Source organism: Manis pentadactyla, chromosome 5 (genome assembly GCF_030020395.1).
Source record: "Manis pentadactyla isolate mManPen7 chromosome 5, mManPen7.hap1, whole genome shotgun sequence".
NCBI lineage: Eukaryota > Metazoa > Chordata > Mammalia > Pholidota > Manidae > Manis > Manis pentadactyla.
In genome coordinates, this window is record NC_080023.1 from 87,174,697 (window position 1) to 87,318,875 (window position 144,179).

General features: G+C 36.0%; 1 protein-coding gene and 1 non-coding gene across 2 annotated transcripts; both read right to left on the bottom strand.

Moving 5' to 3' along the window:
• Nucleotides 1-9,007: 9,007 nt before the first annotated feature.
• On the bottom strand, nt 9,008-70,231 carry TACR3 (tachykinin receptor 3). Its single transcript, XM_036879219.2, is given in 6 exon segments — nt 9,008-11,915; nt 11,917-12,139; nt 13,566-13,762; nt 49,250-49,400; nt 51,034-51,222; nt 69,590-70,231. Coding segments are annotated over 6 exon segments (1,398 nt in total). The 5' UTR covers nt 70,138-70,231; the 3' UTR covers nt 9,008-11,825.
• Nucleotides 41,119-41,220, bottom strand: LOC118909087 (U6 spliceosomal RNA). The gene has a single exon (XR_008998096.1). It is a non-coding gene; the product is annotated as a U6 spliceosomal RNA (small nuclear RNA).
• Nucleotides 70,232-144,179: the final 73,948 nt, after the last annotated feature.

Consider the following 144,179-nt stretch of genomic DNA (forward strand, 5'->3'; position numbering starts at 1 on the left):
TTGAGGATTTGACAAGATAGATTCAATGAAGATAGATGCTAAATTAATGAACAGTGTCTTAGTCATAGATAAGAATTGTCCAAGGAAAAACAGAGAAAACCGATAGAGGAAAATGACTATAATAACCCTTGTTCTGATTCTATGTTCATCAGTTCCCTGAATAATTGTTTTTTCTATTTGGAAGCTAATATGCTATATTCTAATATTTTCTCCAGCTTCCTGTGAGCTTTGCTAACATTACTTAACTGTCCTGATTTGGAATCAACCCTGGGACACTGTTGGGCTTAGAATAAGAACTAGGACTTGCATTATTTATCAGGATAATGAGACCTCATAAAATGCATCTCACTTGTTAGGACCTTCTCTGAAAATACTCTATGTTTGGAAATGTTTGGACGTAACAGTTTCTCTATCTCAGAACTACCACATAAAATGCATAATATTCACACCTACAAGATTAAAATATCAGAATGTGTCAGGATTGTTTCCTAAGATTATTATCAGAGTCAGAGATGGACATATACAGCCTTTACTTCACCAGGTTCATGTGGCTGGATCTCACAAATTACTAGTCAAAGGCCTAGGTAATTTCTGGAGTGAAACTACATGGACTCAAGCCTTAGTTTAATCAGTTGCAAGCAGTGTGATATGGACAAGATGCTTAAAATTTCTGTGTTTTAATTTCTTTATTAAATTAGTGAATAAATATGGGGATAATACTCTACTTAATAAAGTTATATAAAAAATTAACAAATCATGCAGTTTTAAAAATATAGACTACATCTTTTTCCATTCATCTACTGGTGGACACTTAGGTTGCTTCCATTTCTTGGCTATTGTAAATAGTACTGTGAAAAACATAGGGGTGAATATGTCCTTTTCAAACTGGACTGCTGCATTCTTAGGGTAAATTCCTAAGAGTGGAATTCCTCAGTCAAATGGTATTTCTATTTTGAGTTTTTTGAGGAACCTCCATACTACTTTCCACAATGGTTGAACTAATTTACATTCCCTCAAGCAGTGTAGGAGGGTTCCCCTTTCTCCACAACCTCGCCAACATTTGTTGTTGTTCAGCCATAAGAAGAAAACAAATCCTACCATTTGCAACAACATGGATGGAGCTAGAGGGTATTATGCTCAGTGAAATAAGCCAGGCGGAAAAAGACAAGTATCAAATGATTTCACTCATCTGTGGAGTATAAGAACAGAGAAAAAAACTGAAGGAACAAAACAGCAGCAGACTCACAGAACCCAAGAATGGACTAACAGTTACCAAAGGGAAAGGTTCTGGGGAGGATGGGTGGGAAGGGAGGGATAAGGGGGGAAAAAAGGGGGGCATTGCTATTAGCAGACATAATGTAGGGGTGGGGCACCCAGAGGGCTGTACAACACAGAGAAGACAAGTAGTGATTCTATAGCATCTTACTACACTGATGGACAGTGACTGTAATGGGGTATCTGGGGGGGACTTGGTGATGGGGGGAGTCTAGTAAACATAATGTTCCTCATGTAATTGTAGATTAATTATATATATATATATATATATATATATATATATATATATATATATATATATATATATATATATATATATATATACTAAGTGATTAAATTGGTGAGAAGGAGGGTGAGGCTGATTGAAGATGGTGATACATTTTATTTGGTGAAGTTATTAAGTTAAAAATTTCTTACTATAATGGGCATGATTTTCTCTTGCCTTCACACAAATGTTTTCTGTTGAAAACAAACAGGAATAAGTTGAGCAACCTCTGAACCTACATGGAAAGGAAATTCTTATGTCTTCAGTATATTAAGGACTGTTGTGAAAGTTCTATGCCATAACAGTTTATACACACTCACATTCTCTGAGGATGATCATAAAGATAAATGGAAACATTACAATTGTCTCAATTCCATTCAGAACAGTAACATTTCATGTGATCACTGAAGAGTATTAGGAAAGCAATTATATAACGTTATGGTATTTTTAGTTGCTCTCACCTTTATCTGAAAGGGGCTGGCCTTAATAGTCTGCTCTTTTATCACATGAGGTAGGTAGACTACATTTCATACTTGACCATTATCTCCATGGACTCTGACAGGCATAAAAGGGAAATGGCTGGTTCATATTTGCAGAAATTCCCTTGATTCCTAAAAGAAATCGGGAGGTGAAGTCTAAGAGAGGGTAAGGCATCTCTTTGAATTTAAGACAGGGTGATAGGTTTTTCAGCTTGAGGAGAATGGCTAATATGTATAATTCAATCGTCATACTCAGGGTTAAGAGAACTTCCAAAGAGAGTGCTTGATTTTGGTTTACTATGAATTTGAAAATCCAAGTCTGAAAGAAGGTTTCTCCTAATCCAAGGAAAAAGGATATTTTGTATAAATCTTTCTTATATGATACATACTTACAAAACCTGAAAATATATTTTCCTAAAATATTTAAATCTGCTGTACAAAAAGTTCCATTCTTCAATGTTTATAAAAGACACATTAAAATATTTGTTAATCACCTGAGAAAACACAGCACCTTTCAGTATGTAAGAGTAAGTGGTTAAATTACAGACCAGAATATTAAGAAAAATTTCTGTATAAATGGTGAAAAGTAAGTGTAATGATTATTTTATATGGTTATACTCACATAAGGGGTATTTCTACTTATTTCATGTTTTAACATCCATAACTAATAGTTAAGGAAGCTAACAATATCTCATTTTTTTCCATTTGAGTCTATGCACATGTTTGTGATAAATGGTTTTTCAGATATGACAACTGTTAAAATCATATATTGCAATACTCCACTGCCAGGACAGGAAGTACACAATATTTACCCTCTAGAATTTGATCACTACTAAGGACCAGTGCCTGCTGTGTGCTTCTCATTCTTTCCTTTACTGAATTTGAATTTGTAATTATGTTTATTCTGTCCCTTCTCCATTATTTGTATTGAATGTGAATTAGGACAGATGGCTTGTCCTTTTAGATTGTAGATTGCAGAACTATGAACAACCTCATCCAGGTGAGATGGAGATTCTGCATACCATACCTGGATATCCTGATCTTTGTGCTGGATGCAGTAATTGGATGCTGTTTAGTGATGCCTACAATGGGGTTTGTGCAGGTATATTGTGTGTTGAACACAAATGGTGCTCATAGAGATTTGGTGGTCTGATGGGCAGTCTGTGGCAAAAGGCTAGATTTCCATTTTAGGTGGTACCATGTGTCTAATTCTTGACAGTGGAACACAATTAGAATCAAGTATACCCCATTTTTTTCCCTTCATGCCTCAATTCAAGAAAGCATCCTTAAATTGGAAATTGAGTTCTGAAGACACTCAAAGCCACAGTGTAAAAGAGCTCAGTTCATTGACTCAGAGCTTGCAGGAGAACAACATAGAGTAGGAGTTCTATATTTGGATTTTGTGTGAAAATTAAATTCCTTAAGGTATTGTACATTTTTGGCATCATGCATTGGCTGTTAATTTCACTAATGCAATATATGTTTGGTATTTAAAGATCAAATTCTCAGAAGAAATGCATTATTTAACTTTTATTTTTGGTGACTTCGAACTGACTATGAGGACTATTTTCAATTTTTGTCTTTAAATAAATGGCACATCTGATTTTTAAAACTATTCTTCATGTATTTTTTTATTGAAATAGTTTATCTGTTAACTTGAGTAAATTCATGATAGACCTAAGTTTTCCATGCTATCACCTTGTTCTTTAAATTGTAGCGGATTAAGAAAACAATTGTTCTTAAAGCTTTTGTGTTTGCATCTAGCAATCTCTGCCATTCCCACTGTTAATATTGCAGATCCTGCCTTAGGATAAAGAGAAGCTAAGATAAAAGCAGGGCACTGATTGGCCAGGGATGGTGCAGGATGGATGAGATAGGTGAGATGCAACATGAAAAGGTGAGGTCGGATGAGATGAAATCCCTGTGTGTTACCAAGGTCTGCTTAGGGAGGTAAATTTCACAAGTTTTTGGACCACATTAGCCTCGAGACTATTCTTAAGTAAAGAAACAATGTTATTCTGACCTGAACACCCAAAGCCTTGAAGTGAAAGAGGAAAGAGTGGGGGCAGGGTATTTATGCTCTTTTTGATCTCGCTCATCTGTTTGTATAAGCAGAGAAAGTTTAATTTTGGCCAAATCCCTTTTTCATCAGTAATTAGCCATATTTTTCAAGATTTGCATATATAATTGATTCTTTGAATATATAAACATTTTTAACTATGCAAAATTGTCTTTGAGATGCCTGGGTTCTTTTCCTAGTACCTGACGTTTTTGAGTCATTTTCTCTTGCTTAGAGCCCTCAAACTACTCTTTGCTGCTCCAGGATCGCTACTGGTCTGTTCCCTTTGGTTTTTCTGTCTAGTTCAGGTTCATGGCTTCTTGGGTGCTCAGAAATTTTTGCTATCATGATTGCATATTTTGAAATCAATTCATCCAACCTTGAGTCCTGCAAACTGTCTTTACCCTCTACACCTGCATAGCTAAGACTTACTGGTGCTCTGTTAAATAAAGGGTCATGCACTTTTGGGATCTGCCTTTTAGAAAAACAAAATAGAAGCTTTACATGTTTTAGTGTTTTTCTTAGCCTGATGCCTCAACATGCTAGGGGTTAAATTCATTAAAACGCATTTGTCCTCAGGCCATCTAGGACTACCCACACAGATCCACTTCTAGGCTATTTGAAGGGTGGGAGCAGAGCGAACCTAACAGTTGAGAATTTAGACTTCTGATACTGATGAGAGTTGTAATTTAGAATCTAGAACTATTCTGACTGATCCTTTTCATTCATACACTAAGATCCTTTTCTATAGCATTTTCAATACATTTTAGAGCAAATTGCAGGCATCTTGTTAGAATCTGTAAAGACCATGTCATTGGTAATAAAATATAAAATTAATTGAAAGACATCTTCACTTTGTCCTGAAATCTCAGACCAGGCAGACACTCTAGTTCTTTAGGAGGAGACTGGGCATTCATCATTGCTTGTTCTGCTTGCCAGAGTCACAGGAGTTCCTTTTTAATTTTTACAGTGCCCTTATGAATGTGACATTATATATAGACAGTAATTATGTTAATTTCCCATAATTGTGGTATCATCTGCCAAATATTCTAACTTTTAAAAATCTGTAGCAACTGTTGTTCATGTTTTCAAGGCATGGGAACAATGACCTTGAAAAAAATGGAGATATTGCTTGTGAATTAATTTAAAACAGAATGTTTCATTCTTTTCCTCAGAATAATGCTCTTTAACATTTTTATTATACAGTATATACTTATCGAGGAAATATGTTTAACCAGAAAAATAAAAGGAAATTGTAAACTGGGCTTCTACTAACCAAAGATACCTACATGCATTTAGAGATATTTTCTTTCCCAAATACCTGTAACAGAATCTGCCATTCTTATTGAACACCCCGCATCTATGTTTGGGGAATTTCTATCTCACAAGGCAGATTCATGAGTACTGAAAATACAGTACTCATTTTCAGCTGGAGTTGGAGCTGAGGGTAGGCACATAACATTGGCCACACCAACTTGATACAGCCACTTAGGGCTTTAGATTGAAAGCTAGTAAGCAAAGTGGCAGAGATGCAGGAGAACGCATTCCCACAAGGGTAGTGAGCAGCGGTAACAGCCAATTTCCAGAAGTTGACGCAGCAGTCCTAGCAGTGGCACCGGGTGCCTGGTTTAGTGGTCAAAGTTTTGTCAGTAACGGGTTGAGCCTAACAGTTCTCATGGCAGTGTGGCAACTTTAATGGCTCTGGATGTTATTTTGAATATTGTCAGTGACTGTATGGTCACAAACCTGTTTGTTCTTTCAAGAGTCTGTGAGTTGCCTAATATGTGAGTTGCCTAACACTGAATCCATGGATTGCATTTTATTGTATGATTGAAATCATGTTTCAACATGCTTCTGAGCCTGAGGTAGAGTCTATCTATGGACTAGGATTTTTCTGAAGAAAATTCTTATGGTCAATTTCAAGGTCTTTTGGGTTCCTAGATCCAATTCCAAATTGTATGTGTCAGGGGTGGGGTGGGGGGTAGAGGGGGTTCTTCTCACACAACACCAAGAAGCTCTCAGACACCAGCAGGGTGTCTGAAAATTCAACTCACTAGCTAAATGGAGGTAGCAACAGATTCCACAGGTGACAGGCTCAGCCCAAGACTACCCTCCCCTCACACTGTAGACACCAGCTTCAGCCCAGGTTGTTACCTATGTTTCTGACCAACTGTATAGCCAGTAAATCATAGGTTCCCACTGTAAATCATAGGTTCCCACGCCACATCTCTTGGGTTGGTTTAATTTGCTAGAGCCACTTACAGAACACAGAGAAACATTTTATTTACTAGATTACCAATTTATTATAAAAGAATATAACTCAGGAGGGGCCAAATGGTATAGATGCATGGGGAAGGTATGAGGGAAGGGTTGGAGCATCCATGCCGTCTCCACATGTGCCACACTTCTATACCTCCATGTGCTCACCAGCCTGGAAGCTCTCTGAACCCTGTAGCTTTTGGGGTTTTATGGAGACTTCATTATGTTGGCACAATTGATTAAATCAATGACCACTGGTAGTTGATTCAACCTCCAACTAGTCTCTCCTCTTTGGAGGTCAGCCAGTCAGACTGGAAGTTCCAACCCTCTAGTCACATGGTTGGTTCTCCCCACAACCAGCCCCCATTTTTAGGAGGTGTCCAGAAGTCACCTCCTTCATGTAACAAAGGATGCCTTGATCACTATCAACACTTAAGAAATCCTAAGGGTTTTAGGAGCTCTGTACCAGAAGTGGGACCAAAAACCAAATATATATTTCTTAGTATAAATCACAATATCATACAGGGTTATGTCCATAATGTTATAAAGAAATTCAGTTGTATTTGTAGAAGAGATACCAATCCTTCCATTATTTTGTTAAATTCCTTATTAAGGTCTGTTCAACCAACTGTTTACAGAATAAGCTAAGAAATATTTCTTAACTTTCTATTTTTTGGAAGAGTTTAAGAATGACTGCTGTTATTCTTTGTTTAAATGTTTGGTAGAATTTAGCAATGCATCTATCTGGTTTTAGTCTTTTCTTTCTTCTTTTTTTTTTTAACTGATTCCGTTCATCTTTTTACTTGTTATGTGTATGTTGAGATTTTCTATTTCTTCTTGAATATGTGTAATTCATTTGTGTATTTCTAGGTATTTGCATTTTAACTTTGTTTTCAAATTTGTTCATGTGCAATTGTTCATAATATTTTCTTATAATACATTTTTTATCTGTAAGATCAGTAGTGTTGTCTCCACTTTCACTTCTGATTTTAGTTATTTGCATCTTCTTTCTTTTTTCTCTGACAGTCTAGCTAAGTTTTGTCAAATTTACTGATCATTTCAAAGAACCAACTTTTGGTTTTGTTGATTCTCTCTTATTTTCTATTCTCTATTTTATTTACTTCTGCTCTTATCTTTATTATTTCCTTCCTCTTGGTAGTCTTGGTTTAATTTGCTCTTTTTGTAGTTTCTCAGTGTATAAAGTTGAGTGATTAATTTGAAATATTTCTTTTTTAATGTAGGCATTTACAGTTATAAAGTTCCCTCTGAAAACTGCCTTCACTGCATCCCATACATTTTAGAAAGTTTTTGTTTTTATTCCTCTCAAATATTTTCTAATTTCACTTGTGAATTCTTCTTTGATCTTTTGGTTGTTTGAAAACATGTTATTTAATCTCCACATATTTGTGAATTTTCCAGTTTTTCTTCTGTTACTGATTTCTAGCTTCATTCCATTGTGGTTGAAGATATTTATTTTGGGTGAAATGGGAAGCTATGAGAAGGTTTTGAGCAGATGGGTGATGATATGGTGCTGTTAAAAAAGAATCACTCTGATTGTTTTATTGAGAGTCAACTTCAGGAAGGGCACAGGGTGGAGGCTATTGGAATAATCCAGTGAGAAAATAATAGTAGCTCCAATCAGGTGTTAGCACTAGATACAGTGTTATTAATAGAACACTGAATATATTTTAAGAGTTTAGAGGGTTTCCTGATGCTTTGGATGTGTGGTGCACTGGTGAAGCTATCATGTTTCTTTTCTTTACCCCTTTATAATAAGTTGGTGGGAGAGAGTGGGGGGCATTTGGTTTGTGTCTGAGTGGGGTTGAGGAAGTGATCAAGGAAGATGTATTTGCAGTTGCTGGAAATGGATAGGCAGTGTGGGTCATTGCTGCCAACTGGAATGGAATGGTCACTGGCCCTCATTCTCAGAGCACATGGGATGAGGCACTGAGAGAGCAGTCAGTGGAGCTGTGAGGAAACCTCAAAAGAACATGTTCTGCTTTCTGTTCCCTGTCTAATATTTTCTGAAGTTTAACATTCTTATTTTTCATCCTAAAATGGCTGCATCTTTCCTAAGAAGTGAGTTTAGTTTCACATGTCCAAGGCCACTTCTCTTAATTGGCTATTTTTAACCCTTCACCTGTAAAGCCTTCCCTTACTCAGCAAATTCCCAGAACAATTCCAGAAACCTTGTGCAGACGCTAACAGGGCTAAGTGATAGGAGGCTGTAAGGCACTTAGGCTCCTCAAAAAGTTTTGGATGGGGGAAGAATGATACAGGCAAAAAAAGGTTTCTCTACTTATTCTCCCCAAGCACACAATGATATTAATGATGTGTTTGAACATTTATTTGTTTAGCTCTGCCCTATTTATGCATTAGCTTATTCAATCCTCACATCAGCACTTTGAAGACCTTACTATTTTCCCTTTTTTACTGATAGGTTAAGTGAGGCTCAGAGCAAAGAATCTCTTGCCCCAGGTCCCCCAGTGAGCAATTGGAGGGGCTTGGATTTAAATGTAAGTCTGTAGGTTGTTAACATCCCTGATGTCATAGCTTGAAAATGTGATGCTTCTATACTCAACTCTGCACTTTCCGGTTTACCTGATCCTGCTTTCTACACAGAATATTTTTCTACATTTTGATGCCTTTGCACTCCATAGATGCCTTTTCTGACTCAAGATAGCTTAGGAAATCTAGACTTTTTAATGAGGGAAAATGAGGAAGAAAGCACAATATAGTTTTGAGGGTTGGGTGAGTATGTTAAGTAAGAACTAATATCTTTTGCTTGCCAGTGGGAAAATATTAGGGTTGCTTTTATTTTTAATATTATTTTTAATGTTTTTAAAGAAAAGAGAAATCAAATCTGTCAGTTATTACCACATATACAAAGGGTATGAATGTATTAAACCTATTCAGAATGACCACGACTTGAAAATACTTTATTCACTAGCTGCAAACTTTATATACATTTACTTCTTATATACACAGATTTTCACCAAACCATTTTTACATCACACAATTATTGACATTGTACAGAACTATACAACTTTATTCTCCAATTCTGCTTGGCCCTAAGGGAAATTATTACAACGTTTCTATTCTCCATGATGAGTGTCATGCTTAATTTCCTTAACTTTAGCACACCATCAACAAGTGGGAACTCAGATTATTACTGTTAGAAGTGTAAGAAGTTATTATAACTCCCTTGCCTCTGTAGTTGATGAAATTATTAACCAGACACTAATCAGAAGTTTTCTAATGAAATTCTGCCTTAACGAAAATCAAGGTCAGTTCTGAGTTGGCCAGCATTGACTTTTCACATTTACTTTGTGTTTCTGAGGTTTGACACTAAGATTTTTGGCATTTTTCTATGTGATTTGTAAGGATAGAGCTCACTTTGAAGTTGGTCAGATCTTTGTTTGTAAGAAATTGTAATAATCTGGAAAAGAATATGAATTTGGATGCTGGGTCAGAAATGTCACCATCTTTTTACATTGGGAGATGGAATAATGCAGCAGCATACTGAGCTTGTTAAAATAAAAACAATGTTAAAATGGATTCTACAATAATAATGTTTGCTTTAATTTTTCCCATACAGGTAATTCCAAAATCACGCTGTTCAGATGCAGACTCCATAATGACCACTTATATTTCAGCATTCAGTTTTGAATTTAATTCTTTGAAGTTGTTACACACATTAAAATGATTTTAAGTGTTTATTTATTGGTGTATTCAGAAGAAATTTTGCTTAAACATATATGGTAGAGTTGTTTAGACATTTAACACTTTATAACTATTAGATATTTCTGATTTTGCATTCAAACTAGGGAGGATTGGAAACTTTAATGCAGTTGTAGCAATAGGCCATGATTTGCTCTTGATAATTACTTTTACTGTGTTCTTCAAAACAACACTGGATTCTATATTGATGGAGCATAACAATCCAGTAAAGTGCTACAGGTAATTATTTTAGCTAGATAGCTTTAAAGCAATCTAACTGAATATTTTAAAGGAAATGTTTGTAGTGTAAATCTACATTCTCTGAATGTTTTCTGCCTTTTGGAGCAGTATTGACAGTATTTCTCATTCAAGAAAAGACCATTTATAAGAACTGAAGTCTGGAAGATGAATTCTACACTTAAGAGTGTACCTTGTTTTTTTATGGCACTCAGAAATGTGTCAGTATTTTTTTCTTCAGTAAAACAGGACCACTAGCTCATTTCTTTTGAGGGGGGTGTTTCTGAATTATCTAAGCAGACAAAGGAAAGCCCTGTGGAAAGTCTGTATTACACTCATTGGCCTAATACTAGTTCACATGTATCCAAACTGTTGTCTAGCTTTCTGTTCTAAAAGTGATTAACCTTTCAACATCTTGCCTGATTCACCTATTTATTAGTACATATGGCTAGTACATAGACTTTCTTTTCTAAGGGTATGCTTTTGAATATATATTCTGATACTTTCCCATAGTTCTTACTCTTTTGTCAGTGGTGGGAGAGGAGAGGAGAAAGATACTGTACAATTGGTAAAGTTGGTGTCCATCTTAAACATTTTCCTTGGGTTATGAGGGAAAAATCTATCTTCCCTTGGAGCTGTTAGATGCTCCTGCCTGCTATCATAACTATGAATTAATATCTTTAATTCATGTCTATGAATTGGTAGTCAGTTTCAAACACCAATGGGATTCTTTCCTTCTATCAGTGTTTTATAATTTGCCTATTTAAAATTTAAAAAATATATTTATGAAAAATAAAGATGATCATAGGAATTTCTTCATCTTTTTAAGGTCCAAAAACTGATTGTTTCCTAGCTTGGAACTTTAAAATATGGAATGGTCAAAAAGTAAACGATTTTTTCTTTTGGAGCTACTTTTTCAGAAAGAATGATAAACAGAATGACATGTACAGCTGCCTAATAGTTCTACTAGATTTCCTTTTCAGTTACATCTCATGGAGAAAATCTTTAAGTCTTTAAAAGTGTGTATTCCACAAAATGAGTTCACTTGAGCAAAGATTTTCACTGATTCCTACTCTTTGACATTAATTTCATCATTCTAGTGGAAAAATTCATCTTGTAATTTTTTAATAGCTGTAAAATATTTCATTTGATACAGTTTTTTTATTCACTCACAACATTACATTTTTAAAGCTGCTTTAATCTTTTGGAAAAATCACTTTACTTTAGTGTCACAAATGTAGATTACAATTTTTAAATGAGAAAATGGAACAGATACATCTTTCAATTTGTTGCATACAGTAATTTAGTTTTAAATAATAAATTTTAAAGCCATTTTATTTTTGAGGGGTCAAATATCTTAATAGTGTCTTTGTTACATTTATATGCTACCTTTCTAAATTGTAGCACAGCTGCCTATAAATTGCCCTCTGTTTCCAGAGAATATATACGACAGGGTGGGCAAACAGGAGGATGGGAGCCAGAGCCGGCCCCATGATGGCCTCACAGTGCTCTTTGACGTCAGGAAATGGATTTAGGAATATTCATCCGCAGAGGTATGAGGTGAGCTTATGAAACTTGAGGTGGTGGAGGCAGACTTGGAATTCCTCTGGGAGCAGCCATTAGAAGCCAGGGTCTCGTGGAGCTGCTCTCTTCTTCCAGCTGGGTTTGGTGTTGTCTGGGTCAGTGGGGTCAAACGCCACTGTCATGGACTCCATCCTGGTGACTGTGTACAGGCTGCTTTGCCGCGTGGGGTGAAACCTGGTGGCCTTGAGCTCCAGCTCATCATAACTAGAAACTTCAATGAAAGGACACCAGCGAAATGCTCTCTTGAAGCCAGCTCGAAATCTGAGGAGAAGCAGGCCACAGGGAGTCATGTTTTCAAGTGGAAATTTCCTTCAATTGGCACAAAAAGCTCTGCTTAATGCAGTTAAGGCAACTCAGTTTTTGAATGTGATTTTCCAAACTCTGAGAATTTATGCCACAGTTTTGGTACTAGTCTTTGAAGTTTTCCTTGTTTGAATTGAATCTTAATTTCCCATCAATGAGAAGCAAGTAATCAAATAGTAAAAGCACAGAGGCAGTTAACCAATGTGCCAAAGAAAAAGTGTACATTTCTTCAATAATTTTATACATTTGCATTAGTATAATTGAATTAGGCTTCTTGGTTGAGGCACTTAAAAATGACACATTTCAAAATAGCTTCTTTCAGAAATAATTACACATTTATAAATTAAGGTCTCAATGTTAGAATTAATTGCTAATTTTGGTGGCTTTTATCTAATCATATACAAAATCCTTGGCTTTGTAAACCATTTAATAAAGTTTATTAAAAATAGATGCACTACTTGTGGGGTGGCTTGAATCAATATGTGGCTTATACAATTAATAGAAAAGGGGAGAAGTAAGTATTTAACAAACTTAAAGCACAGCGCTGTGGAGGCCAACCAGAGAGGGTTTAAGATTTAGCTCACTCAGTTCCTTACATGAAGTTCTCTTTCTGCTTGTGCTCCAAATACATTGGTTTATTAAGGGAATCATGAGCCCTATGAAATTTTACCCTACCCCTCCATGGGCTGGCCATGTGACTAAGGCGTTTTATCTGGAAACTATTTTTTTCCAGTCCTAAATTTGACTGTAGAAACTGCTTTTTTAAAACATTATTTTAAAAGTAGCTTTCCCCTGACCACCTTAATTTCCTCACAACCCTTTGCCACAGAGGCTCCACCCTCTCTTACTCACCAACTTCATTTTGCAGGAAGGAGTACTGGCATTCTCTTTGCCCTTACTGTTGCTTCTGTCATTCTCACAGGAACATTTTTAAGTCTTTTTATTGAAATATCATTTTTAAAGGAGTCCATTTACATATACCGTTATTTCTCCATCTCAGAAATTATTTGTGCATTTCTGCAAAGTGTCTTCATTTCTCTGAGGACATGAGCATGTTTCAAACCTACCTCTTTCAATCATGAAGGCATTAATTTTTTCTGTGGCCAGTAAAATTCTGAAGGGTTTGGAGGAAGAATTTAGCTCATATAAATATTGTCCAGTTAGAACTTCTAAGAACAAAGTTTTGAGGCTGTAATTGTTAAAGTGGGATATTTCATAAAGTAGGGGGAGGCTAAAAAAGTCAAGCTGTCTGCTGTTCTCGGTGAAACATTCAATTTACCCTGCCTTTTGCATTTTAAATTTGACGAGAAGCTGGAACAATATTATATGCTTCCAGCAAAGCCAAGAGTGAAAAGAAGCTTGCATTTGGTAATTTTGTTTTTACCTTTTATTCAGACAGCAGTAGATGATGGGGTTGTACATGGTGGAGCTCATTGCCAGCCAAAAGCTGGCTAGGTAGATCTGCTGGATGTATTTCCACCTATTTAGTTGTTGATAGATCGCAGTGAGGATGAAGTAAATATGATAGGGCAGCCAGCAGACGGCAAAAGTCACCACGACAATTATCATCATTTTTACAACCTGGAGTAAAGAAGGAAAGAGGCCATTTTTGGAAACTTTAAAAGTCACTAAACATATTAGTTGCAATAACTTACTGCAAATCATATTTTTCTGCCATTATAGTTAAATACATAGCATGCTTAAGGAATAGCAAATATATTTTTAACAGGTGAGGTAGTATAGGGAGGATTGCATAAGGTAAGTCTCAAGAAAGCATGTTTATGTCACTACTCCAATTTACCTAACCCAAGTGAATGGGTGGTGCTAACTCAAATAGAAACAAATATATTTTAACTGGCCTGAAGAAAATAAGTGTTTACAAAACCTCAAAAGCCTAGGGAGAGAGAAATAAGAGGTAAGATTTGGCTGTGCTAGCCTACATCATAAAATAGCAAGAACAATATATCTAGAGGTACTGATCATTGAGTCCCTATATGAGTATATATTAGGCAGTAAGGGCTCAGTATTTATCATAGCCTATTATATATATAGTATTTACTATAGTTTAAAAAATGGATTACTTTAATACCATGCCTTCTAGGCAATCTTCTGTATATTAACTTTGTTTCTCTTACAATCTGATATTGGGAAAGGTCTCTTTGGATAGTGATTCACATTAGTATGAGGAAATATCACTAACTTTAATTTATAAATACACAATAAATTTGTACAGATGGTTTATACATTAGCTTTTATGAGTTTGGTAAGTGTGAATCATTTTCTCTGTTCACACGCTTTTGAATCAAAATATCCTGGAAAGCCCTAACCAAAGTAGAATGTCAAATTTTATTTCTCTTCCACTAGGCCTTACATTCCTAAAAGGCAGAGAGAATATCTTAATTATCATATTAGGCCTGACATCTAGCACAGTCCCAAGTATGTAGCTGGAGATAAATAATCAGATATAAAATGAATGAATAATGAATGAAGGACAATGCACAATTTGTAATCATAGGTTGAATGGGAGAATGTTTTGTGTGTCTCTCTATGAAATAAAATCTGTTCTAATAAAATCTGTGACCATAAGAAAGGATACACTCAAAGTTACTAACACTGAGCAGCTTGGCTTTGTGTGTAAAGGAAATAATATTCTATGATTACCTCATTTATTATTTCTCATTACCAATCCGTCTACTTCTTTTAGGAATTTAGAAATGCAAGACATTTAGAATAATATATATTAAACAAAGTAATTTTGAGGCTAGTCAGATTAGAACACAAATAGGAGAAAGTCCTGACATAAATGACCTATGAGGCAGCTTAGAGCTATGAGAACACATTATTTATATACTGGATTCATCATTTAATTCCAAGTTGATACCAAGTTCAGATGAAACTTGGTAAGGTTAAGAGTCATGAGAGACATGATTCTAGAAACAGGCAAAGCATGAAATGGATTGGTGTGGAAGCAAAGTTTTCCAAGGGCCTAACCACAGTACTGTACAGGTAACTAGTATTGAGCTGATGGAAACTGGTCATAAGAGTTGAAAATTCAGGTCAATAGCCACATGATGTAAAGTCTTTTGATTTTTACAGTGCTCTTTAAATTGCATTTTTTTCCGAAGAACTCTGTTCAGATATCTGCATTTTTATCTCTCCTATTTCTTGTTCATATGTTTGTGGAATACAAGTAAGAGACATATTTTATTATAATTTACATTGATACAATGCTTCACATATTTAACAACTTATTAATTGTACTTTAGGAAACTGAGGCAAAGACCAAAAGATTTTGTGAGTCATAGAACTAAGAGTTTTAAAACCATGATTCTTAAGTTTTTTTTTCCCCCCTGCTTACAGTTAATAATGTTTATTGAATGTCTATTTTAATTGAATTTAGGAAACTTCACTGTTCAATTGTGCTTTAGGAAACTGATGCAAAGACCAAAAGAATTTTCCAATTTGTAGAACTTAGAGTTTTAAAATTATGATTCTTAAGCCTTTTTTTTCCTTCCTTACAGTTAGTAATGTTTTTTGAATGTTTGTTTGGTCTAGAAAATATAGAGAAAAATAATGAATAGAGAAGCCATTCCTTATCCTGAGGAAGCTTATAATATAATGAAAAAAAATTTTTTTAATGCATAGAATGTGGAGAACACAAACATATAAATAAAATTGAAAATAATATTTGTGAGAACTTACTAGTTTATTATAAGCAAGAACAACTCAATACATGCTAACTTGGCTCAGAGAATGTAAGACTGAATGCAGTTCTTTCTATTGCCCTTTTCATTCTTGAGTACATGAACATCACACTATTCCTTGAACATGGTAGCCATGTTCTTGCCCAATGTTGTTCTCCTTGGCTGTTCCCTGCAGAACACTCTTCTCCCAGTTATTCCCACGTGATAACACCCTCTTCTTCTTCATGTATTTTGCACATTTGTCACTTTCTCTGTGAATCTTATTCTGACCACCCTATTTAAATTGCGATCTACCCTTCCAGCACTCCACAAACCACTTAGCTTGCTTTTTATTTTCAATTTACTTATTATATTTATTCTTTACTTTGTGCCTCATGCTAGAATATAAAAAAGCAAGAGTTTTATGCTTGTTACGTATTTCATAATGTAGATTGGACTTCACACATAATTGGTGCTCACATAATTGGTCCAGAACATAAGAGAATTAAAGTTCATGTGGAGAATTAAGTAAAATGCGTCTGGAACACAGATTTCATATGACTCCTAATTCACATATATATGGCCTTAAGGACCTTGCTATAAAACACCTAGGAACTTATTGGAGATTTTTAGGAAAAATCTGAAACACTCTAAAAGAAAAGATCTCTTCCAGAGAAATACTGCTCTACTATGTTTCATTTATTTTTTTCTATAAAATATATTTTTACTGTTACCTTAGGCCTCTCCTCACATAATCTTGTGGAGATATTTCAGATACACTTTCAGGGCCCTGGGGTCCATGTAAATGCAAAGCAGGGTCTGGAGTGGAGGAAACCGCATTGCTGTATGAAATGCCAAAATCATGAAATTATAATCCTTTTCCTCATAAAATGGTAAGGAAAGGAACACTTTTAAGCACAAACCTTGAGCAATGATAGATGTGCAAATGCTCTGAGCAGTTCCTCTGTGTCTCATGACTGGACAACACTTACACAGATAAGGCTATTAATGCTAATAAGCAGGAGAGAATCAGGTGGTAAATTTCCCGAAACTCCTGAGGTTTATAGGCAAGATAAGAGACTGGGATAGCGATAATTCAAATATTTCACCAGGACTTAACAATTTTATCATATCTTGATATAAAGATGGATTGATGTTGGATATTTCATGAGTCTAAAAGATGTATTGTGTTTCTGATACAATGGGGTTTATTTTCCATGGCAACATGGACAATTGTGGCCACCCATTGTCCTGGGCACCAGAACTTAATAGCAGGAGGAGGGAGGGTGGGACAAATGGTGTAGCTTTCACAGTGCTATTGTCTGTTTGTAGTAATGGAGAATCTACTTTACTCACAGAGGCAGGATTGAAATGCATGGTATATGTTAGTGAGAATAAGCATTGGGCACCTTTTCTTCACATGTATCATAGAGAAAGAAATCTTTGATTTTGTATCCTGCACAGGTTAGACTGGAATGCCTGCAGCTGTTCTATTCTAGCATATTATATTAGTCAGGGTGGATGATTTTGAGGTTTAGGTCATAAAAGAAGAAAAGTCAGTTTAGGAAATAAAATAATACCAGCCATAAAAAAAGTCTAGGAGTCATATTCTTCAGTGCAGGATTAATTTTTTTTCTAAATGTCTGAACTGGAAATGATCAACTAACTCCATGTGACAGGAAACTTCTTATTTTGATCAGAACCTCCTTAGAACATATTTTGCAGAACCAACCCATGGACCACACACTACCTACCTTTTGTGTGCACAAATGTTCTCAAACAGACCATTATCTTTCTTTAAGTCATAATTATAGGTCTGCTAATTCTAACCACATATAAGCAAATTAAAATAATATTCTCAAGAGTAACATAGGGAAAACTTTTAATAAAAGCATCAAAATTTAAAACACTAGTTCATGTGCTTTTTAGGTTGGTTCAGTTTTAAAGACTATGCCTAAAAATTTCAACCCCAAGTGAGAAAATAAGACCTAAATTACACTTGTGAAAAAAGTGCATTGTGGTCCAGAAGATGAGTTGAATTTTTTCAGTAATTTTAGAATTAGATGAGAATATGGGCATATTGTCTTAGTGTCATCCAAGAAATCTGACATTATTTCCAAATCCAACTAATAATGTGCATCTAATTAACAGAAACTAGAGCAATGCTAATAAGAAATTATGCCAAGCCCAAGCAAAGAATAAAACCTGTGTGCATATGCATGCAAATACGGAAAATATTTCTGTGTATGTGCGTGCATGTGTGCATGTGGTATTGTATTTGGACTTTACTTCTTTACATTTCAGTGGTCTTGTTTCATTTTCAACATAATCTCGTTTTTCCATTGGAAACTCACACTTCGAGAGCATTGTTAGATTTTAGGCTTACAACAATCAAAAGCCAAACAAAAGGATGTGGTCAGAAAAGTGAAGATGAGATGAAATTAGAAAAGGATGTTAAGGCAAGAAGAAGAAAGGCTGATGTTATGAGATCATGGTTAGAGATAAAGACTTAAAAAGGACACCTAAATTGTGTCCTTCCACACCCAATTTTTTTTTAGCTTACAAGACCATTTATTTATTTATTTCCAGTTCTATTGAGATGTAGTTGGCATATATTGTGTAAGTTGAAGGTGTGGAATGTAATGACTTGGTACACGTACATATTGTGAGGTAATTACCTGATTATGACAACAGGGTTAGTTATCACCTCCATCATCTAGCATGCAATTACCATTTTTTTTTTGTTCTGTGGTGAGTACACTTAAGATTTACTCTCTTTGCAACTTCAAAGTATATACCCAGTACTGCTAACTGTAGTCACCATGCTGTGAATGGAAACATCTGAAGTGGAGTCAGGAATGTCAACAGGCCTTAAAGTGGAGTGGGGAGGACATGGGGGAAGTTGGGTTTACGCACGCCCATACCTAGGCAGAACATGAACTCTAGGCAGTGCCAACCACAAGCTGCTGATCCTGCTGCAGTTCTCAGCATGTGACTTACTTTGCCCAACTCTAGCCCAGCCGTTGGCATAGTGATCTATCTTATATGAACCAACATCAGTAATTTTTGTCTCTGCCAGTTGTAATTCTTTGAAGGCAATTTATGTAAGCCTGTGGGTTTTGCCTTTATAAACTCTGTTTTTCTCTACCCATCTCTCAGAGCACATTTCTGGTTCCTCCTGAATCTGTGTCTCTTGAATTCAAATTCCCAAAGACCCCAAATGAGCTTTTGTTTTACTCTGCAGCCTCAGTTCCTTCTTGTTGCACAATGCTGTACCTTAGATTCCCAGAATGTATGCACCTCATAACTGGGCCCATGGGTTTCCACAGGTGAGGCGATACCAGTGGCTTGTGGGCAGACCTCCCTGACAGGTTAGTAGAATCCAAGTCCCTTTGCCGTCTTCCATTTGGAGCCTTGCCTGCTGTTCTCCCAGCCACTCACTGCCCCCTAGTCCTGCAGCTCATGACTCAGTCCTCTTGATGGAGGGAGAGGGAAATGGGCCTCTTAGGCAGCACCACACAGCTGGGGAAGAAGGCGCCCAATCACTTACAAGCCCTCAGTTCTCCCTGCTGGAGAAATCTCCAGCTGAGAAGGGCTTTCTTGGCATTGAGCTGTGTCATCTTGGGGAAGGAGTGACACGGGTGAAGTCAAACTGTTCTTCTATCCTCTCCAGCATGTCCATCTTGGAGTTTTTTACTCTAGTGAGGTGCTGGAACTTCTCTGCTGGACTCCTGGGCTTTGACATAGGCTTCCTGGTCTGTGGGGATTTCCCTAAATCATTGTTTTCCAGGGGCTCCTGATGGAGGCCGAGAAGGGCTGGAGCTGATTCACAGCCCACAGCAGGGTCCACAGATGGACCAAATTGTGTCTGTCTATTCCCTGACTCCTGGTGGATAAGACTCTTCCTGGATGTCTTTGCATATGGTGCTGTTGACAGAACAAAAGCCAAAGGGGGCTGCACCCAAGTTCTCAGGGGTATGGAAATGTTTCTGGGTCCATAGCCAGGACCTTGGACCTGCCTCCTAGGTGCAAGCCTGCCTTCTCAAAATGGCTCTCCTCTTTCTTGGACTGCACTGGAACTCCACAGTTCCTACTTGGGTCCCTCAGCCCCACGAAGGCACTTCTGTGTTTGGAGGGATGCTAAATTGCTGAGCAGAAATATGAGAAGGGATGTCTTATGTGGTCATCTTGCTGACCTTACTTTCCAGAATTCTTAAAGACCTAATGTGCACTGCCCAAGCATGTGGCTGTGTTTGGAGACAGGGTCTTTAAAGACTGAGCTAGATGAGGTCACCATGGTGGGGTCTACGCCCGGGTGACTAGTGTTCTTGAAAGAAGAGGCAGTTAGGACCGCGGCACACAGAGGGGAACCAGGTGAACACAGAGAGGCTGGAGAAGAAACCAGCCTTGATGCAACCTTGAACTCAAGATTTGTGGCCTACAGAATTGTGAGAAAATAAATTTCTTTTGTTGAAACCACTGGCCTATGGTATTTTGTTATGGCAGCTCAAGCAGACTAACACAGTGTCTGAGATGCTGAGGACAGTATCTTATAAGGCTTCATGCCAGCAGAGCAGGAGTCAAAACATTATACAGGATTCCAGCAAATGAGATCTTCAGAGAGGTTTGGATCGCCTATAGAAGTACTTTTTGTGACTTGAGGGATTGATCAAATTCTCCATTGCCATCAGTTGAACCTCTCTTAGGTTATATAAGGTCTTCCTCACAAGCACTGTTTTCTATGTTGATTCCCTTGCAGCAGGAATAATGACAAGAACACAGAAAGCTTGCTTGCTGAATGAGTTGATAGATTTTTATTCATTGTTATACAACTCAAAATCCAATTGAATCTGTCACTTGAGCTTAGACCTGAAGAGTGGTCCCTTTGAATAAGGCAAAAAGTTTCTTTGTTATCACATGTAGATATTCACCTCTGAAGGAGCAAAGCTAATATGGCTTGCTATTAGGTTAGAGAGAGCATTAAAACAGGAGATAGTCAGAAATCAGGTTGTATGGTTTATAACACAATAGAAGTAGATTTATTTACCAGTATTTCAGGTATCCAAATATCAAGAGCAATTTCAACAGGAATTTTAAAAAAGAAATTGTTACATATAAATATTGGGACTAAGTCATGTCTCTGAGTCCCTTGTTTTATTAGAATGGGAGGAATGTCAAAATATGGTTAAAAATCACAGACCACTTTAAAGTTATACATCTGGCAAATTAACACAAAGATGTAATAAAGGATACTATTCACAATATATGGACAACATATATAAAAATATTAATCCATAATAGACTATTAGAAGGTAGTCTGGTGATGGGAATGGAGTTTGGAATTTTTTGATGTCTTCTGTTTTTACTTTGGAGATAGTCTGGATCGTTACATTGTAACTAGACAGCAAATAGCCTATTTCTGATTCTACTTTGCAAAGTTCTCTCTTGTAAATTCTGGAAGGTACAGCAGTATTTTCAAATTTATCCTGTGCTCTGCTTAAGGACTTTTTGGTCCTATCTTTTAAAACTTCTATTTCCTTGTCTTTCCCCTTACTACCCTTCCTGTGCCAGTTTCTGTAATACAGGCCATGCTACAGAATGCTGTGCTGCCCTGTACGCCTTCGCCAGGTAGTTCTAAACATTCAGTTCTGAGACTCACCAGGGCAAATCATGCCATGGTTACATTGTCCTTGATTGGATATGGTAACATTGTCCTTCCAGACTATGATTTTGAATGGTTACATTGTCCTTTGAGAGAGGCAAGGTAAGCAGACTCCTTTGAGGGCTGTACTGATGGACAAATCAGTGAAGTTCTGTCCATCTTTGATTTTAGTTAAAGTCTTAGTGCTTTTTATATTGATTTAAAAAACTTGCATATGTATAAACATACTTAACCTTCACGACAAACCTCTGACCATATAGTTTCTCCATTTTATGGATGAAAGACTTAAAACTAAGGAAGTGGAATGATTTCTCAAGATCCAAAGTCAAGTTCAGATTTAGGATTACTGGGTCTCTTATTTCTTCATTAGGTATCTTCTTATATACATTCTTCCTCTCAGGACCTTTAGAAAGAGCCCTTGCATCTTTCCTCCTTTAGCATGCTCTGGGGATGCTTAAGCCAAGGGTAGTCAAACAATCTTATTGTGCCAAGGAGCAGCCCATTTGAGCTTTATGTGCAATGAGACATCTTCCTAAAACTGGAAGGTGAAAGAGTGAGAAAAGAAGTAGGCTTCAGAACTTGAGATTGGATTAACACTATGTGAATATGGACAGATTTATCTGCACTAAAGCTGTGAAACTGGGACTCAGTACTTCAAATATTTTATATGCTCATATGGCAGCTCTTTCTTCCACATTCTTCATTTAGGTAAAGCATGTTTAAAGAAAAATGGAAAAGAAGTATAAAATACTTGACAGTCTCATATATTCATTATACCTAGCAGCCATAAAGCAGATCTGCTGAAAGAACTGTGTTTGTCCTAAATCAATAGTTACTGTTAGGGCTTAGTATCTTTTAACATTCACAGAAGGGGAGAAAGTCAAGAGGATTTCTGCCTCAGTTACCTTTCTGGGGAGGAGAATGTAAAACAGAAAAAGCCTGCAATCAACTGCCAGCCTGCTGGCAACATGTCATAGGATTATCTCTTCCTTCCAGGAGCTGCAAAGAAAAATCTGCCTGTCGTGTAAAAAGAGCTAGGCTGATGTCATTTGCCAGACCAACAGATGTTATGTCTGCTATATGTTGACATAACTTGTCCTTTTAAAAATGCAGTGATACTAAATACTGTGGTCTAAAATGTTGAGCCAGCCAGTGTCTTAAGGTAATTTTGTAATTGGCTTTTTATCTTGAAGGTGTGCATACTTTAATTGCTTTTCGAGCAGCATAAATCTAGAATGTTTAAGATTACTCATTTCTATATTAAATTTAGTAGAAAATAAGATCAGCCACTGAAAACTAAAATATTTTGTACAATATATGGCAGACTAAGAAACCGTGGTTTATAAATAATGTCCTTATTTGTAGCTATATCAAATTAAATCTATGTGATTTGCATATGCTTATCACTCTACCTGGAATGCACTCATTCATTTTCTTTCCCTGTCAGATTTTGGAGATTGCCTCCAGTTCACCTCTGTGAGTAGCTTCCCATGTTTCTTCATGCAGGTAGTGTTAGATACTTCCTAATTAGACTTGCCATATCATACTTATATCTTATGACACAGATGCATGTCACAGTTAAGCATGTTCTATTTCCTTCAGTTCAGATATGGGCATATACATTATTCATCTTCATGTCTCCAGAACTTAGCATAGTTCTTGACATTTGCTGAATACTGTTGCCTGAGGATATCTGATTTCTCCACCCATTTTATGAACAACTGCAAGAAACATCATGTATCTTTGTTTTACCAGTGTTTTGCCCTATCATGCTCATAATTAAAAAATATTATTTCAGTAAATAAAACAAAAATACTTTAAAATATTTTATACCTAAATTAAAATCATTATTATTTCCCTTAGCTTTTGTGTTTATCAGGATATTTAGAAAGAAAAGCTATTTGAACCATGTGGTGACACAACCTTAAGAAAGACTGTGCCAGAAGAAATATTGATAGGGAAGAGAATCATTAGGATTTAGTGATGGATGAGATGAGGGTGAGAGGGAAGGGAGGTGTCAAGAATAACTGTAGAGAATTTAAGATTTGGATGAATGGAAGTCCATGTACTGATATTTAGATGACTGTAGGAAAAGTCTACTTTTATGCCAGCCATGGAGACTTAAGCTGAGAGATCAGTTTTATATATTATAATTTAAAAGTGCCTGAGAAATACCCAAAGCAAGGATATCAAGTATGCAGTTGATTATATAAACTTAAAGCTCATAGAGGAAGTATTGATTTGGAATATACATTTAAGAGTCAGTGATCTATACATGATATTTAATGTCTTTGGAATGAATGAATATAGGAGTGAATATAAGAATAAGGAATGGACTAAATGCATATATATTTATATGTAATATGTATTATAATACAGTATACATATGTATTATATTAGATATATATATCCGCTATTGATTCTGTTTCTCTGGAGAACCCTAATATAGCTGTGATATCCACTGTGCTGCACAACTCTCTATTATATGCTCCATATTTCCATATTTTTTGCCTTCTGTGTTTGGAGGGATGCTAAATTGCTGAGCAGAAATACGAGAAGGGATGTCTTATATGGTTATCATCATATTGATTACAGCACCCTCTGGGCTCTACACACCCTCTGAGCTCTGCCCACTGTCCCATTACAATTGCTGCTTTAATCAGGGAAACAAGTGGCGGAAGAGAAGGTGGAACTTCAGTCCATCGCCTTCCCCCAGATGATCTATCTGGATGTTTCAAAGATATTACAAAGTTTTATGTATACAAAAAAGGTCCTTCTATTCTCCACCTCATTCACCCCCCACAGAAGAAGCTGTTCTTTCTGTGAATGTTCTTAAGTAGGTGGCACTGTGACCCATTCAATACTTGAAGTGAGACACTTAGAAGTCATGCTCATTTTTTTGCACCCCCTCACTTTCACTGCCCCATTCAATACCTAGGCAAACTCTATTGGCCCGGTCACAAAGTATGTCAAGTCTTTTCATGTCTTGCCATTTCTATTGTTATAACCTCTAAGAAGGCATTGTTATGTTTCTCTTGGACTAATGCAGTAGCCACCTACCAAACAGCAGTTAGAGTGACCTTTTAATAAAATATGCAAAATAGATTAACTCTGTACTTAAAATGGTTTCCTCATCTTAATCTAGAATAAAACCAAATCTTAACTGTTTCTCAAAATGTCTGCTGTATTTTGCTTCTCTGGCCCTATTCTCCAGTTAAAATGTATTTAACATTAGTAACATTTTTAGTCATAGATAATGCTGGTGATAACAAGTCTTTGTACAGGCAGTGCTTACTATTTACTCTCCTAGCATAGGTGCTGTGCCCGAAGAATGGGTGAAGAGCCAGGAGATGGGCATTCTAGTAGCACAGATTTACTAGCAAATTGTCTGTGTCATCTTGTACAAGTAATTTAATTTCTCTATGTAATCCGTAATTTCTTGACATAAACTATATAATCTATAATCTCTACAGAGAGAATAATTATAGAGAAATTCTCTATGTAACTTTCTCATATGTAAAATGAGATTAAGTTTATAGGGTTTGAGGGAGATTAATGCTTTTAGACCTCACATGGGGAAAACTGTCAAAAGTATTATTTTATTTTAATAGCTAATAATCAAATAGTAATTGTCTTAGCTCCAGCAACTATTACAAAATACCATAGACAAGGTGGTTTAAATAACAGACATTAATTTTGTCACAGTTCTGGAAGCTGAAGTCAGAGATCAGGGTGCCACATGGTCAGTTTCTGGTGAGACTGCCTCCTGGTTTGTAGGTGGCCACATCTTGCTGTGTGCTGAAACAACCTTAGTGTGCTCACAAAGAGAGAGTGGGTGAGCACTCTGGTGTCTCTTCTTACAAGGACACTAATCCTGTTAGATCAGGGCCTAATCCTTATGACCTCATTTAACATGATTTACCTCTTGATATTCCCTATTTTACAATACAGTTTTATTAGGGGTTAGACCTTCAACATAGGAATTTTTGGAGAAGACAATTCAGTCCTTAGCACTAATAAATGTAAGTTATCACATTTTCACATACTCATTTATGAATGTGCTTAATTTTGTTCTTTTCTAGATGTTTCCTTACAGTTAATTACCTATTGTTTTCCAAAAAGTAATGTTTTTCCTTTGATATTAGTTTTAATATTTATATTAACACACCATAACTCTATAATACAATATGCTTAATAATGCAAAAACTCTGTTGCCTAGGAAGAATGATTACCAAATTAGGAGAGATACAACTTCTTTAGGGAGTTGCTGAGAGGAATTCTTTGATATTTTAAAGTAGAGGATTTATTAACTTGGTTCTGTTTAGTGTTGAGGCAAGGGATTTAAATGATGCATCAAATGCCTGGTCAGTGGTGTATGTTTAATCAAGTACATATTCTTCATGGAGCGAACTACAAGTCTTCATCACACAACAGTGCACTGCCATGTCAAGAGCACTAGGCTCAGAGACTTTGAGTTAAATCTAGGCCCTGTTCATAAATAGCTATGTCTTATTAGTAAAGAAGAGACAAGAACATTTATCTTTCAGGGGATTGTGAGGATTCAATAGGAACATGGATGCCAGGTGCATAAGATACTCAGGGCATGCTGAAATAAATCAAACCTGACTAATTTATAGGTATATTTGAAATTGGTGCAATGGCATAAATTGATTTTGAACATGTTTTTGTAAAGGTAAAGGAAAGTTATGGTAGGGCTGGGGGACAATGGATAAAATGAAGATCAGGTACTGGAGATCCAAGAACTTCTGTCAAGTTTTGTGACAAGTGAATAGACAATAGAGGTTTTAAAAACAGTTCTTTTTTTGATCATAGGCCCTGCTCTGTGTGTGTGCGTGTGAGATTGCATAGCTGTGAATGATGGAGACAGAGGAAGGAGGGGAGGAGAGACAAAATGCAAGGTGCCATCAAATCCATGCTTTCTATTACAACTTAAAAAAGAGAAAGCCTAATTATTTTACTGTTTTAATAATAGTAGTTATTTTAACTATTTCAGTATCACAATGGCTTTGTAAGTTCTCCAATGTAACATATTTCTATAAAATAACAGGAAAACAGGTATTCCTTAAAAAACTTTCCTATAGAAAAACATATTAGGAAGAAAGAGTAATAAATATCTGTTCTTTATATTCGTTTAGGTTTACCACTGAAAAAGGAACATATAACCACTGGAATTAGGAATGTGAAGCTTCAACAAATGTTAATTGAACAATAAAAACACCATAAGCGTTTTTAAAAAGTTAAAAAATGCTTAGACTCTAATGGCTACTTAATTGTTAAGTATAATATGTAGAGCACAAAATTTATCCAAGGCATATAATCTCAGTATCTCTTTCTAGTTTAAGATTTCAATTAGTTTGTGAAGTTCAGCTGAGAAAAAAAGAAGCTAATCTGTCTATACAGCTACTCCTTTAGATGCATGAATAATTTCTGGGAAAGAGTAATATCCTCTGTTCTAGTATCCCAGAAATATATTTAAAAATAGCAAATTTAAGTCCTCCCCATAATGTGTCAGGAAAATTGGAGGTGTTCCAGAAAATTAAATTTTATGGATTCAGTTAGATCAGTAATGTGAGAAATTAGTGACTTTTGCTAGAGGAAACTCCTAGACAGAATATTGGAGAACACTGAATTTTTTTTTTATTTTAAGTATCATTGATATACAGTCTCATATTGGTTTCAAATATACAATAACAGTGGCTCAACAGTTACCCATATTATTGAATCCTCTCCCCCACTAGTGTGGTACTATTGAGAACACTAAATTTTAAGTGAAACAGTACAAGCTTGTGGGTCACTACATAAGATAGAACCAAAGAAAAAGGACAGGATATATTTATTGTAAAGATGTTTCTAATATAAGAAACATTGATTTATAGCTTGTATATAATATATACAGATACATATAGAGTATATTTATTGAATACAGTGTATGTAAAGTAGCTGGTATGTGTATACACACATACATATATGTATGAATATATGTGTTGTGTGTGTGTGTGTTTGTGTGTGAAGCATTTTTGCCAAGAACCAACTATAAACCCTTGAAAGAATACAAACAAACAATGATAACAAAACTGTTCCATGGCACTGGAGAATGATCCAAAGTGAGCTGAAATTGGAGGCTGAGTGAGACTCATATGTATATAAGAACTTCTCCTAAGTCCTTGGCTGTTCCCGCACTGCACAGGACAAGGCTATGAGCAGCTCAGGAGCTGAACAATAACCGAAAGACTGCAAGAGTGGAGAGATTTTAGCAGCTACTCCTCAGAGGAGACAGAATTTAGAGTTTGTGTCTCCCCACACCAGAGGGTCTCTGTAAGGTCTAGGCCTTAGGAGTATATGCTATGCCTGGAATTAAGAGATGAATCCTCAAACTAAGGGAAAAACTACAACTGATTTACTCTAACAAAGTATAAAACCAAACCTCCACAGATTTGGATGATCCACCAATAATTTAACTACTGGAAGAAAGCATAGCATTTTTTAGACGAAGATAATAGCATCCAGTGTCTTAACAGTGTATCTCACAGTATCTAATATGCAATAAAAATTATTGGCAGGCAAAGAAAGATAAAAATGTGATCTATAATCAAGAAAAAAATGACTCAATAGCTTTAGAAATTAGCAGATAAAGTCTTTAAATAACTACAATAAATATATTAAAGTATTTATAGGAAAAAATGCTTATAATGAGTAAAAAGGTGGAGAATCTCAGGAGATTTATGAAAACTGTTAAAAAATGGAAATCTTTGAACAATATCTGAAATCACTACAAAGCATTAGGTCTTTCATTTCAATTCTATATATGTAAATACTTGATAATAACTATTTGAGAACACTTGATTTATTTTATCAGTACCTGATATCACTTTTCAAGATTATATTCCTAGAGTAAGACATGTCCTTTGTTTATACATCTTTTGTTTTCTCACTACTAGAAGAGAAAAATTATTTTTTTGAGCCTTGAAATTAGCAACATCATTGAAGAGTTGAGTTCCTATTAATTGCTTCTGTTTCTCCCAGAGTCTATTCTTGCTAGCCACTTAACAAAACATAAGAACTAGTATACAAATGCCTTATCAAAAATGAAAATCAGATTTGGAGAGCCAAAATGAATCAATCCTCTAATATTTATTATAGTCATAAATATTAGAAGATCATGATTCATTTGAGTCATGGTTTAAGACAAATAGCAAGCAAAGAAACATGTAGCCACCCTATAGATAATATTTATATTCTTGAAATGGGAAGAAGAAACTGATTCATTTTGAAATGTTTTACCTTCCATATCAAGTGCAAACTTTCACACACAATAATAGTTGTTTTACAAGTAATGGAGGAATGAAGAATTTAGCTAGTATCTATCTGCACCTCTTTTTCTCATTTATCCAGGAGAAATGGCAGTTAAGAGAGAAAATATACCTTGAGACCCCATGAGGCTTATAGGTAGAGAAAAAAAATGAGGGATGAAAAAGAATGCAATATACTGAAAATTCAGTGTCTATGAATTTAGAGTAGAATTCACTAGTTTTCAGTCTTCCTTCAAGACATTTAATCATCAGGAAAAAAGAAAATACAAGGAAACGGGTCATTTGTTTGTTTTATAAACACTTAAAGAGTTCCTGAATTATGCTAGACAGTTCATAAATTGTTGAATATCTAAAGGTGAATAAGACATAAACCCTGCCTTTTGGCTTTGTAAAGTTTGTTGAAAGAGACAGTTAAACAAACGGATGTTTCCTATATAATGTTGTAAGTTGCATGCTAGAGTTTTCCATGTGCTCTTATGGGAGAGCACATGGACAAAAATGCAGGCCCGGGGTGGGGGTGTCAACGAGGTTTTCCAGAGGAAGTGCCTGTGATAACAACTTGAAAGATAAGTAGGAAATATCCAGGTGAGAGGAGCAGAAAAGAGGTGGAAAAGTAGAGAAATGAGTGTTCTAGTCACACAGAGTAAAATATGCAAAGCTCATACTTCACTCTAAGACTACAAATAGTTTGACTGATTGGGATGTAGTGTATAACAGAGGATTACATTGGTGAAGAAACTGGGAGAGATAGATGGACATGAGATCAGGGAGTGCCAATGAGGGTTTGCAGACCACAGAAGTCATTAAAGGCTTTTAAGGGGATATTAGTTCAGATGTTAGAGAGATCACTTTGAAGGTGGTGTAGAATGTATTTCATTAGAGTGGGATTTAATAAAGGCAGGATTGTTAGTGGACAAGTACATTAATCTAGGCAAGAAATGATGTAGGTCAAACAAGAGCAAAGTCAGAGCTGAAGAAAGGAAGGAATCTATTTGAGTGCTTTTAGGGTTAATTTGAAGAATGTTGTCATTGATTGGATTTCAGTTGAAGAAAGGAAGATGTTACAGATTATTTCCAGTAATTTTTTTTTTTTTTGGTCTGGGCCACTCTATGGATAATACTTATATTTTTGAAATGGGAAGAAGAATTTCAGAGACAAAGATGATTTTTCCATTTTGACCAATTTATTTTGAAGTATCCATTATACATCAAGCTGTGGTGAGAGATGGTTAATAGAATTTTAATCTGAAGCTCAAAGCCTGGACCTCAGAAGAATTTAGATATGGGCATAATGTAAATGTATATTTGGAAGTAATTTTCAAGGGTGTCAATGTCTTGGGAGTAGATGAAATGATCCAAATAAGACTTTATGTGAAAGCTTTAAAAAGATGAAGAATGGGTTTCTGGGGTAAAGAGTAACATTTAAGTGGGAGCACTTATTGAGGAGAAGAAAAGCCAGAAAAGGATGCTGAAGAGGAATGACTTGAGGAGAGAAAAACGGCAAATATGGAAGGAGAGACTTGTCAAGTGGGGAGTGATCAAAAGGTATCTGCTGCTTCAGTCTGTTCAAGGGCTGAATAAATCAAATGAATTTAGCGACAAAAGGGCAAAGGTAGCTTTGGCAAGGGTTGTTTCAGGGTAACGGTCTGTTGGAAGACATAAGGCATTAACGGAGGAGTAAGAGATTGGTAAACAGGAGGATAAAGCGAATGTAAACAAGCCAAGATGGAAGAGAGTAAGCATGCTTAGGTTTTGTGGGGAATCCTAGTAAAGTGAGAGAGGTCACAGTTCAAAGACAGATGGTTTAACCAATGGAGGACTACTTGAGAAGGAAGTGACAAGGATCCAGAATACAGGTAGTGGGTGGATGAAGAACAGGAGTAAACAGTGACCATGGGAAGATGACAGAAGCCTGATGACATGTGCATACAGTGAGCCGAGTCAGCAGCTGTGGCCACTCAAACTGCCAAGCCTCACATTGAAGTGAATCCAGATATCATCCTAGGAATTGATCAGGTACTGCCGCGTTCCTGTGGAGTCATGGAGCTCAGTTGCAAGCAGCAATCAGGCAGAGAAAAGACCAGTGTCAATGTCATTGGGGAAGTCCATTCTCTAGTGAAAGGAGTCACAGTTGCCTCAAAATAAAATGAAACGCATATTAAAGGTCCAGTCAGAATAAATTAGAGAGCAGAATTATTAGATAGGAATGCCTCAGGGCATTTGCTGGATCTACATGTCCTCAAATTGGAGTATAATACCTACAGCTGGTAGAAAAATGGTTCAAAATGAATAGATTCATCCTTTCTCCTTATTGTTAAAGTTAATTTAAATAAAACTGTAAGCTTTTCTCCATTCAGTTGGTATAATCTGGCACTTCAGTTAGAAAAAAAAAATGTGTGCAAAGCAACACATTTTAGAGAGATGAGAATCTGATCTGTGTTGTTAAATCACCCAAAAGCAGGGGCTTTGACTTTCCTCCAAAAAGTGAAAAAAAAGTTAACAATTTCATGTGCTGGAAAATAGTTCCTTTTGCTTACAGCAAAATATTTTTGGTTTGTCATCACAGAATATAATATAATGGCCATTTATGTACCACATATGTTCTAAAAAATGAAATCACTGTAGCAAAATGTTCCTCAACTATGCTTCCCATTTCAGGCTATGGGACTTGAGGAAGGGGGATGAGTAAAAACTTTCACATTTGAATCATTTGCTCAAAGCTCCCTAAATTCTATATGTCTTTTAGGAAGATAGGCGAGCAATAGAAACTCACTTGTATGGTATAGGGTTACCCATTCAGTGTATCACGATGGTCTCTAAATTAATGCAAGTTGACTTATTTGTTGTCTTATAGCACTGGAGTTAAAGCTCACTGTTCAGAGTCCTTCCTAATAAAAATCCCTGGTGGTCTGGTATTGAAATGTACCATGAGATGCCCCATGAAAACTTACGACTAGAAGGTAGACTGGTGCGATGCTGGAGACCTAGTTTATATTCTCTGTCAAGTGAATGAAGCAGTGTCTTTTAGTTCTCCATGAAACCTTGTTTTTAAAAACACAGTCTGTCTTGCTCAAGTTGGATTAACTGTGGCATATAAACTCTGGCCACCAATCATCAGTTCTCAGTGTCTGGTGAGGCACTGTATATGAAGGGAATTACAATCTCATACTTGATCTTCTGCCTTTTAATCAGAATAGATAGCGCTGAAGGACCTATTGTTTATTCTAATTAATATTGGATTTCCTATTCCCTTTTGGTGTGCAACTGCTATTCTGCCCATTGTTTTCAGTTCTTTTAGGAAGCTCTTTTCCTTTGCAGATTTAAATATGAAGCATGTATGTGTTCCTTTAAGGTGTCAGTGAAAATCATTCTTCTCATCTGGGCTTACAGGACTGAGCCAGAAGGCTTTAGAAATTCCTATTTCAGAGATTTGTATAATGCTGCCAGATCACGTTGGAGAATGATGAAGTAATGAGGCAGAAATAATCTGGGGATAATACCTGAGAATCAGGAAGTAAGATATATTCACAATGTAGTATTTCACCAGTTCTAAATATTTCCAAATAAAAACAGATTAAAGATAGGTTTGGGAGGAATAACTCCTCTCAAATCATTTCCAATAAATTGAAAAATCCATACATTTGGAATTACACTGAGTAAAGTATACAGAAGTACAGAGAATTGTAGTTCTTTTGGGACTAACTACCTCAGCAAAGTAGTAGAGGAAAGTTTCTCTGAAATCTTTTCAGAAAGGAAATAAAATGAAAATACTAACAAAAATATTTGAAAAAGGCAGAGTAAGTAATTAGAACCACATACATAAAGGGTTTACGCAACATAGTTTGACAGATAACAACATTATTTTTCTATTTATAATCCCCTCCTGACTTGAAGGAGACTGAAATTTGGTATGCGGAAGATATTTTATTTGCTGAGAAGGGTAATGGATATAGATGGGGATTTGCAAGTTTGGAATTGTTTGAATTATAGGAACAGTGCTACAGATTGAATTGTAGGAACTGCTGGATTTGTCTTTAAAAATTGTGGGTGGATGGTCTTTCTGGAGCAGAGAAACGAATCAAGAGCAGTTGCCAGAAGGCACTGGAGAGGGACCAGGAAAGGGAAAAGGGGGTGAAGAGGAACACACAAACATTGCCGGGCAGCTGACTTGAAGAAATGTCAAAGGAGTTTTATGTTCTGAGAGGCAATTTCTCCCTTTTAGCTGATCTATAAAATCCTCAGTAAAATTTACATTTTTCACTCAGGACACATGAGATTTTTAAGATGTGATATACATGAATTAAGTTAAAATGGTAAATGAAATCAGTTGATTACTGGGAACTGGTTATCATAAACGCTGAAGGAGGAAGGCTCACTTAGCACAATGTTGGGGGAGGACAGGTGTCACGTCAGGCACTTTAAAAGACAGCATTGTTCTCTGTTGCAAAGATTATGTAAAGATGGGAACATGAAATAATTTCAAAAGGAACTGTCTCCTCTAAGGCCGGAATGAAGATAGGGGGCAAAAGAGAATGCGGAAGTGACAAATGCTCTCAAAAGCAAAGTGTCAACTAGGCATAAGAAAAAGGAGGAAAATGTTCAAATCAAACAGGAAAAAAGTTTCCTCAATTTCTCTTCAGCTAAGGGTAAGCCTATTAGAATGACGTGGGGAGGAGCACTACCTTAGTCCCTCATTTACTAGCACTCTCATTTCCAAGGAGCTTGGATCTTTATAACAGAGCCCAAATCCTCGTTGAGGCCAGGAAGCTACCAGATTCCATGAATGACTTAATCAGAGGGAGCCATTTCTGAAAATCTTAAATAATGCCTTTGTTATGGGCTGAATTGTGTCCCCCACCCCATTCATATGTTAAAGTCCTAACTCCCAGTACCTCAGAGAGTGACCGTATTTGGAAATAGGTCCTTGAGAGAGCTAAGTAAGGTGCAATGAGGGCATATAGGTGGGCCCTAATTTAATATGACAGGTGTCCTGGGAAGCGGAGATGAGGACGCAGGAAGAACACAGAGGGCAGTCCCCATGAAGAGCCCTGGAGGAAGACAGCCACCTACAGCCAGCGAGAGAGACCTTGAAGAAGCCACTCCTGCTGATACCTTGCCCTCTGAGCCTCCCGAACTGTGGGAAAAGTAATTTCTGTTTTTAAACCACTTAGACTGTGGCAGTTTGTTATGGCATCTCTAATAAACAAACAGACTCTTCTTTCTACCTTTACCTCTCTCATCACCTCACCCCTCCTAAATCAGATGTGGCAGATATTGTGAAATACAAGTGACATTTGTATTCTGTTATCTAACCTAGTTCAGTCGATGGTGAGCCATGTGCTCATAATGTAGAATTCACATAGTTGCCCCTGTGGCTGAAATGGCTCATTTAATCTTTATCTTTTACTGGTTACCACCAGTAGAGAGAGTCCTTCACTGGGTTAACTTGTGTGTGCTAGCTGTCAGCTAAAGGGATACTAAGAAAGAAAAGCCTATTCTTCATGTAGTCTTTGGGTTTTTGGAAAGAATTTTTGTTTTTAGGAAGAAGTTAGCAGATGTTACCAGCTGAGGGCTAGCGGCAGAGTGGGAGGTTTGTGGAAATATTTGCTAGGCTAGTAAATCTGCTATGGAGATATACAATATTTAGGCTTAAGAGTATAACCCTGCTCTCCAGAATTCTGTTAATTGAACCACTTTATTTATTACTTTACTTGGTCAGGCAATTTATATATGATAAAGTTAGTTCTGCAAAACAATGAAGTGATTTTCTCCTCTATGGAAGAAAAGAGGCACTTTTTTTTTCAGCATTGCTTGATTTTAAGGGAATTGGAAATTTTATAATGAGTATTAATTCAAATTATAAGCTCATCCAACTGACTAGACTTTTTGGCTTACTGGAACACTGTATCAAGAATCTGTACCATATGGAGAGTCCTAAATGTTACTTTTACTGGTGGTAGGGCTAAGAAATATTTGATCAAATATGGAAAACTTTTAAGAATAGTTTAATTCATTCAGCAATAGATAAGTAGACCTTATTTTTAGCACTGAGGGTATTAATATTGTCATGATGACATTCACCTTGCCCTGGAGATTCAGACTAAAATCTTTTCGATGTGTGCTGGGACTGGAGGCAGAGTACCAGGTTGCCAATCTACATCCCAGACCTGGCTCTCCGTTTGAATGATTTGACTCTTAGCATGTCACATCAAGTGACTTCACATTTTCTCATCTATAAAATGAGAAGGTGGCTACAAAATGAGAAGGTGATTTATACATCCATCCATCCATCTATCCATCCATGGATCAATCCAGAAGGCATTATGCTGAGCACTGAGGGTACAATAGTGAGTAAAACGTGTCCGTTGTTCATGCTTGTTGAGCAGGTATTCTGCATTGAACCTGAGACTATTTGTGATAAAATGCCCCACTTTTCGTAGAGGCACTACCAAGCAGAATTTTAATTTGACTTAACTTTAATCTACCTTACTCTTTCCTTCTCTACTTTTTGGAATACTTTAACAGTAGTTAAACTTATTTTTAAATGAGATTTAATTATAAACTGAAGTATTCTAAATGGCTATTAATATTATGTTGATAAAAGTGAACAATTCAAGTAGTCACATATAGCCTAGTTAAAACTATTTAAGTTACAATAGAGTCTGTGCAGGCAATGTAAAATAAGAGAACATGGATAACATTTAGAAATGGATGTTAGTCTTAGGAGAGGGAAGAGACAATAGTATTTGTAGTGATTTGCCTTATCAGATAAGAAGTGGAAAATATTGGAGTAAATTTACACTAGCACTCTTGTTAGCGTAAAAACTGCATTGAAAGCTGAATGAAAGCCTATGAACAAAAAAGAAAATAGCACATTGAAAAACAAAGACCAGACTGTTTCCAGATAAGTGATTCCATGTAGAATGGTGGAAGCTCATGTCAGAATTAAATAAAAAATCTAGCAATGGTTTACTCCAATATGAATGGATTATTCATAGGTTATTGAATGAGGTGAGATGTACTATGAGCTACATGGACAATATAATAAGAGGGATTTGGTTTGTAAAAGGATTTTTTAAAAAATTTATGTATTGAGTATATACTGTAGAAAAAGCCAAAAGCTGTTAGAATGGTGATATTATGAATTATTTCTCCTTTTGTTAAACCTCTTTTACTGACATTATCTATAATGTACTTTATATTATTGGATTATTTCCTTGACTTTAGTATTAGCATGGGATCCAAACCAGATTGTTCTACGTACTTGACACAGTTTTAAGCAGGTTAAGCTCTGTAAGCTTTGGTTACATCAACAGTGAGATAGTACAATAGAACCTGAATTAGTGACGGTACTAAATGAGGTAATATATGGGACTAACAGTGCCTAGGCATATGGTCTTAGTATAGTGAAAAATAATTCAAGAAACATCGAGCATCTGAAGGAAATCATATACAGATTTTATAATCCCAATGACCACTTGTTCCAAAATGTCTATAGTAACAGACTTAGGTGGCTTATTTACTGTGAATTTAAATGTGATGGTTTTTATCTTCAGTTAACTCATAAAAAATAGCCAGGTGGTTTCCTGAGCTCATTTTCTTAGGGCTTAGGTTAGTTGTATCTGCTCTAGTTTTGACCACATATTTCCCTAAGTTAGTTCTGCTTTCAATAAATAAGGTCTTTTGAAATAGAATCTAGCCAGTGCCAATCAGTTGATCACCATGCTGTGTTAATAGCAGCAATGGCGTTTCCTGCTGACAATACATCAGAAGCTCAAAACCTATACATTATTATTAACACAGGCTGCGTGATTATGGGATAGAATTAAATAGGAATAGAAGACAGATGGTATTCACTCTCTTCCTTTTGAGAGCACAGTAGCTGCATGAACTGCATGAGGTAGCAACTCATCTTTTTCAAAGGGTATTTTATTAACCTGTTATTAACTGGTAATCTCTAGTGAAGAGGAACAATGCTATCAATGGATTTTTCTGCACTGGTTGAAAATCTTATTTTATCTAAACTAGAAATAATAAAAGGAGAAATAATCAAGTAAATATAAACAGATGGCAGTATTGGTGAAAGGATTTTTCTCTGCTCCTCTGACTTGGGCTTCAGGAAGTCCAGGAGGAAGGAACTGAAGAGGGAGCAGAAGATGTGTGCTCCTGATACCCAGCAGGTGGTGCACCTACATTTACAATTTTTGTGTCATTTGGAGGGTTTGATCGAATGTTCTTATGAAAATTTCTAATTAGAATACAGAGTAGGTTGACATAAACTTGCTGTCATAGATTACACCAAGTGTAAAACATTTCCTGCAGGAATAACATCAGCTGTCATCTTCACCAGCATAAGTGATTGTTCTCTCTGCTGGAACATACATCCAGTGGAGTACAGACCAATTCCACCTACAGTGAATTCATCTTCTTCACCCCAAACTGCTGGATTTTCCCACAGCCTCCATTTTATCAATAGTGTCCTAATTTTCTCAGCAGTTGAATCTTTAAATAGAATTTTTTCATTTCCTTTTCCTCAGTCTTCAGATCTAATCAGTCACCAAACTTCTGATGATTATTTTTAAAGTTTTTCACATTGATTCCTTTTTTTTTCACTTCTAACTTTTCTAGCTTCAACTGTCCTGCTTATGTATCACCAAAATAAGATAAAGCCTTTCGTATCTATCCCAGAGCATTATTGTGAATGTAAATAATGTATACATTGTGTGTCATAAAGGTTATAGAACTGGGAAATCTTTTCATCATAGATTCTGAGCTAGTTTTGGACTCCCATTACTGATTCTCTGCCTCAGCGTCTAGTGCACTGTTGCTGTGCATATAAAGATGTGTATATTTTATATGCATACATATACACACACATACGTAACAGACGCACAACTACTACATATAAACAACATAACATCGCCTGATAAGTATACATTGATTGAGTATATTAATTGAGTATTAATATTTCCAGTGATTTTCCATCCTATTTTCTGTCCCTCTACTATTCCTATGAAATACTTGCTTAAGCATATATCAAAGCACGTATTTTTCTTTCCCCCAACTAAACAGAGCTGGGGGCAGGAGAACAAGGGGTGAAGGAATGGCTGAGACTGGAGAGAGAGAGATGTAGGGATTGAAGTCTACATATTAGAAGAAGAATACATTTTATTTTTGAGTAGAGGGAGCTCTATGCTGAGTCAATCTTCATGTGGGTCTTTCCATCCCTACCACACACGGTGCATCACTTGCAGGCACAATATAACATGGGTGACATTGGTCACTGGTGTGGAGGTCTGAAGTATGGGGGAAAACTTTGGCTCTAACAACAATCATCTGCACAGAACCCATCAGAAAATTTCCTGTAAGCTTAGCCCACTAGTATTTCTGACCTGAAATATATCACTTTAATAAGATTTTATAAGGTTTAAATAAAATCACTTGGGCACAGTGCCTAGAACAACACATTCGATGCTGGATCAATATTTGCTGAATCTCAATCATGGATATTTGTAGTTGGAAGATAATTCAGAGTTAATCTAGTTCAATCTTCTCATTTTACACATAGGAGAGAGCCCAGAGAAAAGTGGTGATTCAAATAAGATAATGCTGAAATATAAGACCAGCTCTAGCACCCAGCTGTCCTGAATCCCAGCTCTCTTTCCACTGTATTATAAAACCTTTCATCTCTTTTTTTTGTGTGTCATTTTATCCATCACTCTCCTTCCTAGTTTCCCCAACCCCCTTCTCGTCCCCACCCTCCTCAGGCATGCACAAAACGTTGTGCTCATTTGGCTATACAGATCTAGATTTTCTTCAAATATAAGAAACAATTACATTTATATCTGTCTACTGATACCTGGCAATGCTAATGTAATTATTGTGGAATTGTTTTAGCTGCAGTAAAACCATTAGTTAATATCAGTATGCTTTATGGTGTTAGAGCAACCAAAAGGAATGTGTTAGGGAGATTGTGTATTGCTTTATTCAGTATGTATTAAAAGGAACTTTAGCATGTTAAAAAAAACTCAAACTAAAAACAAAAGAAATACTATACATTGAGCTGAGTTACAGTTTTTAGTCAGTTTTCAGTGCACATTTTTGCATCTGAAATAGATGCCTCCTCACTTTGGTAATTGTGTATATTCTTGGTTTACTAAGAGTTATTTTCTGAGAATCAACTTTCAAGTTGATAGCTAGTGCTGGAAATGAATTTTAAGTTGATTGCTGGTGCTGTGAAATAAGTTTTTCTTAAAAATAATATTATATATTTTGGTTAGTTTAGCCTATAAAAGCCAACAAATAATACAATACTTCAGTTGTACAACTGATAACTAAACAACTGATAAGTAAACTGATAGAAAAGATAAGAATTACTCTATCTTATTTACTTCTCCACCACCCTGCTCTACCCCTTGAGCAAAGTACAGAAATAACCAGTACAATACAAAGTTAAGAGGACATTCTCTAGGATGAGATTTTCTAGGTTCAAATCCTTACTCTATCATTCAATAGACAAGGCAGTTACTTAGCCCTTCGAATGACTGTTTCTTCATCTGTCAACTGAAAGTAACAATAGCACCTTCCTTATGGGGCTGTCAGAATTCATATGGCTAGTCTATATAAAGCACCCAAATTAGGTGTCAGGCACACAGCAAGCACAATAAATGCTAGTTGCTTTTATAGAGCTATCTCAAGCATTATTCTCTTTATTAGTGATCATGATTAGGTTTATTTTTGTGTCACGAATAGATGAAAGTAAGTGCAGACTGGAATTGCATATTAATGAGCATTAGGTACCAGACACTTTAATACACACATTATCTTGATTAGTCCTCATCAAAAAAATTCAAGAAAAGAAATATTTCAGTATTTTATAAGTCATAAAATTGAGGGTGAGAGATTAAGAGTCAGGGAACTAGCAATTGACAGCCTAGCAGTCAAACCATCTCGTCTGACTTCCACAGCTCATGTTTTTCCCATTAACGTTGCACGGATATGTATGTGTGTTTGTGTTGGGTGTGATACTAGAAATGCAAAGAAGTCATGATAGCTCGTTTCTTGCAAGGAAAATCTTTACTTATGACTCAAGAAACTTAGCAAAAATAAGTGTAGTACATATACAAAAGTATATATGTAGTTCAATACAGTTGAAATACACATGGCACATAAAAATCAAGAACAGAGGAAAAATATTTCAAATACCAGAATTCTATGAACAAAATGTTAAAGTAAATGAATCTTAACTTTGGTAAGAACTTAATGGTAGAATACTAATTTTCTTCAATTCTTACTACATTATGACAGTGAAAGTAAACACTAGTTGTGTAATAACTACTTGGTCGATTGTTTTTATGCCTTTTTAAATCAGCACTGACTAAACAAATATGTTAGTCACTACCCATAGGTGGCTATTTAAAATTAAAGTTACATATTTAAAATAAATTAAAAATTTATTTATATTTTAATAAATTAAAAACACTACTTCAAACATTCATCCAGTAGGTACATGTGGCTATTGGCTACCACATTGGCAGTCTAGATATTTAATGTTTCCATCATTGCAGAAATTTCTATTGGACAGCGCTGTTCTAGAATAAGTTGGGATGTATATTGGAATGACCAGGCAAGGAATTTTAATTGGCAAGAGATTGGCTAAAGTTAGTTAGTAATTTTTTGCAATTTGATGTAATGGAAAGGATAGCTGTGCATTCCCCAGGACTCAATGAACTCCACTTGCACCATTAGCAGCTGTATGAGTTTGGGCACCTTTCACTTTCCTGGAGCTTCAGTTTCCTGATTTTTAAAAATACATTAATATATTTTATTAATGCAAAATTATTAATTGGTGCTTGAAAAATGAAGCTAACAAACCTCTCACATTTGCCATCAAATTCTTAAGCTGATTGATTTGTTGCTAATTGGGTTAATATTCCTGAATACATGTTTGCTTTTTTAAAAATGAGAACCTTGGAGCTCTGCTTGCTTAGAAAATTTCAGTTATGTAATACAGTGTTACTGCAGTCACCATGTTATACATTAGATCTTCAGTCTTTATTCATCTTATAACTGAAAGTTTGTGCCCAAATGTGAGGTGGTGGACATGTTAATTAACTCGTTGGGGAGAATCCTTTCATTTTGTGTGTGTGTGTTTGTTTATGTATCTAATTATCATGTTGTACTCTTAAAATATCTTACAGGAATAAAGATTCCTAAGTACAAGAAGATTATTTTCTTTCAGTTGTCCTGGATGGAGCACAGAAATATATGGAACGCTTCACAAATTTGCGTGTCATCCTTGTGCAGGGGCCATGCTAATCTTCTCTGTATTGTTCCAATTTTAGTATGTGCCGAAGTGAGCACAGTTTCCTGATTTGTTAAAATGGAAGAAAACAATTTCTACTAGGGCTGCCTCCTCGAGATATTGTGAAGATCAGTACAAACATATATGTGAATGCACCTGGTAGAATACAAATAGTTCTGAGACATAAAGTATCCATCCCTCTGAAACTGGGTCTTTTGAACTAGTTCTCTAAAAGAATACGACCCTGGAAACTTTTGTCCAGGATTCAAGCCCAAGTTGTGCTACTTATTAATTTTCTAAGTTTGAGATTCAGTTTCATTTTTCTGTAAAAAAAATTCACACAGATATTGTGAGAATTAAATATTACAAACTATGACTCACTATAAAATGTAGGTCAATATTATGTTTAAAGAAAAAAGAGTTTTATACCTCTTTACTTTTCTACCACATGATGCTTTCTGATCATCACAATATTGGCATAGATATTCACAAAGTTTCTAAAATAATAGCTGAAAACAGTTTTATGTGCTAGGCACTTTTTGAGGTACTTAACATATATTGCCTCATTTAATCCCTTAACAACCACATGAGTATGCATTATTACTATTTTCATTTCATTTTATAGGGACTGTAACCTCTCTGAGGCTCAGATAAATTATACTGTCCAAGGTATGTGCCAGAGTCAGCACAGGACCTTGGCACACTAAGAGTCTGTTACCAGTCACTACTTTCAGTTGTCTAAGAGTAACATAAAAGAATGTCATTCATTTATTCATCAAACCATTCCATATCTCCCTTTCTAAATATTTTTTGTCCGGTTCTCTCAGGGTTATTAAATGTAATATAATTCCATACACAAAAATCATTTTTAGTTAAAATGATTTTATAAATTTTATATATAAAAATAAGTAAGTAAAAATAACTAAGAAAATTCTGGAAAAAAATAGGGGTGGAGGGTTACCCTGTTAGATACTAAAATACATTATAAATTTTCATGAATTTAACTAGTGTAGTGATAATGTATTAACAGCCAGATAGAACAGAATAGAAAGTCAACTGAATCTGAAACACATTTGAAAATTTGCAATATGATAATTGTGACATTTTAAGTTAGTGTTGAAAAAGATAGCATCCCCAATAAGTGGTGGTAGGTACAACAGGAGAGCATCTAGAAAATAATACTGAAGTCTCATCCCATAACTTACATAAGTAAACTTCAGATAGATCTCAATTTTAGATACAAAGACATTATAAAGCCACTGGAAGAGTTTGAGTCAATCTAATCTATCCATATAGAGAATACTTTTATAATGCCTACAATTATTGTAGAGACTGTTCTTTCCCCATTATATATTATTGGCTCTTTGTCATGAATTATTTGACAATATATGCATGGGCTTATTTCTGGGCTCTCTATTCCATTCCATTAATCAATGTGTGTTTTTATGCCAATACCATATATACTATTTTAATTACTATAGCTTCATAATGTAATTCAAAATCAGGAAGTGTGATGCCTCCAGCTTTATTTTTCTTTCTCAAGATTACTTTGACTATTCAGATTTTTGTTGTTGTTTTTTGTTTTGTTTTGTTTTATGGTTCCAAATTTTAGGATTGTTTTTTCTATTTCTGTGAAAAATTTTATTGGAATTTTGATAGGAACTGGCACTGAATCTATAGATTGCTTTGGGTAGCACTGACATTTTAACAATATTAGTTCTTTCAATCCATGAGCACAGAGTATCTTTCCATTTACATGTTTCTTCTTCAATATTTTCATCAATATGTTATAGTTTTCAGTGTACATAGAGACTTCACCTCCATTAAATTTATTTCTGGGTAGATAATTCCTCCTAAAGTAATATGTTTTCAAAAAGGCATAAACACTTACACTTTTCAAGTCCTACTGGCAAACCAGAAAGAAACAGATAGATGCTTTTCTAGTTTTTCATAATGATTCCTATCTACTGCCACCAATATAGAACAGGGGGAAGATTAAATCAAAGGGTTTCAAGCAAGTGGCATTTGCAATCAATGCTAAACTCAGGTGTAGGAGGCTGTCCTGATTGCATTTGTAGTGGGGTGGGACAGAAGTTAGCAAGAGGGAACAAAGAGCTGTTAGTTTTCTTTAAGCGTCATGGTTTCAGTTAGAAGAATTTTATGGTTATATTATTGATACCTATCATAAATTTCAGGTGTCTTTTGACTTTGTTTTGATTTTAGTTCTTTTTTTTGTTTTTTGATTTCAGTTCTTCTCCTTTAAGACAGTGAGGTTCCTAAAGATGCAGTTAGGTAAATTTTCATCATATACTGATGTGTTAAAATATTTATGTAATTTTAGATAAGTTCTAATGATGTTCATTGAATCACCAGCCAAAATACAAACTTTTCAAAATACATGAATGAAGAATAGTTGTTAAATAATCATGAACTTCCATGTAAAAGTACTTACAATATTTTTCTTTACTGGGGAAATATTTTGTGATATATGATGGAAACTAAAAAGATATTTTATCATGCTTGACTTTCATTCCCTAGGAAAATCTATTACTAAATTGTTGTTTTTATATCTGGATGATCACACACATTTTTAAAAGAAAGTAGAATAATGAGATGTATACTTTTTAATATGGAGCTACTTTAAGAGATGTATGGCTTTATGATTAATAATGTGAATAATATTATTATGACAAATTGTTGGGGAAAGATGCATGGAAGTGAGTGGAAATGTGTTATGGAGGTGCAGAAGTGAGGGAGGAGCATGGAAATAGTATAAATCACACTGGATTATGTATAAGGTAGTAAGTCTATGAAATGTACTAATATTTGAAGTCTAAGTCATATAAATAATATTAACTATTTTTAATTGCAAGAAAGTATGTGAAGTACATAAAGAAATTGGTTATGGGGAAAGAACCAGACAGAAAAATTCTACTTTATTCACAAAGCCAACATTTCAGCAGATTCTCAGTTACTCTCAACATTTGCCACTCCCGATATTGCACAGTGAGCTGCTCTCTTTTAGAAAAATATATACATATTGCGTTAATTTGCTGTAGCTGGGGAGCTAAAGGAAGACAAGTGTTAAGAAAAAATTAAAGCACAGAGAAGAAAATGTGCTATCAAATTCTTGATTCATCTCATTTTAATGGATATTCTCCAAGAGTAAAATGTTTATAGGCTAAATCTGAAAAGCTGAAAATAACTCTTTTATTCTCCCTGCGGTTGATCTATCATTAGTTTGGTTAAATGCATTCACAGGAAATTTACCATTTATATTTCTTGTTAAATTAATGCATAGAAAATCTAGAACTTAAGGTCACCTGGAAACTGAATTTATCCTTAATGTAATTTATCTTGACTATAAATCTAGATGAAATCTACAGCTACCTAAAATACAAATTCTTATTTAATTAAAAGGAGAAAAATGAGATTCAGGCATAAATGTCTAGACATAAGGTCTGTGTTCAATTTTAGGTTGAAAATTGAAGGTAGGAGATGTCCTGAGAAAAAGGAAATAACAGCATGAATTAATGCCAGCTATGTAAATGGATGATGCTAGGCATTAGAACCACGGAATTTTGATTCTAAAGGTCCTTCTTCAGACCTCCATAATTTTCAGTAAACAGGGTCCAAGAAAGTTAGAGATGTGTCTAACATCACACTGAGGTAGGGCAATCAACCATTATTAATAAATTTTCAAATAGTCCATGTTTCTTTACTGATTTAAAGGGTGTTGTAGGACTGCAAATGTTATTCCTTGTATCAGGCAAACTTTGTCTATGGTATTTCCAAACAGTTAATGAAATAACCTTTGATGAATGAATTGAAGTTGATCTGATACAATTCTTCTCATTGTTTTCATTCTCTATAGACATCATTTCTTTATAGATGAATTTAATAATTATAATTTAAGGAATTATGTTTTATGTTCATATATCTATTAATTAGCATAATTTATTTCCTCCCCATCTTGCTAATCACTGGCCTGCTGGCACTTATGCTCTAGAAAGTTACTCCAAGATGCCAGAAGGCTAACACATATATTTTTGGATATATATTTTGCCACGGCCAGGAATATTATCATTTATAGGAGAATGGCACTACTTTTTTTTTTCACCCAAATTGCCAAGAAAGTTGCCTTAACTTATGAGAAACTGTGTGGGAGAGATGGATAGAAAACCCCACCTTCCAAAGTGAATGAGTTCAAATTGTAGCCATATGGATTTAGTTATGGATAAGATCCTAACTCATAAACATTAGAGTTGCTTGTGATATAAGGTCTTTGGCTTTCTTACTTGTAGGTACTTATAGGAACAGGACAATATTGGCAAGACTGAGAAAAAGATTAAAGAGCATATTTGATTTCTTTTACTAAAACATCCTAAATATGAGATCTGTTAGCAACTTACTCATTTCTTCCTTATATTGCATTTGATTTTACTCCAGAATATTAGTAAGGCAAGAGATCATGAAATTTTACATTTTGATTAGATCTATCATCCTAGAAGAGATTTTTAAAACTGCAAATGTATTTAAAATCAGCTCAAGAGTTGAACACTGGGTGTGTAAAATATGACTTTTCATATTCCAAAATGTGGTATATTAAATAAAGAGATGAAGTTTCAAATTTTGTGGTATAGTTGTTATGAGTTTAAGTAGATTGTTTTAGTAATAATTTTCATACATAATACTTTAGGAAAGCTTTTAACAGGTATCCCATATCCATCAATAAGTAGAATAAAGTAGATAAGGATCAGTTTCTTTTTGTAGATACTAAGTTATTCTGACACTGGAATGTAAGTACTAATATAACAAGCTCAGCAAACAGGAGAATGTTAGAAAAACACTCTCTTAAAAATTTATAACATTGTAATTTAAAATTTCAACTTGAATATTGTAACAATGTACTGAATAGAACACATTTCCTGGAGAGCTTTGGCAAGAATATTAACCGATTACCACCAAAAAGTAGAACTGACCTTAGCCAAGGCTTTGGGGATTGTGTGATATTAATTGATATTTTATATTTAATCACTTGAGGATACGCACAGGAGTTCTTAAGTTAATCACTTTGTTGCATTAAAGATATGTTATTTCAATACATATATTTAAATAGTCTAAAGCCAATGGGTACAAACATATAGGATGTTAAAATCCCAAATATTTACTGTTAATTAAGGAAACTTTGTAAAATACACTATGTAAGAGTTTATTAATGTGCTTGCTAACTTTTTTTTTAAAAGACTAGTTCTATATATGTGACTCAAATATTGGTCAATCTTACAGATTGCCTCCTAGAGCTTAGTAAAGTGCTTGCAGCTGCAGAGTTTAATATTGATCTTTTTAGTTTCAACCCTCTAATTTTCATGATGAGGAAATTTTTCTAGAGGTATTCATTTATTTCTCAAGACTAATATTTCGTCTTTTTACCTGATGCTGGCTAGCACCACTGGTATTATTTTCAAACTATATATAGGCATATACTTAGGCAGGACATATGTAAAGATAGAGTGTGGGTGGTTAATCCTAAATTATCTGAAAGTTTCATATTAGTTTAATTTTTAGACATGGTAGATTCTATATAACTTAGACACATAATTTGCTTCTACTGACTGTTCTTCAGAGAATTTAGTCTACAATTCTGAAATTGAGTGTAAGTCCTAAAGATTGTGGGAGAAAGAAAAATGGAAGCAACGCTTCTCAAGAGTTGCAAATATCTTCTCAGTGATTTGACTAAATTTCTTAAGCTTTTATTTATTTTTGTTCATGTGTGTTTGGGGGCTCAATCAACATTGCTACTTTTATTACTGGGAGGCTCGTTCAGAATTATTTATGGAGTTGCTTTTCCCAATAGTCATGATGAATTTGCATTATTACATCAATACTTATTTAATCTCCCAAATCCACTGTGTATTAACAAAATGTATATAATTAAAATTCCCATCCAGGATAGGACTGATTTATATCTTTGACCTAAGTAGTAGTATTAAAATAGGAGAACAGTGTGATTACTAGAAATAACTGTATTCCACACCATACCAGACAACATTTTAGTGTTAGATAAAAAGAAAGTAGTCGAGAGAGGAGCTAGCTATATTTTGAAATTTAAAAATTACTTCCAAGATACTGATGGTCATCCCAGTAAGTGATTGTAAAAGATATCCAAGGACAAGGTGCTTTATTATGAGGAGTCCATGGCATGAATGTCATTTTGTATCATTTCAGCCCAGAACACAGTCTGAGAGACATACAGGCTAGAACTTTTAAATGCCTTACTTTTGAAAAATATTCCAGAAAGGCCACATTGTCAGTTTGAATTAATATTTATACACTGAAATTGTAAACTAGTGAACTCAAAAGGAAATATTCATGCCTTATTTTCATCAGTTATATAGGGACAAAGACAAAAAAATTCTCTCTTGTTTTTTTCCCCTCTGGGACTCAACTCAAAAATAAAATGGGACTCTCAGATTAAATGTTCATTTCTTCTCAGAAAAATATTACATGTAAATTGAAGAAAAAAAACTACAATATAATTACTGTACTTATTTTAATTTGCCCAGGAATGAACAGGGAAAAAAATGCCTAAACCCAAAGAGAAAGGAAATGAAGTGTGTAATAGAAAGACAGAAATTATTTTGAAATACATAGAACATCAGTTACTTAATGTGCTGATACCTAAAACACAGCTATGAGAAAATATTTCCCCGAAAGAGTATCTTGCAATGTGAGCAAGATGTTAGAAAATGAGGGCTGAAATTACAAAGGAGAAAAAGAAACTGTTCGTTTAGATGACCATGTTATTGATATTCTAATTTAGGATTCATTGAAGTGCTAAAGGTATAGTTTGGTTGTTTATGAACTTCATTTTTAAAGTAAGTTTTTTTGAAAGACAAATAAAATGAAATTATATATATTACAGGTTAAAATGACTAAATTGATGAGAAAAAATCATGCTTTTTATTTTCTAATACTAGAATCATGATAAAATATTAACTGAACATATCTTGTCTATCATTATTTGTTAGTAACAGAGGAAAAGCATGCCAGTATTATGATGAAATCAGTTTTCTACATTAGATTTTTAAAACCGGATTGATCATTTTTAAGTGAGTGTTTCTAGGTAAGTGGTTTTAAAATTGTTGAGTGTTTTTAAAGGGAAGCGTCCATATAGTTAGTAGTAGTTCTACAGATAAATGAATCATAAATGGAATAATCAATACTTGGCATGATCAGTGTGACTCTCTTATCCATGGAAAAACCTTGGTGATTTGCATTAGGTACACATCAGCTGGAGAGAGGAAGATGGATTAGACGACTCAAAGATTCCTTTTAGTAAGTCCACAGATTTATTTAAAAACTCACTCATTGAGTCATAATGGTAGTCAGAACAAAATCTTAATGAAAATCAATCCTAATAAAATGTCCATATAATAGTTTTTAGAGGTTTTCTTATTTAATGTGAATCACCTAAAAATAGGCTTTTCATGTCACCCAATAAGTTGTAGAAGGGTATCAATACACCTGTCATCTCTTAATTAGACATGCATGATGACCATGTAGAAGCCAGATGTGGTGGGAGGAGTGGGGTTGGGATAGACAGATGGATATGAGGAAATTATAGCACATACTAAAAGGGATGCCATTTTGGGATAAAGAAGCTCCTGGAAGATTATGTAGTACATCAGAGGCATCTGTCCATGAAGGACAAAATAGCTAGAGGTGCAGAAATACCATCAACTGGGACTCCACTTACAGTGAAATTTCAGATATTTCAGGTGAAGTAATGGAGGATAATTACTCTGCAAAAGGCAATAAAAAGTCCTGCTCTAAGGAAGTCACTATTCTGTTACAGTCTGATACTGTGCATGGGCGGTGCTTACAAAAGACAGAAAGAACATAACAGAAAAAACTGATAGAGAGAAAAGACAAAAAAAAAAGTAAGAGCAAGCATCAAATCATAGTATTTTATATATATGAATCCATAAATTATTTATATATATATATATATAAAATGCCATAACTAGTTTTTTACCCTCTCTCATGTGCCACAATTTACACAAATGCTAGGTAAGTACACAGTACCTTTCTTTTAGCCTTTAGCTGCTCATGATACTTGTCACAGGTATCTCCTGGGATGTCTCCTCCCCAGAGAGTGATTCCAACGATGGTGTATGTGATACCCATGACGAGCAATGGGAAACAGTACACCAGGATAATGACAATGATATGGTAACTGCAAGAAGCAAGACAAACACATGCTGAAGATCATTTTGGGATGAAATATGCAGGGCTTTGAATTCATTCCATTTTAAATTATAAATAAGAATTCCAAAAATTATTTCCATATATTGTCTAAGTCCTCATTAAAAATCCATCAAAATGTCCTGCTCTTGTCACCTATAATCTTCCAGATGCTACCAGTTGATCTTTGTCAATGTTTATTTCATAACAAAATACATAGCAGAGTTGCAGTGCTCATTTAAACTACACATTTCCCTTGCCTTGAGGTTCAGGATGAATGCCTTTCCTCTGGTAATTTCTGCTGGTAACTGTTGAGTTAACCCAGTTAAGTGTATCATCAGAGAAAAAGAGATAGGACAGAATAAATGAACCAACTGATGTATTTTCTTCTATGTAAGACTATTCTATATATACATATATCCCTGCAACATCAGTCATATTTGAAATAAATTGTTTTTTATCCAAAGGAAAAACAGACGTAACTAGAGAACCTGCTGCATTTGATGCATAAGCTTTATGACTATGATTTTAAGCCTTCATCACTTTCAGTCGAAATTATAAGGATGCCATCAGGGAGGAACAGGAGAGCAACCAATAATATAAGAGCCCAGTTGGAATTTGTATAAACTTTTGCATAGCTTCCACAGTCTTTGGAAGGCTTTAAAGTAACGAGCTGGTATGCTAGTCTTCGTAAACCTCCTTGCTTTCCTGTTTCCTGACAGCGCAGGAAGTATGGACTTAATCCCAGTGGGGAAGTGATTTAGTCAACAGATAAATTAATTGCATGATGGTTAATTTTATCATCATATAACTAAGTTTTATTAGTAATGGGTAGAATACAGTACTCAGTTTGTAACTGCTGCCTGTTTTTCCTTCAGGAAATACTTCCTAATATTTTTCTTTAAAAATCTGGACTGGTTAGATTAGATAGATAAAATAGCTGCTTTAAAAGATGACCATTATATTTGATCATTTGTTAATTTTGAAAGGAAACATAGGTTACTACATAAGAAGCTATTAAATAGAACTTAAATGATAAAAATAAGAAACAAAATGCAAACAGCTGCACAATTATGGTTTATTTTTCCCTTTTGCTTTTCTTAAGGTGAGTCCAAAATATGAAATACCAACTTCTACCATATAGCATTCTTATTTCCTTTCCAGCGAGTGCTTAAGTCTCTTTAATGATAAAAAAAGGAATGCAATCAGGAACCTACCGGGACTCCCCTTCAGTTCCCTTCAGCCAGGCTTCTTAAAGACTGAGCAATGCCTTTCGCCTTTAGTTCCTCCCTTCTCTCTCATTTCTCCACCAGTAACAGCCCTGCTTTCCTCTGTGCATTGCTTTCAGAGTCTCCGGGGATCTTACCGCCTCCTCCAGGAGGCTCTCCAGAGCAATCCCTTATAGAAGTTATCACATTTTTCTAATTAGAAATCTTTGTAACTTAAAAAATGTATTGACCAGATCATACTGTATTATAGTAGTTTTATGTGTCTCTTTTCCCAGGTAGTGTGTGAGCTCTTGAGGGAAATGTATGTATCTTATTTGCTTAATTGTTGATCCCAACCTGTAGTTCCTTAAGTGTTCAATAAACTGAATTGAAAATAGTAATAGAGAATGAACTTACGTGAAATGTTGTTTGGGACCTTCTGGCCATTGCACATAGCAAAGAGTACGGCCTGGCATGACTTTGGTTTTGGAGTAAAGAAATTGAGGGAAGGCAAGTAGAAACGCTAGAATCCAGATACTTCCAATGACAATCTTGGTTGCTGTGGCAGACAGTCTGGGTTTCAAAGGATCAATAATGGCCATATACCTACACAAAAACAAACAAAACCATTTTGTTGGTTTTCTTGTTAGTGGACCTTAAGATGGAGTTTCAAAGGAGTTTCAATGGCCAGAATTCTCTCTCTTAAATTGATAAGGATTTTGCCTGTGTAGAGGCAGCCTTGAATGATATGGCATAGTCTTAAGAATCAGGCAGACTGAGGTTCAAATCCTATTCTGTCATTTACTTAACCTTTTTGAGCCTCAGTTTCATTACTTTAAAAATAGAAATAAGAACACCCACCTACTAGGGATGAAGTCCAGATCAATAGAAATAATGTAAGTGAGAGGTATTGATTATTTGGTGCTACGCCTCTCACATTATCAGAATTCATAAATGTCTGCTGAATGAACCTGTAGGTGTGTAATAAGTGATAAAAAATATGAGTGCTGTACCTCAAGACCTCTGTATGTTTAACTTTTTAAAAGAAATTTAGATAATTAAAATGGATAATACCGACAGGTTGACAAAGATGAGGAACCCCTATGAAGGATATCATCATTATATACATTTACAAGTGTCAAGAGACAAGTTCAAGATTCACATAAAGGTTAATAAATCAAGTTTGATGGAGGCTGAATCTTCCTGTTACCTCCAAAATTAGATTCATCCTTCATCAAGAAAATCTTCTAGTGTCTATCTTTGTAACTATGTGTAATATAATTGTTACAGGAAAATTTCAGGCTCTAAAACATACACTTACATATAATATTTGGAGTGCAACATTTTCAGAATTTAGAAACTGAATATGGAAACAAACATCAAGCTTTATTAATTTGGTAAAATAGTAACAATGTGTCTGGGAGAATCAATTTCCCATTTTAAATAGGATAATATGGCTAATTGCCAAATTGTGGCTACTATTCAGGGCAGAAATTAATATATACCACATTAATTATATTTTGCACTTCTATCAATAAAACACATGATTTAAACTGTTTAACTTTTACTGTTAGTCAATTTGTGTTTCTAAATATATTTTGATTTATGTTTCAAAGATAACTTCATCAAAGAATGATAATTACTTAAGCCAAAATATTTTAATATTAAAAATAAGTATTTCAAAATAATTTGGTTTGAATAAATTTTTCAAATATTTCATTAATTTGCTTATTGTTCTTTTCTTTTGTAACTATTAGAATTAGATCTTCAGTAGATATATTGGAACTCATCTATATACTATTCATAATATTAACTTTAGTTTTGTAATTTACTTAAAGGAACTATTCTTAATTTATTATATATGACAGCTAATAGGTAAAAGGGAATATTAGGTATGAAAAAATAACAATAAAAATAGCATCTTGATTTAGGAAAATAAAGTGAACCATACCAGGAAATAAAATGCACATGTGTGAAACTGGAAACTGTAAAACTCATCTCTCATGCTTATGTAAGTGAAGATAATAAGAGCAACATTTATTGATTATTAGCATAACCAGGTAATTTATTGCATACATTATATATATTTACTATCCAGAATAATACCATAAAATAAAATGATTATATATATTTTACAGAAAACTGAGGTATAAAAAATGTAAATTGTTCAAAATGATCCAGGTGGTAAGAGCTAGAATTCTAAGCCAGTTCTTCCAATCTTTCAAATGATAGAGATAGAGATTATGGCTTTGAATATAGCCATTCATGGGAGGAATTGTGGAAGAGAGAGGAAAATATATATGGTAGATGCTTTCCAAAAAACCAGAAGTTGCATTTTGCCTCTGAATACAAAAACATTTATGTACAATATTAAGGAAAAAAATCAAACATAAAAAGGCAATAACTGTAGTTGGACATTTATTTCCCTGTGCTGCTGATAGAATTCTGTTCCCACTCACCAAGGCACTTTTCTCATTATATGAAATTGTTGCTTTATGGATGTTTCCAGAGTCAAGCACAGCACTTACCAATAAGTTTTGTTGTATTGAACTGAATATTCCTGAACTCTATCATAATCTTTTGCTTTTTGTTTGCCCTGAAAATTTATGAGTGCCATTGGGATAGTTGATTTTTTGAGACTGAAAAGGTAAGTTGAGTGACATGAGCAGGGTTAGAGTACTGTACCGCTATTACAGCACAGATCATTCAAAATAAACTACAAATTTCATATTGAGGTTTTGGGTCAATTAGTCTAATACTGTAGAAATTATATCCTGAATCAGAGAATATTATTTTATTTGAAGTACATGGGAGAAATCAATTTATGTTTTCACTAATTAACACTTTAATGAAGGCAGAAATGTTGCAACTTCAAGTTGACATTTTTGTCATTTCTGGTCATTACTCATTCATTCAACCAAAAGCTTACTGAATGTCTACTGTGGTATTCCAGGCATTATATGATACAACAGTGAGTAAAAATGGCCTCAGAGCTCACAGTTCAGTGAAATAATTAGATACTGATCAAATAATGTAAAATAAATGTAAAATTACAAATACAGTAAGTGTTAATGGCAAGGTATATGGCCACATGAATACATTTACTGGGGAAAATATACTGAGATTGTGAATCAGTCTTCTCTCAGAAAAGTCATTCTGGAATGAACCTTGGAGGGTGACTAGGCAAGGTGGCATAAAGGTGAGGCTTACAAAGAAGAGGTTGCGATTTCTGCGAGAAGAAATAACATGTGGAAAGCTGTAACATCTTGAACAGTCTTTCACATCTCAGTTTACAGCTTCAGGTTTTTTTCCAAGGGGCCACTTAAAGATAATGTGCAAGGTCACTTTCCTAATTTTCTTATTGTACATGTTTTCAGCATCTAATATTCTCTTATAAATTGCTTCTGAAAGCTCCTTTGTTTTTTTTGTTATACACTAATTTTTATTTTTTCATGTCTACAGACTTTTATTTATTTTATTAAAATTTTTTTCATATACTTTCTTTTTAAATTTAGCAATTAGGTTTTTCTATTTATTTATATATTGAATATTAGCTATTTTTTCCAACTATTTCTTGAATGCAAACTATTTTTCAGAATTGTATAACATTCACTGGCCATACTGGTGAAGTAAAAGATGTGGGTTCTACTCTTGTGGAGTTCAGAGTTCAGAGTTTAATTCAGAAGAAATACGTTGTACAATTAGTCAGAAAATACACAGGAAATTATTACCTAAATGTCATTTGGGACAACATTGCCTCTTGGATATTTGGGTGAACTTTCCTTAGGGTTTTAGTGTAATGGTCTGTGTGAGATCAGCATCCTGTTCCATGGTTTCTAAACATTTTTAACCTGACCTATTTGGTACCCTTTGTTTTCCACTCTCAAATCTGTATTAAATACATTCATCTCACCCAGTGTAAACCTGGATGTAAAACTGAACTGTCATATGATTTCCACAAGAAAACCAATTATATAAAGCATGTCAGATTTCAAATTTTCATTTTAGGAGTTTAGGGAGGAGAGAATACACTGTCATTCCTCATTCTTAAGGTTTTAAACTGGACTTTCTCCTCTTTGTTATACTCACCTTATATTATACAATTTTCTAAACCCCTACATATACTATGGGTAACCCGGTTGTTTACAACCCCTTGAGAAGTTTAGCCCCATCCTCACTCCCTACTCACCCTTTCCCAATCAGGTTAGTTTGTCTAGCCCAATCCTTTGAGAATTCTACTGGATAAAATTGTACCCACTGTGTACACTGTGATGTTTTGAAGACATGTACTAGTAACTATAAAGCTTTATTAAAAATATGATTTGACTTAGTCTGGGGTGCATATCTACCAAATAATGATAAAGACATCATGTATGGCTTCTCTGAGGAAGCTAGAAGCTTGAATGGGAGTTAATTAGAATAAAGGTGGGTTAGAAGAGAAAGTGAAACAGCACGTTCTAAGGTTAAAGAAAGCATGAGATATTTGAGGAACTAAAGAAGGCCAGCTTCTCTGCAGCACAGAGGCAAGAGAAAAGCAGAGGTGCCAAATGAAGCTGGAGATGTAGGTAGGAAGCATGACTTCACTGATATATTCAGTATAAATTTAGGTTTTCTTTTTTAATAATAAAAGCAATAATTGATAACACCTGTAAAATGTTTACTATGTACCAAACACTATTCCAAGAGCTTTATTATATAAATCATTTAATCTTTAAATTCTATTTATTATAATTACAAAATGATTTCTATCAAAATGTTCTCTGTGAACATTACATGAAAATTTCTCAAAATTTCAGATACAGATTTAGAAGTGCTTTCTATATTGGCAGTATAAAAATTACTGCTAAAGATTATTGTCTGCTACTTATACTCTCTGATAATAACTAATTCAGGTTTTTAAAAAAAAATTTAAAATAAAAATAAAAATCAGAATAGGTTATTTCATCCATGAGTTATTATACAATTCTAAGTCATTTTTTTGAAGTCCAATTTACTAACATTTTGTGTCACCTCTCTGTTGCCTCAGAAAATTAATGGGAAAGTATATAACCACTTAATATGTGTCACTTCAAGAGTGCCTTCAGTAAGTCACTTTTGTGTTATCAATCATGTATTGAAAGCTTTGTTAAGATCCTAATTCCTTATGAAAACACTTTTGAACTCTTGACAGGTTTTCCTGGAAGCAATGCCTTCATCAAAACATGTTTGAAGTTGAAATTCACCTATAAATATTTCTAGTATTCAAAGTTTTATAAAGATAGCTATCCATGATACTCTATTTATACTACAAGGTAATATGTTTCCTAAAATGTATACAAAGCTATTTTTCAGAGTAATAGAAAAAACATTCAGTCCAGTTTAATTTTATAAGGGAAAGAATTTTTAAATGAAGAAAGAATTCAAAAAGTTGCTCAAAAGTGAAGGAGTTGAATAAGAGCTAAAGAATCTCCTGAGTAGGAACAATAAACATTTCACATTTGAAGAGCTATGGTGTAGACATTAGAGCAGTTTTAGATCACTGTAGGAGATAAAGTCAGGACTACAGTTTCTGGAGAAAGATGGGTAACAGTTTTCCATGGGCACAATGGACTGTCTCCAATAGTATCATCTTTGTTTTTTTGGCTCTGTTGGTGAAGGTACTCAGGAGTAGAAGAAGTAACTATTTATTGAGTGAATGAAAGGACTGGAAACTTCAAATGAATGGTTAAAATAGATGAAAGTAGGCTCCCTCAGAACTTTGAGATTCTAATTTTAATTAGAAGGAGGTTGTTTGAAATCTAATTATAATTCCAGTTTCTTACAATCAAAGAGTTATGATAAGAAACAGATTGGTGGGGAACAAGCTAGTGTGTTGAAAATTATATATGTTCAAAGTAGCTGTTATTACTTTGTGTAATTTGTGAAGTACTACGAGTGTGACTTGACTCATATATCAAATAGTATTGAACTAAATTTCATTTCCATCTGTTAGATCCCCTTACAATTATTTGGCTTCCCTTGTTGTATACCTTCTATGCATGTGATTAAATAAAACATTTAAACAAAATATAATTGGCACTACAAGTCAATAGTTCTGCAGATGTTTTTCTTAATCAATAGTAACTTTATTGATTGAGAAGTGGTAAGAGTGGATGGTAATGGTTTTATAGCTATTCTTCCAACAGTATTAATGACTTCAGAAGTAACATTACTATATACATGACTTCAAAAACTGTTACTATATATGTGAAAATAAATGTTTTGTAAATAGGTTTTGTCACCCTTGGAAAAGTAATACTTCTCTGAGTGTGCTCATATTATTTGTATGTGCATATGAATTATTTTGAATACCTTCCTTTTCTCATTTCCTTTGCATAATCATAAATCTTACCAACTTGATATAATTACAGAGGAGCATTTGTCACATCAGACAATGCCAACATTTCTCTTCATTTATTTTGAAAATTATATTTATGTTGCTTGTAGGATTTTTTTTCACTGAAACTTTTGGAGTTTTTTCACCTAAAAATTAAGAAATCAAAAAGCAAATTGCAGATGAATGGAAATTCATCTGTAAATTCCACATGAATAGAAACTACTGTGTAAAGGGTCATTAGATATTCTCTATTATATAACTCAAGAGATTCATAGGAATGTGTGCATATAATAAACCTCAGGGTCAGTTCTAAGGAACAAGTTACAGCAAAGGCCGAACCATTGTCTAGGCTTCTATGAATAAATCAACAATAATAATAATAATAATAATCAGTAAGAATAACAGAGTAATGAGAAAGCATATAAATATTCAGGTCTTTTTATAATGAAATTATGGAAGAATAATCTTGTCCTGTTTTATGAAAAGTTACATTCCACTTCCCTCAGATTATAAATATATATTTTGGAAATACAGTAAGGTATATTAAGTAAATACAAATTCCCCTCAATCCTGCCATTAAGGGATAACATTACTAAATATCCTGATTCATTTTTCATTTCCTTTTACTATTTTATTTAGCACATTTATGCTTGCATTATTATGCCATATTTTCCTTGTTTATGGTTATCTGCATCCTCTTTAATATTTTACTGCATGTTCTTTTGAGCATATATTTTCAAAACATTTTTAGTCACTGATATATTCTCAAACATGCACAAGAAAGTTTATTTCTGAACTATTTGTAATGTGAAAAAATTGCAAAAAATAAATTTATTCTTTGCCACTTATTTCTTATGGACAGATACTTAGATGTAGAATTGCTGTGTCTAAAGGATGAACAATTAGGATTGTACATTAGTAAACTGATTTCTCAAAAGGTCATTCTGATTTCTGTTTCTGTCAGCAGAAAATTAGAATGCCTGCTTCTCATACTTTGGATAGCACTGTATTAACATAATGTGATAGCTTATTTTTAGGTGAATGTACTTTTTAAAATTATTGTGAAGATAAATATGTTTTCATTTGTTTATGTCACAGTCTTATTCTTCTAAAATTGTTGTCTTTTGCCTATTTGTATTAGTATTTTCTTAATAATTTGTGGCAACTCACTAAAGTTAAAGTGGTCAACTTTATCATTTATTAATAAATGATTTATACTATCATTTATGCTGTAAATCATTAAAACATACTGCTTTCCACTTAATTATTCTTTCATGCTTTTGATTTTATGATTAAGCTATATAATGTTTTGGTTATATAGTTTTATAATGTAGTCAGGTTGACTAATTTTGTCTCTGTATTCTTCTTGTGCCCTGATGCTTAGAAAATATTTTCCTAGCTAAGATTATTCAGTGTTAATATATTCTGGGCTTTTTCCATTGTCTGATTGTTATATTTCAGCTATTTAATCTATCCAGTATTTATATTAGTGCTTAGTATGAAATGTGACTTTTTTCCAAATAATTAAATTCCAAACCCATAATGACTAATTATGCTTTTCTTATTGGTTATATTATTTTCTTTGTAATAATCTCATATATGTAGAAACTTTATTACATAAACTACCAACCTCACTGTTAATTCTTGTTCAAGTTCCAAATTTTTTCATTATAATAATAGTATTTTCCCATCTCATTAGGCAATCTCCTTCATTATTATTATTATTATTATTTACAAACATTCTTTGGTTATTTTTAGTAGCTTAATCTCAGAAAACCATTAGGCTATCTTAGATAGGTCTTAACTTTAAAGTTTAAGAAGTTAAACTATAGTTTTACTGGAATAACACTGACCCTTAAAAGAACTGATACGTATTTCATTATTTGAAATACATATTCATTATTGTGTGTCTTGTTTTCAATTGTGTGTGTGTGTGTGTGTGTGTATAAAGTTTATTTCACACAGTTCTAATGTATTGTGTTTAGGGATAGATATTTGTTTACCATGTTAAGAAAGTACCATATATTGTAATTCACCAAGAATTCTGTTGGGAATGGGTATTGGGTTATCCTGGATGCATTTAAAAATCCAAATCATTTGCTTATTTTTGACATCATGTATTAATAGTGTCTTATAGTTAGCCATTCATACTTCCCTGTACTATCTTTCCTCGTTGTTGTTCCTTTCTCCCATTTTTCTTTTCTATCCTATTTGCCAAGCTACATATAATTTGTATCTCTGACAAAGCTATTTTTAATAATAGTTATAATATATGATGAGTAAAATGGTGTATATTATTAGCCAACTAGCTGAATAATGTGCAAACGTCTGAAAAAGAAGCAACTATTTATCACCAAACTTGGGCAATTAGATTGGGATATCTGACACACAGGCCGTCCTCACTTTGCAAAGTAGCATGGGAACAGCAGAATGACCATGTGTGCTGAAACTGTCCAAAGCCATTGTAATAATCAATGAGAAAAATTACAATTTTCTGTGACCTGTGAAATTTTCTGTCAAAAATTAAAAATTCTCTTACTTTCAATTATGTATACATAAGGAAATGAAAAAATAGTAAGACCAATATTTGTTATAGTGTAATTTAAAACATTAGAAATGTTGAGAATTAAAGTGTTCTATTTCTTTGTAAAAACTGTGCTGTGAGGCTTCTGGCTCTGCAGGTAATGAGCCTGGCAGCTGCCATTCCAGCCTAACAAGGGAAAGCCACACAGCTGGAACACGCACAGCTTCTGGATCTGTGAGAGAGGGGAGGGTGCAGGGGAAATCCACTGCTCCCAGCTGAGAGAGACAGACAGGCAAACATCGAGCAGAGATTCATAAGCAAAAACTCCATGGGAACCAGTGTGGAGGGTAAGAAAACATAAACTCAGATTAATTGTTGGAGGCTCAGGGTCTGAGAGTTAGGACTCCAGGGGACCCAGTCACAGGGAGCCCCACAGCACTGTCAGGTTTACTTCCAGGAACTCTACCATGTTCCCACAGTGACTATCAGGGAAACGCCCCCAGGTTTCTGGCAGGGGGAGGGGAGAAGGAGCCATTTTGAAACATAACCAAAATTGTTCTTCCTAACAAGGCCTGCCCTCAGGGGACATTATTTAGCCAAAGCCTAAGCCACTGGGAATCTAACTGTCCTGGGGGAAGGGTATAGCCAAGTCCAGCCCCACCTAGCTTTCCAAGTAGGAGAAGGCAAGTATCCAACTCTAAATGTGGTTTTCCCCTGTGTGTGTTCTCATAGTTACCATGAACTCTATAATTCATTCATTCAAGACACAGATTGAGCCTTGTCCTCATGGACCTTATAACCAAATAGGACAGACTACACAAAACAATAAATATTAAAGATGAGCTAATTATGTAGTATTTTAGAAGGTGATACATGTGATAAAGAAAAAAAAGTTACTTTAAAAAGAGTTGTCAAGGTCCAGAAGTAGTACAGGGTGGCTATCTAGAGGAAGAGTGTTTCGCACAGAGTGTCAGATCCGGAAATGGAAACATGCCCAGTGCCTAGGATATTGATGAAATGGAGCTGCCCAATGATAGTGGCACAGAGTGTTGGAATGGCAAGTAGTGGGAGACAAGATCAGAGAGTAACAAAAGACCAGCTACTATCCATTCTTATAGACCTTTGTAAGGACTTTGATGTCCATCCTGCGAGAACTGGGGAGCCACGGCGACATTTGTGGAGAGGATAGACAATCTGATTTGTCACTAACAGGATCACTCTGGCTGTTGCATTTAGAACAAACTAAAGGGGAACAAGAGTATGAGTAGGGAAACCAGTTAGGAGAGAAGTGAAGTGACTTGGACTAGGGTGGCAGCAGTAGACATTTTGAGAAGTGATTATATTCTAGGTACATTTTGAAAGTAAAGGTGATTATATTTGATGGATTGGATATGGAGCCTGAAAAGAGATGAATGAAGAATACTTCCCAGAGTATTGACCTGAGGGTCAGATTTTGACCTCAGAAGACTGCAGGAAGAGCAAGTTCAGGAGAAATTTGGGATGTGTAAAGTCTGAGATGCCTGTTAGACATCCAAATGGTGAAGTAGAGTAGGTTGTTTAGGACTCTGGAATACCACTGAGAGGTTCAAACTAGAGATATTAATTAGAGTTTCTTTAGGTTATGGGTCATATCAATCTTGTTATTCTAGTGTGCATCATGTCTATACAATGCTTAGTACTTCAAAGGTACTCAAGAAATACCTGCTGGGTGACCACACATACAATGAATGTGTGCTGGTAAATGTTTCACTGTAAGTGCTCTGAAGAAAGAAAGAAAAAAAAAAAAACAGGAAACAAAGCAAAATTCCTGATTTCCAGTGTTTGTAGATTTCTCTTACCATGATTTCATTACCAAAGTAACATCACTGAACACAGAGTTTGGAAGAAATGTGTGTGATTCATTCCTTCTAGCCAGAATAAACCAGCTGCAGAACAAAACTGAGTACACTATTACTTAGTGATACAGTCATATATATATTTCCCCTACTAACACGTGTGCATGAAAGAGAATTTTACATACCGTTGATACTTGGGCAGTTAAAAAATTTAATAGATGATAATACAAACTAAAAATAAAGGACTCAAGTGAATATTTAAAAATCTATGTCACATACCAAACTGAGCTAATTTATACCTATACTTTAAGACAGGCTTCTAAATTACTCCATACTGCTAAGATATCTTTACATAATTCCTGGGAAAAAGATTTCACAGCCTATAAAATAACCTACTATTATGTTTACAGTACTCTTTTGCCAGAGACTTTTTCAAGATTTCTACTTCAGCCTAGAAAATCTGTTTAAAAACGTGGCCAAAACATATCTACCACAAGAATATCTATATGAAGTTCAATCAAGTTTTTCTGTTCTCACATCCAAACTGCTTAGCATGTATCTAAGAGTCATTATTGGTTCTTTCAAAAGTAGTTAATTAATATTTAAAAAAAATTATTGTGGTACATTATATGTAACATAAAATGTATCATTTTAACTTTTTCAATGTACAGTTCAGTGCTATTAAGTACATTCACATTGTTTTGCAACCATCACCACCATCCATCTCCAGAATTTTAATTAATTTACTTTGTTTCCTTTGAAAGAAGTAAATTTTAGTGTAGATAACTGAAAGAAGAAAAGCATAAAAAAAAATGAAATTACCCCAGGACTCACCATTCAGAGCAAAACAAATCTATATCTAGCTTATTGGACATATAGGATGATATCAGACTGTTAAATCCATGGTCTAAAAATTCTTCATGTGTTGGAGATCCTGCTGAGTCTAAAATAGGATTCAGACTCCTCCAACTGTGGCTAATGAGGTGGTAGGGATGCAAACCCCAGTTGTCTATTTTTGCAGCACTTATTTAATGTACTAGTGAACAAGCCTCAATAAAAATGATTTGTGCTCAGAGTGAGGAAGCATAGGGAAGAAGAGGCATGGACAGTTCCTCATCCAGGACATAGAGTTTAGAGCTGCCCCCCAAGGAAAGAGAGTTGCAAGCAGAAGATGAAGGAATGCTGGTCATTAAGATATTAATGGAGCGAATTTTAGGGACAAGGTCATTTTTCCACATTCTATTTGGAACACAAACAGAATCACAAAAATTTCAGGCAGAGGGCAAAGTTTGTCACTTAGGAGCTTGCAGATTTGCATGCAGTGTGCCCCAAACAATGATCTGGAGAAGGCATGAAGGCTTCTTCTTCCAGAGAAACTCTCATACCCTGTACCAATGTGTCAACATTGCTTTTTTCTTTTATATTTTCAGCTGGAGTCGGGTGGAGAGAATGGAAGTGCTAAAAAGGACTACTGATGAACTCTTATCAGACCTCCTTGGGCATTCTTTGAAATTATTGGGAAACTAGTGATAAATGGTTTATAAGTAAAGGTATGGACTAAAAATAGTTGGATATTCATTATTATGTTACCATATTTATATACATGTTCCTGGAGTCTTGGGAGAATTGACATTGTATTCAAACATGTGATTTTAAAACTTCTACATAGAATTTCATTTTCAGATGCTCCATCATTTATTTGATCATTTTATTTTGGGATTTTTAGTTGTTTTCAGTTCTTAGAACTTTGGTTTGAAAAATATCCTTGATCATGTTCGCAAATTGCACTCCTCAAAGATTTCTGACAATATATACCCAACTGTTAAGTTAAACTATATGAAATATTAATCAGCATTTTAAACTATAAAAATGCAATTTTCTATAGTTCAGTCTAAAAGCTTATGTAAAAATACCCTTTCACTATATACTTACCAATCTGTGCCAGTTTTAGTAAATAAAGTTATATCTCATTACTTAAATTTTCATTTATTTGATTACTCTTATGGTTCATTTATTCAGCAGTCTGGATTGTGTGTTTACCATGTGCAAACTAGGATGGTAGGCATAGGGATACAAAGGGAACTAAAAACAGAATTGAACCTATATTCATGGTGTTTGTAAGTCTATTAGAGGAAATTATTAATCAAATACACATAAACACAAACATGAAATTTCATATATAAAAATGGTATGACTAAGATGTGCTAAGAGAATCTATAAAGGGACACCTAATTTAAATTGAGAGGTTCATGGAAAGTTTCCCTGTGAAAGTGACATTTGAACTGTTATCTAAAATAATAGTACATCTAACTAATGAGGAATTTGCAGAAAGGAATTTGAAACAGAAGGAAAACTGTGTGTTCAAAGTATTTGTGGCAAAAATATAACATCATGTATTCAGGGACTTGAAAGATATTGGAGTGGCTGGAACAGAGATGAAGCCAGTTCAGTTATGATATGAGATAAAGCTGTCTAGGCCAAGGGATCAGGCTATACAAGTCATTACTGTCTGGATTAAGAATCCTCTTCTCATAAAAGCAATGGCAAAATATTATAGAATTCTAAGTAGGGGTGCAGAAGGATGTTCTTATATATGTTTTGAAAGCATCATTCTTTGTTGAAGTATGAACATATTAGGGTGGGTTAACAGTAGATATGGGAAGACCAATTAGGAGGCTACTGTAGTTGGCCAGCAAAGAAATGAGGGTAGTTTGGACTAGAGAAGTGTTTCTCTAGACAGAAAAAAGGTAATAGATTTGGGAGCTATTTGAACAACTCTGTGGATGCTTATACTGTTTATTAAAATGGGGAACATTGGAAGATGAAAAGGTTTGGAGTAAGATAATGGGTTTGGTTGAGTTTAAATAGCTTTTCAGACACTCATGTAGAAATATCAAGTAGGTAATTGAATATATATGACCAGAGCTCAAAGGAAGTTTAGATATTCTAGGATTTTAAATTTGTGAGCCATTTATTTTTTGAGTTTTAAAACAAATGTATGTATTACCTAAAAAAATTTTAAATGTTACAAAGATAAATCTCTATATTCTCATGTCAAACTGTGTCTAAAATTTATAATTTGTTCAATGAATGTTTAATAACTCAGTGTGTCAAATTAAAAGTGACATAATAATGTGACAGTATGGTAGCATTTAAAGGGAAATCTGTACTTATGAATGTATATAATACACTATGCACAAGTGTGTATATATATCATACATATATGTGATACATGTGTATCACAAAAATGAGAGGAGAGTAGAAATATGAATGTGAAGGTCATAGGTTGGCTATATTTGGGGAGTAGGGTAATTATGGGTAAATTTAACTTTCTCATATTTTTGGCATTTTTTGCAGTGTACCTGTGTGACCCTTACAATGAATAAGGGAAAAAAATGTATTTAGCTAAAAGATTGGTATATAGGATAGATTAGGATCAGAGATTGGTGGCTAGAATGAAAATGATTTGGAGAACTTTTGCCATGTACTACAACTTTGAGTTACTGCTTCACAAACTATATCCAAAGTTCATGTGAGAAAAATACTTCTGAGGGAAGTATGCATTATCCTTTCTTGCATTTTTTTCAGACCAGATCATGCATCAAACTAGACTATCTGTAAAATGTATTCAGGTAGAGGTTTAATGCCCTGAGAACTTCATTACTGCGTCTTGCTTTGGCCCATGCCTGTGGCCTACCCAGAGGAACACTAAACACACGCCTACCGGGAATCTGCTTTTGGATTTATGACAGTGTGGTTGTGGTTCTCTCCTCTTTATTATCCATACCAAGAATTTCTTGAAAATGAAATAACTGGAAATTTCTTAACCATGAAGGAATGTGTATGTATTTACTTTGGTGGACATTGTAAACCATATTACTGATTGTACTTCCTTTTTTTGTATGTTTATAAAGACTTTTAGAAACATATTTGATGTTCAACTTTAATAAATGATTAGGACTCTTTGACCTGAATGTCTATATTATAGCTTTACCTTGGCTTTGGTCTTATTTTCTTTCTATGTGTATTTTCTCTAGTTTTAATTTTTCATTTATATTTCCTACTTTGTTGTACAGATTGTTATGTGTCTTGATAGTTCAGAAGAAAACAAATTAGGTAAAAAAAAAAAATGGGAGCTTTTTATTCAAAAGTGAAAAACTAAGCCATGGATTTTGGATGAGATTACTTGGGGAAAGAAAAGAAAGTTAGGCCCAGGATTTAGCGTTGAGGAACCTATGTATTTAATTATTACAGAGAGGCAGAAGTTCAGAAATAGAGCCATGGAAGACAGGCTGACATGAAAGAGGAGATCACAGTAGTTGTGAGGAATACTACTGAAAGTTCAAGGAAGTTGAGGACTGAAATGCCCACTGGATATTCTATATCCAGATAGAATGCTGAAAAAGGATTTCAGATTTGAGTGGCCTGAAGAACAAATAGCAGGTGAGGAAATGGAGGTATAGACTATAAGCCACCTATAATTTTATATTGGTCAGACCTTTTTTATTTTTTCTGTGAATTATCTGTGTCTTCTGTTCTTTTTATATTAGGGGGTACTTTTTTTTTTTAGTGTGTAAGAATGTTATATATTAAGGTTTTGTTTTTGTAGTATGTCTGTTAAATATCCTGCAAACTCTTTTGATGTAGTCTTTTTCATTGTGGTTAATTTAACCTTAAAAAAAAAAACTGGAGTTCTGCCAGTAATGTAAGAGCCACTTCTGAATACATCATATGCTGAGATGATCTTATGCTTCATCCATTCAGTTAATATATATTTATTGCTTTCACTATGTGCTCATGATTAATTTTCTAATTTGCACTGTAATTTTAACAGGACTTTCACAGCTCACTACAGCCGTAATTTTAGTGGATGCAAATGGGATATTTTAAAATCATTAAGTAAGAGCTACAAATTACTGAAAAGGCCAAAGACTGATAGTAAATTTCTTAAAAATAATCTTTCCCCAAACAGTCTTAGCTACTCTTTTGCAAAGAATGCCAAGATAGAGCAATTGATCTTGGGCTAAACTCATCCAGTTCGTCATCTGGGCTAAATAATAAGTCAAGTCTTACTAAACACTAATAAAGAATATTAGCTGCATGGGCTCTACACTAATGCAGACAGGAATGAGAAGACTGACTCAGGGCAGTAGGGTTAAAAACTAATAAAGGAGTTTAAAAAATTTCACCAAAGTGTTTATATCCATAGTACTTACAGCAGTAATGTAAAATTTACTACAGTACACTTAGATAATTTGTGATTGAGCCTCACAATTTTTTATTATTATATATTTTTACTCATCCATAATAAATTTCAAAAGAAATAAAGGCTCTATGAATACTTTACATAAGTTATCTTTATGAAAAAGAATCTTCCTAAATCTTCAAATCTTTAGTAGAGTTACCATTAATACTTTTTAAAAAGTGGAAGTAGAATGCAAGCAATTCTCCCAGTGCAAGGAAAGCTCAATGCCTTTTACTCAATAAAATGTGTGACTATTGGCTTGAGGTTCTCCGTTTGTGTAATAGAAGTGTTCATTAAGGGAATGGCTGAAATCCTTTTAAGGTCTAAAATTTCTAAGGTCATAGGAGGTTGCAAGGATTTTGCTGCAGCTGAAAGAAATTCATATGTGCCTGAGTCAAAGCTGATGTAGTTTTTTGCTCAGAGGAAGTTTTGTTTTTAGCAGAGGGACAGAGTGAGTTGAATATGTTTTCCATTTAGGCTGGGCGGATACAATTCAGTTTATATTAGAAGGTGATAGAAAAGATTCAATTCAGTAAGCCAAGTGTTCACACTGCAGTCTAAATGATGTATTCCTTTATCAATAAAATCTAATTAGAGAATATCTAACCTTTATGGTATTTCAACAAAGCATTAATTATATAGGAAAATATAATTTCTTTGCACATACATTGTTAACTATGTTTGGTATGGGCAGGGAATCCTTGCAGTTATAACCAAAGGCACCCACGACTCACCTGAACTTCCTGGGGTGTTGGGGAGGTGAGTCTTGCAAAGCTGAATCTCTAAAATAACTGCAAATACCACAGGATTAGTTTTCCCAGTTCATGTTTAATAAGACTTTTCAGTGCAGCAAGATTCTGTAGACTGGCAAACTATTGAGAATTTTAATAACTGCTATATTTGTATAGTCTTTGATTCTAAAAATTATCTTAAACAGGTTTTCTCTCATACTGTATTTCATCAGCAGCTTACTCAAATAAGAGTATTCCTTTAAATAACAGTTTAAAAAAAGATTTTCAGTGTCTGAACTAAGTATGCTTCAGATTTTGTTGCATATTGTATGTTCCATAAATTTTGTATAGTTCTGGTGATTGAATAATGTTTTCTAGTAAAGAAATAGTAAAGAATAAGTGGTAAGGCATTCACTTCAAACCAGTGAGTATAATGAAATAGCATTACATTATCAATTAAAATAACTCTAAGACCATTTCAGATTGTATATAAATGTTGGCAGAAAGTAATTGAAAAATAACCTGTTTTTTCCTCAGACTTGAAATACCAATTTCACACATACTAAATTTTCACTGAGTTTCTTAGTGCAATATTAAACATTTTTAGAAAATTTTGATAATTTTATAATATGATATGCTAAGCCAATACCTCTCGTCCAGATCACAACATTAAAAAGTCACATGCTTACAAGAACTAGAACAGATGAGAAAAAAAAAAAAGAAACTAAACCAAAACAAAAAAGGAAGATGTTCAAACCAAAGGAACATTCGTTTTTATCTTGGTAGAGAAAGTTCAGTAGCAATTTCACCTGTTCCCCGATTTGGGGCTGATTTTGTCCTTTGCACTCACTTCTGTCCCTGCAAAAGTGAAGAGCGGAAATACATGTGGAAGAACAGAGAGAAAGTGGAGAGAAAAGACTGGAGTTTCAAGGCATTAAAAAATGTGATTTTGTGCTTATGTATCCTTGTTTGTGGCAACTAACCACTGCTCTTCCAGTTTCACCTTCTGAGCATAGCATGTGAAAATAGTTTTTAAAATGTTTCCAATACCTCTATGCTCATTATTTAAAAATACTTAATCTGGACGATGGACTTATGGAATGAACTTGTTTTTTTCTTGTAATGGCAGCGCCATAGAGTAAGAATATTAAACTTAATTTTATTTTGAAACAGGTTTGTTAATGTAGAAAAAGTGCTCTTTTCATTCTTTTCATGGTTGAGAACATTGAGACTTTAAGGTAAAGTGACATCACTCACATGCATCTGCCGATCACAAAACAGACACTGGAATCAAACTGGTGTGGTGGACTTTTTGGTATAATATTAGATTAAAGTGTAACCAGCTTTCAATAATAGGTAGGTGTTTACCTTTGTCTTAACACAAGTATGTATTTTTCATAATGTTAAATATAGAAAGCAAATACACATATTTAAAACTCTTAAATTTATAACAAATGTTAGAGGTATATCCAGCTTCTTTTAATTGCTTAAGCATCTCAGAATCCCCAGTGTAGATGGGTAACATGCTGAAAATTATCTCACATGACTATAAAGTGGTGCGCCTTGTTTTTTAGCCATTTATTATTATTTCTTAGGCTTTTCTTGCCCACCATCTGATAGATTTGGAAGTAACCTTCCAGGCATAAAGTTTACCCAGAGATTTCTAGAACTGAAATCTAACCAAACACACTGTGGAAGCTGCCAGCAGACAGTCTTTGGAGGGAGCTTGTCCACCCTGATGGATGCCCCGAATCTGGACAGCCAAACCAGCGCTGGCCTTGGGGCAAGGATAGCGAAGAGGATGGGTGGGGATGAGGGCCAGCAGTCCGGAAACAGGCGGGAAGAGTGGCGCGTGATTTATCGTCCATTTCTCTGACAGAATAGTGACTAACAGAGAAGGAAGGCCAAAACGTACATTTTGCAGGAACTAAGTTTTGTGGTAATTGTTTGAAGCCATATGAGAAAGTTTACCAGTTTTATGTGTTTCTGAGTTTGTCTGTCTTGGAATGACAGGTTTTCCTATCTCCCTCCTTCATCTTCAGTCCCTCTAGATGCCATTAATGGGCCGGTGATGGGGGTGGGTTGGGGCGTGAGGGAGACCACAGAAGCAGAAACTGGTTCAGCCACTGGCAGACTACCAGTGGGTTAGTTTTCTTTCTTCAAGAACTCTTTCCTAGTCCCTTTGCTTTTATCAAACCCATCTTGTCCCCACGCCCTTTGTAACCTTATCCCACTGCCCAGCCCCTATCCCCCCTTCTTCCTCCGTGCCCGTGTTCTGCTCACCTGTCCACCGCAATGGCCGTCATGGAGTAGATGCTGGCGAACACCGCTGTGATAGGAAAGAAGTTCTGGAAGCGGCAGTAGTTGGCGCCGAAGTACCACTCGCTGTGAAGCGCATAGATGAAGTTGACCAAGGTGTTGAAGGCAGCCATAGAGGCGTCGGAGAAAGCCAGGTTCACGAGGAAGTAGTTGGTCACGGTCCTCATGCGCTTGTGGGCCAGGATGATCCAGATGACGATGAGATTGCCGAAGACCGCCACGGCCACCACCGCGCCGTACGCCAGGGACCAGAGCGCGATGCGCCACGACGGCTGCACAAACTGGTTGGTGAGGTTGGCCCGCGGCTGCGAAGGCGCTGGGGAGGTGGCGGGCAGCCCCGGTGTGGAGGGGGAGGTGGAGAGGTTGCCGGCTTGGGCGAGCAGGTGCAGCCACCCGGCCTCAGCCGCCCCTGCGCCTGCCCCTGCCGCCAGCACCGCGCTCAGGTTCCCGGCGTGCACACCCGCCGTCGCCGCAGCGTCCGTCCAGTTCGCGGCTGCGGGGAGAGAGCCCATCGCGGCGGGTCTGCAGCCCAGATCTCCCCACTCCCTCGCCGCCAGCCCGAGGCGACTCCCTCCAAGTTCTCGTCTGCCTCCTGGTCGCTTTGCTGCTGAGCGGACCTCAACTCCACCTGCCTCAGACCTGCTGGTTGAGGGATGCCGTGAGCTACCCACCAGGTGCAGGTAACAAGGGCGGCCCTTTCTCCAAGGAGTGTGCCACTCCAGCAGTCAGGCAGGACCAGGCGGTTGGAGAGAGCCGTCAGGGGTCGTCGCCAGCGGAGAACTCCAGGGTCGCCTGCGCGAGTTCCCGGCCCCGGCTGGAGCACTGTGGCTCAGGCGTTGCTGAGAGCTTTATAGTCGCTCGGTCTCCTGCTCTGCTGACGTTGTGGGGGCCGTGGAGCTGACGAACCCCTTTGCGGACTACTATTGCTCTCCTTCCCTTCATCCCACCCTTCGGATTTCATTCATTCGCTGCTCGGAGCCGGGCGGCTGGAGCTTGGCGGGCTGGTCCGCCAAAGAAGGGCTGTACTTTCTTAGATGTCAAGTCTTCACGAGATTATTTTTCCTTTTTTAACTTCCAATATTTTGCTGAGGTCCATGATCTCAGACATGTATTATTGGCTCTTATTTTCTAAACCAATTAAATCATTCACCCCAAAGGCAAAGGCGCGAGCCCAGGAGATTTTTCGGAAAGAGCGTGCGCGGGTGTAACCCGCTTCTGGCGCTGGGCCGCCGACCTGCTCACTTAGGTCACTGGCTTTTGGAATTTCATTCGGTTTTGTGCTTGTGTGTTTATCCGCTGACTTCTCAGACCCCTTTTCCTCTCGCTCCCACTTACGAAGTCCAGCCATTTCCCCTCTTCCTCTAATCTCTGTGAGCAGATAGCCTCCTCCCTCCCCTCTCCCGCGGGCAGGGAGGGGCTATGTATCTCCTGCAGGAGCCCGCTCGGGTCGGAATGCCTTACCACACTGGGGGAATTGAGAAATTCTGAGATGTGGATTTTCGGGTGTTTGACGTCCTGACTTTCAGCATCTGACCAGGAGGACACACTGATGGAGACGGGCAACAATAACCTTAGTGTTCTGGGCTAACAGACGGGGCCCGACTTGGGAGCGTTGGCCGGTAGCAGGTCAGCCACAGTGCTTTGGGGAGCGCAAGCTCCAGGAAGTAAGCAGTCTGTAGCTTGGACGGGTCTCTTTTACAGGATAAATTCTATTTCACAGGACAATTTGGGGGATGGTAGTTTCAACAGACTTTCAACAACACCAGGCAGGAGGGAGATCTCAATCATTGTTCGCACCCTTCCCTTTTGTTCTCATTGTTCATTTCATCTAAACATTTTCAGGTAAAATAGATTAGAGCAGCAAGTTTTATTTTCTTCATGAGAAGGTAGCTTGTGGTTAGTGAACATTTGTATTCTTCCCAGGCCCAGAACATTTTCTTCAAAACCCCTGCAGTGGTTATTGTAACAAATGGACTTGTGGGGACTGGTAATGAATAATAGTTTCCTTGTAGTTTTTATGATGAAAAAGGTGGTGTATAGAAATAAGTTTCAGGCAACCTGATAATAATTATATTGATACAGCTCTGCTTCAAAATAAATGCATGCTAAAAATGATAATTACCAAAGGTTATTATTTTATCTTTCTTCCCAGAAAGACCTGTGAAAATATGTAATAAATCATAGGTAAAGTTAGTAGAGATTCCATACTTCCTACTTACTAATTCTAAATTAAACCATTTTCTTTTGAAAGGCATTATTACTTCTTTCTACCAATTCACCACCTAGAAATTACTTCAGTTACAGATGAAAACCTATTTCTTCCCTAATGAAGTCAAGGAAGAATTTTAAAAAATTCCTTTGTTTAACATGCACCATTTATCAAGATTATTAAATGGGTCAGGTGGTGGTTTGGTAATTATGCATATTTTGATCAAATATTTAAAGTTGTAATATTACTCAGCTGTGTAAACCACTCACTTTACACTGTTGCTTTACTTATCCATAGAGAGTATCACAGGTTTGTGATTCCATCTTCACTGGACTTACACATGAATGGCGGTGATATGACAAATAAAGAAGTGATGATGATGGAATTTGAAGCAGTTACAATGAAAGAGATTTAAAGAGTTCTTTCCTTTTCAGAGAAAGAGAGGGGTCCAGGTCATGGCTTGACATTTAGATCTGCCTTCCAGATCTGCGTTTCATAGAGAGAAGCTCCCTGTGTCCCAGTAAAGTAGCCATTGTTCATTTAATGCTTCAGTCATTCCTCTGATAAGTGTTGAGTATACTTCCTCCCAGGAGCTGTGTCAAGTACTAAGCATGTAGCAGTAAAACTATACATATTAGTCAGCTAGGTGCTCTGTCCTCATGGAGCCTGAAGTCTTGCAGTATTTTTGACATTAAAGCAAGTATTATGAGTAGTAGAATACGAAGGTACTGGTGAAATGGGAGTGTGTAACTGAGTAGGAGGGTATTATGCCCACTGGATTCTGGGTTCTGGATTCTGGATTCTGTCAACTTCTCCTAAATAATTTCTTTGTGAGAATGAAATGAAGTGCCAAAAAGACAGGCTCTCTAGAAGTATATGCCTTGAAAAGTGGGAAGGTTTAGGAGATAATGGCTAAGGAAAAGGGTTCCTGACTAAGGATTTGGTGAATAATCTGCTCGTTGTAGCTCCAGAATCTGAATCCTGCTCTTATCTAAGTCGACTTTGCTGGTTTCCTAATTATTCTTCATCCTTTTTCTTTTACCATAGAACTCTACTTTCTGAGTTTGGGGCTCCTAAAGCCAGGCTACTGAATATTGCTAGCAACCAGTCAATCAATCAACAATCCCTATATCTCCACTTAATGGTGTAGACAGGTGTTCCTTGACAATTCTTGCTCTTTCCAGACACCCTTTCCATATGGGTCTGTGATCAGTTCCCATTTCCCAAACTCTCAGCTATTCCTTAACTCTTCCTTCTTCATCATCCTTCTCATGCTCAGCAAATTATATTGTCTGCAATTTATCTGAAAATATGAAGACCATCAGCCAAGAATTTCACATTTCTGTGCATTTCATTCATCTTTTCATCATTTGTTATTATCTTAGTGGAAGTGGTTTATCTCTAAATCTCATTACTTCACCTTTTTTTCCCTCTCTTTTTTCTCTTCAACATTTCTTTTTTCTTTCTCTAGGACTGAACCATATCTAAGCATCTCCATTAAAACAGCTCTGTCCTGACCACATTCTTTTAGTTACTACTTTTATCTCTCTTCTTTTAGATATTAAAGAAGTTAGGTAAGCTTCTTCAACAAAGTATCTAAGTTCAGTAATTTCCACTTCCTCACACACAATAGTACCCTTAGGTATTGGATATTAATACTTCTCTGTTAATGCACTGTCCTACCAATTACCTGCATGTTAAATCATATTGTCACTCTTCATCCTTAACTTTCTTGACCTTTCTGTAGCATTAGCATTTGATATTTGTGTTTGTTTCCTAGAGTTTTCATAACAAATTGCCACAAACTGAGTGGCTTAAAACAACAGAAATTTATTCTCACAGTTTGGGAGGCTACAAGTTTGAAATCAGGATGTGGGCAAGGTCAGTTCTCTAGGCTCTGAGAGAGAATCTATTCTATGCCTCTCTTTCTGTTCCTGATAGTTTCTGATAATCTTGGTGTTCCTGGGCTTGTAGATGCATCACTCCAGCCTCTACCTCTGTTATATGTGTGTCCCTCTGTGTCTTCATATCACATTCCCTGTGTGTTTTTCAGTGTCCAAATCACTCTCTTCTTACAGAGACATCAGTCATTGCATTAAGCCTAGCCCCAAACCAGTGTATTTTACCTTGCTTACAGCTGCAATGACTATTTCTAAATAAGGTCACCTCCCAGGTACTTAAGACTTGAATATGTTTTGGGGGCAGACACAGTGTTGAAGGTAATATTTAAGAAGGGTTTTAAGTTGGAGAATGACAGCTCATCTGTTGTACAAAGATGTTACAAATCAAACACTGGGTGAAAGCAATGAGTAAAGAGACTATGAATAAAGATACCATGAATCCCTTCCTCCTTCAAAATAGTGTTGATTCTTAGAATAATGGCCTTCAGTGCTGGTGTGTAAATTATGGAAAAGGTGGAAATCGGTACAACATAAAGAGATATATATCGAGAATCTTAATAATAATCTTACTCTTTAAGTCCAATAATTTCATTCCTAGTTGTTTGATCCAAGGAAGTAATGAGAAATTCAGACAAAAATCTATGTGTAAGGATGTCTATTGGAGCTATGATGCTAAAAAATGTAAAAGGTATAAATGTAAAATAATTTTGGCATGTCCAAAAGATGAATCCTGATATCTTCAAAGATGGACTTTTATCCTGTCACCTGAAGAGCATGTTTTAAATGTTCTAAAATCAGGTAGACATTATGGTTGCCCAATTTTGTGAATGTATTAAAAGGCACTGAAGTGCACACCTTGAAGTGATTCAAATGGTAAATTTTATGTTACATATATTTTACCTAAAATTTGAAAAAATAAAATTTTGTTACATGAATTTTACCTAAAACAGGAAACCATTCCTAAAAAATAGAGAACTAAATCTAGAATCCAGAAAGATTCATCATGTCATAATCAAATTTATACAAATGAATGAAGTCAGGACATAATAAAGAGAATACTAGACCTCTAGGCCTCTGGATAAAGAAATAATATACGTAACAGGCAAAAAACATCAAATCACTTTTAAGTTTAATAAATCAATCTGGCTTGAAATTTTACAGAACAACATTACTTACTGGAAGATAGTTGAGGAATTCTTAAAAATTCTTAGGGAGAGAAAAATGTGTTCCAAGAAATTTATCCCACTGATTAAACTCTTTCAGATATAAAGATAACAGGAAAACATTTTCTGACATGTAAGGACTCAGGTATTTTAGCACTGATGAGTGTTTTGTAAAAGACAAATAATATTCTAACAAACCAGTAAGCAAGCCAGCAAGCAAACAGAGACCATCTCTTTGCAATTAAAAACCAGACAGCAAAGGCCAACTGGAGTAGCTACAGATTAAAGACTCGGACTGTGACGAGACTTGGGGGTGAGCCACAGTGATGACTCAGAGATGACTGATATCCTCACTACCAATGTTTCTAAACACACACATGCACAACCTAGTCAAAGACTGCATGGGGGTTAGCTGCCACAGTCTCTGTGCCAGGAAATGTCACGTCATCAAAGTTGCCCTTGAGAATCCTCTATGTCGTCTATAAAGGATAAGATGTGCACACACTGTGTAACAAAATAACTAGCTTTCAAACTGTAATGTATTGTTGCTTCTTCAGTTTAGCTTAAGATAAAGGGTTAGCTTTGTATTCAGAGTCCAGATGGTATAAACTGTACTTTTAAAATACCAACATAATACTTTGTAAAATTTTCACATGATGAGAGCTGAGAATGACTGAACTGAAGATTCATGTTCCCTTTTCCTCTTCCCCTGGCACTATGAAAAATCAAAGAAATGGGAAGTGTATTATCTGAATAATGTTTCCTCCTCCTTTCTTTTCTACTTCCGATTCCCTTTCTTTCTCAAGTTTATTTATTGGAATTTAAAAAAATTAAATGCACACATGATCTAATTCCATAGAATTACATGATGTAATTCCATAGAATTAGATAGTGGTGATAATTTTGCAATTTGCATTTTTACCCTCAGGTATTTTGGAGACAATTTTCCAAAGAAACAAAAGCATATTCATAGAAATTCATTAAAAAATAATTCTAGTAACATTAGGATTTGCTTACTTTCTTTGTGTAAAAGAAGAAATTGTTCTATTGAAGTAAGTATGGGGTGGTAGGTCAGACATCTGTTGATTATCTGCAAACACTGGGATTTCCCATGTTCATTCAAGAGATACAGGGGGCATAATTAAGGCAAAAATTAATCTTTTCAAAACTCATTAAAGTATCTATTACTCTAAATTTAAGAGCTGCTGAATTTGGGGAGGAGTGATTGGATAATTTGGCTTCTCTTTAGTCCTCAAAATAAAAGCTCCTTGTCTGTTAATTAAATCAAAATTAATCAGTACATTTCTAGGATTCTTTGATATATAATTTCTATCCTACACATTCATTTATGATTATTTAAAGCTGGAATCAGGAATTAGCATATACAGGAGGCATTGGTAACTTTATTTACATATGCTTTATTGTTGTTACAATTTTTCATTTGAAATATGGTCACTGCATAAGATCCACAAAAATGAAAGTATATTAAAGAGAAAATAGATAAAATTTACTCATAGTAATGCACAAAATTTCCTGGATACACATTTATTCCATAATGTTCTTAGTGGCCCAAGAAGATTTCTAAGAGCATAGTCTATAATCAAACCAATATTTGACATGTTTTAATTTAAACACAATTTGATTAAAAATTCAAAATAGCTAATTCTCTGAGGTACAAATTACATTCTCAGCTTTGTACTGTTATATGCTGACTAGTGTAGTATTGTACATAGTTACCGATCAAGAGATGATAAGAAAGCTGTTGTTAATACATGTGTCTTTATTTACAACTTAACGTATATTGCATGATTGCACTAATATGTACATTTAAAATATTCAAAAATAAAAAAGGAAAGATGGAGCCATTGATGTTAGTTTTTAAACATATACATGTAGGATCTCAGTATGTAATCTCCATTTACACAAAGTAACTGGTGTGGATATGAAAATTCTCCTTATTTCCATAATTAATTAAAAATGATATTTATGATGCTACATAGGCATTTCCCTCACACAGCCTCTGCACACAAGCTGTTAGCAACCCTGTTACTTCCATGGCTGTGTATACAGTTGCAAGTTAGCAGGTGTGTGAAGAAATTGCTGTCCTAATTTTTATATTATTGGTGTATTTCCTAACTGGTGAAACACACATATTTTCCCTTTTTCTTCCTGGGAAGTCCTATCCTCTTCCTTGGAGACCTTTGGAGTTGCTCAGTATCCCAACAACTGAAGATACAACACCTGGTAGTGAAATACCTGTAGGTGCTAGTTCACAAGTGGTTGGCAAATGAGGGAAGGGTAACTCTATTACAGGGGAGTTGGTGCATTTTAGTATCTGCTGAGGCTGTCTCCAGCCATATTGAGCAACCTGCTGAAATAGTCCCAAGTCTCTCCTCCCAGTACTTCTGGTAGTGCTCGTATAACTAAATTGTATGAATGTTGAGAGGTGTCCCTTTCTTTCCCATGTGCTCTTGTTTTTAAAATGTAACTTTCATTTTCCTGAATAGAAGTCTTTCAGGATGATATATAATGACATTATAGTAGAAATACGTATAGTCTAAAAAATATATGGGTCTAGCCATATATTAATATTAATTGTTATTAACATCTCTATTTTATGCGTGAGGAAACTAGCAGAGAAGTAGTTTGAAACTTAACTGGCAAGGCCAGGATTCAAATCCGGACCTTTTACCAGCATGCAGAGTCTTAATCATCTACCCTCTGGCCTCAATTTAATTAGGAAGTCATTGGAAGATGCTAATGTGATTTTCTATGTCAAATCATCACACAGAGAGTATAAAGCAGACAAGATAAAACAAACAAACAATGCACTAACATTCCTTAGAAGTTAAGAAAATAAAGGGAAGGTACAAGGGAACATATTTTAAAACTATTTTATTTCAAATTGTATTTAATTTATATTACCATACTAGTTATGTATTTTGAATGGAAATGATTTCTTATCAATTTATCACAGAAACAAAGCATCTATGAAGGTATTTTACTCAATGGTTTGATTATTGATCTGAAAAATCACAGATTCCTGATAGGATCAGATTGACAGAATAATATCAGGGATTTTTTAAAATTCAAATTCCCATGTTCTTTCTACCATACTATATTGCCTCCAGGAAAATCACTACACAGTAATATGTAGCACTTTCATTACTGTCATGATATGCTGCACTTAAAATATGTTACTAAAGGTTAACTAAGAAATATAACTTCAAATGGGATAGGTTAGAAAAATAAACTATTGAAACAGTACAGTTTTAGTGTATTTCTCAAGAAGAACTTGACTGCTGTTATACTCAAGGAAGAGTAAGATAAAGGGGATTTTTTCCCTTTTAATAAGTGTGTTTAGTAGTAATCAATTCATTAGAAATTCACTGGCGTATGTTACATATTTAAAAATTTACGTGTGTTGTACATAGATTATGAAAAGTAAAATGCCTATTTTAGATGCATTCAGATTTATTAGGGCACATCGACCCAATAAAAAATAGAAATCTGATGAAAAATGCTATCATAGAAGTGTGCTTTGGGAGTTAGAAGAGCAAAGATGGAAAATGACTAACCTTTGGGGAGGTCTCCTTAGAGAGGTTTGAAAAACTGGAGCTGAGGTTTGAAAATGACTAGAAGGTACCTGAATAAGTAATGAAGAAAAGTTATTCCCAGCAGAATGAATATGATGGGTATAAAACCAGAGAGGTGAGAAAGTATTTTTGGAGCACAGAGTGTGTGGGTTGGAAAGTAGTTTGATTTGAGATTGATTATGTACACTAGGGTCAGATCTGTGAAAGACTTTGGTCTCATGCTAAGAATTTTGACCTTTATCCTAAAAGCACTGGGAACCATTGGGAGGAACTTAAGAGGCAGAGTGGTACTATTATATGTATGTTTTTAATAATTTTAGGAAGCTAATATTTACAATAGAGGTAAACTTTATGGTATAATTATAATACCATATTATTGGATAAGGAGCTATCAGCTACTTCATCATCATAAAACTTTTAATCATCATTTCCCCTTTAATAAGAAGTGTGTTGAGTAATCAGTCAGAACTAGAAGGAAATTAGGAGGAGAAAGATTATTTAGGAGGTTTTCTTTAAATCATTTAGTTAACATACACAGATAAAATAGTTAATTTGGATTCTACAAATCCTAATGAACAAACAGGGACATCACAGGGATGTCACAACAAGAAAAATGGTAAGAAAAAGAACATTTTTACAACCCATGTAAAATGTTATGGAACACTTAAAAGGAAGCTCTTGAATTCTTTAAAATGGGCAAAGAAAGATGGTATCATCTGAGTTTGTGGTTTCATCAACTAAAGATTTTGTATGTTTTTCTTCCTCAAGTATCATTGCAATAAAGAGGGAGTATTAAAATATTTACCTTCAGTGTAGGTCTCTATAATCCATATGATTGTGGTGTCTTTGAATTCTGTGATATGGTAAATAGTTACTGAATTATTATTATTTATTTACTTGTCCCCCAGGATCATAAACGTTTTCAATTATTAATATGAGTAATATTTTTGTGACACTATTTCAATATGTTATTTATATGAGCAGTTATTGAATGAGCAATGGGGCATCATAAATTCCATGTTTCATAGGCCTCACTTACATCTGCAAATAATAGTAAAAGAAAAAATAAGAATAAGTTGTGTTAATTTACATTAAATATTAATTAAAAGACCTGTATTTCCTATGTGTTACAAGATAATAGTGTTATTTCTCTGTGAGCAGATTATCAATTCAGAGGCCAAGTATAATACTGATATAAGTAAAACAAAACACAGCAGAGAAAAATAATTATACAGAATATCAACCTGATTTATATAGAGTTGCGCCAATGCTTCCTATAAGGGGAAAATGACATTTATTTTGATGAATATAATGCCACCAGCTATGGTGCTTTTGGCATACACCACTTGGAAGGGTGGAATCAAGGAGAAACATGTCAATATTCTTTGGTATGAAAAACTGAAGGACATATTCTCAAGTTTTTCTGTTTTTTGCAAGATCATATTTATTGCATATAACCAAGTGTTAATTACTGGAAAGAGCAGTATTTTTTATTGTTAAAGCATTGGTTCTAACATGCAAATGTGTAAGTATTTGGCGAGGCCATTAGATACAATGGAAAATTAATGCAGTGTGTTTTCTAGTGTCTAGAATCTTCATGGTTCACCTCAGCTAACAGTTCTCATCACATCCAGAATTCCTATTAGATATATCGTTTATAATAAGTTTACTCATTTATTTAACAAAAGTTATTGAGGGCATTTTATGACCTGAACGAAATTGTGATACATATTATATGGTCTTATTCCTTGAGGCTCTCAGAGTATAACAGAGAACAAATTGACATTAGAGTTTGTTGTATAAGAGATGCTGTGTTTGGGATGTGGAGAGGATACTTTGGGAACATTAAAGAAGAGAATTTTATTCAGGCTTGGAGGAAGAAATCATTCCTAAAGAATTTAACACTGGGAGGATGAGTAGTACTCACTGGGGGGTTGGTTAGGTGGGAGAGTTTTCAGAGGAGAAAATATTAGATATGAAGCCACAGACCCATGAAATGGGTTGGTTTCTCTTAGAAGGCTACATGTGAAGGGTCAAATCAAGACAAATGTAGGAATGAATTAGATCACCATATGCCTTGTGAGTTAAACTAAGTAGTTCAGAGCAATAGAGGGTCATTAAAGGCTTTCACAGAACAGAGTGGAATGATAAAACTCTGGTGGCCGAGTGGAGAATACCTAGGGAAGAATTAACCTGACGCACAGACTAGTGTAACGGCTCGTGTGGAGAGCCTGAAAGAACTAAACTGAAGCCCTTAGCTCTTAATTTCCTTGAGTCATGAACTCCTTTGAGAATCTGATGAGTGCTATGCACTTGGGCATTGCATACTCACCTATATTTGTAATAAAATGGACAATACCATCCCACAGATTGCAGAGCTTGCTTTTATGAGAAAAAAATGAAAAGTCAGTTATGGAGACCACTGCACATCTCTGAGATGTCAGGCTTCTGAGTTATGTGTATAATATTATGTGTAGGAAGCTTATCAGTGTTAAGCTGTATGAGAATGGCATGACAAAAATGGAAGATGTAGAGAATGAAATTCTATCAAAATAAAGAATTGAATTCAATAGGGGAAATTTCAGAAGATTTTAAATGACTAAACCTTATCCTAGAAAATGAAATAAGTAAACAGATCAATTACTAATGATTTTAGAAAAATTTTAAATGTAAAGAAAATTGTCAAGTATATATCCATTCTTCTTTTTTCCTCTCAAAATAAGCATGCCCATAAGCTTCCCAGGAGAGTCCTATGAAGCAGTTAAAGCTGATAACTAAAATATGAATTAAATACCTACAAAGCATAAAAAGAAGAAAATCTTCCACATTATTTTTATATAGGAAGAATAATATTCATACAAAGACTGAAAAAGACAGTTCAAAAAGAAAATTATAGGTCAGTGTCAATAAGAATATTGAGAAAAATCCTAAAGATATATTTTAGCAACATAATCCAGTATAATTTGAGCAAGTGGGATTTATTCCATAAATGAAAATGTGATTTCCTAATTCATAATCTAAATTGATCATTTAGTGGAGGTTTAAGATGGCAGAGTAGCCAGGCAAGATGGAAACCTCCTCCCACATACACACCAAGGAAGCAACTACAGCAAATACAACTAACCCTGAAAATGACCTGAAGGCTGCAGAGCAGACCATCTACACCTGGGGAAGAAGAAAAGACCACACAGAGAAGGGTAAAGTAGCAGAGCCGCTATCCAGTGGGCCCCAAGCCCTTCCCCCAACCCAGGCCATAGGTAGGAGGAAGAGGAACGGAGATGGGAGGGAAGAGGCATCCAGGAACACTGCACATCGGGCCCTGGAGATCTACTCCAAGAACACCAGTCCACACTGCATTCAGTTCTGGTAATTAGCAGGACTGGACACCAGAAACAACTGGAACACTCTGGGAGGCTGAGACACCAGCCACTTGTGGAGGACAGGCACTCTCTGCCAGTCCCACTGAGGCCCAACACAGAGGCAGCAGCTGGAAAAATTTGCCAGCAGTGGAAAGGGAGCCACAAGGGTGAGGGTTGGACTGAGCTATGTCTGCAGGAGAAAGGGCAGGTGGATGATAACTCTCCAACTTTCCCTCGGCCTGAAAGGTCAGGAACCCTTGGAAGCCCCAGACGCTCCATCCACCTTGCTGGCAGCTCAGCCCTAAGGTGCTTTGTGTGCACCAGTGACATGCCAGCCCACTTGACCCAGCAGCAGAAAGAAAATCAGGAAAACAACTCCATTTACAATTGCATTAAAAAGAATAAAATACTTAAGAATAAACCTAACCAAGGAGGTGAAAGTCCTGTACTCTGAAAACAAAAGATACTCATGAGAAAAATTAAAGAGGCCACCAATAAATGGAAATCTAGCCTGTGCCCATGGATAGGAAGAATTAATATTGTCAAAATGGCTATCCTACCCCAAAACATTTACAGATTCAATGCAATGCCTGTCAAAAGTCCAACATTCGTCAGTGAACGAGAACAAATAGTTCTAAAATTCATATTGAAGCACAAAAGACCCTGAACAGCCAAAGCAATCCTGCAAAAGAAGAACAAAGCTGGGGTGATTATACTCCCTGACTTCAAGCTATACTACAAAGATACAGCAATAAGAACAATATGGAACTGGCACAGGGACAGACCCATAGATCAATGGAACAGGACAGAGTCCAGATTTAAACCCACACATATATGGCCAATTAATAATATACAATAAAGAAGCTATGAACATACAATGGGGAAAAGACAGCCTCTTCAATAAATGGTGTTGGGAAGATTGGACAGCTACATGCAAGAGAATGAAACTGGATTACTGCCTAACTCCACACACAAAAGTAAACTTGAAATGGATCAAAGACATGAATGGAAGACCTGAAACCATAAAACTCTTAGAAGAAAACATAGGCAAAAACTTCTTGAACATAAGAATGTACAGCTTTTCCTGGACATATCTCTTTGGGCAAGGGAAACAAAATCAAAATGTAAAAGTGGGACTACATCAAACTAAAAAGTTTCTGTACAGCAAAGTATTAGTTATAAGCCAGAGATAATTTTGGAGGGGAGGTCGGGTTGACCACAGAGAAGTTGGGACTACAGATAGCTTCCACCAATGAGAAAATCCCCAGCAGGAGGAGTAAAACCACAGAGAAATTCCACAAGCTAGAGTCCAACTAGGCATGTTCCTGGAGTGTCCTGAAGTGACCTTCCCTCATTATAAAGTCATTAAAATAAATCACTACTGCTGTTTAGCCCTCCTTGGTGAGCAATCAGAATTCTGTGAAAGAGCTTGCACAGTAAAAATTAGCTTAGTTACATCATTGCCAGGCCATCAATCAACACTTGTTTGCTTAAACTACCCCTCCTAAAAGCCCCTTGCAAATCCCACAAAAGGAACTCTCTCCAAATATTCAGGGTCTCTCTGACATTAGGTCGGGGCCCACTCTATTACATAGTGTAATAAACTTGCCTGTTTTCTTAACTTCACTCTGTTCAGTTTTCCTGCATCACTGAACCAAACTCCTTCCTAAAAAAGGATCCATCAGCAGAACCCTAAGGCAGCCTACAGTATGGGAGAATATATCCATATACAATTTATTTGATAAGGGGTTAACACCAAAAATATATAAAGTGCTCATATGCCTCCACACCAAAAAACAACCCAATTACAAAGTCAGCAGAGGACCTGAACAGACATTTCTCAAAAGAAGAAATACAAATAGCCAAAGGCACATGAAAAGATGCTCCACATCACTTATCATCAGGGAAATGCAAATCAAAGCTATAATGAGATTATCACCTTGCACCAGGCAGTATGGCCAATATGCAAAAGACAAGAAATACCAAGTGTTGGTGAGGATGTGGGGAAATGGGAACCCTCCTATACTGTTGGTGGGAATGTCAACTGGTGTAGCCACTGTGGAAAGCAGTTTAGAAGAGCTTCAAAAAACTAAAAATAGAATTACCACTTGACTCAGTAATTCCACTTCTAGGAATTTACTCAAAGAAAATAAAATCCCTGATTTGAAAAGATACATGCACTCCTATGTTTATTCCTGCATTATTTACAATAGCCAAGATATGGAAACAACCTAAGTGTCCATCAGTAGATAAATGGATAAAGATGATGTGGTACATATACACAATGGAATATTATTCATCTATAAAAAGAAAGAAATCCTGCCATTTGCAATAATATGGATGGATCTAGAGAGTATTATGCTCAGTGAAACAAGTCAGGCAGAGAAAGACAAATACCATATGATTTCACTTATTTGTAGAATATAAGTACAAAGCAAAACAAAATGAACAAAACAGCAGAGACTGAGAAGGGACTGGTGTTTACCATGGGGGAGGGGTTGGGTGGGTGGGCAGAGAGGGTGAGAGAGATAAAGGGGTACAAAAATTCTCAATCATAATGTAGGTTGGTCATGGAGATAGTAGTACATCATGGAGAGTATAGCCAATGATTCTGTAATACCTACCTATGTTGACAGATAGTAACTGTACTAGTGGGGGTGAGGATTTAACAGTATGGTTAACTGTTGAACCATTGTGTTATATACTTGAAACTAATATAAGGTTGTATATCAATGAAAAAATAAATTGATAATTCATAATCTACCTACAGAAAATAATCATACAATCTCATAGAGTCATGTCTACATATACCAGAAGGCATTTGACTGATCATAAATATGTGATAAATTCTTTTAGTAAAATATTTCCTTTAACATATGAAATATATACACAGCACATCCCAAATGCCAATATTATGCTTAATGTGAAAAATATGTATCATATTAAAGTCATAAAGAGACAAAATTTATGATCACCACTATTACTTTATTATAGTTTCCTGGATTTTTAATAATCATTTAAATTCTTTTAATTGTTTAAATGTAAATTAGATCTAAGTTATTAATTTAGCATAATAATTTTATTTTATTGATATATGCAGAAGATGAGGTATACAGTAATTAATACTCCCTGAGGAAAAATGTGTGTTTATTTAGTCATTAATTTTATTTATTCTGGGGCTACATAACTTTCCTAGCAATACAGTTTATAAGAATTAAAATAGCAAGCATTTACATAGTGCTTACTAGGAGTCAAGCATTTTTCCAAGCACTTTATATGCATTAACTCATTTAATATTCAAATTAATCTTGAGTTAGGCAAAACTCAGACACAGAGAAGTGGAGTAATTTGCCAGAGGTCACATAAGAAGCAAGTTGCAGAACCAGGAGTCAGCGTGGTCTTGGACACTACACATCTGATCTCTCTATAGTAATATATTTATGTTTACTTCCAGTAAGATTAGTCATTTGTTCTTAAAATTAAGGTTTTATTCTTATTAACTTTCCTCTTCAGTGGACACAGTTTCCTCTGGAACTTCCTTTAAGACTACATGATTATTTTGTACTTATAACCAGCTGCTGGCTTTCAAAACACTTTCAAGATGAGCTTATCCTTGAGATGTCCAAAGTGAGATGTGGTTTTTCTTCTGAATTGAACAAAACAGCTTTCTTCATGGTTTGAGTTCTTAGATGTCCTACTTTCCTAGGTAAAAAAATACTTTTAAATGGAAATTTAACAAATATATAATCAAGATTGTTGTAAATATTGAGTTAATATATAAATATCATATAAATAATATATGATATCATATTTACACTATTAAATATGTATATATATTATATATATACAATATACACTATTACACATGTGCATATTATGCCTACACACAATATCATATATATCATGTTGGCTTATATATGTAATAGTATGTGTGTGTATATATGTACACACATACAATATATAATATACATTTATATGTAATAGCAAAAATGTGTATGTGTCTGCATATTTGTAATTGCTAGTGGACACAGAGCAATTTTCTCCCTGAAAGCATATGGCTTTGATATAGGCTCTAATTATCTCAATAAATTAGATACATTTCAGTAATAGTAAATTTATTTTTGGAAAGAAAAACTAAGCATGATCTGTTGATACCATATTTCTATTATTCTAATATAAATACAACCTCAGTTGCATACCAGAGTCATCTGTGGAGGCTCAATCCAGACTTATTGAATTATCATTTCCTGAATGAAGCTCAAATATTCATATCTTTATAAAGACGCACAGATGAGTCAGTTTGTGAAGAGGAATGAGTTTACTAGTGTGATGCCAAAGCATACACTTTTTGGAGTGAAACATGTCTGAGACAGGGTTTCTTCACTTCACAAGGTAAAAGTGTTGGCCTTAATGCCCTTACCTATAAAGTCAATATAATACTGTTAGAATCATATTCTAGTAGGGATAAAATTCATATACTGATTTAACTAATACAACTCTTACAATGTGTAAGGCACTATGGTGGATACTTTGGTGCCTTGCCCATGGATTTCAGCCCCAGGAAAGTTCACTATGGATTCAGTGTGACCAAAGAAAATGACAGTAAAATGTTCTTGGGGTGAAGGGGTCATACCCACTTTATTTCCATGGTGGCAGGTCAATTACTAAAATCCCATCCACTCAGAGCGAGTCTGCATGCAGCAAGCCAGTCTCTGCCTCTGGGTCCCTCTGCCCGCACAGCCGTCCTCTGGGCGTCTCTGCACAGCCAGCCTCTGGGCCTCTGTCCTCGGCGCTGCCACCACTCCAGCCTCTGCTCTGCTCTCCTGCAAACTTGCAGGAGTGCCACCGTGTTGCCCAGACCACAGAGTCAATAGCAATGTATTGCCCACACATGTGTAGTGAGCTAATCAACCAGGGCCAGGTGAGAATCCTGGCCACAGAAATTCTCATTTTATCCACATTTGGTTACAGTTGTTTAAAACAACAAGCAAGAATTGACAAGTCTCTGCCCCACAGAAGAAAAAATATTCTTAAAAATCAAATATTAAATTAAAGTCAGTGTGGAGAAAGTGAAGGTTTCTATGGCCAGGATTCTCACCTGGCCCTGGTCAGTTTGCTCACTGCACAGGTGTGGGCAATACATTGCTATTGACTCTATATAAAGAGCTCCGCCCAGTGCTCTGGGCGACACAGTGGCATGGCTGCAGGAGAGCAGAGAGGAGCAGAGGCTGGAGTGGTGATAGCGCCGAGGACAGAGACTGAGACCCCTTGGCAAGACAGTCAGACTGCAAGATGCTCAAGAAAAGGAATGCTGGGTAAGGTGATGGAGGGTTATATTTTTGAGAAGATGAAAGTTGGCAAAAATCAAAAGAAGAAAGCCAGTGAATCATGGAGATATTTGGAGAAAGAGAATTCTAGGTTGAAAGAACTGGCAAAGACCCCGAGACAGGGAAATGCTTGTGAGATTGTAAAGCATCTCAAAGTGGCGGGCCTGGCTGATGTGGAGTGACTTGTATGATAAAAGTGGTAACTGACCTCGGAGATTGTATGGAAAATGGAATTTACCATGCCAGGTTGCTCACCTGAACCTAATCTACTTGCCCACTGCACACGTGCAATGATGTCCTACTTGCCTACCGCGCAGGCGCATGCTTGCTCATGTGTTGGCGACGAGCCACTATTGTATAAAAGGGTGACGTAGGCACTTATGCTGGGACCCGGCTTGCGGATGGCAGATTTGCTGCGTGTGGTGGCAGATCCACAGATGTGGACGGGAGTCTAGCGCTCAGCCTGCCACGGCAAGAATAAAGCTTGGTTTAAGACTTTTGCCACAATGTTCCCTCCTCATTATTTGGTCTCATGGAATCCAGAATGAACTCGCCTGAAGCTGAAACCCTCAGGTGCTACAGAGATACAGTCAGATGCCAGGTAACAAAGACTGTGTAGGTCTTTTTGTTTTATTCACTTTTTCACAATTACACATAATACTAAATCAGCTCCCTTGTATGCTGAACTGTGTAGACCTGTTAGTATTCACACCATTCTGATTCATTGGACCCGTTTGCATCTCTAGATCAGAACCATATAGATGGGTATTTCTAATAACTTCGTAGTTCCTTCACTGCCCTTTACTCTTAATTTTCTAAATTAGCTGTTCTTGAACATTTTTTTCCTAAACTAACTTTAGAATTAATTTTCAAGTTCCATGAGAGATCCTTTAAAGTTTTGTTTGAAATTACTTTGAATTCCTAGGCTGTTTTATGGGAAATATATTTATGCTATCACATTTGTCCATAGAAACACATGAGAAACCTCTATTTATGACTTTTATGTCTTTATACAAAAATTTATACTTTTGGTTTTGGAGAAATAATGTAATCTTAACATTTTTAGTAAGTATTACTGGCATTTCTGTAATTTTATTTTTGTGGATTCAGAAAGGCAAAAAAAAAACTTTCTTTTTTAGTTGGCTAGCTTGAATTAGAAACCTTATTACATTTCATCATCTGTTAAAAAAATAGAGTAAAATATTCACCCTCAAGATTTTTTAATGATTAAATGAGGTGATACATAAAAACACTTTACTTACATGAAAATTGAATAAATAGAAGGTGGTGTTACTATAGGGGTTTGAAGGGTAAGGCCTAGGCCTTAGGTCTATTGAAATGTATTGCATTTAACAGTATGTATATTAATATGCATATTAATATATAGCCTATATAGAACTTTAATTGTGATTATCCCAATTTCTCTGCGTTTGAATAGGTTCTATCTATTAACCACTTCTCTTTTCATTTCTCCTATTAAAAATAATATCCAGGAGTCTAACAATTCTAAATAATATGTTAACCCTAAAAATAAACTAAGTATTAACTTCTACTATTTGATGTCAGGAAAGTCAACTTTATCAGATAGGAATATGGCTTTAACTAACAGAAAGCCCCAATAATAATTCCTCAAATCAAAAAGATTATATTTTTCTCACTTGAAGGAAATTTTTCATGTGAAAAGAGGTGGGCCCTTGCTACTGCTGATTTCTCTGGCTCATAATTCCATGAGAAGACCTCTGTTACCTCCGTCTATATGCTTTGCCTCTCTTGCATGATGATCCCTATTTGGTGCCACAGTGACCGCTATAGCTATAGATTTCTTGTTTTCATTCACTACAGAAAAGTGACACCAAAAATCCCCCCAAAACCAAAGACAGACAGACAAAAAGAACAAGGGCACTTCCAGCACCATCCATATCCTTTCATCGGGAAAGAAACAGCCTTCCACCGGAATTCTTTCTTGTACAAAGCTACGTGACATAGACACTAGGTTTGAAAGAAGACTGAGAAATGAGTGTTAGCTTTGCTATCCTTATGACAGAGGCAAGAATGAAGAACTTTGAGGTGTTTTATAATGTGTTTGGATCAACCACTCTACATCTCAAGCCAAATAAATCTGAAAGGAGATGAGCTAAAAATAAATATGTTCATTGATTTAGGATTTATTATTACAAATGACATTTATTTTCACTATATTAAATGTACCCATATTTTTAGTAGGTCAGATGAGCTACAGAGAGCATTATGACATTTTATAAAGAATCACAGATAAATAAAAACTTGTAAAATATGTAGAAGCAACATGGGCCCTCATGAATCACATATTTGGTACACGATTGCCACAATTTGTCCTTCTCAGTTATGATTCATCATTGGAGCTGGGAAATATTTCTGTCTATTAAGAGTTAACTGAAATATATGAAGGATGAAGTAAAAGGCACATACATAAATAGATTTTACTGGATAGTCATGAGAGTATTCTAATACTGAGTAATGGCCAAAACAAGAGAAACTGGAACAATATTCAGAGTGACTACTATTTGATAGGTTTAGTCACAGAAGATAAAATCAGTAGTATGGAAGTGACCCTGCTCTCTTACAGCTGATTGTTCACTGGAACAAATAGAGGAGTAGCTCTGTTGAAGAAATTTACATGCATAATATGTAATCAAAGCCAAATTGTAATGTAAGCATTATTAGATTCTCCTTTTTTAAGGGGGAAAAAAAAAGAGGCTTAAGAGAAAAAGTGACTTAGACAACGACATTGAGTTTAGAAAGGATCAAGTATTAGTTAAATAAGCCTGAACAGAAATCTACTTTATTTCCCTATGTCATCATCCAATACTAAGCTTATATTACACAAAGTTTAGTGGTTTATATTTTGCCCCATTATAGTGTTTTCATTCCCTACGAAAGTGCTGTACCTATCAACCAAATAGTGTAAGTCATCTTTTGAGCAATCTGGAAATTGATTTTGTCAATTATTAAACAACAAATAATAACTCCCCATAAAATTGCTATTATTTTAGTGAGAAAATACATATAGGACTTCACTACGGTACCTAGAAATGGTTGCTCATTAAACTACGGCTAAATAAATAAATAAATAGCTAGTTTGTGATTCATAGTAAGATTATAAACCCTATGTATGTAGGGATTTGTCATTAGTTCCTTTCAAGGTGACCACAGATATAACTTTGAATTGTAACAAGGGCTCTATAAATATTTGAGATTGGCCATTTGGTGTTTACAAAGAGTAAGCAAACGTTTCAATAAGTTTAAACAAATCACAATTTTACTTCTATATTAAGATTCTATAACTAATAATCTGATAAATGAAGAGCAAAACAGTGATGATCAATTATTTACTACTTATACAATAGGGCGAAAAAAAGGAAAATAGCTACTGTCATACAGAGTGTATGCATAAAGAGTGTTGGTACTCTCATTCTGATTGTGGTTATATTAACCTGCCCATCACATGAGAAGCTTTAAAAGGTACAATGCCTTTTGATCCAACGATTATATTTTAAGGAGTTTATCCTAAGGGGGTTATCAGAAATTTTATAAAACAACTTACATATGAAATGTTCATTATGACCATATTTATAGTAATACTCTGAATTAGGCTATTAAACAGCTTATAGGCCTTCCATACAAAATGCTAATGTGCAGCTATTAAGAGAATTTATCTTAACCATACTGAGTAACAAGGGAATTTTTCAAATCTATTATTAAATTGAAAAGCTCTGCTGATTCAACTACTCAGTCATTACAGGGATCATGGTTGTATTTGTGTAAAGGTCAAGAACTTTAACAAAATTATCTAACATTGAGACCCTGTATTACTTTCCTATTGCAGTGGTAAGAAACTCCCACAAACAGAGTGACAATACAAATTTAATCACACAATTCTGAAGGTCAAAAGTTGAGCCACCTTTACACTTCTGGGTAAAATCTCAGTAGTTATGGTTTATAATCTTTTTTATATGTTGCTTGATTTGGTTTGCTGTGAGGATTTGTTTGTGTCTATATTTGTAAGAAATGTTACTCTGTAGTTCCCTTGTTATGTTTGTCTAGTTTGGCTTCAGGGTAATGCCGGTCTCATAGAAGGAATTGGTAACTGTATCCTATTCTTACATTTTCTGTAAGAGTTTGTAAATAATTGATATTAATTCTTAATTAAATATGTGGCTTACTAGTGAATTCGCCAGTGAAACCATTTGGTTTTGGACTCGAATTTATGAGATGGTTTTTAAATTAGTAAATAAATCTATTTTTGTAGTTCTAATCAGATTTTCTTAGTCCTTTTTGAGTCCATTTTGGTGTTCATTTCTTTTTATAAAGTTGCCCAAATCATCTATGCTATCTAATTTTATTGGTAAACAGTTGTTCATAGACTTTCATTACAATCTTTTCTATTTCTGTAAGTTATTAGTGATGTCCCTTCTTTCATTTTTGATTTTGGTAATTTGAGTCTTCTCTTTTTCTTCTTGGTCAATCTAGCTGAAGGATGGTCAATTTGTTGACCTTTTCAAAGAACTAACTTTTGGATTCATTGATTTTCTTTATGGTTTTTCTACCTTTTTCATTAATTTTTTCTTTTAATTATAAAATACTATGTTTAATTGGATTTCTTCAAGGCAACGTATCATTGGGTTAGGCTTTTCTATTCATTCTGACAATCTCTGATTTTGAATTGAAATGTTTAGACTAATTATCTTTTAATTTTATTGATATGGTTATAAATCTGTCATCTTGCAATTTTTCTATTTTTCTCATATGTTTTTGGATTATGAGCTATACTTTCTTTTGTTATTTTAGTGGTTGAGTTCAATATACATTTAGTGCTTTAGAGTTTATAATATATGTCTTTAATTTGTCAGATTAATCTTCAAGTGATGATATACCATTTCAGACCTACTATAGAAATGTAAAACATTCTATTTCTCGACTTCAGGCCTTTGTGGTGGTGGTGTCATACATTTTATTTCTATATATACTATAAATTCCACAACACTTTGTAATTATTTTTATTAAAATAGACAATGTTTGTATGTGTACTCATTTTGTTATTATTCCCAGTATTCTTTATTCCACTGTGTAGATCCAGATTTCCACATGCTTTATTTATTTCTGCTTATAGGACTTCCTTTAACATTACTGGCTGTGTAAGTGTACAGTGATGAGTTCTTGAAGCCTTTGTATATCTGAAAATATCTTAAATTTGCTTTTGTTCTAGAAATATGTTTTTGCTAGATATCTTGCCTGACTCATATTTTATGAGAGTTCTACTCTTCTCCTTTTCTTTGTTACTCTACATAACATTTAGAGTTTATAATATACATCTTTAATTTGTCAGATTGTCTGTTTTTTTTCCCCTTGCTGCTTAAAATTTTTTTTAATCCTTGATTTTGAGAAAGAATTATTGGCATCATGTTTCTTATATTTGGAGTTCATTAAGCTTCTTAGATGTGTAAGATTATAGTTCCATTACATTTGGTACGTTTTTAGTCATATTTATTCTCATATTTTTTCTGTTCTTCTCTTTTCTCTATTTTAGGGATTCCAATTATACATGTATTAGGCCTCTAGAACTTGTTCATTTTTTAGTTTTGTTTCTCTGTGTATGTCATTTTGGATATTTTCTATTGCTCTCCAAGTTCACTTTTTCTCGTAGTATTTAATTCTGTAATATTAAATCTATCAATACTATCCAGCATATTTTCAGTCTCAGACAATACAGTTTTTCTAGTAATTTACTTTGGGACTTAAAAAAAAATCTCTGAAGCATCTATTTAAAATGTTCAGTCTTTTCTCTGGCTTTTTGAACATATAGAATGCAGTTACGATAACCTTTTAAATGTTCTTATCTGCTAATTCTATTATCAGTGTCAGTACCGAGTTTGTTGGATTGATTGACTTTTCTCATTTCTTGGTCATATTCTCCTGCTATTTTAAATGTCTGATAAATTTTGATTAGTTATTTACATTGTGGAGTTTACCTTTTTTGGGTGGCAAATAATTTTTCATTCCTATAGTTTTTGAGCTTTGTTTGGGAAGAAATTTGAAGTGATTTGTTCCTTTCAGTAATGCTTCAATAGATAAGTTGGACCAGAACAGTGTTTAATCTGGGGTGAATTACTGCCCACTGCTGAGGCATGACTCTTCTTTCTGAGTACTCTGCCCAGTGCCAAGTAAATTATTAAGTTTATGAGTCTGTCTTATGGGAGCAGACACTACTCCTGACCCTTTGTGAGTTCTGGGTGTACTCATCTCAATAATTTTGGGTGTTTTTTCCCATTTATTCCCCTTGTGTGCATATTCTGATCAGAACTCTGTGGAATGCTTCCAGAAGATAGAGTGCATAGCAGTGGGGTTCCTCTCTATGCTTGGTGCTCACAGATCTCCAGCTCTATCTTCCCTAGGCAGGTAGACCTCTTGGCTCCACCTTACTTCCTTTTTCCTTACCTCTGCTGGCAGACTCTCCCAAGATAGGGAGTTGGGACACTTGTAAGGTCACCATGTTTGTTTCCTATATTTCTGGAATTTTTTCACTTGGTGCCCAGTGTCTTGGAAAACCATTGTTTCACCTATCTATTTCTTTTTAGTTGTTTCAGATGAAAATCTACAATAAGCCCTTACTCCTTCATGGCTAAAGTAGATATCTCCTTATCTGATCCATGCACATAATTTTCATCTGAGACTTTGTATTTTTCATCATAGAAGTTTAATTTAGGTCTTAATTTATATGTGTTAGATTTCCACTTAACATATTAAAATTTCCATCTAGATCCTGAGTATTTGTAATCCATTCATAATGGTTTTATTATCCTTGCATACTAATTCTATCACTCAAGTATCTGTAGATCAGATTTCCTTATTATGGGCCGTATTTTCCTTCTTCCTTGCGTGCCTCTGAACTTTGAGTCCCATTGGATGCTACCCATTCTGAACTTTATTTTGTTGAGTGCTGGATGGTTTTGATGTCTGCAAATACTGTTGAGCTGTGTTCTGGGACATAGCGAAGTGACATGGAGGCAGCTTGATCATTCTGTGTGTTCCTTTTTAAGTTTTGTTAGGCAGTACTAAACATACATTTATTCTAGGGGTAATTGTTTCTACTTCAGGAAGATCTTTTTTAGAACTCTAAACCATGTCTCACAAATTATGAATTTTTTTCACTAAGGTTGTTAGGAATAGGAACTATTCTCTCTAATCCTTTGTGGTGTCTCTCCCCATCCCCCATCCAAAGCTGCCCACTGGCTCTGGGTTGTTTCTTCACATGCATGTGCCATCTAGTACTCAATTTAATACCTCTGCAGATTGCTGGAATTCTACCTCTGCGTATTCCTTTCTTGTTTTGTACCTGTGAACTCCAGCTGCCTTGCTTCCCAGGCTTGTCACTCTGTCTCCTCAGCACAGGGAGACTGCTCAACTGCCCAGCTTCCCCCTTCCTTTGCCATGGTCTGGAAACTTTTTCCTGATAGTGCTAAGGGTAATGACAAGAGTCAGAATGAAGGCTCATGCCCTTTGTTTTCCATCTGTCATGGAAAGCACTGTTTTCCCTGTTCTTTTTCTCCTGATATGTGTGTCTTGAGTGCTTCTCCTCTTACTCCTTTTCCTCCTCCTCCTTCTCCTTCTCCTTCCTTCTCATTTTCTTCTCTGCTTTGGACAATGTGAGCTGTCTTACTGATCAACATTTCCATTTCCTTTAATTGTGAAAATATATAGAGACAAATCTGTGAGCTACTTATTTAAAGTAGATAAATCTTTATGTTATATAGTTTTATATCTCATTTGGAGATACTTATGTGATATTTATGTCTTTACCCTTGCGTATTTTTTTTTCTTATTCATATTTGATTGTATCCTATCTTGGACCATTGCATCCTTAAAACCATAAGCATTTCTGAAAAGTGGTACAGGTATAACAGATGAACTAAGAAGTATGTAAGTATGTAAAATGCTAAATTAATTATCTTATTATTTTATGACTTTTTGTCTATTTTACAAAAAGCTTAATGTGTTATTCTATGTGAAATTAGCCAGAATTTTTGAGACTTCCATAAGTAAAATTAAAATTTTCTTTTTAAGACTATTAGTGACAAAATTTAGCTCATTGTCTATTTCCTGGAATTTGGTTAAGTAAAAGACTGCATCAGGGATATTACAAAGTCTTCCATATTTTTCTACCACTCTGGTTGCTGTGTTGATGACAGATTAAAGGATGACAAAGATGAGGTCAGGATGAGTAGTCAGCTTTTTCAACAATCCAGGTGAGACATGGTTGTGGTTTCAACTAGGGTGAAAGTAGAGGAAATGGTAAGAAGTGATTGAAGTCAGGACATAATAGGTAAAAAAGCAGGATTTCCTATTTGAATGTCTGTGAGGCATACTAGAAAGAGAGGGTGAAGAATGACTTCAAGTGTTGGGTCAGAGTAATCAAAGTTATCAGATCATCATTAAGTGATAGGGAATGCTGAAGGGAATGGATTTGAAAAAGTTAAATTAGTAACTAAATTTAGGAGACTTGCTTTTGAAATGCATTTTAGAGGTCTAAGTATAGATCACAAGTAAGCTGTTAAATATAGGAGTCTGAGATAAAGGAGAGAGGGTAAGTTTAGAGCTATAAATTTGAGGGTTTTCAGTGTGTATAGATGGTATTAAAGACTGTGGAACTGAATATGACAAAGGGAGTGACTGCAGCTGGGGAAGCTATCTGTGGACTGTACTCTGAGGCGCTCCAACACTAAGAGGCCAAGGAGAAAAAGGGAATTATCAAATGGAACTCAGAGGGAGCAGTCAAGAACAAATATTGCAGTTTTCTAGAAGCTGTGCAATGTGTATAAAGGAGGAAGAAATAATCTCCCAAGTTATAGTGCTTATGCATCATAAAAAAATGAGTATTGGCCATTATATTTAGCAATGGGAAATGAGGTGATCTTGATGTATAATTCCATATTCATAGATACATGCATAAGTGGATCAAATATAGATAGAAAGAGATACAGGGTATGTATAAATTTATAGCTTTATTATAGGAATTTATCCTTAAACAATTGTGGTAGTTAAGTGGGCAGGGTAGGCAGTTGAGAGAGGATGAATATGAAGTGGAACAAGATTCAAACTAGAACCTGCAAGAATAAGTGGAACTCAATAGAATAAACTAAAACCCACATTGTTTCTTCTCATGTTTTTAGACTCCAATTTCAATGTTGTAGGTATACTACATAAGAGAAGCTGCACCTTACCGAGCTAAATAAGTACCTGGCCATGAAATCAGAGAAACTAATGGAGGATTTAGAAGTAGGTGGAGTTGCTGCAAGAAAGCTAGCAAAGTGAATTAACAGATAATCTACACATGTAAAGTTACAACAGAGTCTAATGCCTTGCTGTGACCTATCCAGTAATATAAAACAAATATAGCCGATATTTCATTTCTACTTTACAAATCTTGCATGCAATGTTTATTCTAACCCATTAACTCAGAACCATTCAGATAAATAGTTTCAGTTTAACTAATTTGATAAATACACCACCTTGGTAAGAGATTCGATGTAATGATGTGAACCGGAAAACAATGATTAAATTTAAATTTATGTGGGCAAAGTGGAATTGGTGATTTAATATAGGCAGTTCTTTAAAAGAATATTACTTTACTAAGGGGAGCAAAGAAATAGAGCAATGGTGGGAGGGAAAAAGGGGCAAGAAAGAATTATTTTTACTGGGGTTGAAATCTGGACATATTTGTATGTTAATGTATATGGTTCAAAAAAGAGGGAAATTTAAGGAGACAAAATACAGAGTAGAGATGCTAGCAAAATGCCTTTGAATTGGACAATAGGGATTGAGCTCATAAGTGAGAGGTTGATGCTTCATAGACGTATAGTAACAGAAGAAAAGCCAAAGTATATTGGTACAAATATTTGCAGGTGGAGAAATGTAGGGATGGAGCTGATGGAAGTTCCCTTTTGATTGTTTCAATTTTCTTAAATTACAGGCCAACCATTGTTAAGAGAGAAGAATGGAATAGATGTTTCAGTTGTGAGGAGAGGTAATGAAAACATCGTTTTTGAAGAGTAGAAGAATAAGTGGACTTGAGAAATATATTATCATTGTTAAGTAACAGAAAAACCCTCTCAAATTCAAGTTTATGAATTTAAAATCTGACTAGTCAGCATGATTGTGTTGTCCTCTAACTATGTTCTATTGCTCAAGGGTAGGCATATGTAAAGTCTGGGACCTACCTAAATATGTTTGTAGGAAAAAAAAGTGATTTCTATTATGTGGGATATAGGTGATATTCAATATACAGTTTGAATAGAAACACTTTTTTATTTTTAATAAAATACATATGATATATTATATATATTATATATATATAACATTCTATAAAATATAGAGGCATACGCCAATGGAAAGTGCATGAGACTTTGGATTTGAACTCATCTTTATTTGAATTTAAATTCTGCCATTTTTAATTGTGACCTTGGGAAATGTATTTATGCTTTGTAAATCTTAGGAATAAAAACACAACTTGGAAGGAAAATTATCCTTAAATGAATAAGATAATCTTTGGTTAGTATCTATGAGAAAAATTTAATAAACATTTTTTCTGTCCTATAGAAAATAGAGAATTTAATGAAAATTATTACCAAGTGGATTAATGTACATACTAACATAAAAAATCCTGGAGGGAAGAGATAGTATCTTTCCTCATGGGCTGAGTTTAGTTTAAAGTTTCAATCAGACTTTACAATTTCTGTTAAGTGAATTAATGATTTCACAGAAAATTATACTTTTTCTGACTGTCTTACACTTCAAGTTTGTAATAAATATTAAATATTATGAATGAGAATTTAAGGAAAGGAACCATGTAAAAATGGTAATTGAGATTCTACAGAAACTGACATTTAATTGGGAGCCTCCACCAGAAAACTTCCAGAATATCAGAGTAAGGACTTCTGAAAAAACTGCTCTTCAGTAAAAGCAATGACAACAGTGGCAAAATTTGTTAAAATCAACTTTTTCAGAGCTCTAGAAATTAACTAAGTGCTTACAAAAATGCAAGGACCATTTATTCAAGAAAAATGGATGAATTTCTTAAAGAACCTTCCTATCTTTGAGAATGGCAGGGAAAGGGCAGGGAATGTCAGGACATTTTCTTATCCTACTAGGGACTCTGGGATTGTAGAATAAATAATAGGAGAATTGACAAGTGGAGCAGTGCTTTTCAATAATGCATTAAGTAAATTATGTGTACTACAAAGCCTTTTGAACAGATGACTTCAGATTTGAATTTTATAGAGTATAACTACACAAGTTCCAATGTAAGATATTTTTAGTAAGGCTAAATATTACTAATGTAGATGTCAAAAGGATTGCTTAAAAATTTTAAATTAATTAACCTGACCAATTTTTTGTTCATATAAAGCTACTACTCTTTATGTTTGTGGATATAATAGTTATTTTAGTTAACTAAGATAAATATCAATTTATTAATTCACCTGTATTAACCACATATATATATCTATTTTATCCTCAAGCAAGATAGTTAAATATTTACTGAAAAATAATATTTTATAGAACAGGTAAATGCTTACTTGATGTATAATGCAGTTTTACCATTTAAAAAAATTTTATTTTTGCCTATAATTAATCTAGCTAAGAAGCTAAACATTAAGCCTTGTTATCTGATATAAGAAGCAGCTGATTTGGAGAATATGGACCTATTATTATTTTTATTTTAAAATTGCTTCTTACAGGTTTGTAATTCAGAAGAATTGTTACAACATCTGAAAGACATAAGCAGAATAGAAATGTTTGCTCTTTGAAATTCTTAATGCTAAAATCTAAAAAGCTTAAGAAGGATGGTCTCAGTATATTGAATTTGTAACTTGTTACACTCTCACAACTATGGACTTGGAGTTACAACTCAACTTGACATTTCTAAACTTTATTAAATTTACTATCAGTCAGAACATCCTTTAGAACAGAACATTTTCATTGAGTCTATGGCCACTATTTTGGTTTGGCATTTAGAATTCAATTATTTTGGAAGGACATTTGCTCATACAAGTTGACTGATTCATTCATATTCAATACCTAAAGATATCATAGCTTAAAAAAACCTCTATTTCTACTTGTTATTAAACATTCTTTGTTATTAAACATATCTCTGAAACAATGACTTCCTTTGAGATTATTTTTACTCTAGAAATATAGCAAATACCAATGTATTCAATTCAGAAGTTAAATTAGTGACTCCATGAGATCTCTTTTAAAGGGTGCCTGCTAAGATGTAGGCAAAATTCAAGCATTCTTAGTAAAATAGTTACCCCTTTGGTTCTATGTACTATATCAATAATTAGATTATTTTCATGACAAGAATTTGGACTAATAAAGACAAAGAGACTAAAACACTGAATACTTAGGGAATATATTTTTAGGAATTTTTTCTTCTCATGTCTTTTAAATAAATTACTGGTCTTCTGAGCATTATAATATTTCAATTTCAATATTCTTTGAAAACAGTTCAACATTCTTAAGGAAACTCTTCTTCAAAAATAAATAAATGAGCTTTATTAAGAAACATAATTGATGTTTAAACTGAAAAATAAACCAATAGACATTTTGTCCTTCTTCACAAACCCCCCTTAGGTCACTTTATCTCCCAATACTATTTATTAAAATGATCTCTTTTCTTTGTCACTGTCTTACAAAAAACTCTGCATTGGCTCCTTGGAGTCCAGCAAATCAGATTTGCCTCCTTTCTTTAGGTTTCTACCTCCTGGGTAATACCTTATTTTTTTCATTACTCTTCATGCTGTTGCTTATGAAAAGGATTTTTTTATGTCTTATCCAGAAAATCATCTTTTTATTATATTTGCATATTTAATATTAGAGATTTTTAACCTTTCTTGTGCCGTGGACCTCTTTGGCAGTCTGGAAAGCCTATATTCTTCCTGAATATACTTTTTTTAAATTAAATTTGTTTGAGCAGTTTTTGGTTCACAGCAAAATTGAGGAGAAGGTACAGATTTCCCATATCCCCTACTTGTATAGCCTCCATTGTCAATATCCTCCACAATAGTGCTACATGGTTATAATTGATGAACCTACAGTCACCCACCCTAATTACTCAAAGTCTGTAGTTTACATTAGAGTTCACTCTTGGTGTTGTACATCCTATGAATTTGAACATACATATAATGATATGTATCTACCACTGGGGCATCATACAGGATCTTTTCACTGCCTTAAAAATCCTCTGTACTCTACCTATTCATCCCTTTCTTGCACCCCATTCCCTGGAAACCACTGATTTTTTTATGTCTCCATAGTTTTGCCTTTTCCAGAATGTTATATAGTCAGGATCATATGATAAAATAGCCTTTTCATATTGACTTCTTTCACTTAGCATTATGCATTTAATTTTTCATCCATGTTTTTTCATGACTTGATAGCTCATTTCTTTTTAGCACTAAATAATAGTTTATTGCTTTGATGTACCACAGTTTATCCATTCACCTGCTGACAGACATCTTGATTACTTCCAAGTTTTGGCAATTATGAAAAAAGCTGTTATAAATATCCATGTGCAGATTTTTGTGTGGACATAAAAATTCGACTCCTTTGGGTACATAACGAGTACAATTTCTGGAGCATATTGTAAAAATATGTATCATAAAACTATATATTGTAAAAGTAAATATACAAAACATTGTGTTTGAAATAGCCAAAATATCTCCCAAGGTGGTGGTACCATTTTGCATTCCCACCAGCAATGTATGAGACTTTCTGTGGCTCCACATCCTCACCAGCATTTGGTGTTGTCAGTGTTCCAGATTTTGACCATTCTAATAGTTGTGTTGGGATCTCATTGTTTTAATTTGCACTTTTCTGATCACATAAGGTGTGGAACATCATTTCATATGTTTATTTGCCATCTATATATCTTCTTTGATGAGGTATCTGTTAATGTCTTGGTTCAGTTTTTAATAGCTTTATTTCTTGTTGAGTTTTATTTTTCTTTGGGTATTCTGAATAGCAGTCTTTTATCAGTATGAACAATATTTTACAAATATTTTTCTCATAGTCTGTGGCTTGTCTTCTAACTCTCTTGGTCTTGTCTATATGTATTCTGTGGTCATTGGATGAAGTAGTCTATAGATGTCTGGTTGGTCTGTCTTTTGGACTGGTGATGATGTTGAGTCTTTACTGATTTCCTGCCTGCTAGATCTGTCCATTTGAGAGTGAGAGGTGTTGAAATCTCCAACTATGAGAGTACATATATTTTTCTTTGTTTTTGTCTCATGTAGTTTGACACTCTATAATTAGGAGCATATATGTTTAGCTTGTTATGTATTCTTGAAGAATTGACCCTTTTCATCATTACATAATGCCCTTTTTTATCTCTGATACTTTGCTTTGAACTCTTCTCTGTCTGAAATCAAGATAACTCCACCTGCTTTCTTTTCTAAAAATTTTTCTTCAACGTATCATTAAAATACACTCTTATGAAGGTTTTACAAGAAAAACAATGTGGTTATTACAGTCACCTTTATTATCAAATACCCCCCCATACCGCATTGCAGTCACTGTCCATCAGTATAGTAAGATGCCACAGAGTCCCTATTTGTCTTCTCTGAACTATACTGTCTTCCCTGTGACACCACACGCACCATGTACACCAATCATGATACCCCATAATCACCTTTTCCCTCCTTCCCAACCTGCCCATCCCCACCACTCCCCTTTGGCAACCACTAGTCCCTTCTTGGAGTCTGTGAGTCTGATGCTACTTTGTTCCTTCAGTTTTGCTTCCTTGTTATACTCCACAAATGAGGGAAATCTTTTCGTATTTGTCTTTCTCTGCCTGACATATTTCACTGAGTGTAATACCCTCTAGCTCCATCCATGTTGTTGCAAATGGTAGGATTTGTTTCTTTCTTATGGCTGAATAGTATTCCATTGTGTATATATACCACCTCTTCTTTATCCATTCATCTACTGATGGACACTTAGATTGCTTCCATATCTTGGCTATTGTAAATAGTGCTGCAATAAAGATGAGTGCATATTTCTTTTTGAATCTGAGAAGTTGTTTTCTTTGGGTAAATTCCTAAGAGTGAAATTCCTGGGTCAAATGGTATTTCTAGTTTTAGTTTTTTGAGGAACCTCCATATTGCTTTCCGCAATGGTTGAACTAGTTTACAATCCCACCAGCAGTGTAGGAGGGTGCCCCTTTCTCTGCATCCTCGCCAGCATTTGTTGTTCCTAGTCTTCTCTATGTTGGCCATCCTAACTGGTTTGAGGTGATATCTCATTGTGGTTTTAATTTGCATTTCTCTGATGATTAGTGATGTGGAGCATCTTTTCATGTGCCTGTTGGCCGTCTGAATTCCTTCTTTGGAGATGTGTCTGTTCATATCCTCTGCCCATATTTTAATAGGGTTATTTGCTTTTTGGGTGTTGAGGCATGTGAGTTCTTTATATATTTTGGATGTTAACCCCTTGGCAGATATGTCATTTATGAATATATTCTCCCATACTGTAGGATGCCTTTTTATTCTCTTGGTGGTGTCCTTTGCGGTACAGAAGCTTTTCAGCATGATGTAGTCCCACATGTTCATTTTTGCTTTTGTTTCCCTTGCCCGAGGAGATAAGTTCAGGAAAAATTTGCTCATGTTTATATTCAAGAGATTTTTGACTATGTTTTCTTCTAAGAGTTTTATGGTTTCACGACTTACATTCAGGTCTTTGATCCATTTCGAGTTTACTTTGTGTATGGCGTTAAACAATAATCCAGTTTCATTCTCCTGCATGTAGCTGTACAGTTCTGCCAACACCAGTTGTTGAAGAGGCTGTCATTTCCCCAGTCTATATGCATGGCTCCTTTATTGTGTATTAATTGACCATATATGATTGGGTTTATATCTGGGCTCTCTAGTCTCTTCCATTGGTTTGTGGGTCTGTTCTTGTGCCAGTACCAAATTGTCTTGATTACTGTGGCTTTGTAGTAGAGCTTGAAGTTGGGGAGCATAATCCCCCCTAACTTTATTCTTCCTTCTCAGGATTGCTTTGGCTATTTGTGGTCTTTTGTGGTTCCATACAAATTTTAGAACTATTTGCTCTAGTTTGTTGAAGAATACTGTTAGTATTTTAATAGGGATTGCATTGAATCTGTAGATTGCTTTAGGCAGGATGGCCGTTTTGACAATATTAATTCTTCCTATCCATAGCACATAATGTATTTCCATTTATTGGTATCTTCTTTATCTCATGAGTGTCTTATAGTTTTTAGAATATAGGTCTTTCACTTCCTTCATTAGGTTTATTCCTAGGTATTTTATTTTTTTGATGCAATTGTGGATGGAATTATTTTCCTGATTTCTCTTTCTGCAAGTTCATCATTAGTGTATAGTAATACAACATATTTCTGTGTGTAATTTTGTATCCTGCATCTTTGTTGAATTCAGATATTATATCTAGTAGTTTTGGAATGGGTTTTTAAATGTTTTTTTATGTACAAGATCATGTCGTCTGCAAAGAGGGACAGTTTAACTTCTTCCTTGACAGTCTGGGTGCCTTTTATTTCTTTGTGTTGTCTGATTGCTGTGGCTAGGACCTCCAGAACTATGTTGAATAAAAGTGGGGAGAGTGGGCATCCTTGTCTTATTCCCGATCTTAAATGAAAATCTTTCACCTTCTTGCTGTTAAGTATGATGTTGGCTGTGGGTTTGTCATATATGGCCTTTATTATGTTGAGGACCTTGCCCTTGGTGTTGTATTATTGTTGTCACTTATCTCCACATATGGCCTTACCTCTGTTTTTATTTGGACATTGATCCATTGATTATTTAGGAGCATGTTATTAAGCCTCCATGTGTTTGTGGGCTTTTTCATTTTCTTCATGCAATTTTTTCTACATTCATTCCTTTGTGGTCTGAGAAGCTGGTTGGTAGAATTTCAATCTTTTAAAATTTATTGAGGCTCTTTTTGTGGCCCAGTATATGATCTATTCTTGAAAATGTTCCATGTGTACTTGAGAAGTATGTGTATCCTGCTGCTTTTGGGTGGAGTGTTCTGTAGTTGTCTGTTAGGTCCATCTGTTCTAATACATTGTTCAGTGTCTCTGTCTCCTTGCTTATTTCCTGTCTGGTTGATCTGTCTTTTGGAGTGAGTGGTGTGTTGAACTCTCCTAAAATGAATTCATTACAATCTATTTCCCCATTTAATTCTATTAGTATTTTTTTCACATTCATAGGTGCTCGTGTGTTGGGTGCATAGATAGATATTTATAATAGTTATATCCTCTTGTTGGACTGACCCCTTTATCATTATGGAATGTCCTTCTTTGTCTCTTGTTACTTTCTTTGTTTTGAAGTCCATATTATCTGATACAAGTACTGTAATTCCTGCTTTTTTCTTGCTACTAATAGAATGAAATATCTTTTTCCATCCCTTTATTTTCAGTCTCTGTATGTCTTTGGGTTTGAAGTGAGTCTCTTGTGGGCAGCATATAGACAGGTCTTGTTTTTTCATCCATTCAGTGACTCTGTGTCTTTTGATTGGTGCATTCAGACCATTTACATTTAGGGTGCTTACCAATAGGTAGGTACTCATTGCCATTGTAGGCTTTCGATTCATTACCAAAGGTTCCATTCTCTTACTGTCTAACAGTCTAATTTAATTCACTCAGTATGCTATTACCAACACAACCTAAAGTTTTTTTTCTTGTCCTTTTTCTTCCTCCTCCATTCTTTATATATTAGGTATCATATTTTTGTACTCTTTGTCTATCCCTTGATTGACTTTGGGGGTATTTGCTTTGATTTTGCATCTGCTTAGTAACTAATTGTTCTACTTTCTTTACTGTGGTTTTATTTCCCCTGGTGACAGCTATTTAGCCTTTGGAACACTTCCATCTATAGCAGTCCCTTCAAAATGCACTGTAGAGGTGGTTTGTGGAGATAAATTCTCTCAGCTTTTGCTTATCTGAAAATTATTTAATCCCTCCTTCAAATTTAAATGATAATCTTGCCGGATAGAGTATTCTTGGTTTGAGGTCCTTCTGTTCCATTGTATTACATATATCATGCCCTTCCCTTATGACCTGTAAGGTTTCTGTTGAGAAGTCTGATGATAGCCTCATGGGCTTTCCTTTGTATGTGATTTCATTTTTCTCTCTGGCTGCTTTTAATAGTCTGTCTTTTGCTCCATCTTTGCCATTTTAATTATGATATGGTGTTGTCCTCCTTGGGTCTCTTGTGTTGGGAGATCTGTGCACCACCATGGCCTATGGGGGTCCTTCCCCAGATTGGGGAAGTTTTCAGCAATTACCTTCTCAAGGACACTTTCTATTTCTTTTACTTTCTCTTCTTCTTCTGGTATCCCTATAATGGGAATATTGTTCTGTTTGGATTGGTCACACAGTTCTCTCAATATTCTTTCATTCTTAGAGATCCTTTTTTCTCTCTGTGCCTCAGCGTTTTTGTATTTCTGTTCTCCAATTTCTATTTCATTTATTGTCTCCTCCACCATATCTAATCTGCTTTTATAACCTTCCTTTATGTGTTTCATCTCTGATACTGTGTTCTGTAATGATTGGATCTCTGACCGGAATTCATTCCTGAGTTCTGTAATATTTTTCTGTACCTCCATGAGCATGTTTATGATTTTTATTTTGAAATCTTCTTCAGGAAGATTCATCAGATCGGTTTCATTTGACTCTTTCTCTGGTGTATATATGATTTTGCTTTTAACTATGTTCCTTTGACATTTCATATTTGTATGTGGTGCCCTCTAGTGTCCAGAAGCTCTACTCTCTGGTGCTGCTCAGCCCTTGGAGTGATGTCGGGGGTTGCAGGGGCGCGGTGCTGGTGCCTGGGGGGAGGAAAGAGCTGTTTCCTCCTTCCCAGCTGCTACTCTCCACTGACAGAACCAGTGGGCCGAACACACAGGTATAAGCCTCTATGTTTTGCATTTGTAGGTGCTGTAGTCAGGTCTTCCCTCTGAGTGGCCTGATGCCAAGGCAGGGTTTGCAGGTTTGTGAGCCAGATGTGGGCTGACCTGGAGGAAGGTGCAGCAGGCTGTGTCTCATGGTGGGAAGGCTTGGAGCTACATTACTAGCCAGGGGGCTGGAGTACCTGAAGATTCTGAAAGTTCTCAACCTGGAGGGCAAAGTGCACCCAAACAATTTTGTCTGCTTTTCCTTTCCCCTGAGAAGTGAGCTCCATGCACTCCTTGCCCCTTTATCAGTCCTCTTGCTGTTAGGAAGTCTCTCAGACTGCCTGCCTTTCCTTTGTCCCAGAGCAGCCGGATATGGATCCCTGTTTCCCACAGACATCTGGAATCTCAGTCTCTCCAGGTATTCTGCCTGTCATAGCTTTCCCACCCCCATAATCATCAAAGTACCATGCAATGTAGGTTTGTGCTCCCAGAGCAGATCTCCAGAGCCAGGTGTCCAGCAGTCCCAGGCCTCCAATTCCTCCCTGCTCTGTTTCTCTTCCTCCCACTGGTGAGCTGGCATGGGGGAAAGGTTTAGGAGGTGGCCTCTGTCTCACCTCTCTCACCACCATCTTTAATCCTTATTTAGATCATTGATTTTCAAAATGATTATTGATATAGTTGGATTCATATCTACCATATTTTTTCCTGTTTTCTATGTGCTGGTCCTATTTTTTCTTCCACTTCTTTTCTGCCTTTTGTGGTTTTAATTAATTTATTCTTAATTACTTAACTAAATTTAATAATTAATAACTTAAGGTATACTTTATGTTTAATTTTTCAGTCTGTTCTACTTTTTACTTGTTAGGACAGAGTGGTGACATCCAAGCTCCTTTACATGTATAACCAGAAAGTAAAGTCCTAGGAAAAAGTTTTTAATATATAAAATAAAATGCTTTGGATTACAAGAGAAATAAATATATTAAAACTCACTGTTAAAATAGTAAAGAATAACTTTATGGTATAGTAATATATTCTTTGTTATAAATTATGAGTAAGTTATAGAGATGGGTCCAACAATTATAATTTTGGAGTAGTGATGAGAGTAAACAATATTTTGTGATATCTACACTATCTAAAGTGTGATATGAAATCTGAATCACTTCAGTTGGTGACAGAGTCATTGGCACTGGTAATAGTTACTGTGGGTTGTTGCCTAGCATTCATAATGTGGTCTGTGGAGTTCAGGATGAGGATCTTGCTTTATATTGTCTGATCAGGTGAACTAGATATCTGGAATAACATTCTCCATTTACCACCTAAACCATTTCTACTAATAATCCTCAAACATCAAGTCTTAAGAGCTCCAGAGAAAAATGAGAATTTTTACATTCAATATATCTATCTTTCAATAATTTTTGGTCTTTAAATTATTATGGAAACTTTAAAAAACAACCAGAATCTTCTATATACCTTAAATTGGTTTCAATCAGCTTAATCCTATTTGATGTGATTGTCTTTCTCATATTGATAAAGTAAAATGCATTTTAAAAATGACTTTTCCTATTTACTTATTTAACAGGAACGATGTTTTGAGAACTTTAATTTGTCTCATATTTGTCTTTCTAAGCATGGCTTCTTGCTTCTGTCATGATGGGGAATCCATTTGCCTGCTTGGGGAGATAGTTTAGGGTAGGGTGAGAAATTTTGCAGAAGGTATGCAAAGAATACAAAGGTTATTTTAATATTTTTTTAAAATTTTGTTATCATTAATCTACAATTACATGAAGAACATTGTTTACTAGGCTCTCACCTTCACCAAGTCCCCACCACAAACCCCATTACAGTCGCTGTCCATCAGCGTAGTCAGATGTTGTAGAATCACTACTTGTCTTCTCTGTATTGCACAGCCCATACCTTTCCCCCACCCCCCACATTATACATGCTAATCATAATACCCCCTTTCTTCTTCCCTGCCCTCATCCCTCCCTACCCTCCCATTCTCCCGAGTCCCTTTCCCTTTGGTAACTGTTAGTCCCTTCATGGGTTCTGTGATTCTGCTGCTGTTTTGTTCCTTCAGTTTTTCTTTGTTCTTATACTACACAGATGAGTGAAATCATTTGGTATTTGTCTTTCCCCGCTTGGTTTATTTCACTGAGCATAATACCCTCTAACTCCATCCATGTTGTTGCAAATTGTAGGATTTGTTTTCTTCTTATGGCTGAATAATATTCCATTGGGTATATGTACCACATCTTCTTTATCTATTCATCTATTGATGGAGACTTAGGTTGCTTCCATTTCTTGGCTATTGTAAATAGTGCTGCGATAAACATAGGGGTGCATCTGTCTTTTTTAAACTGGGCTGCTGCATTCTTATGGTAAATTCCTAGAAGTGGAATTCCTGGGTCAAATGGTAAGTCTATTTTGAGCATTTTAAGGAACCTCCATACTGCTTTCCACAATGGTTGAACTAATTTACATTCCCACCAGCAGTGTAGGAGGGTTCTTCTTTCTCGACAACTTTGCCAACATATGTTGTTGTTTGTCTTTTGGATGGTAGCCATCCTTACTGGTCTGAGGTGATATCTCATTGTGGTTTTGATTTGCATTTCTCTGATAACTAGCGATGTAGAGCATCTTTTCATGTGTCTGTTGGCCATATGAATTTCTTCTTTGTAGAACTGTCTGTTCAGCTCCTCTGCCCATTTTTTAATTGGATTATTTGCCTTTTGTTTGTTTGAGGTGCATGAGCTCTTTGTATATTTAGGATGTGAAGCCTTTATCGGATTTGTCATTTACGAATATATTCTCCCATACTGTAGGGTACCTTTTTGTTCTATTGATGGTGTCCTTTGCTGTACAGAAGCTTTTAAGCTTGATGCAGTCCCACTTGTTCATTTTTGCTTTTGTTTTCCTTGCCCAGGGAGATATGTTCATGAAGAAGTCACTCATGTTTATGTCCAAGAGATTTTTGCCTATGTTTTTTCTATAAATTTTATGGTTTCATGACTTACATTCAGATCTATGATCCATTTCAAATTTACTTATGTGTATGGGGTTAGACAGCGATCCAGTTTCATTCTCTTACATATAGCTGTCCAGTATTGCCAGCACCACCTGTTGAAGAGACTGTCACTTCGCCATTGTATGTCTGTGCCTCCTTTATCATATATTAATAGACCATATATGTTTGGGTTAATGTCTGAAGTCTCTAATCTGTTCCACTGGTCTTTGGCTCTGTTCTTGTGCCAGTACCAAATTGTCTTGATTACTGTGGCTTTGTAGTAGAGCTTGAAGTTGGTGAGTGAGATCTGCCCAACTTTATTCTTCTTTCTCAGGATTGCTTTGGCTATTCGGGGTCTTTGGTGTTTCCATATGAATTTTTGAACTATTTGTTCCAGTTCGTTGAAGAATGTTGTTGGTAATTTGATAGGGATTGCATCAAATCTGTATATTGCTTTGGGGCAGGATGGCCATTTTGACGATATTAATTCTTCCTAGCCAAGAGCATGGGATGAGTTTCCATTTGTTAGTATCCTCTTTAATTTCTCTTAAGAGTGTCTTATAGTTTTCAGGATATAGGTCTTTCACTTTTTTGGTTAGGTTTATTCCTAGGTATTTTATTCTTTTTGATGCAATTGTGAATGGAATTGTCTTCCTGATTTCTCTTTCTATAGTTCATTGTTAGTGTATAGGAAAGCCACAGATTTATGTTTGTTAATTTTGTATCCTGCAACTCTGCTGTATTCCGATATCAGTTCTAATAGTTTTGGAGTGTTTAGGGATTTTTATGTACAATATCATGTCATCAGCAAATAGTGACAGTTTAACTTCTTCTTTAGCAATCTGGATTCTTCATATTTCTTTTTTTTTTGTCTAATTGCCATGGCTAGGACCTCGGGTACTATGTTAAATAACAGTGGGGAGAGTGGGCATCCCTGTCTTGTTCCCAATCTCAGAGGAAATGCTTTGAGCTTCTCACTGTTCAGTATGTTGTTAGCTGTGGGTTTATCATATATGGCCATTCTTATGTTGAGGTACTTGCCTTCTATACCCAATTTGTTGAGAGTTTTTATCATGAATGGATGTTGAATTTTGTCAAATGCTTTTTCAGCATCTATGGAGATGATTATGTGGTTTTAGTCCTTCTTTTTGTTGATATGGTGGATGATGTTGATGGATTTTTGAATGTTGTACCATCCTTGCATCCCTGGGATGAATCCCACTTGGTCATGGTGTATGATCCTTTTGATGTATTTTTGAATTCGATTTGCTAATATTTTGTTGAGTATTTGAGTATTTTTGCATCTATGTTCATCAGGGATATTGGTCTGTAATTTTCTTTTTTGGTGGTGTTTTTGCCTGATTTTGGTATTAGGGTGATGTTGGCTTCATAGAATGAGTGTGGGAGTATTCCCTCCTCCTCTATTTTTTGAAAAACTTTAAGGAGAATGGGTGTTATATCTTCTCTGTATGTCTAATAAAATTCTAAGGTAAATCCATCTGGCCCGGGGGTTTTGTTCTTGGGTAGTTTTTTGATTACCGCTTCAATTTCTTTGCTCGTAATTGGTTTGTTTAACTTTTGTGTTTCTTCCTTGGTCAGTCATGGAAGGTTGTATTTTTCTAGGAAGTTGTCCATTTCTTCTAGGTTTTCCAGCTTGTTAGCATATAGGTTTTCATAGTAGTCTCTAATAATTGTTTGTATTTCTGTTAGTGTTTGTTTCACATATACTGGTGCTCCTGTGTTGGGTGCATATATATTTATAATGGTTATATCCTCTTGATGGACTGAGCCCTTTATCATTATTTAATGTCCTTCTTTGTGTTTTGTTACTTTCTTTATTTTGAAGTCTGTTTTATCTGATACCAGAATTGCAACACCTGCTTTCTTCTCTTTGTTGTTTGCATGAAATATCTTTTTCCATCCCTTGACTTTAAGTCTGTGCATGTCTTTGGGTTTGAGGTGAGTCTCTTGTAAGCAGCATATAGATGGATCTTGCTTTTTTATCCATTCTATTACTCTGTGTCTTTTGATTGGTGCATTCAGTCCATTTACATTTAGGGTGACTATTGAAAGATATGTACTTATTGCCATTGCAGGTTTTAGATTCTTGGTTACCAAAGGTTCAAGGTTGGCTTCTTTAGTATCTTACTGTCTAACTTAACTCGCTTATTGAGCTGTTATAAACACTGTCTGGTGATTCTTTATTTCTCTCCCTTCTTATTCATCCTCCTCCATTCTTTATATGTTGGGTGTTTTATTCTGTGCTCTTTTGTGTTTCCTTTAACTGCTTTTGTTGGTAGTTGATTTTATTTTTTGCCTTTAGTTAGTATTTGGTTGGTCTCCTTTCTTTGCTGTGATTTTATTTTTTCTGGTGACATCTATTCAGTCTTAGGAGTGCTCCCATCTAGAGCAGGCCCTCTAAGTTACCCTGTAGAGCTGGTTTGTGGGAGGCAAATTCCCTCAACTTTTGCTTGTCTGGTAATTGTTTAATCCCTCCTTCATATTTAAATGATAATCGTGCTGGATTCAGTATTCTTGGTTCAAGGCCCTTCTGTTTCATTGCATTAAATGCATCATGCCATTCTCTTCTGGCCTGTAACATTTCTGTTGAGAAGTCTGATGATAGCCTGATGGGTTTTCCTTTGTAGGTGACCTTTTTCCTCTCTCTAGCTGCCTTTAAAACTCTTTCCTTGTCCTTGATCTTTGCCATTTTAATTATTATGTGTCTTGGTGTTGTCCTCCTTTGGTCCCTTCTGTTGGGAGTTCTGTGTACTTCTGTGGTCTGACCGATTATTTCATCCCCCAGTTTGGGAAAGTTTTCTTTCTTCAAAGACACTTTCTATCCCTTTTTCTCTCTCTTCTTCTTCTGGTATCCCTATAATGTGGATATTGTTCCTTTTGGATTGGTCACACAGTTCTCTTAACATTGTTTCATTCCTGGAGATCCTTTTATCTCTCTCTATGTCAGCTTGTATGCGTTCCTGTTCTCTGGTTTCTATTCCATCAATGGCCTCTTGCATCTTATCCATTCTGCTTATAAATCCTTCTAGAGAGTGTTTCATTTCTGAAATCTGCCTCCGGATGTCATCCTTTAGCTCTTGCATATTTCTCTGCAACTCTGTCAGCATGGTTATGACCTTTATTTTGAATTCTTTTTCAGGAAGATTGGTTAGATCTATCTCCTTCTCAGGCGTTGACTCTCTGATTTTGGTCTGTATCAAATTCTTCTGCTTCTTCATGGTGATAGAGATAGTTTGCGGAGCTGGCACGTGTGATGGCTGGGAGAACATCCCTTCTTGCTGGTTTGTGGCCTTCCTCTCCTGGGAGAAAAGTGACCTCTAGCAACTTGTGTTGGGCAGCTGTGTGCAGATGGGGCTTCTGATTCTTGCCTGGCTGCTGTGGAGTTTAGCACCACGGTTGCTGTGGGCGTGACCTACCTCGGGCTGCTGCTCCAATATGGCCGAGCCATGTCAGAGGGGAAATGGCCAGGAGGCTGTTTATCTCCATGAGGGGCCTCTGAGCTGCGCTGCTGCCCAGGGGTTTAGGGCACCCAGAGTTCTGCCGGTTTCCCAGCTTCTGTGCTAAGTGTCCCAGGATGCTTCCTTCCAGCTGTGGGGTCCCTGTCCCTTTAAGACTTTCAAAAAGCACTCGCTTTTCTTTGTCCCAGAGGCGCCAGCTGCAGGGACCTGCTCACTGGTCTTACTGTCCTGTTTCCCTAGTTTCCAGTACCCCATGCGTGCACTGTGTGTCTGTGCTCTTGTGTGGATGGCTAGGGCTAGGTGATTAGCAGTCCTGGGCTCCCTCTCCCTCCCTGCTCTGATTTCACTCCTCCTCCCAGGGAGCTGGGGTGAGTGAGGGGTGCTTGGGTCCCACCAGGCCGCGGCTTGTATCTTACCCCCTTTGTGAGGCGCTGGGTTCTAGCAGGTGTGGATGTGGTCTGGCTGTTGTCCTGTGTCTTCTGGTCTCTCTTTTAGGAAGAGTTGTATTTGTTGTATTTTCAAAAATATATATGGTTTTGGGAGATTTCCACTGCTCTACTCATGCTGCCATCTTTTCTGTATTATTGTATTGGTTATATTTTGTATGTTCTATTTTAATCTTTTAATAATCAAAATAACATTTTGCAGTAGAACAATACTTGTAAATCCATTTTTAACAAGTTTACTAAGCTATAATTACATAATACAAAAATTCAGTTATTTAAAGTATACCATCAGATGATCAGAACAATCTAATTTTAGAACATTTCTCTCACCTCCAAATGGTAAATCCTGCCCATTTGAAATCACTCTCCATCCATACTCCCAGCTCTAGGGAAGTACTAATTTATTTTCTGTTCCTACAGTTTCGTCCCTTCTGAATATTTCATGGAAATACAGTCATACAATATGTGATCTTTTGTGTCTGGCTTTTCTCATTTAGCATAACAGTGTGGAAGTTCATTCATCTTGTGGCATGCAGTGGCACTTTGATTCCCTCTATTACTGAGTGTAGTATTCCATTTTACAGATATACCTTTGAATAATGCTGCTATGAACATTTGTGTACAAGCCTTTATGTGATCTTATATTTTCCTCTTTATTGGGTAGCTACCTAGGAATAGAATTGCTCAGCCATATTGTTTAACTTTTTAAGAAACTGATGAACCATTTTCTAAAATGGCTGTATCATTTTACATTCCCACTGTAAATATATGAGTTTCATTTTCATATACTTATGATTCATCAACACTTGTAACTATCTGTCTTTTTGATCCCAGCCATTCTATGTATGCATGTTGGTATCTCATTGTGGTTTTACTTTGCATTTCTCATAATGTTAGTTTGTATCTTTTCATGTGCTTATTGGCCATCTGTATAACTTTTTTAGTGAAATATCAATTCAGGTCTTTTGCCCAGTTTTCATTTAAGTTATCTGTCTTACTATTATTCAATAACGTTTTTTATGTATCATTGATAAAAGTCTTTAATCAGATACATTATTTGCAGATATTTTCTCTCAGCCTGTTTCTTGTTTTCTTAGCTGCCAAGAGTGCTTTCTGAAATACAGAAGTTTTAAAACTGTGATGAAGTCTAATTTATCAGTATTTTCTATCCTTGTCGTTTTGATGTCATATCTGAAAAAAAATCTTTGTTTAAACCGAGGTCATGAGAATTTACTCCTGTGTTCTTTTATGAATTTTGTAGTTTTATTTATTATATTAAGGTTATTTTGAGTCTATTGCTGTTTAAGCAATGTTTTGTGTTGAGGAAAGGAGAACTTAGAAGGGTTTTTATAAACAAAAAGTCCATTAGTGTAAACTGGGATTTCCAGATATTGTGGCTTCTCATTGGTTGATATGTAATGGTCTCTCATTGGCTGGACTGTTGCTGAAGGAGGCAGAAACTCTTCTTCCTGCTGGGTAATAAATTAGTACCTCAGCTGCATTGATTTGGAAGGTGTCCATCTCTTGTAGTTGGGTCTTGAGGTTGGCATGAGAATGACGGTAATAAGGCCTCCAAACTCCACTTCAATGAGGCTACCCTTTCTTAATTTTCACGACAACTTCAAAGCCCCTTTGTTTGAGAACATCTTATATACTTTTTCTACAAAAGGAGGTTGTTTCAAGGAAGAGGTGCTATCAATCAGTACCTCAGGGCAATGTGTAAGAGAACAGACAATGAATATTCTGATGTCATCTATGTGTGAGAGGAAGCAACAATTAGGATTGCTTATTATCTAAAGGATTCTGCTAGGGGCACAAGAACCAGATTGGTTTATCTTCTTTGAGCATTCCATGCCAGTTTTCCTTCAGTTGTGGGTGAGGTGTGAGGGGCTGTGTGTCTTCTGTGATACAGGCAAGAGTGGCTGCAGGGCATCTTCACAGCTGACATGGCTGACTTGGGCCTCTGCAGCTTGCATAGCCCTTTGCCTGTGGGACTCACTTGGGGAACCACAAAATTTCATTTTATTTTACATAATATTTGCAGTTTTCTTCTACTTTGGCGTAATTTGAATTACAAAGAGCATGATAGTACAACTGCAGTCTCCACTAGGTCACTCAGGCAATGGGAACTTGCAAGCCCAAAAAAGAGATGTTAGTAGCACCTCCCTACTTGTCTGAAGTTGAACAGAGAGCTAGAAGGTTAGTGCTTAAGTCCAGAAAATTGAATGAAATAGCAAAGTAACAAAAACAGCACTGGAAGAGCACAGGGACAAAACACAGTAGCACTGAGACAAAACACAGTAAGTTGAGCAGCAAGAAGGCTTGATTTAAGGCAAAGTACACACTGGAAGAAAGGAGAATAAGGGCAGCCTCAGAGAAGAGGTGCACTTAACTGCTTAGGATTCTGTCTTGTAAGGCTTTCAAGAATGGGGCAAAGGGCCAAGCAGAAAAAACTCCTAAAATAGTCTTGTGGCTTACTCAGTGATTTTCTATGTGCAAGCAAATATATATTTGACTTTAGCACATATTATTGAGGTAGAGCAGAGACATGGGATAGCATCATGATTAATTTTTTTTGCCTATGATGAAATGTACAAAGATATAAATAGTATACTAAGAACAGGATGGACTCCATCTTAAGGCTAAGATTCCATTTTGAAAACCAGGGAGTTAGGAGGTAGGATTCCTAACATATTTTATGATATTTACCCAACAACTGACCCTATCTTAAGGTGAGGCAAGCAGTAATAAATTATATGTTATACTGCTTGAGGGTAACCACTATCTTACAGAAGAACAGGATCCAGAAATTCCTTGTGTTAAGTTTATCTTATAGAATTCTAGGGGACTGACTATGAATGAGGACATAGTGTCTCTCTCTGGAGACAGACATCATGAGGCCACATGTCAAACCTATGTCCTCTGCCTCCACCTCCAACCCCCAGCTTGGCCCTTTGCCCCTTTCTTGAAAGCCTTACAAGACAGAATCCTAAGTCTTTAAGTGCACCTCTTCTCTGAGGCTGCCCGCATTCTCCTTTCTTCCAGTGTGTGGTTTGCGTTAAATAAAGCCTTCTTGCTGCTCAACTTATGTGTTTTGTCTCTGTGCTCTTCCAGTGCCGTTTTGTTACTTTGCTATTTCATTCAACTTTCTAGACTTGAGCACTAACCTTCTCGCTCTCTGTTCTACTTCAGACAAGTAGGGAGGGGCTACTAAGATCTCTTGGCCTTGCAAGTTCCTGACACCTGGGTGATCTGGATGGGACTGCATTTATACAATCAAGCTCTTTTGTAACCTGCCCCAAACCCTCCTCTCTTTGCCTTTGGGAAGCTCTCAGACCATTATCTCATTCCATCCAGTGCTCTCTGGCTACCCCAAATCCAGGGGTGATAGGGATTTATTTCCCACACCGTGCAGATTCAAGTGGACACTGGACAGTAGGTGATCTGGCTCAGGAGTTGGCAAGGGATCTGCCCTATGCTGAGCAGCAGTTCAATGAGCTTCCTTTTCCTCCCTCTTCCTCCTCTCTGCTGACTGCACGGTTGCTGCCATTTGCTGCTACTCTCACTTTAATGAGTTCCTTCCTTACCTACACTCATCAGACCTGTTTGAGAATTCTTTCTTGATCAGAGTCAAGAACCCTCCCCTGTCCAGGTTGAGGTTTCACCTGGTGCACAGGCAGAGACCTCCGCAGATACAGCAGCCTGACAATGCTGTGACCAGTCAGATACCTGGTAACTTTAATTGTAGCAGATTATTTTGTATGGAAAAGTACATTGTTAAACCAGCAATCATTGGGACATGTTAACATTCTTTGTTTCATGTTGTAGGGGAGGAAAACTGATTTTCTTTTTACCCTTTTAGGTTCTTGGCCAAGAGTCCCCCATAATGAAAAGACAGCTTACTAGCAAAGCAGATAGAAGTACCTCTATACCTCTAGTATACATGGGAGATAACCAGGAAAAATGAATAACTCCCTGAAATGGCTTAAACTACTACCTTAAATACTAGCTCTAGCTAAGGACAAAAGAAGATGTGGGAGGAGAGAAGCCAATTATGGGAGGTTCTCAGGCAAAGCAGAGTAAAAAAGACATAGTTATCAGATTGAAGTCAGTTGCCTTCTCCATTGATAAGAGTTCAAGAGATTTAGTCATCTTTCTCTTCATGGTACAGAGAGGAAGACAACGTTACAGATGGATATTTCTCTTGCAAATGTCAATGTCTGTTATAAAAGGACAGGGTTACTATGTTCTCAGATATTCTCCTGTGTCTGCTGTTTTTTAAAAATAGCCAGCTCAATATAATCATCATGCCCAAAGGGGCATGTTTTAGGGTGGCAGATTTTTCTCTTCTTCAGTGTTTATATTCTCCACACTGGGAATTGTTTTTATTCCTACTCCAGGAAAGGCACAAGAGGTTTTCTTTTTTTTTTAGATTCATCTCATGTTCATTCTTCACTAGTCTTACTAAGGAAGCAATGTCTTACTAGCAGACTTTTATTAGAAGTTTTCCTTTACTAAAAAGGGAACAAAGACTAAGAAGGAATTGGAAAAAAAATTCATCTCAAATCTCAGTTTCCCTGGAAAACTGGGAGAAAAAATTTTCCTGTACCCTTCAAGGTTTTTCTGGCTGGTCTAAAAATCAAATTGACATGAGACAGTGTTGCTCTGGGAGGAGGGCGTTCCCCACTCCAAGCAAGTTCACTATGAATTCAATGAGACCAAATAAAGACAACAGAAAGGTGGGGGCTAAAAGGGGTGATACTAGGTTTTTTTTGTCTGTGGAGTCAAAGAATGAACTTAGCAAACACTCCAGGTGGGAGAGCCAGGGAGAGGCTTTTATTTAGAGATACAGTGAGAGGAAAGAGCTCCTGGCTCATGCTGGGAGGGAACAAGAGAGTCTGGGGTGGTGCATTGTCTAGGGGATTTATAAGCAGTTGAGAATTTGGGGGAACTGATAAAGGGCTTAGGGGTGTGGACTTGTTAAAAGTGGTTTTAGGATGTTTTTCCTTGATGAGACATGAAGTCCCTTTTAGCATGTTAAAATGAGTCTTACATATGGTTACGAGTGACTAGCAAAATAAAAACATGGGCTATGCTGAGATACTTAACTTTATCTGGGGAATATTAACTGATCTCACTGAAGAATGGCTCTAGAACTTAATGTTTAACATAGAGTTTTGGTAGGGGGTTTCGTTGCATGTTGTTATACTGCTTTGACTGTGATTATCTTGCGTTGCTTTTTCCGGAGGCCCTCACCCTACTCTGACTACACCCATGGTCCCTGTCTCGGGAGCTTATACCAAGTTTACTCTCATGGTGGTCACCTGAATATGTACAGTGGCAAGGAGAATCTCTGTCTCAGTCTCTCCTGGGTTGGGCGCTTGGGTGCTGCTCCCTCCTGCTCCCAACACAGGGCTCTCTTCTTCCTTCCTAGCACTGGGGCTGTGCATGTCTCTCTTCTCTTCCTCTCTCCGTGCCCTAGGCTGTCTGCTTCTCCACTCATGTCTGCTCTCTCCTTCCCCACCTCTAGCACCAGGAAGAACTCTGTGGGTGGGTCTCTATGGTGACTGGTGGTTGGTGGACCAGTTACAGCCAGGCACTTGTGGGTTTCCTCCTCACCCCTCCCCTGGGCCAGCACTTCTCTGACTGAGGGTTTGCTCCATCCACAGGTAAACATCCTGCTGCCCACAGGTATGCAAACAGGCTCTTTTATGTATACAATGGATGATAGTCAAGCCAGGTGAGAATCCTTGTTATAAGATTTCCATTTTCTTTGTAGACAGGTTAACCGGAGAAAACCAAACAAAAGTTTAGTAACATGTATACCTCTTGTATACATAAGAGAGACCCAGGAAATGGAGTCACTCCATAAAATGGCTGAAGCCATCACCTTAAATACCATCTTCAGCTATAGACAAAAGGTGTTGAGGGTAAGGAGTCAGTTTTGGGTGGTTACAGGAAAAAATAAATAAGAGAAGGTTGTTATGCAGATTCATGTCATTGCCTTCTCCACTGATAAAAGTTTCTAGAGATTTACTCATTCCCCTCTTCCTGGTATAGAGAGGGAGACACCCCTACAAATGAAGATATTTCCTTATATAATAAATGTCTCTTATAAAAGGGTTACTTCTGAACTGAGGGTGGAGCCAACATGGCGGCATGAGTAGGACAGTGGGAATCTCCTCCCAAATACAACAAATACAACTAATCCTAAAAGAGAGACCAGAAGACACAGGACAACAGACAGAATACAACTACACCAGTGAGAACCCAGCGCCTGGTGAAAGGGGTAAGATACAAGCCCCGGCAAGGCGGGACCGGAGTGCCCCTCCCCCCAGCTCCTGGCGGGAGGGAGAGGGAGCCCAGGACTGCTAAACACCCAGCCCCAGACACCCGCACCAGAGCGCAGGCACAGTGGATGCATGGAGGGCTGGTAACTAATGAAATAGGGCAGCAAGACCTCTGAGCGGGTGCTGAAGCTGATGCCCCTGTGACAAAGAAAAGCGGAGGCTTTTTGAAAGTCTTAAAGGGACAGGGATTTAACAGCTAGATGGAAACAGCATAGGTCACAGCCCAGTGGCAGGAAATTACAGGGAAAACTGGGTACACTAACCCCCTGGGCAACAGCTCTGAGACCCCTCACGGAGGTAAACAGCCAAACAAGCCCCCCCCCCCACAGTCCATTACCCCTCCAGGCACTGCGAAAGCAGAGAAACAGCCTAAGGCAAAACCCCACAGAAAGTGAGATCCATCCATATCGGCCAGGCAAGACACAAAGAACCAGCCTACTCGCAATTACCCAACACAAGCCACTAGAGGTCGCAGTTGTCCCAGTAAAGAGGTCAGGAGCAAGTGGACAGCCTTAGCTCTCCCAGCTGACAGAAAGGCAATAGCTCACCACTGCACCTATCAACATGAAAAGGCAAAAAAATTTGATCCAGACAAGACTAACCCAGACATCTTCAACATCTTCTACATCTTCCCCTGAAAAGGAACCCGGGGAGATAGATTTAACCAGTCTTCCTGAAAAAGAATTCAAAACAAAAGTCATAACCATGCTGATGGACTTGCAGAGAAATATGCAAGAACTAAGGAGGGAGAATACAGAAATAAAACAAGCTCTGGAAGCACTTCAAAACAGAATGGACGAGATGCAAGAGACCATTAATGGACTAGAAAACAGAGAACAGGAATGCAGAGAAGCTGATGCAGAGAGAGATAAAAGGATCTACAGGAATGAAAGAATTTTAAGAGAGCTGAGTGACCAATAAAAAAGGAATAATATACGCATCATCGGAATACCAGAAGGAGAAGAGACAGAAAAAGGGATAGAAAGTGTCTTTGAAGAAATAATTGCCGAAAACTTCCCCAAACTAGGGGAAGAAATGGCCTGTCAGACCACAGAGGTACACAGAACTCCCATGACAAGGGATCCAAGGAGGGCAACACCAAGACACATAATAATTAAAATGGCAAAGATCAAAGACAAGGAAAAAATATTAAAGGAAGCCAGAGAGAAAAAAAGGTCACCTACAAAGGAAAACTCATCAGGCTATCATCAGACTTCTCAACAGAAACACTACAGGCCAGAAGAGAATGGCATGATATAATTAATGCAATGAAACAGAAGGGCCTCGAACCAAGACTACTGTATCCAGCACAAATATCATTTAAATATGAAGGAGGGATTAAACAATTCCCAGACAAACAAAAATTGAGGGAATTTGCCTCCAACAAACCACCTCTTCAGGGCATCCTACAGGGACTTCTCTAGATGGGAGCACTCCTAAAAAGAGCACAGAACAAACCAAAAATATGAAGAAGGGAGGAGGAGGAATAAGAAGGGAGAGAAATAAAGACTCATCAGACTGCGTTTATAATAGCTCAACAAGCGAGTTAAATTAGACAGTAAAATAGTAAAGAAGCTAACGCTGAACCTTTGGTAACCACAAACTTAAAGACTGCAATGGCAATAAATTCATACCATTCAATAATCACCCTAAATGTAAATGGACTGAATGCACCAATCAAAAGACACAGAGTAATAGAATGGATAAAAAAGCAAGATCCATCTATATGCTGCTTACAAGAGACTCACCTCAAACCCAAAGACATGCACAGACTTAAAGTCAAGGGATGGAAAAAGATATTTCATGCAAACAACAAAGAGAAGAAAGCAGGTGTTGCAATTCTGGTATCAGATAAAACAGACTTCAAAATAAAGAAAGTAACAAAACACAAAGAAGGACATTAAATAATGATAAAGGGCTCAGTCCATCAAGAGGATATAACCATTATAAATATATATGCACCCAATACAGGAGCAGCAACATATGTGAAACAAATATTAACAGAACAAAAGGAGGAAATAGAATGCAATGCATTCATTCTAGGAGACTTCAACACACCACTCACTCCAACAGACAGATCCACCGGAAAGAAAATAAGTAAGGACACAGAGGCACTGAACAACACATTAGAACAGATGGACCTAATAGACATCTACAGAACTCTACATCCAAAAGCAGCAGGATACACATTCTCCTCAAGTGCACATGGAACATTCACCAGAATAGACCACATACTAGGCCACAAAAAGAGCCTCAGTAAATTCCAAAAGATTGAAATCCTAACAACCAACTTCTCAGACCACAAAGGCATAAAACTAGAAATAAACTGTACAAAGAAAGCAAAGAGGCTCACAAACACATGGAGGCTTAACAACACGCTCCTAAATAATCAATGGATCAATGACCAAATCAAAATGGAGATCCAGCAATATATGGAAACAAATGACAACAACAACACTAAGCCCCAACTTCTGTGGGACACAGCAAAAGCAGTCTTAAGAGGAAAGTATATAGCAATCCAGGCATATTTAAAAAAGGAAGAACAATCCCAAATGAATGGTCTAATGTCAGAATTATTGAAATTGGAAAAAGAAGAACAAATGAGGCCTAAGGTCAGCAGAAGGAGGGACATAATAAAGAGCAGACAAGAAATTAATAAAATTGAGAAGAGTAAAACAATAGCAAAAATCAATGAAACCAAGAGCTGGTTGTTCGAGAAAATAAACAAAATAGATAAGCCTCTAGCCAGACTTATTAAGAGGAAAAGAGAGTCAACACAAATCAACAGTATCAGAAACGAGAAAGGAAAAATCATGACGGACCCCACAGAAATACAAAGAATTATTGGAGAGTACTATGAAAACCTATATGCTAATAAGCTGGGAAACCTAGGAGAAATGGACAACTTCCTAGAAAAAAACAACCTTCCAAGACTGACCCAGAAAGAAAAAGAAAATCTAAACAGACCAATTACCGGCAACGAAATTGAAGCGGTAATCAAAAAACTACCAAAGAACAAAACCCCCGGGCCAGATGGATTTACCTCGGAATTTTATCAGACATAGAGGGAAGACATAATACCCATTCACCTTAAAGTTTTCCAAAAAATAGAAGAGGAGGGGATACTCCCAAACTCATTCTAGGAAGCTAACATCACCCTAATACCAAAACCAGGCAAAGACCCCACCAAAAAAGAAAACTACAGACCAATATCCCTGATGAACGTAGATGCAAAAATACTCAACAAAATTTTAGCAAACCGAATTCAAAAATACAACAAAAGGATCGTATACCATGACCAAGCAGGATTCATGCCAGGGATGCAAGGGTGGTACAACATTCGAAAGTCCATCAACATCATCCACCACATCAAAAAAAAGAAAGACAAAAACCACATGATCATCTCCATAGATGCTGAAAAAGCATTTGACAAAGTTCAACATCCATTCATGATAAAAACTCTCAGCAAAATGAGAAGAGAGGTCAAGTACCTCAACATAATAAGGGCCATCTATGAAAAACCCACAGCCGACATTATATTGAACAGCGAGAAGCTGAAAGCTTTTCCTCTGCAATCGGGAACTGGACAGGGATGCCCACTCTCCCCACAGTTACTTAACATAGTACTGGAGGTCCTAGCCACGGCAAACAGACAAAATAAAGAAATACAAGGAATCCAGATTGGTAAAGAAGAAGTTAAACTGTCACTATTTACAGATGACATGATACTGTACATAAAAAACCCTAAAGACTCCACCCCAAAACTACTAGAACTGATATCGGAATACAGCAAAGTTGCAGGATACAAAATCAACACACAGTAATCTGTGGCTTTCCTATATACCAACAATGAACCAACAGAAAGAGAAATCAGGAAAACAACTCCATTCACAATTGCATTAAAAATAAAATACCTAGGAATAAACCTAACCAAAGAAGTGAAAGACTTATACTCTGAAAACTACAAGTCACTCTTAAGAGAAATTAAAGGGGACACAAACAGATGGAAACTCATCCCATGCTCGTGGCTAGGAAGAATCAATATCGTCAAAATGGCCATCCTGCCCAAAGCAATATACAGATTTGATGCAATCCCTATGAAACTACCAGCAACATTCTTCAATGAACTGGAACAAATAATTCAAAAATTCATATGGAACCACCAAAGACCCCAAATAGCCAAAGAAATCCTGGGAAAGAAGAATAAAGTAGGGGGGATCTCACTCCCCAACTTCAAGCTCTACTATAAAGCCATAGTAATCAAGACAATTTGGTACTGGCACAAAAGCAGAGCCACAGACCAATGGAACACACTAGAGAATCCAGACATTAACCCAGACATATATGGTCAATTAATATTTGATAAAGGAGCCATGGACATACAATGGTGAAATGACAGTCTCTTCAACAGGTGGTGCTGGCAACACTGGACAGCAGCATGTAGGAGAATGAAACTGGACCATTGCATAACCCCATATAAAAAAGTAAACTCAAAATGGATCAAAGACCTGAATGTAAGTCATGAAACCATTAAACTCTTGGAAGAAAACATAGGCAAAAACCTCTTAGACATAAACTTGAGTGATCTCTTCTTGAACATACCTCTCCGGGCAAGGAAAACAACAGCAAAAATGAATAAGTGGGACTATATTAAGCTGAAAAGCTTCTGTACAGCAAAAGACATCATCAATAGAACAAAAAGGAACCCTACAGTATGGGAGAATACATTTGAAAATGACACATCCGATAAAGTCTTGACGTCCAGAATATATAAAGAGCTCACATGCCTCAACAAACAAAAAACAAATAACCCAATTAAAAAATGGGCAGAGGAACTGAACAGACGGTTCTCCAAAACAGAAATACAGATGGCCAACAGACACATGAAAAGATGCTCCACATCGCTAATTATCAGAGAAATGCAAATTAAAACTACAATGAGGTATCACCTCACACCAGTAAGGATGGCTGCCATCCAAAAGACAAACAACAACAAATGTTGGCGAGGCTGTGGAGAAAGCGGAACCCTCCTACACTGCTGGTGGGAATGAAATTAGATCAACCATTGTGGAAAGCAGTATGGAGGTACATCAAAATGCTCAAAACAGACTTACCATTTGACCCAGGAATTGCACTCCTAGGAATTTACCCTAAGAATGCAGCAATCAAGTATGAGAAAGACCAATGCACCCCTATGTTTATCGCAGCACTATTTACAATAGCCAAGAATTGGAAGCAACCTAAATGTCCATCGATAGATGAATGGATAAAGAAGGTGTGGTACATATACACAATGGAATACTACTCAGCCATAAGAAAAGGGCAAATCCTACCATTTGCAGCAACATGGATGGAGCTGGAGGGTATTATGCTCAGTGAAACAAGCCAAGCGGAGAGAAATACCAAATGATTTCACTCATCTGTTGAATATAACAAAGGAAAAAGAACAAAGGAAGGAACAAAACAGCAGCAGAATCACAGAACTCAAGAATGGACTAACAGGTACCAAGGGGAAAGGGACTGGGGAGGATGGGTGGGTAGGGAGGGATAATGGGGGGGAGAAGAAGGGGGGTATTAAGATTAGCATGCATGGGGGGGTGGGAGAAAGGGGAGGGCTGTACAACACAGAGAAGGCAAGTAGTGATTCTACAACATTTGCTATTGATGGACAGTGACTGTGAAGGGGTTTATAGGGGGGACCTGGTATAGGGGAGAGCCTAGTAAACATAATATTCATCATGTAAGTGTACATTAATGATACCAAAAAAAAAAAAGCCAGTTCCCGTGTGGAGACCTCCAATGAGTCCTACACAAGGGTATAAAGGGCACATAAAAGTGTAGGCAAAGGGTCTGTTTGTGTTTATACAGAGGATCAAAGCCTAATTTGGCTACCCCGAAAATGAACTAAGATACGATATGAAAAAGAACTTTCAACATCAGCACTCTCTGGAAGATTCATGTCAGAAGATGATCATCAGAAAACACCAAAAAAGATCCACGCACTGCTACAGCTGTAGATGCACTCATCCCACCAGTTCCTGGACTTGCCATGGGAATGAAGAAGGAGATACCTAAACTGGCCTGTGCATACAGTAAAATAACAAATTTGACTGGATGTATACGGTTGGAACTCAAACAAGAATTAGGAGAAGTGCAAATTGTAGCACTCCAAAATCTTACAACTACAGACTATTTACTCTTAAAAGAACATATGGGTTGTGAACAGTCCCCAGGAATGGGTTGTTTTAATTTGTCTGATTTCTCTCAGACTGTTCAAGCTCAGTTGGACAATATCCACCATATCATAGATAAGTTTTCACAAATGCCTAGGGTGCCTAACTGGTTTTCTTGGTTTCACTGGAGATGGCTGGTAATTACAGGTATGCTTTGGTTATGTAACTATACTCCTATTATGTTAATGTGTGTGCGCAATTTACTTAGTAGTTTAAAACCTATACATGCTGCAGTTACTCTACAAGAAGATATGTCAAAGAAATAATAAATCTTCCCATGTTTTCTTCCACCTGCTACTTCTATAGCTTTTCTTCTTCCTTCCTAATTACAACCCCTAAATAGAATTCGTGCCCCATATCGAATTTACTGAGTATCATAATTCTTCCAAGTGGTAAAGATACCTCAAGACAAATGCTGGGCATAGAAGCCACAGGGCATAAATATGCAAAGAAGTAAAAAGCTAACCTTTTCAAACAATAAGGCTTCTCTCTCACTTACCAACTTTACATCTCCCTGTATGGCCCCGGAAGATGACTGGTTAGCCAGAGACGGGTAAGATTCCTCAAGGGAGGAACAACCGAAGACAGGCACAGTCGCAGGGGGGCCATCAGGTGAGAAATTGGGGATCAACAGAGGTGAGGCTTAGAACCTCACCCCCCCTGTTCTGAGAGAAATCTTCTGCATACGTGGATGTTTTATTGCCCTTGTCTAGCTTGGATTAACGCATAGGCTACAGGCACACACCTGATCATCTACATTTGCTCTCTTACACTAAACTATGTTTTCTACCTTTATCTTGTATCTACCTACCACCTCAGCATTTTATTAAAAATAATAATAATAATAGAGAAATGTGGTATCCACATATAAATCAAGTATAAAAATCAAATGAGTATTCATATTTGAACTGTTTATAATTCATAATGCATGAGCAAAACCGAAAGCTTCTGTGATGACTGCCCTTGTACTGTTCACCATGTAACTTATTCACTATGTAAGAATTTGTTCTCCATGTAAGAACTTGTTCGTTATGCTTCAGAAGATTGGAGAGTGACGAAAATTAGGCTTGGGGTGGATTAATGATTGTGCATTGAGCATTGACCCCCCTATACAGAATTTTATTGTTGTCAACAACCATTTGATCAATAAATATGAGATGCCCTCACAACTAAAAAAAACAAAACAAAACAAACAAAAAAAACAGATGCAAAAGGGGTTGAGCATTAAGAATTTATTGAAAGATGAGATTTTTAGAGAAAGATGGGAGTACATGTCTGAGAGCTGGGGCGGGCAGACCCACAGGGCATCCCACCAAGGGAACCTCAGGGAGCCTTTTTTTATATGACAGGAGATGAATATCCACTAAGTGGGGCTGGGTTTCAAAGGGAACAGGTGAAGCATTTTTGGAGTTTGGGCTTACTCTACCCTCACATCAGGTGGAGGGATATTTTCTTACTGTATTTGGTTCTCACTGGAATTGTCAAGGCCCGATTTTTACTATGCTAATGACAAAAGGGTGCGATTTTTACATGTTAGTGGATTTTGTGGGGAAAGTTTGGGTCAGTTTCTCCTTCACGTTGGAACTAGCCTATTTTGGTCACTCTGTTATCTATATTCTCACTCCACATGCCCCTAGAACAGCTCACACAGAATGTGTAGAATATAGGCAAGCATCTGACCATAGTCCCCTTCCCTCTCTCTGTTCATGTCTGGCCAGCTACGTACTCTAACAAAGCTAGCAATTTCTCTTATTCTCAGTAGCCATAACATACTTTTGTAGGGGAAAAATTTTTGCAACCCCAAGATATGCCTCTTTGGTGTATTGATTATTTTTAACTGGTTATTTTTCAAAATCTGAAGACACAGGAGAAACTCTGAAAACCAAGTAGAAGTAACCCTTGTTTTTTTAAATTTATTTATTTATTTTTTAATTTTTTTATTGAAGGGTAGTTGACACACAGTATTACATTAGTTTCAGGTGTACAACACAGTGATTCAACATTTATATACATGATAATTCTAGGTACCAGCTATCACCATACCAAGTTGTTATAATATTTTGACTATATCCCTTATGCTATGCATTACATCCCGGTTACTTATTTATTTTACAATTGGAAGTGCGTATATATATATTTTGTGTGTGTGTGAGGGCATCTCTCATATTTATTGATCAAATGGCTGTTGACAACAATAAAATTCTGTATAGGGGGGTCAATGCTCAATGCACAATCATTAATCCACCCCAAGCCTAATTTTCGTCACTCTCCAATCTTCTGAAGCATAACGAACAAGTTCTTACATGGAGAACAAATTCTTACATAGTGAATAAGTTACATGGTGAACAGTACAAGGGCAGTCATCACAGAAGCTTTCGGTTTTGCTCATGCATTATGAACTATAAACAGTTCAAATATGAATTCTCATTTGATTTTTATACTTGATTTATATGTGGATACCACATTTCTCTCTTTATTATTATTATTATTTTTAATAAAATGCTGAAGTGGTAGGTAGATACAAGATAAAGGTAGAAAACATAGTTTAGTGGTGTAAGAGAGCAAATGTAGATGATCAGGTGTGTGCCTGTAGCCTATGCGTTAATCCACGCTAGACAAGGGCAATAAAACATCCACGTATGCGGAAGATTTCTCTCAGAACAGGGGGGGTGAGGTTCTAAGCCTCACCTCTGTTGATCCCCAATTTCTCACCTGATGGCCCCCCTGCGACTGTGCCTGTCTTCGGTTGTTCCTCCCTTGAGGAATCTTACCCGTCTCTGGCTAACCAGTCATCTTCCGGGGCCATACAGGGAAATGTTAAGTTGGTAAGTGAGAGAGAAGCCTTATTGTTTGAAAAGGTTAGCTTTTTACTTCTTTGCATATTTATGCCCTGTGGCTTCTATGCCCAGCATTTGTCTTGAGGTGTCTTTACCACTTGGAAGAATTATGATACTCGGTAAATTCGACATGTGGCACGAGTTCTATTTAAAGGTTGTGATTAGGTAGGAAGAAGAAAAGCTACAGAAGTAGCAGGCGGAAGAAAACCTGGGGAGATTGATTATTTCTTTAACATATCTTCTTGTAGAGTAACTTCAGCATGTATAGGTTTTAAGCTACTACTTAAATTGCGCACACACATTAACATAATAGGAGTACAGTTATGTAACCAAAGCATACCTGTAATTACCAGCCATCTCCAGTGAAACCAAGAAAACCAGTTAGGCACCTTAGGCATTTGCGAAAACTTATCTATGATATGGTGGACAATGTCCAACTGAACTTGAACAGTCTGAGAGAATTCAGATAAATTATAACAACCCATTCCTGGGGTCTGTTCACATCCCATATGTTCTTTTAAGAGTAAATAGTCTGTAGTTGTAAGATTTTGGAGTGCTACAATTTGCACTTCTCCTAATTCTTGTTTGAGTTCCAACCGTATACATCCAGTCAAATTTGTTATTTTACTGTATGCACAGGCCAGCTTAGGTATCTCCTTCTTCATTCCCATGGCAAGTCCAGGGATTGGTGGGATGAGTGCATCTACACCTGTAGCAGTGCGTGGATCTTTGTTGGGGTTTTTTTTGATGATCATCTTCTGGCATGAGTCCTCCCAAGAGTGCTGATGTTGAAAGATCTTTTTCATATCGTATCTTAGTTCATTTTCGGGTAGCCAAATTAGGCTTTGATCCTCTGTATAAACACAAACAGACCCTTTGCCTACACTTTCATATGCCCTTTATATCATTTGTAGAGCCCATTGGAGGTCAACACAAAGGAAATGCTTTTTTTTTTAACATTAATCTACACTTACATGACGAATACTTTGTTTACTAGGCTCACCCCTATACCAGGTCCCACTATATACCCCTTTACTGTCACTGTCCATCAGCGTAGCAAAATGTTGTAGAATCACTACTTGTCTTCTCTGTGTTGTACAGCCCTCCCCTTTCTCCCACCCCCCTATGGATGCTAATCTTAATACCCCCCTTTTTCTCCCACCCCCTTATTCCTTCCTACCCACCCATCCTCCCCAGTCCCTTTCCCTTTGGTACCTGTTAATACATTCTTGAGTTCTGTTATTCTGCTGCTGTTTTGTTCCTTCCTTTGTTCTTTTTCCTTTGTTATATTCAACAGATGAGTGAAATCATTTGGTATTTCTCTCCGCTTGGCTTGTTTCACTGAGCATAATACCCTCCAGCTCCATCCATGTTGCTGCAAATGGTAGGATTTGCCCTTTTCTTATGGCTGAGTAGTATTCCATTGTGTATATGTACCACACCTTCTTTATCCATTCATCTATCGATGGACATTTAGGTTGCTTCCAATTCTTGGCTATTGTAAATAGTGCTGCGATAAACATAGGGGTGCATTGGTCTTTCTCATACTTGATTGCTGCATTCTTAGGGTAAATTCCTAGGAGTGCAATTCCTGGGTCAAATGGTAAGTCTGTTTTGAGCATTTTGATGTACCTCCATACTGCTTTCCACAATGGTTGATCTAATTTCATTCCCACCAGCAGTGTAGGAGGGTTCCGCTTTCTCCACAGCCTCGCCAACATTTGTTGTTGTTTGTCTTTTGGATGGCAGCCATCCTTACTGGTGTGAGGTGATACCTCATTGTAGTTTTAATTTGCATTTCTCTGATAATTAGCGATGTGGAGCATCTTTTCATGTGTCTGTTGGCCATCTGTATTTCTGTTTTGGAGAACCGTCTGTTCAGTTCCTCTGCCCATTTTTTAATTGGGTTATTTGTTTTTTGTTTGTTGAGGCGTGTGAGCTCTTTATATATTCTGGACGTCAAGACTTTATCGGATGTGTCATTTTCAAATGTATTCTCCCATACTGTAGGGTTCCTTTTTGTTCTATTGATGATGTCTTTTGCTGTACAGAAGCTTTTCAGCTTAATATAGTCCCACTTATTCATTTTTGCTGTTGTTTTCCTTGCCCGGAGAGGTATGTTCAAGAAGAGATCACTCAAGTTTATGTCTAAGAGGTTTTTGCCTATGTTTTCTTCCAAGAGTTTAATGGTTTCATGACTTACATTCAGGTCTTTGATCCATTTTGAGTTTACTTTTTTATATGGGGTTATGCAATGGTCCAGTTTCATTCTCCTACATGCTGCTGTCCAGTGTTGCCAGCACCACCTGTTGAAGAGACTGTCATTTCACCATTGTATGTCCATGGCTCCTTTATCAAATATTAATTGACCATATATGTCTGGGTTAATGTCTGGATTCTCTAGTGTGTTCCATTGGTCTGTGGCTCTGCTTTTGTGCCAGTACCAAATTGTCTTGATTACTATGGCTTTATAGTAGAGCTTGAAGTTGGGGAGTGAGATCCCCCCTACTTTATTCTTCTTTCCCAGGATTTCTTTGGCTATTTGGGGTCTTTGGTGGTTCCATATGAATTTTTGAATTATTTGTTCCAGTTCATTGAAGAATGTTGCTGGTAGTTTCATAGGGATTGCATCAAATCTGTATATTGCTTTGGGCAGGATGGCCATTTTGACGATATTAACTCTTCCTAGCCACGAGCATGGGATGAGTTTCCATCTGTTTGTGTCCCCTTTAATTTCTCTTAAGAGTGACTTGTAGTTTTCAGAGTATAAGTCTTTCACTTCCTTGTTTAGGTTTATTCCTAGGTATTTTATTTTTTTTGATGCAATTGTGAATGGAGTTGTTTTCCTGATTTCTCTTTCTGTTGGTTCATTGTTGGTATATAGGAAAGCCACAGATTTCCGTGTGTTGATTTTGTATCCTGCAATTTTGCTGTATTCCGATATCATTTCTAGTAGTTTTGGGATGGAGTCTTTAGGGTTTTTTATGTACAGTATCATGTCATCTGCAAATAGTGACAGTTTAACCTCTTCTTTACCAATCTGGATTCCTTGTATTTCTTTGTTTTGTCTGATTGCCGTGGCTAGGACCTCCAGTACTATGTTAAATAACAGTGGAGAGAGTGGGCATCCCTGTCTAGTTCCCGATCTCAGAGGAAATGCTTTCAGCTTCTCGCTGTTCAATATAATGTTGGCTGTGGGTTTATCATAGATGGCCTTTATTATGTTGAGGTACTTGCCCTCTATTCCCATTTTGGTGAGAGTTTTTATCATGAATGGATGTTGAACTTTGTCAAATGCTTTTTCAGCATCTATGGAGATGATCATGTGGTTTTTGTCTTCCTTTTTGTTGATGTGGTGGATGATGTTGATGGACTTTCGAATGCTGTACCATCCTTGCATTCCTTGGATGATTCCCACTTGGTCATGGTGTATGATCCTTCTGATGTATTTTTGAATTCGGTTTGCTAATGTTTTGTTGAGTATTTTTGCATCTGCATTCATCAGGGATATTGGTCTGTAGTTTTCTTTTTTTGTGGTGTCTTTGCCTGGTTTTGGTATTAGGGTGATGTTAGCTTCATAGAATGAGTTTGGGAGTATCCCCTCCTCCTCTATTTTTTGGAAAACTCTAAGGAGAATGGGTATTATGTCTTCCCTGTATGTCTGATAAAATTCCGAGGTAAATCCATCTGGTCCGGGAGTTTTGTTCTTTGGTATTTTTTGATTACCGCTTCAATTTCGTTGCAGGTAATTGGTCTGTTTAGATTTTCTGTTTCTTTCTGGGTCAGTCGTGGAAGGTTGTATTTTTCTAGGAAGTTGTCCATTTCTCCTAGGTTTCCCAGCTTGTTAGCATATAGTTTTTCATAGTATTCTCTAATAATTCTCTGTATTTCTGTGGGGTCCATCGTGATTTTTCCTTTCTCATTTCTGATACTGTTGATTTGTGTTGACTCTCTTTTCTTCTTAATAAGTCTGGCTGGAGGCTTATCTATTTTGTTTATTTTCTCGAACAACCAGCTCTTGATTTAATTGATTTTTGCTATTGTTTTACTCTTCTCAATTGTATTTATTTCTTCTCTGATCTTTATTATGTCCCTCCTTCTGCTGACCTTAGGCCTCATTTGTTCTTCTTTTCCCTATTTTGATAATTGTGACATTAGATCATTCATTTGGGATTGTTCTTCCTTTTTTAAATATGCTTGGATTACTGTATACTTTCCTCTTAAGACTGCTTTTGCTGTGTCCCACAGAAGTTGGGGCTTAGTGTTGTTGTTGTCATTTGTTTCCATATATTGCTGGATCTCCATTTTGATTTGGTCATTGATCCATTGATTATTTAGGAGCGTGTTGTTAAGCCTCCATGTGTTTGTGAGCCTCTTTGCTTTCTTTGTACAGTTTATTTCTAGTTTTATGCCTTTGTGGTCTGAGAAGTTGGTTGTTAGGATTTCAATCTTTTGGAATTTTCTGAGGCTCTTTTTGTGGCCTAGTATGTGGTCTATTCTGGAGAATATTCCATGTGCCCTTGAGAAGAATGTATATCCTGTTGCTTTTGGATGTAGAGTTCTATAGATGTCTATTAGGTCCATCTGCTCTACTGAGTTGTTCAGTGCTTCCGTGTCCTTACTTATTTTCTGCCCAGTGGATCTATCCTTTGGGGTGAGTGGTGTGTTGAAGTCTCCTAGAATGAATGCATTGCAGTCTATTTCCCCCTTTAGTTCTGTTAGTATTTGTTTCACATATGCTGGTGCTCCTGTGTTGGGTGCATATATATTTAGAATGATTATATCCTCTTTTTGGACTGAGCCCTTTATCATTATGTAGTGTCCTTCTTTATCTCTTGTTACTTTCTTTGTTTTGAAGTCTACTTTGTCTGATATTAGTACTGCAACCCCTGCTTTCTTCTCGCTGTTGTTTGCTTGAAATATGTTTTTCCATCCCTTGACTTTTAGTCTGTACATGTCTTTGGGTTTGAGGTGAGTTTCTTGTAAGCAGCATATAGATGGACCTTGCTTTTTTATCCATTCTATTACTCTATGTCTTTTGATTGGTGCATTCAGTCCATTAACTTTTAGGGTGACTATTGAAAGATATGTACTTATTGCCATTGCAGGCTTTAAATTTGTGGTTACCAAAGGTTCAAGGTTAGCCTCTTTAGTATCTTACTGCCTAACTTAGCTCGCTTATTGAGCTGTTATATACACTGTCTGGAGATTCTTTTCTTCTTTCCCTTCTTATTCCTCCTCCTCGATTCTTCATATGTTGGGTATTTTGTGCTGTGCTCTTTCTAGGAGTGCTCCCATCTAGAGCAGTCTGCTAACTTAGCTCGCTTATTGAGCTGTTATATACACTGTCTGGAGATTCTTTTCTTCTCTCCCTTCTTATTCCTCCTCCTCGATTCTTCATATGTTGGGTATTTTGTGCTGTGCTCTTTCTAGGTGTGCTCCCATCTAGAGCAGTCCCTGTAAGATGTCCTGTAGAGGTGGTTTGTGGGAAGCAAATTCCCTCAGCTTTTGTTTGTCTGGCAATTGTTTAATCCCACCGTCATATTTGAATGATAGTCGTGCTGGATACAGTATCCTTGGTTCAAGGCCCTTCTGTTTCATTGCATTTAATATATCATGGCATTCTCTTCTGGCTTGTAGGGTTTCTGTCGAGAAGTCTGATGTTAGCCTGATGAGTTTTCCTTTATAGGTGACCTTTTTCTCTCTAGCTGCCTTTAAAACTCTTTCCTTGTCCTTGATCTTTGCTGTTTTAATTATTATGTGTCTTGGTGTTGTCCTTCTTGGATCCTTTCTGTTGGGGGTTCTTTGTATTTCTGTGGTCTGATCGATTATTTCCTCCCCCAGTTTGGGGAAGTTTTCAGCAATTATTTCTTCCAAGATACTTTCCATCCCTTTTCCTCTCTCTTCTTCTTGTGGTACCCCTATAATATGGATATTGTTCATTTTGGATTGGTCACACAGTTCTCTTAACATTGTTTCATTCCTGTAGATCCTTTTATCTCTCTCTATGTCAGCTTCTATGCGTTCCTGTTCTCTGGTTTCAATTCCATCAATGGCCTCTTGCATCCTATCCATTCTTCTTATAAACCGTTCCAGAGTTTATTTCATTTCTGCAGTCTCCTTTCTGGCATCTGTGATCTCCCTCTGGACTTCATCCCATTTCTCTTGCGTATTTCTCTGCATCTCTGTCAGCATGTTTATGATTTTTATTTTGAATTCTTTTTCAGGAAGACTGGTTAGGTCTGTCTCCTTCTCTGGTGTTGTCTCTGTGATCTTTGTCTGCCTGTAGCTTTGCCTTTTCATGGTGATAGGAATAGTTTGCAGAGCTGGGACGAGTGACGGCTGGAAGAACTTCCCTTCTTGTTGGTTTGTGGCCCTCCTCTCCCCCTTTACGAGGCACTGGGTTCTCGCAGGTGTGGATGTGGTCTGGTTGTTGTCCTATGTCCTCTGGTCTTTATTCTAGGAAGAGTTGTCTTTGTTATATTTTCATAGATATATGTGGTTTTGGGAGGAGATTTCTGCTGCTCTACTCACACCGCCATCTTGGCTCCCTCCTGCATGTTTTTGAATTCTTTATCTCAGTGAAACCAAGGATTCATTGCTGGTAACAGTTTCAAAGTCTGCTTTATCTTTAGTGGTAGAACAAGATCATTTTTTTGACTAGTGTTTTTTTCAGAGCATGGTCATTTTCAGAATGTGTTCTTTTTTTTTTTTTTTTTTTCCTGAAGAGGTATTCTGACCTTTGACTATCATTTAAATCATACATGATTATTATAACTTAAATTCATGTAAAGATCAGAAAGCACAGGCCAGCAGAAAAGGATCTGTTCAATACATTAATGTGCCACATCTAAGGCAAGTGGAAAAAGGAATCTATAAACAAGCACTGAACTACAACTTGAAGTGAATTATTGGGTAGAAGAAGAGGATGGATTGTTGTAAAAGGCATGGGTCAGGGTAGTATACTCTGTAAAATCATTTTTACTGTCCAAGAAGAGCTAAGAACTGCACATGAGCCAACACTATACCTGACCCTGCTAGTTGGAACAAAGAAAAGCAGCCGAGTGTGGTTGAGCCGGTATCAGGCGCTTGAGGAAGTAGAGTTGATGAGTTGAAATGCCATCCCAGGATGCTGTGAATAGTCTTATTTTCTCAAAGTCCTTCCTTCTGTTTTAAACTATGAATCATAATACTGAGTGAGAGATTTAAAAGTGGAGCAAGGCAACCTTCTTTCCTAATGCTCATGAGGATTAAGAGAATATATTGTAACTTTATTGAAAACCTTCTATTTGCCATGTAGTGAGTTGGCCCTGGAAACTTCTAAGTGAACTCACCACAATCTCTTACCTTCAAGGTACATTCATTGTAAGTGACAATTTTTTAATACATCTCTAAATATAACTATTTTTTGGAATTGGCAAATCACATTAGGGTATGTTATTTTTAAAATATGTTGATTAATCTCCATGTGTTTCAATTTATATAATTTTAGTCTCTGCATTATGTTCTCTGGAAATCCTTTTCTTCATCATTCAGATTACTAGTTTTATCCTTCTACTTGGCACTTTAAACAAATGTTTTGAAATTGTGTTTTAATGGCCATGAATTCATGTTTTCTCCTAAGTTTAGTCTGTGTTTGTGAGGCTTGGCTAACAATACAGCCAGCTGGACAGGCAGCAGTTCTATTTGAACTGTTAAGTAAAATTGCTGTATTTCTATATTTTTTTGTGTGGGTTTTTATATCCCAATATTTTAATAAATTACATGTGTTTCATGAAAGCATTTGTTTCTATTCCCCAGCTTCTATCAGCATAAATAACTAGTAAAAGGTTTGCTAAAGAGATGACATGTTCAAGTTCCTTGAGTACTAAATGAAGACAAACAAAAGTGTAGAAATATTGCTGATGCCCAGTAGCAATGATTCTGTTGTATACTCTTGCCCTTGTCAATTGAAAATAGACTTTTTTTAATCTTTTTGTTAAACAAAGACAAATAGCCATCATATTAATACCTATATACCATTTAGTAGAGAATATTTTTATTTGTTTTAGTAGGAAAACCAATAGTAGGAAAACATGTAGAGCAGCAATTGGAATTGGAGATATTATTTGATTAAGTAGATTATGATCTGCTCTTACTTTCTATATTCCATCAATATTCTACACAGTGACCAATGGAGGCTGAATTGAAAAACCTTGCATCTGTCTACTCTTTGATGGGGTCATCAGTCTTTCTCTATAGATGAGGTGGGGTTTTATAATCACTGTTAACACTGGTTAGCAGAGAGAGAGCACATGGTTTCTAAATGGAGCTCCCTACCACTGTATTTTCTTCTCTGTGTGGGAAGAAGTGAATAAAATATTTCTGCCACTATAGAAAATAACTATTCCAAATATACCTTGTGTAACTTGGTAAGTAACAATCTGAGGTGTTCAGGATCTCACAAACAGGTATTCCAGGGTCACATCACTATTTATCACCTGCCTCCCCTCACTCCCTATTCTGATGGGGGAAACCAAGTTGCCTATGGGTCCAAGGAATTGCAGTCATTATCATATAGGCCCTGAAATTTTTGTGTACTTCTCTTTTTCCCTTATCTTGTTATCTGATTAAATGACATACATAACTTTGAGGAGAATTAGAGGGTAAGATCAAAGTGTGCATTTGTATACTATAGCAAGATCCTTCTTCAGGGGTGTTGATTGTACTTTCAGAAAATAATATAACTGCCTTTGATCGGATTCAAGTCTGGGAACTGAATAAGGAGTAGTGACTCTTGTTTTATGGATAAGTTTGTCTTCTGTTCAATCATGAGTTTTTTGTTTTTGTTTTGTTTTGTATTACTGTTGACCTTGGTGTATCTCAAGGTAGACTCAGTAGAATTGTAAATACTTGCTTGGTGGTGTCATTGCCCATTTACTTTACCTGACATTCTGTTTCATATCTAGGGACTTATGAATTAGTAATCACAGGTAGGAATCCATATGATTTAATTTTATCTTTAAAGTATAAACTTAATGGGCTGACTTTCAATTTTATTTCTGACAACCTCATGATTCCCTTACTACATCCTGAAGTCCATATTAATGTTATATATGATTATTGGAGTGCTAACTGCAATATAATTCCATTGGCTGTTATGGTAGCTACCCCACTATATGTCTGCAGGTTATATCATGTAGTTGGTATGTTCCCACTGATGACATGTATTTGCAGTCACTCTCATCAATATTCCTGTCTATAACAAAACAATGAGTAAATTGTTTGAAAAATATTTAGCTGCTACATTCCTTAATCTATCCCTCAAAATCTGGCATCAGGGCCCTCTTGGGAACTATTGAAAGAGAAAGAACAAAGCTAGCATTTCTCCTTATTACACCATTAGCTTTATTCTTTTATATTGCTTATGATACTACTGATTTGCTTCTTTTATATTTGATGGCCCTAATCTATCAATATAGATTAAAATATAATATAAAATATGCCATTATTTTAACTATGGATTATCTAATCCATAAAATTGTTACAAATCAGAGATTTCTACCTAGGCTAGCACATCAAAGGAATTATCTCTGGTAAGTGCCCCCATATCAATAAATTCTTCATGGTCTCATTTTATGTTTCATTTTACTTGATAGAACACCTTTAAAATCCACTCTTAATTTGTTTCCTAGATAGACTATTTTATCATAGAAATTGGAAAATCTCTATGTTTTATTCTCTGTGTGAGCTTTTTCTTTGTACATTAATTCTTCATGTCTCTGCAAGCTATAATACCAAAGGATTTATGTTATAAGCCTAGTAACAATTAGAGGTGAATGATGAGAAGATGTGTTAGTTTTAATTTTTTTTTTTCAAGGAAGAAACAATTTCATTCAACAAGCTCTTTCAGGGAAGGAGCAGGAACCACTTATTTGGTCATGTATATAAAATTCAATGTGTTTCCAAAATACTTGAATAAATGCATGTAAATTCTGAATTTATCCAGGTATTCCTCCAATATTTGGAATATCCTACTTTTATGTATGAGGCATGTCAAAGCTATGAGTTCACCTGATGTTATAATCCAACAATTCTGCATAATTCAACTCTAACTGTGTGGTGATCTGAGCTTTATGATAAACTAAGATATAACTACTTATAAAATATCATGCAAATTTCCTGAATTTTGTTCTGTGGCTTGAGCTGAGAATTTGCAGATCTAAATTTGTTATTTGCTTCTTGATAGTCAACTGAGTCAGATGCAGCCAACTATTAATTTGTGGGCATGTTTGCTTGCTTGCTTATTTATTTATCTATCTGTCTATCTATTTATTTGTTTATTTATTATTTATTTTCTAGGCAATAGCTACCTGATTATTCAGAGCCTTCCCCTGAGTACTAAATTTAATACATTCTTTTGATTTTGCTTACTACAAGCTTTTGGGCTCCCAATGTGAAATATAACTTTTTTCTCACTGTCCAGTAGTCTCTCTACCCAGGTACCAATTCAAACACAACAGTTTATTTCAAGATATTTCCTAAAATAATGTCTTTTGAATGAATTTATTATAATTGATTTTTATTTGATGGCAGAAAACTAAAACTACTCTGAATATTTTAAATAAATGGGAAATTATTTTAAGGATATTGAGTAGCCTATATAATCAAATAAATAAATAGAGTCAGAAAGGAAAAGAATAATAATTCTGGGTTTCTGAACTCCTTCCTTTTGGATGGATTGGCATCAACCTATTTTCTGTCCTTTTATCATTACTTTAGAATTAAAATCTTGGGAGAGACTTAAATTGTCCCAGCTTGCCTCATCTGTCCACACTTTTACTGGTTTTTGTACTCAGGCTTGGATACTGAAAATAGCTTTATTAAACATAGCATTTGATTGAAATTCCCAGCAAGACTGTAAACAATGAATAGGTGATAATTTCTCCAAAGAAAATCTGATGACTGTCATCAAAAGAATGGGAAATTGATATCAAGTGTTTTAAACTAGAAATATCCTGTATAATTCTTAATAGGTGTTTTATTTCTCATGTAGTAGTATGATAGTGGTGGATTTTCTTCCTCTCTTGAATCATTTCTTTCTAATTATTGGAGGTAAATATTGTATAGTAAATTATAATTTTTGTTAATGTTTGAGAATAAAAGAACCCATACTCAAGAAAACTAAAATAAGACAACTATATTAAAATGCCATTTTAAATTAACTTAATATAATTATATTACAAACTATTCATAATCTGATGTAGAATTTGCTTAAATTAAGAATTGACTTGTGTTAGAATAATCAATACCCATGCTTCTTCCTCTTAGTCTAATAAATGTTACATTTAGTTATAATCATAGTGAGTACACTACATTTGTGTGTATTCTCTCCAAATTTTTAGTAACTTGCCTTTATTTTTAAAGTTTTATAATTAAAAATTAAAAATTAATTTTGTAGGTAAGAAATAGGTGATTTAACATCCTCTAACAATGACTCAAATAGGAAAAGACAAAATATTGTTTTAGAATTAAGAGATACAGAACCTGCAAATCAAATGGAATAAGGGATTCAGAACACCTAGTACAGGTTAGGGTACTCAGGAGGCACTTACTCTCCTATAGCCAACCCAGGTCACACATCCCAAAGAATAGGTACATTCACTGATGTAATTGTTATCAATTGCTGTCTAACAATATCATCATAAACTTACCTACTTCAACAACACACATTTATTATCTAACAGTTTCTGTGGATCATGAATCTGAGCACAGCCTAGGTCGTCCTCTGCTTTGGTCCCTCTCACAAGACTGTTGGTGTTGTCCAAATACAGAGTCACGTCTGAGGCTCAGTGGAGGAAAGACTTACCTCCAAATGCATATGATTGTTGACAGCATTTAGTTCCTTGTGGTAGGACTGAAGACGGAAGTATCTTGCAGGCAGTCTGAGCAGCCAGAGACTGCCTGCAACTTCTTACCACATGGGGTTTGCCCTCAGGGTCACTTGGTTTTTCAAAGTCAGAAAGGGGAATATTTCAAGAAGACGGACACTACAGTGCTATGTAATGTAATCAGATGATCATGGACAGTACATGTAATTCCATACATTCCTTCAACATTTTTGTATTTTGTTGCTCAGAAGTCAGATACCACCCATGCACAAAGGGAGGGGATTGCACTTGGGTATGAACACCATGAAGATACCTTAAAAATCTGCCCACCACAGCTGAATATGAAATATATTTCTTGGGAGATTCCTTGGACATGGTCTAGTGTAGTTAGTTCTGGTAGCACTTCCCCTTGAAGATACTTATACATTCCAGAGTTACTGTTATGCAGAAATGTGTCCTTTAGTTATATTTTTAAGGTGTCAATCTATTTTTCTAAATAGAAGTTCACTACCCTTTTCTAACCCATAGAGATTTAGAAGGCAAAGATGGATTACTATTAGTATGCTTTTGAGCATTCACAAATGAAAGATACATTATATTTTGTAGTCTCTTTTTTCCCCTCAAGTTAAAAACACTTAAAACACACATTTAAGGAAAATATCAAGAGATAAACAATGATGAAGGGATATATGAGATTTCTACACACAGAATACCAAGTAATGCATATATGATTATAATTTATTAAATTCAATGTTCTAATCCACAAGGCATTAGCAATATTTTATATTTATATTGCATTTATTTTAAATATTTTAGATTGCTTACAGTTGATCTTATGATTTTGTGTAGTATACCTACTGCAATTGAATTGATGTTTATATTTTAAAAATTGTTATCAAAATAGAACTCAAATATCATCAGATCTAATATTTTAAAGATAATATCCTTGTAAAAGGGAAATTTCAGGCACAAAAATATGTGCAGAGGGAGAACACCATGTGAATGATGAAAGCAGAAATTGGGGTAATGCTTCTATATACCAAGGAACGTCAAAGATGGCCAGCAACTCCAGAAGCTAGGGAGGAGGCATGGAGCAGGTTCTTTCTCACAGTCTTTGGGAAAGACCACAGTTGCTAACATGTTGATCTTGGACTTCTAGGTCCAGAACTATGGGGTGATACATTTCTGTTGTTTAATGCACTCAGTTTATGGTACTTTATTATAGAAGCCCCAGTAAACTAATACAGGGTGGTTTTGTAACTTGTCCAGTAACCAAAGTGATACATGGGGAAAGGACTATATTGAGGCTTTCTTGACTACAAGTATAGTGGGGTTTTTCCACTATGTTCTACCCAGAGAATGCCACCATTTATAACAGCATTCTTTTAATATCTTCAATTTTCTATTGAAGAAAACAAAGAAAATGAATTGTTTAATGAAATCATTTCTGTACTCTATGATTTTTTCTAAAATATTGTTATAAAAAGAAATTGGTGTTTTATTCATTAGTAGCCCATGATGTCAAGGAGACAATTAGTTCTTATTTTAAGTCAGAGTAATACTTGCTATTTCCTGGGAAGACATAAATTAACCTCTTAATGAACCATGCTAGAATGCAGTTAAATTCTCATTGTCAGTGAAATCTCTTTTAGGTCAACATATTTGTTTGAATAGGATTTAGGATATATCAGTGTGCCTAATCAGAGTTTCTTATGCTGCCTTTATTTTTTTTCCCTTGTTCTATTTAACAACATCCTTAGTCAATACCACATTAAAAAAACGGTGGGGTAGCAGGCAGTTTCTAATGTATTCATGGGTTTCATACCAAAGTGCATTGATAAGTCAGTCTCTTGATTTTATTAGACTGTATCTTCCCAAGTATTCAATTCACAACCAATAATCCCCAAGATCTCCAAGATCCCCCTCAAAATCTACTTAACCCACTTGAAATATAGCTAAACTATTAGCATCATTGAAGCCATCTGCCATGGTTCCTTGGCTTCAGATATGGATTTAATGTTTGAGGAAGAAATGAGGGATGAGGAAAGGATGGAAGGGCCAAGATAAGGGGTCGGAGCCTTCTTATGTTATAACCCAGGGTTACATCCATTTTATTTTCCTTCAAGACTTTAAGGGATTCTTCTACCTCCACTGACACTGTCCTTTTCTTACCAGAGTTTGGCCCCCTACCTGGCCCACTGAAGAGCAAAATTTCAACTTTTACCTTTCAGCTAGGCTTTGAAGCAAGTACCACTTAAAATTTTTCTATAGTTTATTTTTGCTTCTAGAAACAATACAGGAAAAAATGATAATATAAGGATCATTCCTTTGTCTCTCATGTCCTTCTCTTTCTCTGGGATGATAAACAGAAAGAAAAATGTGGAGAGTGGAAAAAATGACAGGTTGCTAAATGTTCAAAATATTGAGTAAGATTATTTTGCCTTTCAGAAGAAACTAGGTCTCCATAAACCTTTGGGTATGTAATTTGTATGTGGACGTCCTCTCATTTTTGTCATATAATTTCTAAAAAGGACAGTCAATGCTTTAACTCTTCAGAAACAGACAAACAAATAAATGAGCACACAAAATCTAAGGCACATATGAGAAAAGAAAAAGTTACCAACATTGTGTAGGGAAGACTAAGAAGGGATTGATTCTTCCTAATATAAAGAAAATCTCTTGAGCAGTCTTCCGTAAACACATTCTCCCATTCTTTTGTGGGCCACTAGGACTTCTGCCACACTTTCACTCTTTTATCATGCGGTGAAGCCACTCATGGTGAGTAAAGTAGCCATATAACCAAATAAAGGCGCCCTATCCTAGGTGACACTGAGGCCCAGGCCAAATAACAGCTAAGCAAATCGTCCCACACCAGTAAGAGGCCCTTCTCTGGTGGTCAGAGATAAGTGGCATTCTTTCATCATCCGCTCAAAATAAGATACTCTCAATATTTTGTCTTGAGTTGAGTTGTGATTAATAATTTAAGATAGATAGATGAATGAATGAATGATAAATAAAACAGTCTTGTGGATTGTTGGCCTCAGGTCAGAGAAGGTTAGCCAGGATAATTCCATGCAGTTAATAATGGCAGTGTTGTGCCCTAGCCTTTCCTCAGAATGCTTTCCTGGCACTGAAGACTCTATTATGTAGTTAAGAAATCAGGGACTGTGAGCAAGGGGACCTATGTCCGTCAACAGACAATTCTACAGCAGTGAATCAATCTATGTGAAATATATTTATGAGAGATGTTTGGTAAAATTATTAATAGATAATGAAAAGGAAACAAAGCATCAACAAAAAGATACTGTTCAGAAATTTGGGAGTGGCTTACTGGTGGGAAATAATAAATATGTCTGGCTGCTTTAAACTATTAGATTCAGAAGTAATTTGTTACTCAGCACTAGAAAACTAGTACATCTACGTTCAAATATTTAATTATTCTCCAATTCTGAGAGATCTGCTTAGTGCAGTGTGGCCTGGAGACTGTAACATCACCTCTCTGTATGTCAGCACCAGTTCTTTGTGGAGGTACCATGGGAATTTGTGAGAAATTTGAGACAAAAAGACACCCAGACCTGGTTTTCTTCTGTTTGGAAGTTGAGCTGTGAGGTAAAGCAAGAAAATGTTTTACTTTTTATTTGTTCATGGTAAGACAGACTTCTAAATGAACAGAAATGATTATTCTATTATTTATCCACTTCAGAAACATTTCAGAGTTTTTATTTCATATGACTTATTTACCACTTGTCAATAGCAGCTGTAATTTCATAAGCTCAAAGACTTCTGAGAATAATTGGAAGTAAAATTTTTAAAATGGGAA